General features: G+C 50.8%; 8 protein-coding genes and 9 non-coding genes across 34 annotated transcripts; 10 read left to right on the top strand and 7 right to left on the bottom strand.

Moving 5' to 3' along the window:
- Positions 1–7,103: 7,103 nt before the first annotated feature.
- On the bottom strand, positions 7,104–8,643 carry LOC122366800. The gene is made up of 2 exons (XM_043339395.1): positions 8,620–8,643; positions 7,104–7,991 (listed from the first exon to the last, which is right to left on the bottom strand). Exons 1-2 carry the CDS (start codon positions 8,641–8,643, stop codon positions 7,104–7,106), a joined length of 912 nt encoding a protein of 303 aa, XP_043195330.1.
- Positions 8,644–13,486: 4,843 nt separating this feature from the next.
- On the top strand, positions 13,487–42,761 carry LOC122366808 (protein lin-10-like). 8 transcript variants are annotated; one of them, XM_043339412.1, is made up of 11 exons: positions 13,487–13,583; positions 17,288–17,370; positions 24,350–24,442; positions 26,024–26,063; positions 26,983–27,125; positions 35,124–35,129; positions 35,851–35,937; positions 40,548–40,703; positions 40,854–41,036; positions 41,305–41,778; positions 42,006–42,761. In XM_043339412.1, the coding sequence occupies exons 1-11, from the start codon at positions 13,544–13,546 to the stop codon at positions 42,075–42,077; spliced, it is 1,377 nt and encodes a 458-aa protein (XP_043195347.1). In that variant the 5' UTR covers positions 13,487–13,543; the 3' UTR covers positions 42,078–42,761. The 8 variants fall into 8 exon arrangements, with proteins under 8 accessions (XP_043195347.1, XP_043195349.1, XP_043195348.1 ...); XM_043339414.1 differs by having other exon boundaries at positions 27,004–27,125; XM_043339413.1 differs by lacking the exon at positions 35,124–35,129.
- Positions 42,762–43,473: 712 nt separating this feature from the next.
- LOC122366804 (nucleolar complex protein 2 homolog) lies at positions 43,474–66,201 on the top strand. Of its 9 annotated transcripts, none has more exons than XM_043339400.1 (14): positions 43,474–43,546; positions 45,866–46,157; positions 47,101–47,249; positions 47,457–47,551; positions 47,837–47,940; positions 48,283–48,437; positions 48,751–48,975; positions 49,170–49,358; positions 49,980–50,090; positions 50,371–50,502; positions 50,945–51,160; positions 63,796–64,044; positions 64,309–64,457; positions 65,995–66,201. In XM_043339400.1, the coding sequence occupies exons 2-14, from the start codon at positions 45,890–45,892 to the stop codon at positions 66,146–66,148; spliced, it is 2,196 nt and encodes a 731-aa protein (XP_043195335.1). In that variant the 5' UTR covers positions 43,474–43,546; positions 45,866–45,889; the 3' UTR covers positions 66,149–66,201. The 9 variants fall into 9 exon arrangements, with proteins under 9 accessions (XP_043195335.1, XP_043195342.1, XP_043195338.1 ...); XM_043339407.1 differs by having other exon boundaries at positions 43,539–43,774; XM_043339403.1 differs by having other exon boundaries at positions 43,540–43,572.
- On the top strand, positions 51,835–51,921 carry Trnay-gua. Its single transcript is given in 2 exon segments — positions 51,835–51,871; positions 51,886–51,921. It is a non-coding gene; the product is annotated as a tRNA-Tyr (tRNA).
- Positions 56,069–56,154, bottom strand: Trnay-gua. The gene is given in 2 exon segments: positions 56,069–56,104; positions 56,118–56,154. It is a non-coding gene; the product is annotated as a tRNA-Tyr (tRNA).
- Positions 56,306–56,392, top strand: Trnay-gua. The gene is given in 2 exon segments: positions 56,306–56,342; positions 56,357–56,392. It is a non-coding gene; the product is annotated as a tRNA-Tyr (tRNA).
- Positions 57,050–57,136, bottom strand: Trnay-gua. The gene is given in 2 exon segments: positions 57,050–57,085; positions 57,100–57,136. It is a non-coding gene; the product is annotated as a tRNA-Tyr (tRNA).
- Trnay-gua lies at positions 57,288–57,373 on the top strand. The gene is given in 2 exon segments: positions 57,288–57,324; positions 57,338–57,373. It is a non-coding gene; the product is annotated as a tRNA-Tyr (tRNA).
- On the bottom strand, positions 61,273–61,358 carry Trnay-gua. Its single transcript is given in 2 exon segments — positions 61,273–61,308; positions 61,322–61,358. It is a non-coding gene; the product is annotated as a tRNA-Tyr (tRNA).
- Trnay-gua lies at positions 61,510–61,596 on the top strand. The gene is given in 2 exon segments: positions 61,510–61,546; positions 61,561–61,596. It is a non-coding gene; the product is annotated as a tRNA-Tyr (tRNA).
- On the bottom strand, positions 64,895–64,981 carry Trnay-gua. The gene is given in 2 exon segments: positions 64,895–64,930; positions 64,945–64,981. It is a non-coding gene; the product is annotated as a tRNA-Tyr (tRNA).
- Positions 65,133–65,219, top strand: Trnay-gua. Its single transcript is given in 2 exon segments — positions 65,133–65,169; positions 65,184–65,219. It is a non-coding gene; the product is annotated as a tRNA-Tyr (tRNA).
- On the bottom strand, positions 65,694–75,264 carry LOC122366803 (zinc finger protein 135-like). 2 transcript variants are annotated; one of them, XM_043339398.1, is made up of 6 exons: positions 75,059–75,264; positions 73,507–73,798; positions 72,211–73,078; positions 71,850–71,995; positions 68,188–68,432; positions 65,694–67,840 (listed from the first exon to the last, which is right to left on the bottom strand). In XM_043339398.1, the coding sequence occupies exons 2-6, from the start codon at positions 73,741–73,743 to the stop codon at positions 66,685–66,687; spliced, it is 2,652 nt and encodes an 883-aa protein (XP_043195333.1). In that variant the 5' UTR covers positions 73,744–73,798; positions 75,059–75,264; the 3' UTR covers positions 65,694–66,684. The 2 variants fall into 2 exon arrangements, with proteins under 2 accessions (XP_043195333.1, XP_043195332.1); XM_043339397.1 differs by lacking the exons at positions 65,694–67,840; positions 68,188–68,432 and adding an exon at positions 68,884–71,285 and having other exon boundaries at positions 75,059–75,255.
- A 184-nt stretch (positions 75,265–75,448) lies between these two features.
- Positions 75,449–78,474, top strand: LOC122366805 (general transcription factor 3C polypeptide 6-like). 2 transcript variants are annotated; one of them, XM_043339409.1, is made up of 2 exons: positions 75,449–75,554; positions 76,431–78,474. In XM_043339409.1, exon 2 carries the CDS (start codon positions 76,710–76,712, stop codon positions 77,325–77,327), a length of 618 nt encoding a protein of 205 aa, XP_043195344.1. In that variant the 5' UTR covers positions 75,449–75,554; positions 76,431–76,709; the 3' UTR covers positions 77,328–78,474. The 2 variants fall into 2 exon arrangements, with proteins under 2 accessions (XP_043195344.1, XP_043195345.1); XM_043339410.1 differs by having other exon boundaries at positions 75,449–75,534.
- A 2,264-nt stretch (positions 78,475–80,738) lies between these two features.
- On the top strand, positions 80,739–97,240 carry LOC122366807. Its single transcript, XM_043339411.1, has 2 exons — positions 80,739–81,804; positions 96,317–97,240. Exons 1-2 carry the CDS (start codon positions 81,682–81,684, stop codon positions 96,710–96,712), a joined length of 519 nt encoding a protein of 172 aa, XP_043195346.1. The 5' UTR covers positions 80,739–81,681; the 3' UTR covers positions 96,713–97,240.
- A 2,816-nt stretch (positions 97,241–100,056) lies between these two features.
- On the bottom strand, positions 100,057–116,564 carry LOC122366801 (transforming growth factor-beta-induced protein ig-h3-like). Its single transcript, XM_043339396.1, has 5 exons — positions 115,571–116,564; positions 102,478–102,587; positions 100,918–101,284; positions 100,499–100,708; positions 100,057–100,310 (listed from the first exon to the last, which is right to left on the bottom strand). Exons 1-5 carry the CDS (start codon positions 115,653–115,655, stop codon positions 100,057–100,059), a joined length of 1,026 nt encoding a protein of 341 aa, XP_043195331.1. The 5' UTR covers positions 115,656–116,564.
- Positions 116,565–131,883: 15,319 nt separating this feature from the next.
- LOC122366812 (transmembrane protease serine 6-like) lies at positions 131,884–134,125 on the top strand. The gene has a single exon (XM_043339427.1). The coding sequence runs from the start codon at positions 131,944–131,946 to the stop codon at positions 133,681–133,683; it is 1,740 nt and encodes a 579-aa protein (XP_043195362.1). The 5' UTR covers positions 131,884–131,943; the 3' UTR covers positions 133,684–134,125.
- The last annotated feature ends 5,906 nt before the right edge of the window (positions 134,126–140,031 follow it).

Raw genomic sequence — 140,031 nt, forward strand, 5'->3', positions numbered from 1 at the left:
CAGAATAATTGGATCCAATCAGTACTAAAATACCAGACTTAAAGTGTTCCCAGCCCTGCCCCTATTCGTGCCATTCCATTACCCTTACTCGATTTTGCCGGAAATGGCGCTTTATGACAAATGTGGTGCATTGCGGCAAACGCGGCGCATTTTCACCCGGCGATTGAGCATGCATCTTGGCACCAAATTGCACCCATATCGGACCATATTTGACAAAACTGTGCAATTTGCGGCAAAAATGACGCCCTGAGATAATTGTGGCGCATTGCGGCAAACGCGGTGCAATTGTATACTCGTATCACAAACTGTTTCCATCGAACGAAAATTAACACATTTTTTCGCCACTTTTCATTCAAATTAATAACTTGCCGATCCGCCAATGCGAGGCACTCGCCACCGATCGGCATGCATTTAGCTCACAAAGTTTGTCGACCCCGGCTCTCAAAGAAGATATATGAACCGATCAAAATTTCATTGGCGTTCTTCCAGCGCCCGCCACGTGCCAACCGTGCACCCCAGCGAGCCGAAACCTAGAAAAGGCGCTGACCCACTCTGTCACCTAGAAGGCGTGCAAATTTCAACCCCCTACGTCGTACCGTCTGCCCTGAAGCCGTAACAAATTGAACCCACTACACGGCGTGGCGGACACACACACACTCACAGACAGACGGATTCTGTTCGAATAGTAAGTTAGATTTAATCCCAAATTGATCGAAGAATACGATTCCGATGCCAGTTTTTCCCTAAGGTCAAAATTGAGGTCGTCAGTTGTCAACAAACACAAGACAATTTAGACTCCCTAGTGGCCACCACATTTACCGATTTTCATGATGATCTTTAGCGGTAGTTTATTAGCTGACCAATCGTCGTTTTGAACGAAATTTTCCTGTCAGACTATGTAGTTCAGGGCACTGTTGTTCACTGTGCCAACATCATTCTCACATATTGCATCGCTTTTCTGCAAGATAAGCTAGCTTTTTGCAAGCAGCTGCAAGACGTAATTAAAAATCATATCTAATTTTTTTAATTAGACTTTTATAAAAATGTGATTTCGAGCGGCTAAAAATGAACATTTGATACTAGCCTCTGATAACTCATCTTTCGTTCCATATTGGTGCTTTGCTGCTTTTCCCTGCTACTTTTCGAGATATGCGCCAGTAAACCACATGATGTAGGGGCAATTGTCACCTCGCCGCTCTACTGAAGGCCCGGCGCTCTTTAAAGCGCTGGGAGTTGTGAAAAACAAACGCGTATAATCTGAATAAAATATATGTCCCTGAGCTCAGAATTGATCAACGCACACAATCCTGTCAAAAATTTTGGGCTTAACTCAAAAATTCAGTCATTATTAACCCCCAAACACAAGCCAGTGATAATCAACAACAACTTGCTCTTTAGTTAGACTTTTTGAGAAATGTTATTTTGAGCCGCTAAAAATGACCATACCATACAAACCACTAATCATCTTTCTGTCATACCCTACTCGCAATTTTTGCTAATGCCTGCTACTCTTCGAGGTCACGTGACCTCACCATTAAAAGTAAATGGGGAAATAAGGAAACTGTTGTTTTTGCGCATGGAATGATCTCAAACTATCTCAACCACACGTAATCGTGATTCCATGCACTCCTTGCAAGATCCGATGCTTTACTTTTGCATTTTTGACCTTCCGAGACGTCATTTATGACGTCACTACGGTCATAGGAGTTTCTCGTCAATAACTCATGATCAAATTGAGCCAGCGACTCAGGAAGGCCACCAATGGACTCGGAAAGACCTCCCGAATCGAATGATATGCAATACGACTTCCTTCGATTAAGTTCGTGGCCTGATGGGCTCTGACCTGACCTTGACTCGAGGTCAACACCTTAAATTGACCTCACCCGGACAAAAAGTATACCATTCGACGCGCCTGAGCCAGGCGAACACGATGGTGCCAAAATCGCTGCTCTGCGGTCATTTTTTGCGAAATTATTTACCAAAAACCAAACCCTACCTTGGGCTTTTTGACTTCACCTCAGAGGTTACCGGTTGACCTGGGACCTTAAAATCGGGTATCAATCGTTCCGTCTTGAAACGGCGCACACGCTTGTTTTTTCCGCGAGGCTCTAGCTCCATTAGGGGCGAAACGGCGAAAAGGGGTCGTACCAACCCTCCCCCTCGGCCGGCCGAGGGGGTGTGGAGGTCCGACAATAGGTCCGGCGAGGGTTAAGCAGCCCCACTTCGTTTTTAGCATGTTTGCTTGTCACTGAGATCAACAACTCAGTCACAGATAATTTCTAGCACTTTTCCGGGCCCCCGGCCCAGTGTGCGCCGGTGCGCGGAATTGTTTGCTCTGCTGTTCCGTGGAATAACGCCGGGAGGGATGTTTTCTGGTAGGCCAGTAATTTGCAAACTTAGTTATTCTGCTCCATAAGCTATGTGCATTGCTTGTCGACGCTCTGCCAAAGATAGGTTGCAGGGGCGGGTCTCACGGCGTATTGTTCGCTACTTTGAAAAGCGCGAAGGAAGTTGTAATAGTTCGCATGTGTTCGAGCACATAAGTGTTGCATAAAACTTATGCTAGAAGAAATAACTTTGTTTTTATAGCGGAACCTCGTTTCTTGATTGTTTTGCTGGTCTTTAAAGATATTTGATATAGTTCGTTTTTCTTAAGTTTGCCCCTCACTGTAAACGTCTTTTTGAACACAGCACGAGAATTGCTAGCTGAATTACTGAGAAAACTGGTTGGCGCACATTGTATTGTAGATATGAATAATATTCTCAAAATAAGCTTTGAACACCGACGATTTAACGTTATGTTAAGCGCCGTGCAATTTACTTATTAGTTCAGACATAATTCCTGAGAAGTCGTCTATCCCTGTGGGGCTGTAGGTATTGGCAAATACGAGATACGAGTCTGTGAAATAGTAAATAAATTTGATCAAATTGATCGTCTGTCAAATCTGGTCAAATCAATGTGCGCCAACCAGTTTTCTAAGTAATTCAGCTAGCAATTCTCGTGCTGTGTTCAAAAAGACGTTTACAGTGAGGGGCAAACTTAAGAAAAACGAACTATAATCATTTACACCTTGTATTCCATCTCATTGATGTGATGAACTTCGTTATATCGACACTTTCAATAATTATATTGCATCTTTGTCATAGCATTTGCTTGTGTGTTCTGTTTTCATCACTCCTTGCTCTGTTTAAGACTTGTCGTGCCCTCTCTCCGGCAGGCACCTCCACGCCGCCGCCTCCCCCTCCGCCGGCGCCCGGCTCACCACCTCCACCGCCACCTCCGCCGCCATCCTCTGGCTCGGGCCGCTCGCCGACGCCGCCTGGCGGCCACCAGGGGGCGGGCCGGCACCGGGGTCCGGCCAGCCCGCCGCCCTCCGACACGGTGCAGGCGGCCATCCAGGACATCCGACAGGCTATCCGGCGGACCCGCACCCTGCCGCAGCGCAGCTCGCCGCCCGAGGAGGACGGCGGCCGGCCGGCGCGGCCCGTCTGGGTTCCCAGGTACGGCAGAGGGACAGGGGCAGCGCGGGGTGTGTGAGAAGGACAGGGGGTCAGCGGCCGGCCGGCCCGGCCCATGTGGGTCCCCAGGTACGGAGAGGGGTGTCAGGGAGGGACGGGGACAGCGCAGGGTGTGTGGGAGAGACAGTGGACGGCGGCCGGCTGGCGCGGCCCGTCTGGGTTCCCAGGTACGGAGAGAGACAGGGGGACAGCGCAGGGTGTGTGGGAGGACAGGGGACGGTGGCCGGCCGGTGCGGCCCGTCTGGGTACCCAGGTAAGGAGAGGGGTGTGTGGGAGGGACAGGGGGTCAGCGCGGGGTGTGTGGAAGAGACAGTGGACGGCGGCCGGCCGGCTAGTGCGTCCCTTCTGGGTCCCCAGGTGCTGGAGAGGGACATGGGGACAGCGGCTGGCCAAGGAAAGGGACAGGGGGCCCCTCTGGGTCCCCAGGGACGGCGGGGTCCGGCGGCTCCAGAACAGACACAGCGTGGGGTTTGTGTGTGGGGTGGACGGGAGTGGAGGTGACAGGAATGGCAGGGCGGCGGTCTGGGAGGAATGGGGGAATATGTAGGTGGCGCGGGCATCGCCACGTGTGGCGGAAAGTGGTGTCTGAGGTGTCTGGCCAGAAGTTAGCGGCTGCTGATCAATGATTGATGTTTGGTAAGTGTGTTGGCGGTGGCTAATTTGTGCCTGATCGTGACACCGAATAGGAAACACGGCTTGCTGGTGCCCAATATTGAAGGTGATTTGAATTGACGCACTATGTACTTATTTGAAGGGATGTAATGTACTTGCTGGACCATCGAACCCGATAAAACACGAGCAAACATAATAATGAAAGAACTGACTATTGGTCCTGCGACTTTTCCAAGCGATCTTGCATAATATTCTATGAACATGTGGCTCCTCAGTCTTCATGGTGGGGATTTGTGATCAGTTGCTCACCTTCTATTGAATTGGGACATTTATGAGGACGAATTGTTGCTGGGAATATTACTAGTTCTTGTTGGTGCCTTGCGTCATGTATAACATTCGGTTTCAGGCGAATTTTGCGGGAGGGCAGAATACATCAAGACGTGCTCTTAGCTGCTTATTGCCATGAACAAGATGTATTACTTATTTCCAAACATTTCTATATCGCTGTCGGACAAAATGCTAGTAGAGCCCAGGCTGATATATAGCTCCGTTACACTGTCCAACCTCCCTCCTCCCTAGACGTTCCTGCTGTGAACCGGCTGCCTCAAATACCCGCCGACCATGATCAATGGGCGCCAGTTGCCGGCTCCCGGCGGCGGCAGCCGGATGTGTGTGACGGCTGCTGACGGCCGGAGCCCGGCCCGAGCCGGCCGCTTTTATTGACGCGCGCCGCCGGCGGGCATCGATTGGCTTTTGCTCACTAAATGATGGCCGTCTTAGCGCACTAACGATAGTGTCAGGCGGCGGTATTGGATGTATTATGTGACATGTATCGGAAGCCTGAGAGACGGCCGCGGCCAAATGGTCTCGCGACACGAAATGGAGATGGCAGCTACGGCCATTGGTCTTCGAGGCGGTGACAGTGAAACGCAGATGGCAGGGCCGTAGTCTGCTAGTGCGTCATTCGACCTTCGGCGGTCTGCTCATTGCTCAATGCTCATGCACTTCGGTAGCTCAGCACACGTGCCCGAAGTCGAACATATCACGTCATTTGTAAATTGAATCTTTTTTTTTGTGAAATTAGAGTTTTAGCGTCACATTTCTATTCAAACCATTTGATTCCGCTCAGTATGCCGCTCAATGCCACGCTGTCTCTTTTCTACCCGATTTCTGTGTTTGCTGTGTTTTGCACTCCGTCCTTATTGCATCTCACCGTTTCCACTCTGGAGTCTCCAGGTTCCCTGCCATGCCGTCTCCCTCCACCCGTCTGACGCGACTCTCCCTCTCTCTTCAGACGGACGTCCGGCTACCAGAAGGTGTCGACAGATTGCGACGACCCGGCGGCCGGCACCCGACACGACATCGGTGAGTGGCGGCTCGGTCACTGACCGTGTTCACTCAGTCCGGGTCAAGCAGTCCAGTCAGTCTCACTCAGTCCGGTCAGTCCGGGACTAGTCAGGTCACCCCCACAGCTTGGTACGAGCAGTTCGGTCCAGTCTGACCCGTCTGTAATCAGTCTGGTCAATCCTGCGGTCCGGAAACACTGGGGTCAGCTCTGGAGTCTTGGGACAGCCTGGTCAGTCGTGAGGCCGAGTACAGTCCGGCTGCACTGGTAAACAGCCCGACTGCTTTCTGAGGACAGTCACGTAGGGTAATCCGCACTCGATGAAACGGAGGAAGAGCTGCGGAGGTTGCCCGCCTCGTGAGCAACAACAGCCCTCTGTCTATAATTTGATACAGTCTGGCTTCTTTGTAGTTCCACCTTTGCAAGGTCACCAGCGCTCAGTATTTTAAGTGATAGATGTCCTTCTGATCTCTGGTTTAGTCGCCGCGCTGACTATCATGAGCCCCGGAAGCCTCATAACCTCAGTCATCTTCATCATCATTTGATTCATCCGCCTTGGCTTAAAGATTAATCCGATGGCTTTTAACCTCGTCTTTTGCGATGGCGGCTCAGTATAAATTCATGTCACTCGGTCGCAGCTGGGTTACAAGTCCTTGATCAACCTTGCTGTCAGGTCCTGGGTACCCTCCTGCTGCCATCTGAAAGAGTCAGTGTTCACTCCTTCCCAGTGTCGGGCAGTGATACGTCACATGACATCGAGGCATCGAGTAAAAATGAGGGTTTCATCCATTATTGCCTATTTAGTTTCCCTGTTCAGTTCTTTAAAGTGCATGGATAAATTGTTTTATTGCTCTTAGCTTAAAACAAAGGAGCTTTTGATAACATTGCTAAGCGACCGGCTTCAATTATCATTTTTTTTATATTAGGCCCTTCTCTTAGCTAGGAGGCCTGGTCGACATTCAATTTCTGTCGTGTCAGTGCATTTATTGCACTGGCATGCATAATTTGCATATCTTATGTATAGCGTCTTCTTGTGATCTAATCAACGCGCCAATACACTTTATGCAATGTCCCCAACTCTCACCAGGTGCTCTGGGACAAGACGGTTCTGTTCCGATTCCAAGGCGTCCCAGTAAGTAGCGTTCACTAATTGCCGCTCACCCGCCGCTCATTAACTATCGCCCAGTCGTCAGGGACCGACTGTCCTGCCGGGGTGCTGTGAAGCTCCGGGTACTAACACGGCGTGGGGGGGGGGGGGGGGCGCTGGCCGCCGGCTGCCGGGTCTGGGGCGAGCGTCGGGTGTGTGATAGATGGAATATTAAACAGCCGGGAGCTCAGCTGGGTGTCGGTAACTAGAACCGCTAATAAAACCACTAAATCAATCGCCGATGACCATGCGCCTGTCTTGGGTGTGAAATATTGGCATGAGGGATGGCTTCGGTGGGGAGGTAATCCATGTGCTTGCAGATAAGGGACACGGCTAAAAACTGACCGTCCTAGGGTGAGGCGCTGTCATCACAAGATACCGTGTTTTCCTGCCATATACGCTACGATTCCGTTCCTTCTTCTTCTTCCTTGCCAGCTTAGGCCGGGTCCCGTGGGGCCCGGCCCGTCTCCACCAGGAAGTCTACGATGAGGTCAGCTTCGGTGGAGAATATCTCCCCCAGCGTCGGCAGGGGGCCCCACCGGCGGGTCCGAGCCCCTGGTGTGCGGGGCAGTCCATCAGCAGGTGCGGGACCGAGTCCGGCTCGCCGCAGTCGACGCACGCGTCGGACTCAGCCAGCCCGAGTCGGTGCCGGGTGTCTCCTGTCAGGGGCGAACATCCCACCCGGAGCTGCGCCACGGTTACCGACGCTCGGCGGTCCAGTCCGTCGTGCCCGGGCGTCGGGTCGGGGTGCGGGTGGCTGCGTCTGGCGCGCGCATCACACATCGCCCGCGCCCGGCGGGCCACCGCGGCTCTCGCCGACCACAGGTCCACGGGGATCTGGTCCTGTCTGCGCGAGCTCCCGATCGCTGCCAGACGGTCCGCCTCCTCGTTCTCCGGCAGGCCCGCGTGGCCGGGCACCCACTGCAAGTGGAGTCTGTGGCCTGAACAAGTGATGGTGTCTAGCAGGTCCCTGATCTCCGCTACCAGAGCCGACTGGGAGTCCGCCGTGTCTTGTAGCGACTGGATGGCTGCACGCGAGTCGCAGCAGAGGAGGAGCAGCATGCTCGGCCGGTCAGGCAGATCGCCCGCGGCCTCGGCCAGCGCCTCGCGGATGGCCACGAGTTCGGCCCGGGTGCTGCTGCATACCTTCCCGGCCGCTACCGTTAGCTGAACGGTGCGGGACTCCTGGTGGAAGATCAGCAGGGCTCCCCTCCGCCATCGTGCGTGCCGGCCCCAGCCGAACCGTCGGTCCAGATGGACACGTCGGGCTGCGGGAGAGACGCCAGCGTCGTCTCCGCTGCAGCTCTTCTCGCTTCCGGTGGGTTTGTGCGCGAGGTGGGCACCGTCAGAGAGGTCGATGTAGTCAGACTTGTGGAGTCCGGTAGAAGGACAGGCGGTGTCAGGGCCAGCGGCTCCGCTGGGAGCTCCGCTAGGCCCGCCTCGCTCGCCATCCAGGCAGCGACTCGCCGCACGCAGGGTTTTGCATCCAGCACGACGTCCTCATCGCACGGCAGGGGAGGGCCGGAGTTTGTGCCGGCTTGCTGAACCTCTCGAATCCAGGCTTCATGGGATCCGTTCCTCAGGCTCCTCCTGATGTGCACATAAATGTGGCCAATGAAAATACAGGTTGGTTTTGATTTGGTGCTTGCTCTGTGCTGCTATTGTAAATTGCTTATTGTGCAGACCGGACATGTCATTCGCATTGGTATGCACCGGTTCAAAATAGAAGACTACGCACACGGTAACTTCTGGTTGGTTAGATACCATGAAGTCTTACGATTTCCTGACTTGTATGGTCTTTTTTAGGCCTTCATTGGTGTGTCAACCATGCCAATATTCGGTTTACTCATGGTTCTCTTCGGCTCTATCGTCTTCGGTTCAAGTTCGGCGTTCGTCCTCCTGGTTTCTTGCAATTTGTCTACCTTGCCCGTTCGGCCGGTTCCTCCCTTCACGTCCCGTCCCGTCTCACCCGCCCCGTCCATCTGCCCCGTCCCACCCCGTCCGCCCCTTCTCTCCCCATCGCAGCCCGTCCCATCCCGCCCTCTCTGCCGCCCGGGCGTCGCTGATTGGTGTCGGCTCCCCGAGGTATCCCCATCGGCCGGCCTATATTGGCTGCGGCCGGCCGGGCCTGATTTAATTTGTCATGCGTCTCTCGGAACACCGGTCCGGCCACCGCTCCGGGCCCGCCGAGGTGCCAGGACGACGGAAAATCCGGCCCAGGTTCCGCCTCAACAGGCTCGGCTGACTAGGCCGCGGCTAGTTTGGGGCTGTTTGTTGTTTTGATATAATTATTCGAAGGTTTATTCTGGTGGTTCGCTGCCACGTGACTTTTCCAGTGTCCGGGTCCTGGTCCGGCCTGGCTGCACTGTTGGCCTGTGGTCTGCTGCAGACAGTAGACCCCGCCCGTGGTCCCCCTGGCCGCCCCGTGCCGTCCGCGACCCTGGCCCGTCTCTGACCCCGTCCCGCGGGACCTCCGAGACTCAGAGGTCCCAGGGTTATCAGCCGGCGATAGGCCGGGATAAGATGTTTGTACACCGTGCTGCTCCGGGGCCAGGGGTGAGCACAGCGGAATCTCTGGCGTAGTTTCATTGTTTATTGCTTGGTTTGTTTGCAACATTGGATTGTAGTTAAATTTACTAAATATGTTTTAAATGTTTCTGAAATAACTGCTTCCTACTTAGGTATGTGTCAAATGATTTGCAGACCATTCATCGATAGCGTTTTTAAAGTTAAGATTTTTAAATCATTACGGCTCTATAAATGCGTTTTATTGATTACATACACAGCCGATGCTCTGATTTTGCTGTTTAATCATGTGAGGTGATTGGGTTTAATGATTACCATACTTAATGTGATAGTTGTTTTATCCATACATTAGGAAGATTTTTCACCAATCCTATATAAGGCAGCTGATAGTTTGAAAGACGTTATTGTGCCGATGCGTTTTAGCGCTAAATGAATAATGATGGGTTCATGCTTTCTTTTAGGGCACTCTTGGAATTTATCTTCAAATTTGTTGCTGCATACATTTGTAGCCATGGAGCATCGATTTAACGTCTCGTAGTGAAGGCTTTGACCATTGGATGGTAAAATATCGAGTCAGTGGCGCTAAATTTAAACATAAACTTGATGTGGTGTCTCGTATTTTTCAAAAGTGGCAGGCGCTTTGCTATCGTACACTACGAAGTTTGCTTAGTAGCCGAAGTAACTAGTTATAACATTTAAAAGTTTTATTAAAAAGTTGAAGAACTACGATTGAAGCTGGTTTTAACGAACATGGGACAGGTCCCATTCCCTTCGAGCCGTGAACGGGAATTCGGAAAGACCGTTTTAGATGCCAGTCGATATCAGCAGGACAAACTGAATTATAAAACAGCTTTCGTTCTCAGATTTAGCAATCGATCTACCTTTCTAAGGTAAGAACAGCCCGCCAGGAGCGGCCGCTGTCGTTCCTGGCAGGCGCCTCCTCGCCCGTCCGATTCGAGCCATGCGGCACAGTATGTGTTCAGGCGTCCGACGCCGCTGCCACCTAGCGGCAGAATGGCGCGGCTCTCGCGGCGGCTGCTCTGCCCGCACAGCCGCTGCGCTGCCCGATGCTGATCGCCGTCAGCGCCGTCTGTGTGTTTGGTGGGGAAGGTGGGCGTGGCAGTGCTACGAGCCGTTAATTGCATAAACGCTCCATAAATATGCGTATCAATTGCATAGTTTTTTTTCAAGCCTCGCTTTACAGCGAGCGAACTTGACTAATTACCACAAAAAACACCAAGTCCATAATTTCTTCTACAATCTCGGGTCCATTGGTCTGACCCGTTTTCGGTACAATCGCAAGATATTTCACACTCATCAGTCCTGCTCAAGCACGCATACTTATCAACAAGTGGTTCATTCGCTTGAATGTTTTATGCGATATCCATGAGTGATATTTCACTCAAGATACCGCTTTGGCTTGTGAGTCCGTTTTCCTGTTTATCGACGTTATTCGACCGGTCCTCACCTCACCACAATTACTGGTTACCTGCCCGACCAGGCCAAGGATACGTGCGGCCGGCGCGGTGGTACGATCGTCACTGACCACAGCCGCGTCACGGGCCTGCCCTCGTTCAATGACACTGGAGCGGACAATGGGTCGTGTTCGACTCCGGCGCGACAGGGTCACAGCATTGGACTAAACCGTGCTTCATCGCGCACGGCGTCGGTGACATTGGCACCGGCCGGCGCGGTGGTAGTTCTCTATGACCGGCCCCGGTGATAGCCCCGGGCTGTATGTCCCGTTTTGTGACTATATAGCTGATGTTATGACTTGGTCGGCAGAAAGCCACCATTCGGTTCCGGGTGGTAATAGCAGACCTGTGTTTCGTTCCGAGACTCGCCAATGTCACTGGCTTTGTCTCGGGCTGAGCCGTAATTCCATTCCGGCTGTGTAGCTGGTTCATTGTTCTCGCTCCGCGGAAGTTCTCTGTGACGTTGGACCTTGTTTGGGCAAGGCAGGCCGTTGGGTACGTTTGTAGCTTTGTACCGTCCTATCGACTGCTTGATCAATGCTCATGCAGCTTATTAAAGGGACCCTCCCACCTTAACATTAGATTTGAGTTGAGATAGCCAAAATGGGGTCCCTGGCTCACAATTACCGGTTTCGGCACTCACAACATCGAGAAATGCCTTAAATCGGAAATATTGAATTTCAAAATTGCAGCATTTTGATTCAGAGGGGCTAATGCTTAGGAATACCCCTCTGAATGTGTGACGTCAGCGCAGATATCTAACGATTTTTAAATGTTTGACTAAAACGTTTTGTAGCACGCGGTGGTATATGCTATTTGCGCGCAACATCTGCCGCAAACGCCGCACTTCTAAAATAAAGTCGCTAGAAACAGCGGAGATCCCAAAAAGTAAACAAAAGTAAAAGTCTAATATCTTGAAAACTGGTGAATATTTTTCGGTGAAATTTGGTAGATATTCGTTTTCGCTCTTTCTGAACCGAGCGACATCACTTTCATGCCAATTCATAAACTTTTTTGAAGGTGGGAGGGTCCCTTTAAACGATGTCACCCTTTCTCGTGCCAGAGCTGTTATGCCGCCGAGTTCCTAGTTAGACACCATTGGTCACAGCCAGCCTTCCGCGCCTGCTGTTGCCATTGAGGTCGGTCGTGTCCGTTGGGAGGTGACCCGGTATCCATACCGGACCGCGGCGCCGCCGCGCGGCCGCTGTGTCGGTGTCGGTGCCGAGGTCAGACGCTACGGGCGCTGCTGACGGCACGCCGAGGTTCGTATTCGCAGTGTAGGGAACTCGTGGCATGGAGGTCCGTTTCTCTCGGCTTGAAAAACTGCTCTCTGGTTCCGGCAATCGGTCAGAATTGAGTCTGGTTTCAGACAAGTTGAACAAAAGTAAATCAGTATTGTGCAGCATGCCTTTGAGCGCCAGACGTTATGTGAGCCAATCCCGTGTGGGCCGACAAAAAAAAAAAAAAAAAACCACCACCTCCTCCGCGCCTCGGCTGCTACCCGGGCCGCCGGCCGGCCGTCCGTCACTTGGTCGGCGGCGGCGGCGCGGCGCTGTCTCATTCATCGACTTCGGCGCGATTGGCTGTTCCTGCTGACCGGGCCCGTGAGCGAGGGCCGACCGGGCCGGACCGGGCCGGGGAAGGGGTTAGTTCCGGTAGAGAGTGCTGACTGGGCGGGGCCCTGAGGAAGCGAGGCAGGGGCTAGTTCTGTGGGGGCGGGAAGGGGTCGGGACCGCTCAGCCCGGCCGATTTGGGTCGGACTTACCCTGCCTGTAGCTTGCTGGCCTCCGAGCAGCTGGAAAAACAGACAGTGCTCGGACGTAGTCGCCGCTGAGAGGTTCCTGCAAACACAAGGCTGAGCCCGATGCGCAAGGAGGCCTTCGTGGTCACGTCGAGCCATAGCTCAGCGCAGTTCTTGAAACATAGCTTTCGATCTCAGCCCTCATCTAAGTTGCGCCTTTATTCTGGCCAAACTCTAAAAGAACCGGACGCGTTTCTTGTTTGCCGCGGCGTCGTGACTCGTGACCCGTCAGGCGAATTGCGGGCCAGTCGTCGTACCGTGATGACCTGAAACTTAGCAACGGACGCGGCCGACGGAATTCATGGGACATTTGATGACGGATTATAGTTTCGAGTGAAATATGTCGACTGGATCGATATCCTTGATACGAAGTTGCGGGTTATCCAGCTGTATGTTGGGTGCCGTCCTGTATTGAAGTTCGACGCATGGGTTGCGGTCATCTTAGATCGATCTCTACCTTTCATAGAGCGCCCGGTGTCCACATACGCCATGGTAATATATACAATATTGCCGGAACGGGTTGTGCGGCAGTGGAGCCCATGAGCTGGCGCTGATTCTACGGATTTTCCCAACATTTGAGGTACATGATTCTCGGATGTCTTTAACCAGCTTTCTTCGTGTGGCTGTATATTATTAAAGCGATGGTTTTGTCCGCGGCGTTACATCGTGCCGTAGACGTTGCTAGAGGTCATTAAGTCGCGCTCCGAAAGTCCGATCTACAATAAAGGCAATGCGCACTTGGAGCTCACCATTCATTGTAAGTAATTATGCCTTTACTCTAATAACGGTGTCATTCAGTTGAAAGTGCGGTAAATTTGGGCGGAGTTTTGCCTGAAGTCGCCGGTCATTCAGCGTCCTATCCCATTTCTGTTTGTTAACATTATTAAACTCTGGGGCTGTAGCGCTGACTCTTAAAACCCGGGCGAGGGTCTGCGGGGCCGTTTGCCCCCCCCTTCCCGCAGTCTGGACGGCGGGGGGGGTGGGGGTCTGGCTCCCCGGGCGGCGTCGCCACCGTCGCCGGCCGGGGCCGCCGCCGCCGTCGGCGCCGTCGCCGATCGACGGTCGGTCCGAACGGTTGTGTTGGGTTCCAGCGGTGGGGTCCGCCGCCCCTGGCAGTCATGATCTTCGGCCTCTATATCCGCTACGAGTCCTCGGACGGTAAGGGGACTCGGACACTGCCTGCTAAAGGGTATCTGCTAACCTCTTGGCACCTCGCTGATGTCGCCTCTTCTGGCGACTGCGTGGTTCAGTGTGTGTGTGTGTGTGTGTGTTTTTTTTTTAATTAACGAAATGTTGCAATTTCATTTTCTTGTATTACCGGCTTTATAGTGTATGTAGAGGAATTTGACATTGCTTTCTAGCAAAGGACTTACTAGCTTTAACTTTGAGCAAGTTGACGTTTTATATACGTTTCTTATTCCGGCAGTGATCGTCTTGTTTGCTTCTAAGTCTTCTATTTGTCGAGACCTGTAAATAAAATAATTTTGAACGATTTTTCTTAGATATGCATGAGTTTACAAATGAGCTCATGGTTTACGTATGACGTTTGAGCTTTTTTTAGAAATCTAGTCACTGTTTCTTTTTCTGCCCTGGTATTTTTCCTTCTCGTACATTTCCAGCTGGTGGAATGGAGCAGCAAAGTTGTGTCACACCGGCCTCCAACACGCGGAGCAGCTGCTCTTATATCGGCGGCCGCAGCCGGCGTGGCCGCCACGCGCTGTTAATTGGGGATGAGCCGCTCGAATTAATGGGCGCCGCCGGTGGCAGCCGGCCGCCCCGGGGACCGGCCCATAGCGCGCGCTCCATTAGTAGCCCATTGGCTGGCTTATGGTGCGGCTGAGTGGCCGCTCTGCCGATAGGGTAGCCACTGAGCTGGGGCGTCACCGGCCGCCAGGGGTAGGGTGCTCGGTACCGGTGTGCCACTAATGGGCGCATATGTCACCGGCAGGGGACACGGCTCATCGGACTCTGGATAGGACTGGACGAATATGTTCACGCTGCCATTAGCATGATGATGTAATTCATACGATGAGGCATATACGGACTTTTAGTTTATTTAACGCAACATGACCTTCCCTAATAAGCGTTTTAAATACCTTAACTGCAATGGCAGGAATAACTCTGAAACTGGCAATGTTTCGCAGGAACTGATAGTCTTCGACTAATGTGGTCGCTGAAAATCTGTTGATTTTAAAGGGTTGATTCTTGAGCTAGAAGACATTGCACGGGTCCAATGAAAGGAAATTTCTTTTACGCTTAGTCGTTCTATGTATAGTTGGTACCTTGCAATGGATGGATATTCAAATACATTTATTAGCCAGTTGACGTTTTGTCTGTCCTTGTGAAAGAGTAAAACTACATTTGAGTAGGTACCTTGTTTTCATCATACTTTTACTTCTTCCAGTACGTGATTGTTATGCAGCAGCGTTGGTCATATGCGGATGATATGCACAGTTGCGTATATTCTGGCACAATTTCGTTGCTTTGCATATCGCGCTGTCGTTGGGGAAAATGACTGACGGATGCACCATGCCTTGATTGATTATGCATATGCCACCAGCGATGGGTGGTAAAAGCCTCCTGGGTCGTGGCAGGCATTCAGCGACTTTCAGGAACTTCGGCACACAATGCTCTGTGTTTGGAAATTGATGTTCGACATTCATCCACATGCCTCATAGTGTCACTCAGTAGCTGAATTTCTGTTTTACTTGCTGATGGCTCGCCGCATTTTGTATTCTAGAGCGGAACTGCACCGTTATTCACATCGATTTCCATGGTGGAGCCCGGCGGACACATATCAGTCAGGGATGGCGGCCATTTCGCGCGATTGGTTTCATGGCTCGACTGGGCTCACTGAACGACCGGCAAAGTGTCACGCGCTCAGGGCGATAACATTGATGGCGGCAGTGGCCGATTCAACCCATGCATTTCCTTGATCGGAATGCGTGTGAATGAGCACTCACCAATGTCGGGTAATGATGGTGGACATTCCGCTGCCAAAATAAATTCAGTGCCATTTACTTTTGATGACCGATCAAAGCGCACAATTAGCTGCCAAAATAAATTAAGATATATGTGCTTTTGATGACGGAGCACATGGGTACTCACTGGGTAGGCTCTCAGTTTCCTCTTTTACGACGTTGTGGCGTCGTCGGTTAAAATGACGAAGAGTACCGTATAAGAGTATTCCACACTGCGGCTATTTTCGACCTCAGTCAAAGCACTTGTGTCAGCGGCCGCCAGCTGAGATGGATGATAACGCTCGCTGCTTTAGCGGCAGTGTGAGGCTGAGAGCGCGGCTGGTATAGCTCTCGCCGCGGTCTGCGGGCCGCTCGACAGAGCGCTGGCTCCGCTATCAGACGATTTTATCGCCACTGCACTGATGCCAAAGTGCGGCGATGTGTCAGCCACCCGCGATTGGTTAGCGAAGTGGAGGAGTTAATGAGCTCGGTCAGTATAGCCAATGCGTGTCGACGGTAACGGCGACGGGCTTTCAGCAGTCTTGAGGTTGAAAGAGAGGGGGCGGGGTTTAGTCTGGAGTCACACCAGGGCCGCTCTGAATGACACAGCCATTGGCCGCTGCACAAAGCGCCGGTCGCAGGACTGATACGGACAGGTCACGATATCAGTTTGGTGCCCAGCGCCGTGTCATGAATGGCTGGCTGGTGACGCGAGTGGCACTGACGCCCAATACTGCCTGGGCCTTTACAGGCACCTCTATAGCGCAGCTGATTGGTATGGTATGGACAAGTGGTAGAGGGTCTAGCTCATAATGGATGGGAGCTCTGAAGTACATTTTTGCACTTGTTACTTATATGACGCTTCTTTCATCACCACACCAAATTGGAAAATAAATGAATAAACTGCCCATACCTACATAGCGGCCATGTTCCTCGACAATAGTGTGTGTCCTTCTACACTCCTGTGTGTGCTTCCCACGTCCCCGTGGCTCGCTGAGGACATTCTCTGTATCAGCGCGCCGCGCCTGTGGCATGCGTGACGCGTCTGCGGCCCGCGCGGCGCCCATGAAGAGCGCCGTTTCTCGGCAGGCGACGACGGCCTGTCGACGGCTGTGCTTGGTATGCATTGGCGGCGGCCGGCCATGTCCATTGGCCGTGATTAGGAGCCGGCCGTAATTCGGCGGCCGGTCGCCGCGCGGCGCTCCCCGGGCGCGGCCGCAGACTGCAGAGCTGGTCACCGCCCGGGCGGCGAGCCGAGCAGAATCTCTTCCGGGACGGGACACTAGGCATAGAGATTGGTGCTCAAATATGTGTCTGGCTACCTGGAATCGCCAGCTGAAGTGAAACCTAATACAGCTTGGAGCAAGAGAACAGCTCCTAGATGAACCTACGAGAGAAAGACACTCGTAGATATATAGGATTGTATGCTAGTGATGGACAGTCTTTGCTCTAGCCGTCATTTGTTTTTCAATGAAGTCCAACCAAATCCATAGCCCTGACCGCGCTTCTGCCTAATCAAGCGTGGCGTGCTTTTGCAAAACATAATGGTCTGACGCCTGTGATAAGTGTGTACCCATCAACCCCGATTTGTGTGTGTATTCTAGACTGGACCGGTCCAGAAGCTGTGTGCTAAAATCCTAACATTTCACAAAAGGAATGGTGATGTAAAATGCAAAGTTCTCTTTGTCTGTCAAAGCGATCAATGTCAGCTAAAAGTTCGGACTGAATGCGAATGACAGCTGTTATAATGACATGAAATGTTCACAGAAATAACCCACACTAAACTCTTTTTCGGGAAATTGATAACTACAAGCAAAATCAAGGAAGTGCTATCATGGGGAGCGCCCCAGCGCCCGCGCCGCATCCCACGCCGTTCTGATCGCGTTGTTTTCTGTTCGCCAGATGAGGCGGACACGGATCAGGAGACGGACCGTCTGCTGGGTCAGCAGCGCACCGTCACCGGCGACAGCGCCGACCTGGACAAGGTGAGTAGCCTCTACCCGGGTCAGCAGCGCACCGTCACCGGCGACAGCGCCGACCTAGACAAGGTGAGTAGCCTCTACCCGGTCCACAGGGTCAGCAGCGCACCGTCACCGGCGACAGCGCCGACCTAGACAAGGTGAGTAGCCTCTACCCGGTCCACAGGGTCAGCAGCGCACCGTCACCGGCGACAGCGCCGACCTGGACCAAGGTGAGTAGCTTCTACCAGGGTTCAGTCACCGGCGACAGCGCCGACCTAGACAGGGTGAGTAGCCTCTGCGCGGGCCAGCAGCGCACCGTCACCGGCGACAGCGCCGACCTGGACAAGGTGAGTAGTCTCTCCCAAGGCCAGGGCCAGCAGAATATCGTCAGCGCGGAAGTGGACAAGGTGAATAGCCTCTACCTGGGCCGTGATAAACGGCGGCGGACGTTTACCGCTCACCGAACTGATGTGGCAGCAGGCTCACCTCGTATGTGCCTGTACCGGCGGGCTCATTCTTCATTCGTGTGCTGTTCCCGTGCTGTTGTTTAAAGTCAGACGTCCAGTACCCGATGTTTGGGTCTGTCTCCACAGTAATGTGTCCACTGCCCATGGCCATGATGGTGCCTGATTTCGCTTCCCTGAATCGATTTCGGTCATGTCGCTTCCACGAAACGTACTGACAGTCGAACTATTGATAAATCAACAGGTTCACTTGATTGTGTTTAGGCTCCTGTTTCATCAGTGATCAGTAATGTGATTCCGATTCCAGTGAAAATGGAACCCGTTTCCGAATTAATCAAATCCTTTGGCGTTGGTTTCAAGTCAGTCGGTGTCTGTATTGTGTTGTGCGTTGTCCATGTGCCTTGTGCAGGTCGCTGGCAGGGTTTGTAGTCCTGGCTGTAGCGTGATATCATTCAGTATCATGTCCATCGACAACAACTGGACGGTTCGAGTTTCGACACACCCCTCTCGGTCGTTGTTTGGCTTTGCTGGTGTCTGGACAGCCTTTTGCCAGACGCCGACTTCTGTGCCTCGGTGGGGCTGTTGCCGCTGAAAAATGCCCCTGGAAATAATAACATTCCTCAACTGACGGCCGAGCAAATTCGGACCGTAGTCGTATGTCCTTTATACGACATTCGCCGCTGGTCCGTGACAAGTTAGGGCCGTCATCCAGGCTGCACGGGGGTCATTTCTGGGCGGAATCGTAATGTTTCCAGCGAAAACATGCCACTTCAACCAACTATTGGTGATATGGAGACAAACCGCAGGACTGAACACAAGCCTCATACAGTGACGGGCTCATTTCCGATCTCAAATAGGGTGTTATGTTCGTTTTTGTTATACGCAAAAATCACGTAAAAATGACCCGTTATAGATCAATATATCATTGCTTTCGATCGACTGCAATATTGTCCCTTATCTTCATTTTTATGCATTTTTTATGTTCTTACCGACTGTTGCACGTAGATTATTTACTTTGACAATATTTGATCTCAGTCTGTTTTCGTCTTCGGTATTGTCCTCAGTCCGCTTTGTCCCGCGCTTTCCATTTCGGCCTCCAAATACACATGCGGCTCTCTTCATCTCCAGTTCTTTTCAAGTTTGGTAATTTGGCTGTTTTGGAGGAGCGTTCGGCACGCATCCGTCGTCGCTGTGGCCGCCTCATTTGTCGGCGGGGAGGCGCGGCCGAGAGGCTGCACACTCGGACGGCAGACAAATGTGCGATAAAGCTGACGGACGGCCGCGGATCGGTGGTGCAGAAATGTCAGCCGGCCGGCGGGCGATCTCCCCGGCCCGGAGAGGCGTATGGATCACCTGAGCCCGCGGCCTAGCGGCGAGAGGACGGCTATTCGCGCGGCTCACACACGGCTGACGCAAATCGGAAACGGATTTTTCGGTCAAATTGGCTGCGTTTTTCTTGCGGACGTATAATATCAGAAGGAGCTATATCGTGAATGATTTTATGATAACACGGCTTATTTTTACATTGGTTTCTATAGTACTTACCACTTTCCTGGAATAGAAGCTGTCACTCTTTGGTTATTTTATTTTTCGTTCAGCGAAAACATCCTGTAGCTGTCGTACCTTATTACCCATGAGCAAGCATGTCTGCCTTGTCAGCGCCGATGCATTTGGTCTGTCCTATTTTTTCACTTTGATTTTTTTTTCTAGTTTTTTTTTTCAAACTATATTATATTTTGTTTGTTATGAATCAGGTGCGAACAATTTTTTCATTCTATATTGCTTTGTTTCTTTTTATGTAACTTAACTAAACAATGCTGAAAATATTCTCTCTTAACCAATGCATTTCGGTATACCCGGTGGCCTTTATTTTCACCCCGGCACAGCTGAAGTCCCTGCCGTCTCCAGACGGAGCACGTCCAAAGCCGGGGCTCCGGTCGGGGTTAGCCGACGATCCCTGCCAGCTCGGCGGCCGACCTCCCGCGCCGTGGCCGACTGTTTTGCCGCCGGCGTAACGACCTGTAGCGCGGCGATTGGCCGTTCCCCTGAGACCGGCGCTGGCGCGTCGTCCCCAGGGCGCAGAGACGCGCCCCTTGACCCGCTCGCCAGCGGGAAAAGCGCGGAATAGGGCATCGCAGCCGCCTGATTGCGAGCTGTTGACCGCGTAGCCTGATGTGATTGGGATCGTCAGTGGCGTGCTGCATTGATGCACTTCGTTTTTTTTTTAAGCGGATTGTGATATGCACCCGAAAAAGGTAACTGTAAGTGATCGGTTGATGCATGTCGCTCTCCAATCGACGCTTATCTGTAAATGATATCGGACAATGGAAATCCACTTTTTGGAAAGCGTGGGTCACACACTACACACTAGACAGACTCAGGGGCTTAGTGCCTCGGACTCGGAGTGTAATCTCGGACTCGGAGTGTAATCGCCACGCCGATTGTGGATTGCTCTTGATCGTCAATACATACATACATGCATACATAGGCAGCAGCTGATGAGAGTAGGCTGGTCTTTTCTGTAGCGCTGACTGATGGAATCGTCTCCAGTTTTCCTGTCTCCAGTTCCCTCCGACACTCTATGGTCCTCATGATCGAGCCTCTGTGTACCGCTCGTTGCAGGCCGGCGGTGGCGGCGGCGGCTGTCGGCCGGACGGTCCTGACAGGTACATCGACCCGCTATGCCGTGTGTTTGTGTTCGGGCGGGGCCGGTGGCGGTATGGATCGACAACAGGTGGTGGGCTGCGGGCGACGGGCGACGGTCGGTGTCGGGGGTCAGCCCCGGCCGACGGGCGCCGACCACCCGCGGGGGTCTGTCCCAGCGCCCGGTCCCGGGCCATGGTCGGAGTCGGGGGCGTACCTCGGCGACGGGCGGTGATGGGGTCAGCCTCGGCGACGGGCGGTGATGGGGTCAGCCTCGACGACGGGCGGTGATGGGGGCATACCTCGGCGACGGGCGTCTGACGGCGGTGGTCGGTGTCACACGTCTCCTTGGGCACTGTCTGCTTCTGCGGGGCCTCGGCGCCGGCCGGGGGGCTTTTCACGGGTTTTGGTTTCCTGTTCCTGCCAGCACCGGTATCACCGCTTGTGTCCATGTCAGGTGATGGAATACTGTTGTCTATATTTCTTTCACTGACTGTGGGGCTAAACTGCTGCACTGTGCTCAACCTTTGTGTTAATTACCTTTTTAATTCATCAGCAGAGCATCGTCAAAATCTTTACGAATGCAATGATTAGTATTTTGACGTTATTTTTTATCTGTTTTGTTCGTACTTCTGCCTTATCTTTCTGTTTTCATTGTCCGTTACAAGCAACCTTTTTTGGCTTGACCTTGTTTCAGTAATCCGCCAATCTCACTAAGTCGGCAGGTAGCAGCATCTATCGACTAGAAAAAAGCTGTGTCGCTATCTGCCAATTACCAACGGTTACATAAAAACTAGCTGCCTGTTCTTAGTGCCTTGTTATCACAGTTCTGAGCGGACTGCTTAGTGCTTATCCTGGTATATCACCAGCACTAATTCCTGCTCCAAGTTGTGGGATGTGTCACAAATCGACCATGCACCGTATCTATTTCTTTCCAGCTTTATTAGCGTTGCTCAATGTTCCGTTTATTTTCAGCTGCTTGACCTCGCGTCATAGCTTTGTCGCCTAGCGTGTATGGGACGGAAGTTCCCGGCTATTATGGCTACCTAGCCCCGCGTCGTGTTGTGTCTGCCTCTCTCTAGCCCTATGAAGGTCACACAAGGCTCCGACCGGTTGTGACGGCTCCGCCTCACGGCGTAGATTTGTCTCTCCACCGCTGTGACAGTGACTCCACAAAGTCTCCACCATTTGTGGCGGCGTAGTTCTGTCTCTCCACCGCTGTGACGGTGGCGCCAGGTGTCGGTCCGCCCGGCGCCCGTCTGACAGCAGGTGGGGGTGCTCCCATCGGCACTGATCAGTCATATCGCTCAGTGCGCGCCTGGCCGCCCGCCGCCTCAGTCGCCCGAAACGTCAGGCAGTCGAAGGGCAGACATCGGACTGCTCGTAGTGTCGGGTAGTGTTGGTAGTGCAGTGGTGACTATTCCAGTGCACTTCTTCCGCGGTGCGATTGTTTCGAACTAACTTGCATTGTGTTTCGTGCTTTCGCATTGGCAATGTCGATGATTTGATCAGACCCGAGTTTTTGTCGACAATTATCGGAAGTGAGCAGGGTGACCTTCAGTGGTGTGGCCTCGGACCTAAAGCGTGTCCACTGCGACTGAGCGTTTCTTGAAGTGAGCCACCGTTGGTCATAATCAGAAGTTTGATCAACAAAACGCTGTCCTGATTCGAATGGTGGAGTAAATACTGGGTATCCGCCCCACGATCCGTGGTTAGAACGCTTGTGTGTCTCTCTGCGAACCCACACCTCCGGCGGTGGACGCGCGACTGAGCCTCATCCGCCGACCGCTGACACCCGCGGCTGCTCTCCGGCTCTCCGGTGGGGAGACTGCCGGCAGCATGGGTCTGCTCCCAGTACCGCCCTCGGTGAGTTTGACCAGTTCCGCTGTCTCGCACAACTCTGCAGCGCCGCCTGCACTCGCAGATTACCGGCCTGGTGTGCCGCAGTTCTGCCCAGCTGTTGGTTCTCTCCGGGGGCGGCGTGGAACCGGACACCCACGGCCCAGTGTGTGCTCTCGGACCGTTCCGCGCCGGCTCGGCCCCCGGTTTATGGAGCTCCCAGCGGCGCCGTGTCTCGCCGGCGCTTTGTGTGCTCTCGCCCGAGTCGGCGATTCTCTCGGACGAGTAAAGTTGGGAGAGTTTGTGGCTGTCCATGTCGGGTGAAATGGGCCGAGAGCGCTGCGCGCCGCCTGGGAGGCGGCTGGGATCGGTCATCCTGGTGATAGCAGCGGTGCCCGAATGGGGCCCGGCCAGGGAACGGTCCGGTCACACGGAGGAGAGGGAGGGAGACACCCTTTGTTGCGCAATGCCTGCTTTTGTTGCAAGATTTTATAACGCTTTTTCCTGAGCTGTATGTTCATTTTGTCAATCACTCGACATCAATGAATAATTGCATTCACTTAAAGTTATTTATTGCGATATGTAGATTATATGCTTTATGTGTTCAGCTGAGTGAGTCTAAAACATCCCTAAAAATTTTGGATTTATTTGGCTGCGCAAATGGCCCCAGGCCACCATTTGATATCAAACACTGTGCGCTATGGCAGACTTGTTCTGTAAAACTCAGAGCTGCGTGCGTTTCGGTCGGTTTTCACGGCGTGGGCGGCCGGGATCAATCATTTCCTCCGCGGCCGCCCGGCTGCCGCCCGTCAGCTCTGCCCCCGGCCGCCCGTCACTGTTGACGGCTGTCAACTGATTGAGCAGCGCACGCGGCGCCCGCGGCTCTCCGAACTGCTTCAATAATGCGGCCGTTGCCCGCGGCTGCCGTCATATAGAGGGCCCGGCTAATCGATCCGCCTTATAATTGACTCGGGCTTGATGCGGGCCTGGATTGCGTCACGTTTCCGGGAGAGGCGTGTACCGCGTGCTGCCCGGACCCAGTTACCTTGTTTCTCTGCTGTGCTATGATCCGCTGCCGGCTCCGTGGAATGAGCACCTTTGTGCGGGCTTCTGGGTGGAGCGCACGGTGTGGCATTTACCGCCTCTGCCAGCCTGGAGACCGAGCCGAGCCGGGCCGGGTCGGAGCGTGAGCGGGCATGTGCCGGCCGGCGCGGCGGTAGGGTCGGCGGCGGCGGCGTGCCCGGCTGCCGTGTCACCTGTGCTGGGGAGGGGGTCGGTCCCCATCGATCGACAGGCGGCTGCCATTGCCGCCGCCCGCCTGCCACGGCCTGCCACCGGCCGTCACAAGCGGAGCTGGGCCGCAGCAATCAACTGACGGCGATGTTTTTAGCTCCGGGTGATCTCTCCTAACGTTGCCAGGCGACACCAGGCGGTGAATGCCCCGGAGAAGTGGGGAGGTTGTGACGTCTGGGTGCCGAGAGGTGGGGACAGGGCGGGGTGAGCCGTCTGGTGTGTTGCGTGCCGACCGGGATCTGGTGGTGCCGCATATATTGGTCACGTGATTACACTGATATCGGTCACGAGCGTCGAACAGTCACGTGCTGTTTTCCTTATTCAGGGCGGCGCTGATTCGCAGAAATCCATGTCAGTTGCATTGTCCTCAATTTCATTGATATTACTTTTCAAGTTAAGCGACACTCGTCTCATATGCTATTGTTATTCGAAGATTTCTCGTTATTCCTGTTACCTTTTGCCGTTTTCCTTGTCCCATGTGTTGGTGCGCGCGCGGTACACCAACTTGTTCATTTGTCTTCGAGCAATGTTGAGCTCTGTTTCATGGTATCCCAATCGGATCATGCCAGTGTGCATTGAGAGGGCGCTTCTTTTGGTGCTTCGGTTGACCCGGTTGATGGTCCTACCTGGTGGTGATGGTGGTGGTTGTGGTGTGGTGCTGGTGGGTTTCTTATCATGTCAGCTGCGTTGCGAGTTTGTGTTAGTCCCGCTGACCCTAGCCGTAACCGTGACCGGTGGGTGTAACGTACCCCCGGTCCCTGCAGAACTGGCGGAAGCCGCGCCCTCGAATACCCAAGTCTCACACGACCGGTGACCTGGTGCCCACTTCGCCGGGAGCGGCGGACGGACGGCTCAAGGTGACGGTCGCATCGCCCCATCCCCGCGTCCGCTCAGCATGTGCCGTATACGAATGTTTTTGAGTTCTTTTTCACTACCGTTTTATACATCTAAACTACACTGGCCGCCCGTATAGGAACTCTTGTGTTTCATTTCATGCACCTCAAAGTGAGACTTGGACATGATGCATGCAATGTAACATTGTGTTTGACGACCGCATGTCACTTCCCGGTTAGATGATAGCTGCACTAGCTAGTGAGTGAGTGAGTGAAAATGAGGTTTTAAGGCGTCCCTGTCCATTGGACATTCGGCCGCCTGTAAAGAATCTGTTTGCTAGAAAAATATCGAATTGCTAGAATTTTGATATTGCAAGTGCTCATTTACTTTAATTAAGTGTGTGTGAGTTCTAAATTTTTGACCTTTAAAGTGCTCGGTAACGCGTTGTGGGTTTCTTGGGAGGTGAGTGGGATCCTGGGACTTACTTTACCTACTGTTAGAATTAGTTTTACGTTATAGTTACTTTAAAGGGTTGTTAAGATATCACTTTGTCCTCCATCAAGACAATAAATTCGATTTGGGATTAATTTTGCCATGGTGCCGGCACATGGCCTACTCTTCACGAACTACACCATGGGTTCTTTATCGTGCGGGTTAGGAGGCAATCCCCACACCCCCTCTCACGCCGGGTGTCGCGTTCACCCTACAATGCCGGGTGGTGCCTGCACTAGCTACCGATATCTGCAATGACTTGATTTGTTTTAACGTGCACCACACTGTCACGCATGCGGGTTTTGTTCTCCGTAGTTGTCATCTATGTACCGGTGTGACGAGGTTTTGTTCCTTCGGCTCGTCTATTCGGTGTATCTCGGGACGGCAGTGCCTTGTCTGTGTGGGAACCGTTAGTCTTGTCGGTGCACTCAGCCTGCGACATTTATCATGTAAGATATGGTGTGTAAAAACCAGGAACCGTCGTACCCAGCCCGTGATGAATAGTTTGCGGGGCTGCCTTTTGTGGCTCCGCTTAGTGGCTGACGTTTGGAGAACATCGCGATGTGGAAATGTTCATGACTAACTCCGTAATATTATAAACACTGTCATATCGCAGATTACTTTGGATGCGTATGAAATGCTTGTTATAGGCCGTTGGTAGTTGACTCAAAATGTCCACTGTGCTTAGCTGTGCTTAGCCCGAATTTTGATCAGGCAGTAGGTAGACGTCCGATTATTTTTTTTAGTGGATGGTATGTGCCGTCATTATTCGCTCGTGTGTCTTGCTTACATCTGCACAGTGCACATGCGTGTTGTCATTGCCTATCGTTCCACGGTAGATCACGTGTGATGCACACATGTTGTCACTTTGTTACCGGAGCGCGGCACATGCTTACTGTTAGCTTTTTGCTTTTATGTTCACAGGTCTGCCAAATCCGAATGCTTTCGAAAGAACTTAAATGTCAGTAACTGAATTCAATCAGCAAACTCAATTGTGGTTGTTTTCCATGCATATTGCATAAGGTACCAAGCCTTTGACCTGAGGGACGTCTGGTCGCTGTTGTTCGAATGCCCATTTTTTGTTTTCTTTCAACACCCTTTCCTTCTTTCAGGAGCGCGATGCCGTGAGAAAGAAGGGAAAATCGAAGGAAGGTACGTTTCGAGAATAGTTATCAATGTTGGTCAGTGGCGTCGGTAAATTCTTTAAATAGCTTGTGGGTACTGGTGCTGCATTCTATTTTTGTCCAACCTTCTTAACCCTGCTTGCTGGCGCTTGGGGTTCTTGCCTGCAGTGCTGAGTGAGCCATACTATTTTTCACCTTGGATTAACATTGTCTTCTATACCGAATCAGCTGTCATTCATTCTCCACTGCTCCCCGCTGTTGTGACTAACGGCGTCCCTGGTTTGGCTGCCCGGGCCTGTGTGTGTTCCGGTGACCTTTCCCCGCCGCGGGCCGGGCTGGCTGCTGACGGTCGGTGGCGGCACTCCCGGGACTGTGTTCCTCCGACACCATGGGCCGGGGATCAATACCCCGCCGGGACCGGGCCGGGCCGGGCCGTCAGCCCTCCGTCACCGCCCGGTGGTCTGCGTCAACACCTGCTGACCGCCCCCTCTGTGTGTCTGTGTGTGTGTTTTATCTCCCGCTGCCGTGCGCCGTGCGCCGCCGTGCTCGTAACGCTGCGGTAAGTGCGCCGGCCACGACCCTGTTGTGGTCGCACGCAGAGCCAGTGGGATCACAGGGGGGTGGCCGCAGAGCCGCGGATACAGGGGGATCAGGCGGCGGGTAATGAAATGGGCGCTGTGTGCCGTCTGCAGCGCTATAGGAGAGGTCGCGTCATATGCAGTAATACAGAGCCGAAGGGCCCGTAACTGGGAGATGACTGGCGAATGTGCTGAGTCCTGATGGAATGTGTGGTAGTGTGGTATTTAAACTCGGGTCACAACCGCTGTCATCTGTTAACAGCCTTGTCTCGCTATTTGGTAGTAAGTCTTATACCATAACGTGTGTGTTTGTCAGCCCTCGGCCACTGCTCCCTCACCCACTAACCGCGCCTCTCCCTTCACGCGCAGTGTACATCCACGAACCTGCAGTGCTGATCGAGGGCGTGCTGTTCCGCGCGCGCTACCTGGGCTCCACGCAGCTGGTCTGCGAGGGTCAGCCCACCAAGGCCACCCGGATGCTGCAGGCCGAGGAGGCCGTCTCCCGGATCAAGGTGAGCCCACTGCCGACACCGGCCGCTGGTCACGCGCTGGTGGTCGCCGGGGAGCCGGCTGCTGGCCTCTAGCTGCTGGCCGCCGCTCACCGCCGGCTGAAGGCTCTAGTCGCTACTGCTGGTCGCCGAACGCTATAGTGGCTGACCGCTTCAGTGCGCCGGGTGAACTCCGGCCGGGCACCGGTGCTTTCGCGCACGCCGCTGCTTTTGGGAGAGCTACTTAGGCTTACCCGCGCCGGGCTGGACTCTGAACCCCGCCGGGGCTCAGGCCGGGGTATTGTCACAGAGCGCAGAGTAGAGATACGGCCCCGGCTGGGCATTGACTGAATGGTGGCCTGCTGGCTGCCGATAGGTGAAATCCGGGAACTGTTTAGCTCGGCACTGTCGGCTGGGTTCGCGCGGCTGTATGACGGGCCTCACGGGCTGCTGTCACGTCACACTAAGTCGGGGGTCGACCTGTCGTCCGAGGGAGGGGGGGGGAGAGAGAGGGCTGAGCGAGCTAAAGATGGCCACCGCCGCCGTCTGCGGGACCCGCTGTCGTGCGGCGGTCGGAGACGCTCGGAGCCGTCCCCGGACGGCGGGCGGTGACGGACGGCGCCCGGCGCTGCCACCGTTCGACCGCCGTTACGCCGTCGCCGCGCCGCCATCGTACCGCGGCGCCGCGGCCGGCACGACGTCGTTGTGGCCGTTGGCCCGCCGTCGCTGGTCGGAATGGCAGCTTTGCCGGGCGGACGGGCGACTTTTGACGAGTGGACGGGTCGGCGGCGCGTTTGTAACGGCCGTTTGCGGCGCTCGGCGGCCCGCTGACGGCCGGGCTCTCGGCGACCTGCCGCGGGATCGGAGGTCATGGGGAGTGGATGGCCTGGAGAGCGGAAAGTTGAGGAGCTTTTGGATGGGAATGGGGATGAGCTAATGCAAGATGCCATTCTGATGCATATGCTGCTGTGACTAGAATCCTAAGAAGATAATTAGGTTAGGCTCTTCATCTTTAGGTATAGAAGCTTTCGCTAATGTTGATCACAATTCGACTCTTACATAACATGCATCGCTCATTTGCAGCCATTTCTGAATTGGCTGGGTAGTCTGATGCCAGATAAGTCCTTTGTTACGTCGCAGTACATCACCGCTCTCAGTCACGACCCGATCGGTGCGTCACGCCGACCGGTCGGTCGTAGCGTCACCCGTGTTTGTGTGGGTCAGAGCAGCTGTGGGGGCTTTAATGAGTCACTGCCTGTCACCTCTCCCCGCCCGCCGTCCGTCCGTCGGGGCCGGCCACCCACAGTCGCTCCTCAGACCTCTGAAAGCCCTCCCAGACGGGGCAGGACGGCCCGGAATAGCGGCCCGTCCCGGATATGTCGCAAAATGCTGCAAACATGAGGCCGATCTGGGCCTTTATATAAGGCCGGGTCGATCAACTATTTATGGTTGGCTGACGGGCCGAGATCGTCAGATGAGAAAGTCTGCCGATGGCGACGACCGTTTTGATGATCGCTGGGCCATTACTTACGCTGTCAGCGTGAGCGATTGCCTGGGCTTCTCCTCGCCACGCTAATTCACTAACGGCCCCAGTAGTTGTTCTGCGTAGTTCAAAGTCATTTCCGGTTGTTGCAGGCTAATATGTTTTCTTAATGTTGAAATTGCAAAGTTTTCTGTCAGGCGGATGCACAATTTTCTTAGCTTGCTGGCTTTAATTATTTATATATCAAAATAGCCGTAGTTCTTTCGAGATGACCACCGCCGTACCTTTCAATTCCGTTCATCTGATGAAATCCTTGTGGCAGAAACTAATGGATCGACTTGACTAGTCTACGAAACGCTTTGTCTAGTCATCTACGGATGGGCACGGGTCAACTGGGCCGTCCTCTGTCGCCTGCCGCTAATATCTCCAATGTTACAGTCTATTAGACGGGCTGGGACACATCTGACGTCACTGGAGACCTCTGACGTCAGACCGCCGCCCCTGAGCGGACAATTATTTCCTTCCGTACGTGCTTAGTTCGGCGAGGATTTGACGAGAGATGGCGCGCCTCCATCACTCGAGAGACAGGCGGGGTGGACGTTTTACCATCACAGAGGTGATCCCGGTTGAATGGCGTGGCTCGGAGTGGCTGGGGCGTCGCGGTGGTCAGTGGTGTGTGAAGAGGACCCGCCCGAGTTGACAGAAAGTCGCCTCAGAGCCTGCGCAAACGATGGACTGTACCGGACTGAAGGGCAGCTGCACCCAAGCCCTGTGTGGCTTCGGTGTGGCTTTGGAAGTTTCGTACCTGACTGACGTAGCTTTGTCTTTCCTTATTAATTCGAGTATGAGGAAGTTTCCGAGCTTTGCGAAATTATCATTTACAGCTGCACCACATATAATATGCAGACGATAATATTGCTCGTCGACTGATCTTATTTACGTTAAAACATGTGAAGCCTGTCTGAACTGAAGTAGTTTTGAATAGTAGCATATTCCTTGAGATTTTTAACAAGGACTTGGGTTCTCAAGGCTCTGGATGGGGCATAGCGCTGATCGGTATGCGCGGAAACATTTTAACTGTCGCTGAAAGCCAGCCGCGGGTGAATGGTGGCCGTTTGTCGGCCAGTTTTAGAGCTGAGCTGCGTAGTTCTGTGTGAGTTCTGAGCACTCGAGCACATGTGGGCACAGCGGGCCATTAGACACGTCATCGACACATGTTGGGGACTGGCGAGAGAGCAGCTGGGACGGGTCAAAGGGCCGCACCGGGCCCTCCAGCCCGCCGCTGGGGTGGGGTACGTCGGCTCGGCACCGGCTCGGCTGGTTGGCTGCACTGTGCTCCGTTGCGCGCCTGCTTTGTTGGCCGGCCGCTGTCCGCACCTCCTCTGTCCCCTGTCCCCCTGCCCTGCCGCCCGCTGTGTCAGCGCCTGCGCTCTTTGGTTAGCTCACGTGCCGCGGCCACCGGACCGGTCTGCATGGTTGTTTTGCTGCACCGCTCGGCCGTCAGGATCTCACGGTAGCCGGCCGAGGCCGCGCCGCCCACAACTCATGACGCCTTAGCTGTTGTTTTATCATTTGCTTGCTGTGCCGTGCGCCCAACAGTGTATAAGCACCGGGAATCGCACGTGTGTTTTATTTGGTTGTAATGTAACTATGAAATGACTTGAGATTATGTACAAATGCGTCATGTTTTAATGTGTTAGTGTTCAATTTATCGTGAAGATGCTGATGGTAGTTCCCATGATCAAAATTCAAACAGGCATTGATCAAAATTTTGCCGTAACTAATACATGCTGCATAAAGCAACAAGTTTAAACTTGTGAAGCAGAACTAAAGTAACACAAATATTTTGCCACTAAGAATTTGTTTTTAACCTTCAGACCAAGTCACGAACTCAGCCAACAGTTCAGCCTTAATCTGAACTATGAGCTGAGCCGTGAACTGAGCCGTGAGCTGACCACTGAGACGCGACGGTCGGTGTATCCGGCAGGGGGCGGACGCCGAGACACAGTCCCTGCCCTCCCTGTCGCCCTCGCCCTCGTCACCCTACTGTCGGCTTCCGTCGGCCGCCCGCTCCTGCGACCTGGTCCCCGCCCCCGCCCCCGCCCCCGCCCCCGCCCCCGCCCTGAGCCCGCCTGCCGCCACCACTGCGCTAGCTTCGTCTCCGATCGCTCCAGCTTCTCCTCATGTCGCCCCAGCTTCTCCCGCTATCGCTCCGGCTTCCTCTCCCTCCGCCCTGGCTGCCTCCCCCACCTTCCCGTCCAGTCCGATCTCTCCGGTGACGCCTCCCTCTCCGGCGCCGGAGCTCGGCTGGCGGCCCTACCGACCGACCCGCGGCTCCCCGTCCCCTCCCCCGCCTCCTCCGCCGCCGCGCCGTCCCCCGGCCAACGGCGCCGTGGCCACGGGCTCCTGCGGGGGCACGTCTCCTCCGAGCCGCCCGCCGTCCTCTGGCGCCGCCATGGCACCGTCCGCCAGCCCGCGGCTGTCGGTGCGGGCGGCCGGCGGCGCCGTGTCGCCGCTGTACCAGGAGATCGGCCCCGGGCCCGGCCCCGGCGGCTCGCCCCCGTCCGCCTCCCCCGGCACCCTGTTCCACCTCCGCTACTTGGGCGCTATGGAGCTGGACGAACGGCCCGGCGAGCGACGCCGGCGCCGCCCCAAGAAGGACATGGTGCAACAGGCTATCGCCAAAATCCGGGTAAGGCAGGCCGCCGCTGGTGTCCAGGAGGGTCTGATAGGAAAAGAGGGAGACGAATGGATGAGTGGGACAGGCTGGTTATATTTTTATAAATGCAAGTTGGTTGTAAGTGGCAGGACTTGGTGATAATGTCGCTAGACTCTTGTAGCGCCGATACTGAGTTCAGAACCGAGTCCGTCACGGCGAGCGGTCGGCTGGGGCGACGTGATGAAATAACAAAGAGTTCAATGATGACACTCTTGAGCCCCGAGTGGCATCGATGGCTCGGGCTGCTCACAATAGTTTTCCACTAGTGCAGAGCTCAGCAGGCGACGGATGGAACAGTTTCAAAGTACTGTCAATTGTGGATGTCGGTCGGAGCCGAAAAGCACCTGCCGCTGCGGGCCGGACCGGACCGGACAGGCCGCCGCCGACTCCCGTTCGGCCGCTGTCGCCACGACCCACGTCGACGTGCAGTAACGGGAGACGGTCGGTACAGCCCGCTGAGGCCTGAGCGGACTCCCCGCTGCCGCCGGCCCACACTGGGCCGGGGGTCCGGAAAAGTGCTAGAAATTATTTGTGATTGAGTTGTTGATCTCAGTGACAAGCAAACATGCTAAAAACGAAGTGGGGCTGCTTAACCCTCGCCGGACCTATTGTCGGACCCCCCACCCCCTCGGCCGGCCGAGGGGGGAGGGTTGGTACGACCACTTTTTGCCGTTTCGCCCCTAATGGAGCTAGACCCTCGCGGAAAAAAACAAGCGTGTGCGCCGTTTCAAGGCGGAACGATTGATACCCGATTTTAAGGTCCCAGGTCAACCGGTAACCTCTGAGGTGAAGTCAAAAAGCCCAAGGCAGGGTTTGGTTTTTGGCAAATAATTTCGCAAAAAATGGCCGCAGAGCAGCGATTTTGGCACCATCGTGTTCGCCTGGCTTAGGCGCGTCGAATGGTATACTTTTTGTTCGGGTGAGGTCAACTTAAGGTATTGACTAGAGTTGCAAAGTTTTCCCAATGGGCTGCTACCGGCACCGCCCCGCCCCACAAACATTTTCTGGGATACCGGCATGCTACCACGCCCCAAGCAAAAAAAACGCCAAATTACCGGCATACTAAAAAACCTGCATTCTTGATTCTGGCTTACCCCTACATGAGATGCCACATTTTGGCAATTTCAGTAACCGCCCCACCCAACAGCCACCCATTGTCCAACTTATTACAATTCAATAGCCTCTTAGTGTCCAAAGTTTGAATCATATGCTGATAATTTTTTGTGCAAAATCAAAAATACCGGCATGCTACCGGCAAGACATGCCAGATACCACGAAAAAACCTGCGGTAGTGAAAAATTACCGGCATGCCGGTAGTGCGGTAGGGAAATTTTGCAACTCTAGTATTGACCTCGAGTCAAGGTCAGTTCAGAGCCCATCAGGCCACGAACTTAATCGAAGGAGGTCGTATCGCATATCATTCGATTCGGGAGGTCTTCCCGAGTCCATTGGTGGCTTTCCCGAGTCGCTGGCTCAATTTGATCATGAGTTATTGACGAGAAACTCCTATGACCGGTGTGACGTCATAAATGACGTCACGGAAGGTCAAAAATGCAAAAGTAAAGCATCGGATCTTGCAAGGAGTGCACGAAATCACGATTCCGTGTGCTTTAGATAGTTTGAAATCATTCCATGCGCAAAAACAACAGTTTCCTTATTTCCCCATTCACTTTTAATGGTGAGGTCACGTGACCTCGAAAAGTAGCAGGCATTAGCAAAAATTGCGAGTAGGGCATGACAGAAAGATGATTGGTGGTTTGTATGGCATGGCCATTTTTAGCGGCTCGAAATAACATATCTCAAAAAGTCTAACTAAAGAGCAAGTTGTTGTTAATTATCACTCTTGTGCTTAGGGGTTAATAATGACTGATTTTTTTTAGTTTGGCCCAGAAATGTTGACAGCATTGTGTGCGTTGATCAATTCTGAGCTCAGGGACATATATTTTATTTAGATTATAAGCGTTTGTTTTTCACAACTTCCAGCGTTTTAAAGAGCGTCGGGCCTTCAGTAGAGCGGCGAGGTGACAATTGCCCCTACATCATGTGGTTTACTGGCGCATATCTCGAAAAGTAGCAGGGAAAAGCAGCAAAGCACCTATATGGAACAAAAGATGAGTAATCAGAGGCTAGTATAAAATGTTCATTTTTAGCCGCTCGAAATAACGTTTTTATAAAAGTCTAATCAAAAAATTGGATATGATTTTAAATTACGTCTTGCAGCTGCTTGCAAACAGCTAGCTTATCTTGCAGAAAAGCAATGCAATATGTCAGAATGATGTTGGCACAGTGAACAACAGTGCCCTGAACTAGTCTGACAGGAAATTTCGTTCAAAACGACGATTGGTCAACTAATAAATTACCACTTAAGTTCATCATTAAAATCGGTAAATGTGGTGCCCTATAGAGAGTCTAAATTGTCTTGTGTTTGGTGACAACTGACGACCTCAATTTTGACCTTAGGGCAAAACTAGCATCGGAATCGTATTCTTCGATCAATTTGGGATTAAATGATACCTATTTTGTTCATATTGCGGACAGTCAGTTTGGGGGAATTTCTAGCGCTTTTTCAGGCTGCCGGCCTACAGTGCGGCCCCCGTTCGGCCGCTGTCGCTACTACCCACGTCAATGTGCATTGCGCTGTAACGGGAGCCGGTCGGTCGCTAATGGCGGTGATCGGCCGCCGCGCCGCACTGTGTGCTCACCGCGGCAAAACACGATCAAACTACTGGGAAACCGACGAGGTACATATTTGGCTTTCGGTAAATATCTTTATGATGATTGCAGATCGTTATGATCATCATCATCATTATCGTTATTGGACCGGGACATCAATTGTTTGATTCGTAGGCTCATGATGGTGATATGATAACTGGTGTTATGGTGCATTTTTGGCTACTTACTATCCGTTAGAGCGATGTACCAGATCGATCCGCTTTTGAATCGGTGGCTCGTTTGCTAGCAATGCTAGCATGAAAGGGCTTTAAAAATAGAACAGTGAAATGCTCCGCTAAAAATGATGGTCTTGAGTGTGATAGTCTTCGTCATTTCATCTGATGAAGGGCTCATCATTCTTCATCATGTTTTATTATAATGCGATCGTTTGTGACGCGTCCCTCGCTGCGATGATCTACTGTCATCCCCGGCTCGAGTTTTGGGTACACGAAATGAGCACTCGATCTAACCACTGTAATCAGCGCTGATAAATTAGGCGATTTCCGGTTATTGCATTATCGTTACGAGCATCACAACGAACGTCGCCGAAAATTGGATTTATCAGAGCTTCAATCAAACCACAATCTATATGAATATATCCAATGGAAATGATGACGGAAGATATGGAAGATTTAGGGTAATCTGCGTGTGACATTATCCTGGTGATCATTTCACGGTCAATTTGTATGTAAATTGAGATCGAATCGCTGCGGACATGTGGCACTTTCTTCCTGTGGATGTAGTTAACTCCTACTGTTGCCTGGAGTGGCCTACATTTCACCAGGCACAGTTTTAGCTCTGCTGCTGTGACATCCTTTTTGCTCCAGTGTTTGCTGCTTTCTCTCCGTGCGGTGTGTATTTCTAGGCTCTGCTGTGTGTCTGACCAGTTCCTGTGCACTGTATAGTTGTTCAGGGTAGATGTATTGTGTCTTTACGCTGCTGCCGTCTCTGTCGTACTTACTGTGTTACTCCGTTACCAAGCCACTGCGTCTTTGAAAGCGGCTCTTCTTCCGCTGCCCTTGCCCATCTCTAATGTCACCGTACCGGCTAATGTCACCATACCAGCTCTAATGTCACCTCCACCCGTCTCCCCTGGCATTCGGTACAGGCTCTGGTGAGTTGGTGTCAGCTGCCGCGACCCTCAGCGAGCTCGACCGCCGCGTCGCACGGTCTAGAAGCGTTTTAATGCCTTTTGCACGGTTCTGCACAATGTAGCTCTGCTCATTCTGGGATGATTTTCTTTGTGTTCCCCATTCCGTCTGATTCGTGTTGTATGATTATTATCTCGCTATTCTGTTCACTGTTGCTGACCTTGATTTGATCACGAGAATGCGCATACATGGTGGTTTGAAGCAGCACTGAGACCATCGTCTCTTTTAAGCACATTATTTTCTCGGTTTTAAATATATTTGATTTTTCTTAGATTTGATATCCAATTATTTCACTTCGAATGCGGACCATATTCTCAATAACACTGCTCTCCTTAAATGTATTAATAGCTGCATCAAACACAATATGCTATTGCTGTTCTTCTGGTTTTGTCGCTCATATTTTTTACATATTCAATCCGAGTGTTTGGTACACGCTACGAAATACCGATCATTACGGTCCGCTGGTAATCGCACGCTCTCACTGTTCATGCGTGATCTGCAACTGCGCCGTACTGCTCCCAACTCTGATGGCGGGGACCGCTCGCAGTCCTAGCAGGGGTAGCAGGGGTAGGGGTAGCTACTACTACTACTACTACTACTCCATCGCTTGCCACGACTTCCTACCCTTCCAGTAGGCGAGTCCTCTGGGCCCAGGACTGACTCGCCGCCGGTCATTGTTCCCAGGTGCCTGACGGAGAGACCCAGCCGAGCACGGACGTCGACCTCTTCATCTCAACCGAGAAGATCATGGTGCTCAACACCGACCTCAAGGTCAGACTGCTCTCCATTCGTTCCGTTTCTATACTCAACAGAGGTTAAAGTTATATTCGCTACACGAAAATGTTTTCTGTCTGTAACTCTACCGTAGTGGGTCACGGCCAATCATCCAGCGCAGAATTGTATAAATGGCGAGCGTGAGCCAGGCCCATCAGCATGGCACGGTAATAATCAGCCAGTTACCGCTCATCTGGTGCCGACGCTTATATCTGGCACGGACGCTTATATCTAGCGCAGACGATCATCTGGTTTGGCGTCTGATCCGGACGCGCCGGCGGGGGAATAGGCGCGTTATGATCACCGCACTACGCCGTGGCCGTGGGGAGGTGGGGTACCGGGCAGAGTGGTCCATCGCGGCTCACTGGGACTACCATAGGACGCGAGGAGTGGGAGCGGTCCGGGATGGGTCATCGCCGGGCCAGGACCAGCGGAAACACAGGGACAGAGGTCGGACGGGTCACCACAGGCGCAGGGACTCGGGTCGGACGATTCGCTGCCCCCATAGAGTTACTTGACTGGTCATGAGATAGGCGAAGCCAATGGCGATGCATTTTCTCCCTTCACTTTGCGCTGTTCCGGCTTTGGTGCTTACCGTTAACACGAAATTGAACACTTCTCCAGTGGTCCTGACAACTCTTTCGGTCTCATGAATCTGTCAATAGACTCGATACATACAGTTCGACCGGTTGGCCGTAGAGTCTGATGAAAGAGTAAATCTCGATTGAAGGCGGAGCTTGGAGCGAACTTCCGCCGAAATTTAATCGCCGTCGTCGGAATGAGCCGAGAACCCTGAGACCTCATGACTTCATGGAAAGCCTTGTGTACGAGGGCGCGAATGAGTCTCGGCGGGTAATTTGTTCCGCAGCTGTCAGAGCCGGCCCCCGCCCTGTACCCGGTCAGGTATTGGCGCGGCCGGTCGCAGTCCCTGCTCATTTCCAGCCGGGCCGGGCTGCGGAGGCGTGATGAGCTCCCGGCGGGGGCGCGATGGCGACCTCCATGTCCGCCCGAGGCGCCGCCATGCTGCCGACCGGACATTGGCGCTGATTTACAGAGACAATGCCGCTAAATCACGGCGCGGCGCGGCCGCTGTCTGCGGCTCTGTCTCCGGCCCGGTGGGTCTGGAGGAGAGCCGACCCCGCCCGACCGCCGAGACTGTCCGCCGGCCCTGTTAGGCTGAAAGATGGATGGGGCAATTAGGGCAATAAAAAGTGCCCGAAGGAGGTGTCACTGGATGAAACCGGGATGAACTTCATCAATGAAATATATAAACTAGATGCCGGCAGCGCTCGTGCGTTGCCTTGGGCCAGAATTGGAGGAATGGAACTGAGTATGGACCAGTATGGACTGCAAAACCAACTGAAACATCCATGAAATGCTTGAAAGCACGTGAGATTCATGTGGAGATCTACCTACAGTAAGATATGAATTAACTGCACGTGCATAGTTCATGTCCTAGGCACCACAGTGCAGGCATTTCCATAACATCCTGTAGCGTGTGTCTAGTTCTATCAGTGTACCGACTTTTGTGTCGCTAGCTCGACGTTTCCCGGGATCAAAGGATCCATCGTCAAAACCGTTAACAGCCCCCCGCACGCGCAGCTTGCACCCCTCGGATATTATCTCGCCGGAATGTCATGACTCAATGCATTCTTCTTATGACCTGCAAGTTTTGAACCAGTTAGAGCTACCGTTTACCCTGCAGGCGTGGCAACGTACGAAGGGGTGCAATAGGCTTGCACGTGCATAGCTCATGCACCACAAAGTTTAGCTCAACCAAATGTGCACTGTTTTGGAGGCCTTGCCTGGGACTACCAATGAACCGATTTTGAGGTTGATAGATCAATATTTCTTTGAGCCAGAGGACCTCACGTCAAAACGGTTTTCCGCCCCCAGCACGTGCAGCCTGCACCCCTCGCAGACGGTGACCCCCCTGGAAACTGGTTCCAGGTGTTACCGATGTGTCCCGCCAGTATGGCTTTGCCCGTGACCTCGGGTTGACCTGTAGCCTTGACAAAAAATTTCGTGTCACCGAAACTTTGAAGCGGAATAGCATGTGCCACGAAACACCGAGCGAACCGAGGCCAGCACCAAAAGTTTACCTCGCCGGAGACGAATCAAACGGTCCCACTTTCGTCCCGATCGGTCCACCCATTTTGACTCCAGGTCCAAAAAAGCTTGGACAAACTCACTCACATACTCACATACTCACTCACTGACAAACAGGTTCAGCCGAACTTTTTTTCAGCGACCCGGTGGGTCTGGAGGAGAAAATATATAAATTAATTCTTCCCTCGTATCCACAGAATGCAAGTTTTTTCTTCTTCTTCCACTCGCAAGTCGCAGTTATGGCCTAGTGAAGCTTATTTTTCCACGATAACTGCCGTTCATGCAGTTGGGATTGTTTTGTTTGTTTTGTTAAATGTTATCAGTTTTTTATTGAACGATTATGCTTGCGCCGTAAGAATTGGATAGTTTCTTCTGCAGTCCATGGGCGGCGGTAGCTGTAACGCCTGATACCTAAGTATACTGCACCGCAAGGCTCGGATAGTTTCTTGCTTAGTCCATAGATGGCGTTAGTTGTAACGCCTAACGCCTGGCGTGTATGCTGTGCCGCAAGGCGTGAATAGTTTCTACCGCAGCTCATAGATGGCGGTAGTTGTTACGCCTGACAGGTATGCTGTGCCGCAAGGTTTGGATAGTGTCTATATAACGGTTCATAGATGGCGGTACCTGCAAGGCCTGATATAGGTATATGCTGCGCCGCAAGGCGTGGATAGTTTCTGTAATGGTCCCGAGACCCGAGTCCATATATGGCGGTAGTTGTAACGCATGGCGTGTATGCTGTGCCGCAAAGGTTGGGTAATTGCTACCGCTGTTCATAGATGGAGATAGCTGTACAGGGTGTCTCAAAAGTTCGTTCACAGGTACCAGCCATGCTTTTTTGTCAATAATTCTGAATCAACAAGAAATTCAACAGTCGAAATTTTGCATGGGCATTGGTGACAACCTTCCTCAAGCAGTCTCATTGTTTTCAAGTGCATTCGACCCTTCATGAGCTCACAAAAAGGGTTCACCTCTGACCATGGGTCAGGCACGAAAATGTAGGTTGCAAAGTCGGGTATGTTGTGAAACTCTCTGTTTCAGGAGTAATGGGAATGGTTAAGTCGGAAATGACACATGGCTAAGTGTCGGCGAGGATGAGTGCAACATGATGATCATCTCATAAAAACGATGGCTAAAATTTTTGAAGGACGAAACCATGCGAGACTAACGGCGTTTTGAACGACCCTCGCACGACAGCAGACTCGTGTTCCGGAAAGCAGCTGAAAATGCGGTCATAACTATTGAAAACTGGCAAGACGGTCACAGACAGAGGTTACCCATTTTCAAAAAGTGCAGGTCATCGTAAAATAAAGACAAATTATAATTTAAAATTGTTTATTATATCTATAACGCTAATTTTTGGGGACAATAACCCAAAAATCGTCAATGCCAAGGACACCTGACCCTCCAAAAGTGTCAGTTATTGTAAAATTTTATCTAACGAAGTTTCAAGAGGCAGATCTGCAGCGAATAATTTTCTTTTAAACACAAAATCTCGATAAAACCACACGATGGACTGGTTTGGGCCGTTTACAAAGCAGAACATCTCCCGAGGAAAACACTCCGCAACCGAGCGAAGGTCTTGGCATGGGGAATGACGAGCGCTTGGAATTTGCAAAATTTGCACAATGTGTCTGAGAAACAGACGTCCGACACATTCTGCTACCATATGATGCGAAAAATTTACTCCTGGCACTTCCCGTTTGTTCAGGACTGGGGTTGTTTTGAAAAGGAAAATGGCGCTTGGGATGTCGGCGCCAGTCATTCATGAAGGAGTTAGCGCCAGAGAATGCCTACAAAATACTCAAGAATGGTGTCGATGCAAGCTGTCGGCTTTCAGGGAAAATCAGATGTTGCCGGGGAGCTAGTCAAAACTAAATCCGACGCAGAAACTGCAGGGGATTCCCCTGCAAGAGCTTGAAAGCTGGTAACCTTTTATCAGCCTCCGGCAGCTGACGGAGCAACAAAAATCGGTATGAGCAAATATTTTTGGAGATACAGCAAAGGGGTTGGTTTCCAACCTTCTTAATCAGTTGTCAAAGCATGCATATTTGTCTGGTGTACACACAGACACCAAAACCTTATACTTTTGGCCGGTTCTTATATGCTTTATTGGCATGGGAAATGTGTGAACGAACTTTTGAGACACCCTGTAATTCCTCGTGTAGGCGTGCGTTCGACATCCGGATAATCAGGGATAATTTTCCGGGATCACCGGGATCACTCGGTGTTTTAAGCTGACACCGTGTACAACGGACATGACAACGAGTCAAATAGCCATGAGTGAAGCAAAATAAATCTAAAAATATGACCAATTACATCGGTGGTCTCTACAATACCAAATTATTGCCGGTGATCCCGGATAATTATCCCTCATTTTTCGGATGTCGAACGCACGCTAGCACCCTTTGAAGTTTGAACACAAGCTAAGCCACATCGTATGTGGATTTCGTACGTGTAAATTAATAAGTCTAATAATTGATATAATCTCCCCTGTGCAGGAGATAATGATGGACCACGCGCTGCGCACCATCTCGTATATCGCCGACATCGGCGACCTGGTGGTACTGATGGCCCGGCGCCGGGTCACTGCCGACATCACCAGCGAGCTGCACACCATGCCCAAGATGATCTGCCACGTCTTCGAGAGTGACGAGGTGAGACTGAACTCTGTGCGGGGCGAACTTTTACTTTATGTTTGCCGGGCAGGGCGGTCGGTTACTGGATTTTGCTTATTTGCGAGCCGGCTAGCTCACGTTTATTGCGATAGGCGTGCCACCTTAGTTGACACCCGTTCTCTTTTTCAGGCTCAGTTTATCGCGCAGTCCATCGGGCAGGCCTTTCAGGTGGCCTACATGGAGTTCCTCAAGGCCAACGGCATCGAGGACCACAGCTTCGTCAAGGAGATGGACTACCAGGAGGTGCTCAACTCGCAGGAGATCTTCGGCGAGGAGCTGAAAATGTTTGCCAAAAAGGAGCTGCAGAAAGAGGTGCGTCTCATCGGTTGTTTATCTAGCATTTGGCCGATAGTTGATACATTTTTAACGTAAAAAATGCTTTGAGCAACGCTACAAATACGGATGTGCAAAAATATAGCTAGTTTCTGAAGATGTAATCAATCTCTTTTCATACCGCACCGTACACATATAAGTAATGAATCGAGTTACTTGTTTCATTTTTGAAGCTGTGATGTCGTCCCTTCCCGTGCTCCTGCGTTAGCGACTGCCACCAGTGACTGTTTCCCCCGTCGGCCGCCAGGTGGTGGTGCCCAAACAGAAGGGCGAGATCCTGGGCGTGGTGATTGTGGAGTCCGGCTGGGGCTCGCTGGTACCCACCGTGGTGATTGCCAACCTGGCGCCGGCCGGCGCCGCCGCCCGCTGCGGCCAGCTCAACATCGGAGACCAGATCATCGCGCTCAACGGCATCAGCCTGGTGGGCCTGCCGCTGGCCAGCTGCCAGACCTACGTCAAGAACGCCCGCCAGGCCACCGTGGTGAAGCTGACGGTGGTGCCGTGTCCACCGGTGGTGGAGGTGCGCATCCGGCGGCCCGACACCAAGTACCAGCTGGGCTTCAGCGTGCAGAACGGCGTCATCTGCAGCCTGCTGCGCGGCGGCATCGCCGAGCGCGGCGGCGTGCGCGTCGGACACCGCATCATCGAGATCAACAGCCAGAGCGTGGTGGCCGTGCCGCACGAGCGTATCGTCAGCCTGCTGGCCACCTCGGTCGGAGAGGTGAGACGCTGAGGGGGGGGGGGGGCACACACACGACGGGGTGGGGCTGGGGGGCTGAGGGCCGGATAGTCATCATTTCAGGCCAACATGTTCTTTATCCGCACATGAATGGATTCACGAAAGCCGAATAAAACAGGTGTTTCTTGCATGTCGTGCTGCGCTGCCGGTCAGTTATAGGTACTGTTCAGCCGATGGCGTTTCCTGATCTGGCCCTCAATCCGTTTCAGATTCACATGAAGACGATGCCGACGTCGTTGTTTCGCCTGCTGACGGGCCAGGAGTCGCCCGTGTACATCTGATGCGGCCGGCCGGGCCCGTGCCGGGCACCTGATCCGCCGTTCCTACGCGCCTCTAGTCAGCCGCGCGGCCGCCGGGGGACCGGCCGGCCGGCGCCACATCTCTCTATATCACGGCCGGCGGCCGCCTGTGATACGTGACCGCGACAAGTGCCATACGCAGGGTCGGCCCGCTCCGACTCCGACTCCGACTCCGGCCCGACTCCGGGGCCGATTGTGGCCCAGTTGAGGCCGAGAGGCGCCGGCGCGTCCGACCGCCGCCGCCGCTGGTCGCCGGCGAGACGCCGCATTGTTTTCTCTGTTGGTTGGTGTGGGACCGTATCAGCGTATGTACGTTTGTGCATGTGTGTGCCCCTGTGCGTGTGAAGGTGTGTGCGTGTGTGCGTGGGCAGGCGTTGGTCAGGCTCGGAGAGGGCGCTGGCCAGGTGTTGTTTCCCGCCGAGTGGCGCGGTCGGCGCCGGCCGCCCGGGCTGCGGGGCGGACCGTTGGATACATTGGAAGTGATAAGTACAATGTGGCGTGGTCTGGTGCGTGTCCGAGTGCCGTCGGGCCGGCCGGCGGCGGCCGGCGGCTGTTGTGTGACGCTGTCATATCCAGGGAGCGGGGAGCTCCGCGAGCACGGGTCGCCGCGGCGCCGGCTCACACCGACCCCGCCGAATAGTGTGGAATAAACCCTATCGTTGGATACTCCAGGCGGTGTCTTTTTCTCTGCGCTCAATGCTGATATAAACGTTAGGGCTTAAACCAACGTCTGTGGAGACGCCTCGCGAACGTTCGCAGAAAAAAAGAACTGACTACGTAGCTCCTGCGGCGCACTCGATAGCCGTCGATACAAGATTACTTTGCTTGACAGGCATGGAGAAAATCGAGTTTGATAGCGGCGTGGCTTTGGCCCATAGGTGGGGGATTGTGCAAAACTGGGGTACCCGGGCGCAACAAATCCGCCGCCGCCCTAGCCGTGCCCTTGACCTCCGCCGTCTGTTGCGACTCCATCGGGCACCCACAGTCCAGCACAATTCTCCACATGCTTATGTCATTCATTGGATGACGAGAATCGTGGTTCCGGTTCCGGCTAAAATCTGAGCACGCTTTTCTTGGAAAGTTTTACCCGAAAGAGTGAATGTGACACCTCTACAAACTTGCGGCCAGTACCATGGCTGCCACGTCACGCTTATCGCTAAGGAAAGCCAGGTCATGAATATTTGATATGCCACTGAATCAACGATGAGAGGTGTCTCGTCTTCTCAGCTAGCCGGTGGAAACAAAACTGACTACATTCTGACATATTGATGGGTAAAAATCGAGGTCAATAATACGGTTCGTCGCCTGTTACCAAAAACTTTGCTATCATGAAGGAGAAATTTGTTGACAGAATATGGTAGCTCCACATGTGCGACAGATATAGCGCACCTTTGACGATCAATCACTGAACTCTATAATGCGATCAATACTTACGTTCCCGTTCCTCGCACGTGTGTATTTTGTTTGAATTTGTGCGGTTGGTTCCTGTATAGATGGCCTTGGTTCCTGGGATGTCTTTTGGCGAATAATTGAAATGTAGGAGTAATTAGCGTTCTTTTGTGGTACAGTTCTAAATTGCGAATAATTTGCCCATCCGTATGAAAACAATTGTTTTTTAGTGTTTCGGTGGAGCAACAAATAATGAAAAATGCTTTTGACGTTTCGGATTTCAGCAATCGGTGCCATTAAGTTCCAATTTCATTATGCTGTGGTTGTACCAAGAGTGTAGTAGCTATTTGGAATGCCAATACTTCATTTGTTTGGAATGAGATCCTCACTGCTGACTTCCTGCACTTTGTATCAACTGTCACAGTCAACTTCAAGTTCCGTGGTGCCGTTGACATGGGAGAAAGATGGGTTCAATCACAATTCACAACAGGCTGGCACAGATTGTTCACTTCATGTTAACTGGTCAATGCCACTATGGTAGATTTTAGGTCAGCAACATCAGGAGCAGGCGTGGTGAAGATTGCCCTGGCATACCAGACTCGTGATGGGATGGATACAAACAATTATATGCCACATGCTCAGGAACAATAAACTGACCTAGGGAATTTTCAAAGCAGTCTGTTGTCCCCAAAAATACACTAACTGGATCACAATGAACATTTCAGTTTTCTGCACCTTCTTAACCCTCGCATGTGTAGGGGGGGGGGGGGTCGGATGGACCCCCCCATGGTTTTTCGCGAATAACTCGCGTAAAAAGCGGCCGATCGCGACGAAACTTTCAGTACCCTCGCATTGATCAATTTGACACCTACCCTGAAAATTTCATGACCCTGACCCAAATGACCTTTGACCTGTGACCTCTTTTCCGAGACCATGTTTGGCCGGAATCGCGATTTCGCGTATGTCGGCTCGCACTAGCCGCGTGTTTGCAAGCTTTTCGTGGTTTCAAACGTTCAAACATGTGGTTTGATGTTACTCCCGTGTGTGTCAAGGTCACCTGAAGGTCAGGTCAGGTCATTGACCTTTGGTGACCTCGGGTGACCTCGGGTCACTTTTTCGAGTTTTACATGTTTCTAGGCTAGTTTTTGGAGCTGAATTCGAATTTAGCAACCATTTGAACATTTACGAAGTAGTTTTGGTGACTTCGTAACATGTTACAAAGCTGTCAGAGGCGGTTGACACGTACTACGAATACCCGTCACGACGCCTACTGGTTGACCTGACCTGACCTGACCCGACCTGGTCTAAATGCTTCAAGACATCATCTGTGATCAAAACTAACACGATATTCGTGATCAGCACCCCGAAAAACCCCTTAGCAGCCACACTTTACGACTTTCTAACAGGTCCCGATTTTCCCGACTTTGGGTCATTGACCTGACCTGGAAGGTCAACCAATGACCTAGGACCTTAAAATTGGGTATCATCGGCTTCCTCTCGTCACGGGCAACACGCTCGTTTTTTTCGCGAAGCTCTAGCTCGATCAGGGACCAAACGGCAAGGGGGAGGGTCCAACCGACCCCCCCCCCTACACATTAGAAGCTGGCAAACGCCGCACACATGCGAGGGTTAAAACTGGACAAATTGGCAAAATAAGAACATTAAAGGAAAGAACACGTCCTTCTAAGCTTAAAAATGAGATCTCACATTGATGCTTATGATACTTTTTGGATGAACCATATAAGGTTTCACCTGACCACATGTTGGGTCATGGGTATAAGTATGCAAAAGGCCTGAGCAGGTTGTAGGTTAGTGAGTTGGTAGTTAAGTAAGGTCAGGTCAGGTATGGTTAGGTTAGGTTAGGTTAGGTTAGGTAATGACAGGTCAGATAAGATTAGGTTTTGCTATCCCTGCTTGACTTTTTTAAGGAGTAACATCATATGAAAATTTTTCTAAGTTTAATTATGGTTTGTGGCAAATATGGTGCAGTTTTTATTCAATTGTTAGCCTGGGATGCAAAAGAGGGATTTCACCCTCACAATAGACTAAATAGAGAAAGCAGGAAAGCCCCTAAAAAAGTAGAGCCCGCTATCATGTGGCATACAGGTGGCCATGATTTTGAAACAAACTGCATTGGTAACAAAACCTAACCTAACCTGACCTACTGACCCTTAAGTACCTACTAAGTACTAGTAAAAATGTTGTTCCTGTGATAACAGGACACATTTTTCCTGGTGATAACATACTGGTGTGTAAAATCAAAAACCATCTGGTAATAAAGCAGCTCAAGTGGCTCACCATTTAGTCACCAATGAAAATGTTATCTGATCAAATGTTAACTTGCCATGTTCTTTCTTAATGGTATTACTGTTACATTACAGGTGGTACTGTAAAAAGTGCACAAAATGAAGGCAAAGAAGGTAAAATCACAAAATAGCTCAAATGCAAAACAGGGAACAGCTTCAAAGTCCAAGAAGAATGGTGTGAGCTCTGATGATAAGGATGCAGCTTTGGCGTCTATGTCCATTGACCAGTTCCTGGCATCTGGGTTTGACTCTGATGACGATGGAGATGCTGAATCAGACACACCTATGAATGGTGGGGACCATGAGACAGAGTCAGCGGAGGAGCCAGACGATTCCAGTGGGGAAGAGGAGGAGGAGTCCAGTGAAGGTAATGCCATTCAGGATTATATAATACTGAACGAGGCCGGTGTAAATAAATTTTCAAGACCGAGGTCCTTACTGAATTTTTGAACGAGGCCGAAGGCCGAGTTCAAAAATCAGTAAGGACAGGTCTTGAAAATTTATCACCGGCCGAGTTTGGTATGTATTTTACTGTATGCCAACGATAAAATAATTGTCTGGACCGAAGCTCTTAGCCGTTTTTTGAACGAGGCCATCCCAAAATGTTGACTTGGTAATTCGTTTTTGACCGTGGTCAATTTGCTTTTACTGTATGCCTGGCCTATTCAAATACATTAGCCAGAGAGGTGTGGTAATAACTGGTGTAAGCAAATTGACCACGGTCAAAAATGCATTACCAGAATGCACTTAAGCCAACATTTTTGGATGGTCTCGTTCCTAAGTCGGCTAAGAGCTTCGGTCCAGAAAATAAATTTATCGTTGGCATACAGTAAAATACATACCAAACTCGGCCGGTGATAAATTTTCAAGACCTCAGTCCTTACTGATTTTTGAACTCGGCCTTCGGCCTCGTTCAAAAATCCAGTAAGGACCTCGGTCTTGAAAATTTATTTACACCGGCCTCGTTCAGTATTATATAACACCGCTTACACCAGTTATTACCACACCCCTCTGGCTAATGTATTTGAATAGGCCAGGTATACAGTAAATCTGTAAACTGTGTAATATTTGTTAGAATGACCTTCAGGGAGGCAGTTATTATTGCTTAAAAGACATTTGGGCCTAGGAGTGACTTGTGGCAATCATGTCCCATTTTCAGTGACCCCAGACCTCCAGGGGGTGTCAATCAATTGCATTTAGCATGTTCCCAACGTAACTGTCAGTTCTGCATGTCCTGTTGAACAATGATTTGCAGGTACTTTTGAAGCATTGTCCCAGCTCGCAACTCAATTCATGTCTTGATATTGCAGAGGAGGGCAATGAAGAGGACTTTCACAAGTCTCTGGACAAGCTGAAGGACACTGATCCAGAGTTCTACAAGTTCCTCCAGGAAAATGACAAAGATGTGTTCGAGGGGGAGGAAGAAAAAGAAACTGAACAGCCTGAGCCGGCAGATGAGGTGGGGCCAATTAGTTGAAGGCTTACTTTTATTGTAAGAGAACAAGCATCTTTACTACTCCAGTTATTCACTTGTATTTTACTATGAGGGAAAGCCAATTTCTCTCAACTCCATCGTGAAACAATGGTTGTTTGGTTGTACAGCCCAACTTATTACTAGATGCGATGCCTTGCACACCGAACAGTGTTTTTTCCTCGTTTGTTTCAGGACTCAGCTGAAGACAGTGATGACGAGCCCTCGGATCCGTCTGGGCTCAGTCTGACTCAGATCAGTCGATGGGAGGCAGCTCTTGCGAGTACACAGTACGTACGTCATAACGAACCTCTCGTCATCTTAGAAAGCTTTTCAATTGTGGTCCTGTGTTACCAATGCTCAGATGCTGCATGGTGGCATTTTTAAAACTCCAAACTCTATTGTTCTTAATTACGCCCACATGTGCATCAATACGTGAGCCGAAACTTTTGCTTATTGATTGTTTTGCTGACAAAGTAAAATGTTTGCGTTCGTGTTATAAATCCCCGGCTATTTGTGTCACCGTGCCACCTGTTGTTCGCGGAGCATCCTCACGCCACCGCTGCCGCCGCCAGGGCCAAGTCGGCTCTGAAGGAGGTCACTGCCGCGTTCCGGTCGGCAGTGCAGCGCGCGACCGGCGGCGGGGCCGAGGGCGCCTCGACCATCGACGATCCCACAGGTCGGTGCCGACTGAACCGCGGGCTGAATGAAATCCTGGACAGGGGTGTGACCAATATTCTTGTGTTGCGTTTGACGTGAATGAGATCGGATTGGAAGCTCGGATGTAGTGCCACTGTAGCACGATACAATGCGTCACGGTACCACATATTGAGAAAGCTTCTTGAAATGTTGACACGTTCTCTCCATTTTTATAGTTCTTGTATAGTTTTTCATTTTGCTTTTTATAGACATCATCGTTTCGACTTATAACGATTGTTTAAATGGGTCGAGATTCGTTAAGAGGTAAGGCCCACAGCCCTGCGCCTATGACACCGTCTCTGCACGGCCGTGTGTCCCGCAGTGTTCAACAGCCTGGTGCGTCTGTGTCTGAACGAGGTGCCTCGCGCCGTGGCCTCCATCCTGAAACTGGAGTCGTCGGAGAAGGACCCGTCGCGCTGCAAACGCTGGCCGCAGGTCAAAGGGCCCGTCAAACGCTTCCTCACGGACGTCATTCAGGTGAGGCGGACTGGGAGAGTTGTCATTGAAGTTAAGTGTGTGGCCTTGCTTCATGAAGCGTCGCTATAGGTATGACGTTTGAAGATTAGTTCTAGCAGTTTGTGATCTGTAGAGTCACACCGATTCAGCATCACACACCGATGTAATAATGAGTTGCCGGATCATCACACACCGATAATCATACCACCACAATGCCAGCGTGGGTAGGGAGAGCGAGTGAACGGTGCAGAACTTACCCCCCTTCTGCCTCCAATTGGCCCGGTACGCTGGTTCCCTATTCCCAAAGTACCGCTGTCCCACATTCCGCCGGCAGCTGCTGGCGTCCTCGGGCTCTGCGGCGATGCAGCGCGCGCTGCTGCGCCACCTGCTGGCCATGACGCCGTACCTGGCCACCGAGCAGCGACTGTGCTCGCAGCTGGTCAGCCGGCTGGTGGCCCTCTGGTCCGCCGGCGAGGAGGAGGTGCGCGTGCTGGCCTTCGTCAACCTGTACCGGCTGACCAGGAGGAACCAAGCCGCCCTGCTCGACACAGTACTCATGGTGAGCCGGCCGCCGATCTAACGGCGGATGGACGCTCAGGCTGGTGACGGGGGAACGGGCGGTGTCCAAGTGAGGAAGCATGTTGTCTGAGAACCGTCTTGCTTTTATGGAGGTTTAGTTCTAAACCAGCGTTTTCCTCGGTCAATGACGGTTCACGCTCACGCCCTCTGTCGCCCGCCCTGTCGTGCCAACAGAAAGCGTACCTGGCGTACGTGAAGAACTGCGCGTTCACGTCCGCTCAGTCGTGGCCTCACATTCACCTGATGCGCCGGTCGCTGGTGGAGCTCTACAGCATCGACCCGTCTATGAGCTACCAGCGGGCGTTCCTCTACATCCGGCAGCTGGCCATCCACCTGCGCAACGCCAAACTCGACAAGAAAAAGGTAACCGGAAGCTGCTGGGTAAGGTGGATCAGACGTGGATAGGTTGGTTACGCGGATGTATCTGCTGTATGTGACGGTGTTTCTGCTGTTTGTAACGAGTGTGTGTATCCGTGTTCAGTTTCAGGTGGTGTACGTTACAACTAGCGTTTGTCCACTGTCCTCAGCTGTGGGCGGCTGTTTCACCTGTGTATGTCTCTGTCTTACGGTATGTATCTGTGTCTAGTTTCAGGTGGTGTACAAACTGGCAGTATGTCCACTGCCTGCTGTGTTACGGTATGTCTCTGTGTATCCAGTTCCATGTGGTGTACAACTGGCAGTATGTTCACTGTCTGCTGTGTGTCAGTATGTGTCTGTGTATCCAGTTCCAGGTGGTGTACAACTGGCAGTATGTCCACTGCCTGCTCTGTGTCAGTATATCTTTGTGTTACAGTATGTATCTGTGTATCCAGTTCCAGGTGGTGTACAACTGGCAGTATGTCCACTGCCTGTCTGTGTGTCAGTATGTATCTGTGTATCCAGTTCCAGGTGGTGTACAACTCGCAGTATGTCCACTGCCTGTCTGTGTGTCAGTATGTGTGTGTCAGTGTGTCTTTGTGTTACGGTATGTCTCTGTGTGTTCAGTTCCAGGTGGTGTACAACTGGCAGTATGTCCACTGCCTGCTCCTGTGGTCCGCCCTGATCGGAGAGGACCGCAGTGAGGAGCTGCGACTGCTGCTCTACCCACTCACACAGGTCGGTGGCGCTATCATAACCCGAGGTGATACGATATGCTTTTCGTGTACGGCTGATACATTTTAATGCTCCAATTACGGTGAATTTATCGCATCACATTTAAGCTTATTTATGCATGCTCCATAATGATAAGTTAAAACATCATTTGTCGCTTGGTTTCTCATGTCTAAGAGTAGGTCGAGTCGAGTTACCTGACTAGGAGAAGTGAGCCTTATTAAGCAGTTAGCCCCAGCCACGTCCCCCCTCTGACCGGCCTCCGCCGCGTTCGCCTCCCCATCAGATAATGCTGGGCACGGTGAACCTGATCACCACGTCTCGCCACTACCCTCTGCGTCTGCACGTGGTGCGCGCGCTGACGCAGCTGTCGGCCGCCACCAACACCTTCATCCCCGTGCTGCCGCTGCTGCTGCAGGTACGGCGGGAGGACGCAGGGGCACGCCGGCGGGTCAGCGCTGTTGGCCACGTGGGGTGGAGGTGCGGGGATGGGGGTCATTGAACGGGATGTCTGAGTTGCAGGAACAGACACGAGACAATACAATATTTACAGACGTCCGAAGGAACCTAACTTTATCAGGGAACGAAGCGTTTTTTTAGGGAGATTGACGACTGGCAATGGTGTTTGATTCCAATAAACGTCTTTTTAATGTTATTCAGTGGAAGGAAACTGATTGCTGACGAAAACTGTCCAATAGATGGTGAGTAATACATATGAAAAACGTAGAAGATCATTGACATTACTTGGAAGCTAGACATGGACATGTTTTAGTGAAGTTGCTATCATGTAGTGAAGTTGCTATCATGCCCTCACTTCCCTCGTTTCCCCCTATAAATTTAAAACGTTGCGCTTTCTCCAGGTCCTCCACCAGACCGACTTCAACAAGCGCAGCTCTCGCGTGTCGATGCGCCCGCTGGACCTGAGCTGCATGCTGCGCTTCTCGGAGGCCGAGCTGAAGGAGAACGGCTTCCGTGATGGCGTGTTCGACGGCGTGCTCTCGGCTCTGGTCGAGTACCTGCACGTGGAGTGCTGCAGCCTGGCCTTCCCCGAGCTGGTGGTGCTCGCCAGGATACAGGTCAGTTCCGGGCCAAACTGGTCCGTCCCGGGCAGCTGACGGTCAGATCGAAGTAGAAATTAGTTAGCGTCAAACTGGTCAGTCCTGGGTGCGTGTCACCGACCGTATCTGGTTACAGACTTAACGAGTGTCGGCTTGATCATCATCGATGTGTCATCATTGGTGCTGCGCTTCACGGGCCAGCCGTGTCAGTTCCGATACTAACCTGCGTGTCAGTTTAGCACGCAGTTTAGTATCGGAATATGGTAGACGTGATTGCCAGGCCAGAAGCCAGAACCATGGACGGTCATCATATGCTGATTGTGGGAAGAAGCTGGTGCCTTTCAAAAACACTTTGCTTTCGACTGTGCGGTTTGAAGAGATAATTTATCGCGCCGGATGTGGGTTTGAACTAGGTGAGGGCTACCGACTAGGGCTTCGGGTAGATTTTCAAAACGTCCTCCGGGCCGGATTTGAACCAGCGACCTATGGATGCCTGTGAGTGCTCTACAGTATACCGCTCTACCAACTGAGCTACCAGAGGATATGAGGCCGTTCTGACGCGGTATCGTGCGCCGGCGACGGCGGGCCGTGAAGTGCCGGTTACAGAGTGGAACGGTGTAGTGAAAGGGACCACGCCCTGAGCGGGGGCGGGACGACGAGGGGGTCAGCGCGGCGACACTAGCATTCAGCATCCTCTGGTAGCTCAGTTGGTAGAGCGGTGGACTGTAGCGGAACGTTCAGACATCCATAGGTCGCTGGTTCAAATCCGGCCCGGAGGACGTTTTGGGGAGCAGCTGCCGGTCAGATCCTGGCTTGATGTAGCTCAGATTACATGTGCGTTAACCTGCGCCCCGCGGGGGGGGCAGAATCTGCCCCCCCCCCTCCCGTTTTTCGCCAATAACTTCTAAACGCGTTACGCCAGCTACGTCAAACTTTCAGTACCTTATCATACATCAATTTAACACGTTCCCTGAAAATATCAGCGAAATCCGTCGGAAATTTTTTGAGAAATTGACGTTTTAGTGACGTCATGTTCGCCATTTTCGCCTCAAAAACGGCAAAATTTCAAACGCCGCTAACATCTTCAATTTTAAAGGAATCAATACGTACCAAAAAGGTTATACGTGATTCTCCTTTGTCTATCAAATGGCTATCTCGTTTTTTTTGGAAATTTTGGATTTTGGCCCAAATTTTTTCAAAAAACTGACTTTTGGGAAAATAATTATAAAATCCAAAATTTTGAGTTGAGTGTATCGAAAAAAAACGGAATATATGTCAGAGAAGTGGTCTATGTGCACCTACATACTACTGTGGACGTCAAACTGCGTGGGACGCGACTTTTTCGCAATAACTTTTGAATGCGTTGCCTCTCAAGAACGAAACTTCGGCAACGGACGTTTCAGACCCCGGCCTAATTTTTATTACTAAGGTTTTTCAATTTCCGATCAATATTTAGGGCACTTCCCGTTCACTCGTAATGTTAAATTTTGCTCATGAAACTTTCTCGGTGATCAGAGGCTACTCCACAAGGGGCGGAGCCATAGTGTGACGTTGGAGCTAAGGCGGAGCGCCTCGGCTGGCCGTTGCCTGAGGCGCTACCTGACCCGAGACCGGACAGTCGCGGTCCGTAGGGGTTGGTACGCGGTGCTTCCTGCCAACACACCCAGCCGCATGGCGTACGTTATTCATGCTTGCCCTAAGGGCTGCAAGAATGTGTTTGCAATGCGCCTCTTGTCGGTATTTAACCGACAAATTGATTTAGAATGTCACCCAGATAGGAAGACTATACGCGTACGCCAAATATTACGATGATTTAAGAATAACAGAAAATAATTAAATGATTATTTAATAAGTTTGTCAACGTAATTACGTAAATGAGATACATAATAATATAATATATTTACACAGTCAAGTTAATTTTTTAATTAAAATTTTAATTTTAGGTTCTTGTAGATATCAAACCGCCAGGAACGTTAGTACACTTCGTGTTATCCTGCCAAGCCCCAATATGCCCCAACTTAAAGGGAGATAATGAGCTTTCTTTTTTCTTAAATAAAAATTACTCGACATCTATACTATTTCTACTGTAGTTTCTATAAAATATGAAAATTTCCTAGCACATTTTCGTATGTGAAAAAGGTTTTATTTTTGCAAAAAAGAAGCAGTACTTGCAGTACTTGTAACACCCACCGAAATGCGTTGTCCTTCTCTATAAAAAAGTCGCAGTATATGGCGCTTTTGTTTCAAACAGCGACGCTTGGATTTTTGTTTATGTTATCACCTTGTCGTTGCTTGGTTGTAAGGATTCTAATTTGAATTAGAGTTAATTCGGTTTAGAATTAATTAGATTCTAATTCGGGGGTACATAGTGCCTACTCTTATTTGTTTCCAAGTATTATTTTGCGCCACAAATGAACGGCATGCGCCAGAAACGCAGCCAAATCTTGCGATTGCGACTACGAAATTCATTATTTTGGCCTCAGAGCCTGAAGCGAAAAATACAAGCATATTTATTTCAAAAAGACTTCAGGTTTGTCGAACGGTGTTATGAGAATTTTGATAACAGTACTGCATAAGTTTTTCAGTGATGCCGCAAAAGTGTTGTATCTATCTTCTTTTATTGTGCAGTCGGCGGGACCGATTCAAAATTGAGTCGTTGCTACTAAAATAGCAGCATATGGCGACAGATGATGAACAGGAAAAATAGTTGCGTAAATTTAGACATAAACCACCCCCAAACCATGAATATCTTTTGAAGGCACTATAGACGACCATTAACTAACTAGATGTGATGAAGATCAAATGTAATGAATACGCTCATTTTACAAAATTACATGCAAGTACCAAAAAGTGATGTAAGTACTTATTCAACGGTCATTTTCAGCGCTCCCCGCTAACGTGACTTCAAGTTGAGATATTTGCGGCAAGGTACCGAATTGAGCAAAATGGTTTTAATTTACATTATAACTTGTGTTTTGTCAGAAAATGGTCCTAACTCAGATTTTGTGGAAAAAGGTCATAATCTCCCTTTAAATGTTTCCGTAATGCACCGGTACGCATAGCCGGAGGGGAGCCGGATCCGCCGGAGCCGTCATATTTTGCCCTGAGTGGGAGCCGGAGCCGGAGCCGTATTGCCATTTTACTCGGAGCCGGAGCCGGAGCTGGAGCTGACTCAAATGTTCAAGGCTCTGCATCCCTGCTGCTAAGTCAATAATTCGTATAGTTAATTTGGTAAAGGGCCATACTGAACAATCTCGTTTTTTTTCTCGGATTAAAAAACCTGGTAAAAGGCCATACTGAACAATCTCGGTTTCGAGATTTCCGCCCATCTGAGACCCGACGCACACAGCATGCAGAACCGGTTCTGAGTGAGGATCGACCGACAGATGGCAGTCGTGTCTGAACGGTAGATGGCAGGGAATTCGTAGTTAGTAGGCGGGGCTTCGAGCAGCCTGACGATAGCCGCCATCCGGGCTGATATTTCACTTAGCATTACGAGTGAACGTGAAGTGCCCTAAATATTGATCGGACATTGAAAAACCTTAGTAATAAAAATTAGGCCGGGGTCTGAAACGTCCATTGCCGAAGTTTCGTTCTTGAGAGGCAACGTATTCAAAAGTTATTGCGAAAAAGTCGCGTCCCACGCGGTTTGACGTTCACAGTAATTTCTAGACGAATGGGTTCAAAAATGTGGGAGTTATTCAAAATTTTATGACGTCACGACACACAAAGATTTTGAAAAATGATTTTTTGGAAGTTCTAGACCTCGTACGGAAACAAAAATAGCATCATTCGATTCACCGTGAAAAACTGCATCAGATAGACACCTTTTTAGGCCTTAACAACCAACTTCAAAATTTGATCTCACTTGACCTGACCTCGACCTGAAATTCATCCAGAGGTGGTCCATATCACTTATTGAGTGTGCCTATTGAATTATATGAGTAAAATGACCCATAAAACATGTGTCGCACATGCCCTTTTCTATATTTTATTTTTGGTGACCTGACCTGACTTGACCTTGACCTTGACCTTTGAATGACATTGTATGCAACGAATGTTGTCTTGGTAGTCTAAGAACACGTTTTGGGCAATCAGTCTCAGTCCATTCTTCGGCAACTACGGTGCAAAGCCGATACTGTAGAAACTTACATTTTGTACCCTTGACCTGACCTTGACCTGACCTCTGACCTACTTAAGCAAAAAAATTTGGGCTCTTAAGATCCGCCTTGTTGAGAGGTTTCGATTGCCGTTTTCCCCGTCTTTCTACGACCATCGGTTCGGAAGTTAGACAGGGGGGGGGGGGGCAGAATCTGCCCCCCCCCCAGCAGGGCGCGTATGGCTGAATAGCCCAGCGGGGCGCGGGTTAAATGACATTGGCATTCGGCACGCTCAAAAGCTCAAATAAGCCGACTATGGCCCAGGCTGCTATATTTCATCAGTGAAGCTGTGTCACTCAAGGTATGACACCGTCACCAAGCACTTCGGTGTTTAGTTTTTTTTTCATACCAGTCAAATGTCTAGTTACCCGCCAGACCAGTGTTTGTTTCACATCAGTCCCGTGTTTTGTTTCGCGCCGGCCTGGTGTCTTGTTTCACACCAGTACGGTGTCTTGTTTTACGCCGGCCCGGTGTTTTCTTTGACACCAGTTCTGTATCTTTCACGTCACACCAGTCAGGTGTCTTCGATTTCATATCAGTCCGGTCTCTTGTTTCATTTAAGCTCGGTGTCTTGTTTAACACCAGTACGGTGTCTTGTTTCACACCAGTACGGTGTCTTGTTTTACGCCGGCCCGGTGTCTTATTGCTCACTGGTGTGGTGTTTTGTTAGTGTCTGTTAGTGTCCGGTGGTTGATTGCAATGGACAATCCAGCCAAGTCCAGTGTAGTGTTAAAGAATAAAATAGACCAGCGACTGGGCCAAAACGTCCTCCGGGCCGGATTTGAACCAGCGACCTATGGATGCCTGTGAGTGCTCTACAGTCCACCGCTCTACCAACTGAGCTACCAGAGGATATGAGGCCGTTCTGACGCGGTATCGCGCGCCGGCGACGGCGGGCCGTGAAGTGCCGGTTACAGAGTGGAACGGTGTAGTGAAAGGGACTACGCTCTGAGCGGGGGCGGGACGACGAGCGGGTCAGCGCGGCGACACGAGCATTCAGCATCCTCTGGTAGCTCAGTTGGTAGAGCGGTGGACTGTAGCGGAACGTTCAGACATCCATAGGTCGCTGGTTCAAATCCGGCCCGGAGGACGTTTTGGCCCAGTCGCTGGTCTGTTCGCACTTCGCTCCGTTCTGAAACACTAAAAAAAACGTGTTTAATCGAACACGACACTGAAACGGACTGTGGTCAGCTATCTGCTACCCGACTGGACTGGATTGGTCTGTAACCGATCGATCTGGACACCATAGCAACAACACACCACGATATAGACCGCTCGCACTAATGTGCAGCAATACACCGCACTAAGGTTTTGCAAGACACCGTACAGGTGTGAAACTAGACACCACTATAGTGTGTAAATAACCGACGTGAAACATGACAACGGACTGGGGTGAAACAAGATATGTTGTAATGTAAAACAACACCGGACTGATGTGTAACAAGACACCGAGCTGGTGTGAAAGAAAACACAAATGGTGTGTAACAAGACTAGTGGGTAGCAAGACACCGGATTAGTGTGTAGCTGACAGTGGACGGGTGTAAAAGAAGATACCGATCTGATGTAAAACAAAACACCACGCTGGTGTAACAAAGCACCGGGCTGATGTGTAACAACTAAAAACCGAAATGCATGGAGCACTACTTTCACTGGCGAAATATCTGTAGCAGCCTATGCCATTTTGCAGCCATGCAGTCTGAGCGACAGTAACTCAGAACATGACCGACAGAGTTACTCCCTTAAAACTTCCTCCGGGCCGGATTTGAACCAGCGACCTATGGATGTCTGAACTTTCCGCTACAGTCCACCGCTCTACCAACTGAGCTACCAGAGGATACTATACACCCGTGCCGCCGCGCTGGCCTGCTCGTGGCCCCGCCCCCGCTCTGGGCGTGGTCCCTTTCACTTCAATGCTCCACTCTGTAACCGGCACTTCACGGCCCGCCGTCGCCGGCGCGCGATACCACGTCAGAACGGCCTCATATCCTCTGGTAGCTCAGTTGGTAGAGCGGTGGACTGTAGGGCACTCACAGGCATCCATAGGTCGCTGGTTCAAATCCGGCCCGGAGGACGTTTTGACCCGATCGCTGGTCTGGTCTGAAACGAGGCACTGGACTGGACCGAGGACTGTCGTCCGCCACCGCGGAGTGCTGTGACCAGACACTGCACGGGTGCAAACCTACACAAATTGATTGGTTTGTAGCTGAACCACGGACGTATAAATAAACTGGACCCGCAACCACCTCCATTCAGGTGAAGCCGACAAGGCGCCATTTTACGTTGCCAAAAACCCGTGCTCTGAAAGGTCATCGAGCCAATACAATTGGAATTGCATATAAACGGATGATCAGATCGAGATGCTGGTGGTACCGTTCGACGGGTAATGCTTTGAGGCAGGTGATGATGCATGTCACAGGTCATTCGGTGTCACGTGGCGCTTGCCACGTGCCGACAAAGTCAGGAAGGGCAAAAACCTTTAAGCGACGCTCCAAATTAAACGGTGGGAGGCAGAGGTGCCAAATTCACAGGTCACATGTCCCGGTGTTTGACCATTAACATATGGTATGCTCGGCAGCAGGGGGTGCGGAATGCACGCGCCAGGGGCGAAAAACATGTTTTGAGGAGGCATCCTCCAATTCCGGAAAACATTGACCTAGGCACACCAAATTTGGCACACTGACACGACTGGACGAGCGCTTTAAGGCGCTGTGCAAATAGATGTGCTGGGGTACATGGTGCACGTGCTGTGCACGTGCAAACCTTTTGATGTTGCACTCTGTGTCACATATACGGGCAGAGCGGGTAGCGCTAGCAAGCTCAAAGTGCTAAATTTACACAGGCCACCCAGAATGTATTCCTGCATAGTTATTGAGCATATCCATCTCCTGGTGGACCCCGAAGGTGCGCTCTGCACGTGCAAAAAATTGTCCGCGCCGGGCGGTGGGGATGCTTGGACACCCCATGTAGGTTTATGTAAATATCTCGAAAACGGCGTTGTGGAGCGCCGCCGCTTTTAGCACAACATTTCATGCATCTTTTTCACACATGCTGCTTAACTTTCAGACCCAGGTCACTCAAGGCTAGGTCACCAGGTTACGTCCAAGTGGCCTTACCTTATGAAAAGTTATAATGCCCGTCATGGCTACACAGACTGAACAATCGGTTGGCAGCGATTACTAAGAGCACCATATATACGTAAAGTACCTCTACCTCGGTAGTTCACTGTCACTGAGCTAGGGTTCTGTTAATTTTGTGACCTTTCTATTATAGGTAAGTCAATGGGAGACAATTGAACTGCGCTTCTGTTGCACGAAACTCATATTAACATACTAAACAATGCACTCCAATAACGGGACACGGGTAGCAGCGAAACGTGACATATTTAATCGGCAAATTGCAACTGTGACCTCTACTTATGTCCTGGGGTTATTTCAGGTCATGACAGCCATCCACAACATTTTGACAGTAACCTTTGGTAGAGACATGCAAGAGCGCTGAAAACACTTTTGATACCTATGTTTAGTTCAACTTCGTAAATTGAGGTTGTTGTGAGTTCGACGGGTCATTTATCAGGAATGTCATGTTTGTTTTGATCACAGCTGATGTTTCCATGCATTTAGGCCAGGTCGGGTCAGGTCAGGTCAGGTCAACCAGTAGGTGTCCTGCCGCTTATCCATAGTAGGTGTCAACCACCACTGATGGCGTCGTAACATGTTACGAAGGCAATGAAACTATAACTTCTCAAATGTTAAACTGAATGCTAAATTCGAAATCAGCTCCAAAAACTGTCCTAGAAACATGTAAAACTCGAAAAGGTGAACCAAGGTCATTAAAGGTCAGTGACCTTGGCCTAATTTTCACGTGACCTTGACAGTGACACCCACCATACTGCATGTGACCAGCATCATATCACATGTTTGAACGCTTGAGTTGAAACCACGAAAAGACAGCAAACGCGCAGCTAGTGCGCGCCGACGTACGCCGAATCGCGATTCCGGCCAAATGCATAGTCTCGTAATAATAGCAATATCAGATGCTGATTTACCGCTACTCAGTCAAGTTAGAATCATTTCTTGGCCGCGGTCACCGGGCCAGGCCACCACGGCTTCACTATCTTCCATAGGAGGTCCATTGGGATCGTCAGTCCAGTTTATTTATACGTCCGTGAGCTGAACCCTATATATGGCCTTGAGCTGAATAATGAAAGTGCGTGTAACTTTACACCTGCTCAATCAGTATGCAGTGCAGCTTCAGCGCACGTGTTGTAGCAAAACACTGGACTAGACTGGTCTGTAACCAGACTATAGACTGATGCGCAGCAGACATCAGACTGATGTGGAACTTCACACTGGACTGGCTAGTGTGCATGTAACTTAACATCGGGCTGGTCAATGAGCATTAAACAGGCACCGCAATGTGATGTATCAAAACAGACTGGACTGCGGTGTAAATAGAAACCCGTGGTAGTGTGTAACTAGACGCTCGGGTCATATAACTGGACCAATTGAATCTAGCAATCTGATCTGAGTCACTGTTAGATTCTTGGAACCTCCAAGCGAGCCGGCTGTCACGGTCACTTTACACCCACGGAAAGCTATTTACAGTAAAGAAAGTTTCGCCTCAGCCGGTGTCCATGAACAGCGCCGAAAACAAGACAAAGAGGTCCGAGTTTGTGAAGAGAGTGATGGATGCCAACGGTGCAGGGAAGACGGTCTTATACATCGATGAGACAAACTGCAATCTGTTTCTCCGCCGGTCACAGGGACGCTCTCGCCGTGGTACCAGATGTGCCGTGAAGGTCGCCACTTCGAAGGGCGCGAACGTCCACGTAATTGGGGCCATCAGCCAGACGGGACTGATCTACTGGGAAAGAAGGCGAGGATCTTTCCGGAAGGAAGATTGTCAGGAATGGCTGCGCCGAGCTCTCCGACAGTGCCATCAGCCCATGGACAGCATCGCCGTGGTGTGTGACAACGCCCCGGCCCACAACGGCATCGAAACGGTGGCTTCTGAGGCCGAATTCGAGGGGCTTGAAATAATCCGAATGGCCCCCTACAGCGCGCCCCTGAACCCGATAGAAGAGTGCTGGTCGGCGTTCAAGGCGGCCATGAAACGGTCCATGGCCGTCACCTTCTGCGACATGCTGAACACGGGCGAGGGGCTCTCGCAGACTGAGCACCGGCTCCGCTACCTGGAGGAGCACATCGACAGAGCCATAACAGCGATAACGCCGGTGTGCTGCCTCAACTGCTACAACCATGTCCAGAGGCACTACGCTGGCTGCATGGCTCTCTTGGACCTATCCATGGGTGTATAAGCTATGCTGTGTACCGGCTGCATGTAGCCCGAAGATATGCAAAGATAGATGCGTCACAAAAGCATGACGATTTTCTATGCAAAGTTACATGTGTACATAGTTTCGAATAATTTCGATGTTAGCTAACGACTGTTAAGCAGTGAAACCACTGACAATGTGATCTGAATAGCCTTGCAATAAATGCAGTGGGATTTTTGATCTTTATAAACATTGCAAAAAGCCATAATCAGAACACATCGGCAAACAAAAATTAGTTACACTTTCAACAAAAAAGGCAAGGTATTAGATAAGGTTACATGACAACAAAATGCATTAATAATGAATGAGATAATGCTATATTTAGTACACTTTAAAATGCAGTTCATTTCTTTTAAAAATAAATTCAACTGTTTTAAAATCGTCGTCAGTTGTTTTAAAATCGTACTCAATTCTTTTAAAACGGAATTCATGTGTTTTAAAACCAAGTTCAACAGTTTTAAATCACAGATCAGCTTTTTTAAAATGGAGCTCAACTGTTTTAAGTCGCGGCTAAGTGTGATGTTTTGTTAGTGTCTGCTAGGTGTTCAGTGGTTGGGGACTGGGGTCAATTTAAAGTCCATTCCAGTCCAGTATCGTGTATAAGAATAAAATAGACCAGCGACTGGGCTAAAACGTCCTCCGGGCCGGATTTGAACCAGCGACCTATGGATGCCTGTGAGTGTCCTACAGTCCACCGCTCTACCAACTGAGCTACCAGAGGATGCGGGACCGTTCCGACGCGGTATCGCGCGCCGGCGACGGCGGGCCGTGAAGTGCCGGTTACAGAGTGGAACGGTGAAGTGAAAGGGACCACGCTCTGAGCGGGGGCGGGACGACGAGCAGGTCAGCGCGGCGACGAAAGTACTCAGCATCCTCTGGTAGCTCAGTTGGTAGAGCGGTGGACTGTAGCGGAACGTTCAGACATCCATAGGTCGCTGGTTCAAATCCGGCCCGGAGGACGTTTTGACCTCAGTGACGGGTCAAAAATCTTTTAATTTGCGGTGGGATTTTCAGTCGATGTATCCATGGTGGTGACCGATGGCCGGAGAGGGCCTTCTTACCGCACACCTGATTATCGCGTACACTAACCCGCGCCCTGACGGTGGGGGGCATTTTGGCCCCCTGTGGTTTTTCTTAAATAGCAAGAAAACGTCGGCGCGCAGCGCCGCCAAATTTCCAGTACATTTCCGGGCATCAATTTGACACCCTCACACAAAATTTCAAGTCACAGGTCACTTTGGGTCAGGAGTTATTGAGGTCAAACTGAGGTCATGTTCGAGTAAAAATGTGCAAAAAACATTACATCTTGAAACGCTCACCAAATCTACAGTTAACAAGCAATTTTAAAGTTCTTTATGTGGTCGTGTAGAGAAAAGACGGCGCTACGAAACTGCTATTCCGGGTTTTCAAAATTTTGGGATTTTCATCCCCAAAAATAAAAAATATGATTTTTTTCTAGAAAAACTAAAAAAATCCCAAAAAAATCGAATTTTGAAAAACACGGAATATATGTGATAGTCCCTCCGCTTTTCTATATACATATCAAATTTTAGATCGATACTTCTTTTTCATCGATAAGTTTTAATGATCGATAACTTATAGCAAAAAAAAAAAAACTTCAAAATTGATTACGTTAATTTTTTTAAACTCAATTTTTAGCAATTTTAGACCACGTAGCGCAAGACAAAGACCACCATTAAACTCCCCGTGACGAGCTACATCGAATCGATACCCATTTTATGCAAAAATATCAACTTTGAAATTTGACCTTATTTGACCTGACCTTGACCTGACTTTCACCAAAACATAATATCAGCTGACCCCAAGGTCTGCCTGCCCCACATAATTGCATTTGACATATAAACTGGACCATAAAACATGCATGACATGATATTTTTATATTGTGACCCTCAGTGACCTGACCTCTGTGACCTGACCTGGTATTAGTGACCTCAAATAGCAAAATATGTGTTTGACGAACATTTCCCCATCGATGATTTTCAATGAAATGCATTTTACTCGATTTTACAACGCATTTCTTGAAATGCCTGTAAACGGTGAAAATTCGACATTTGACCTGACCTGTGACGTCATCAGTTAGACCGAGGTCAATGAAATTGGGTCACAAGGTAGTTCCCCGTTGGGGCTATCCAACGCCGTTTGCCGCGTCGCTATGTTGCGTGGTTCGCGAGATCTAAGGGAGGGCCAAAATGCCCCCCCCCCCCCATCAGACCGTGTTGCTCGGCAGACCCAATCAGAGCGCGGGCTAAAAAAGGATAAAAACAATAAAGGCGATCAATATATAAACGAGTATCTTTGTTGGAAAATGTTGTCATTTTCTACTCAGGTCAATACCAATGTCACTTGAGGTCATTGAAGAAAAATATGATTCGACAAATCGACGTATAACCCGTGAAATGATGAGCTACGGCTTCGCGGTAAAGTGCAAGCGATAATTCTTTGCAACCTCTTGTGATGTAACTCAGAATGCTCAGAACTTATTATGCTCAGTTATATGCTCAGAATTTACTTCAGGGCGACGGTTCGTTCTCCTTGGACAAATAATGTGAAAATGGACATTTGTTTAGGCTTGTTCTGCAATAACGCTCAATACACTCTTTGTGCGACACCGATTCTACGAGCATCCTATTTCTCTCGTCGAGACGCGTCGGTTGAATCATAGTTTGACCTTCAGTTAGAAAATTTGACCTTCGGCTTTTGTCTGTTTTTTTATCTGATGCCTATTTCACGAAGGATTTGTAATTGCTGCGAGTCCCTCTCTGGCTGGTCAATTTGCCAGTGACCCCGGTGCGTCCCCCGGGCCGGAGGTGAACATACGGGCAAAGACATCTGCGGGTCCCTGGTTCAAATCCGGCCCGGAGGACGTTTTGACATGGAACGCATGCTAGGTCATTGGCAGTCGACGTCTTATTGGCTTGTTTGCGTTTCGCTCCAAATTCGTTTAAGATTCTTTTCAATTTGCGTCCAATAAAAATCCCAACTTGTCTACACATCAAACTTTTGTTTTGATTCTGCCTCGAATCTATCCATCTTCTCTTTGAGCGGTGGATATCCGTGTGTATTGTGCCTCCGTCACCCACTCTGAGCTCGCTACCATCACACCAGTCTGACCTCCCCCTCACCGTCCGGTGTTTCAGCTGAAGGAGTTCCTCTCCAAGTGCAAGGTGCGCACCTACAACCAGCAGATGAAGGAGGTGCTGGACAAGATCAAGGCGAACGCTGAGCACCTGGACGCCCGGCGGCAGACGCTGCCGTTCGAGTTGTCCGACCTGGAGGCGGTGCGCCGCTGGGAACAGGAGCGACGCACAGAGGGCACACCCTTCACCGCCTTCTACGAGCTCTGGCGCGCACGGCAGGAGAAGAAGAGCAGCGCCAAGCCCGGCAAGGTGGGTGATGCAGCGGCGTGAGGGGCTGAGTCGGCGTGGTGAGGGTGTGGGGATGAGGTCAGTGCGTGAGGATGGTAAATGGTGAAGCAATGATGGTATTTATAAGGAGCAATTGGTGTTTATGAGTGATTCTTATGACTCGGCAACCTCACTTGTGGCTTTTGGAAATTTGTTATGGAAAATATCCAGACGCACCTGTCTAGCCGCAGAGCGCGCCGCTGTGTTCCCACACTCCCCTCTAATCCCGTCCCCGCGGTGTCGCAGGACTCCAAGATCAGCGTGCGGGCCGGCCCGGACGCCGTGGACAGTGTCGACGAGGACGAGGAGAACTCGGAGGACGAGGTGCGCCCGTTCGACGAGGACGCGGAGGACGACTCCGAGGGCGAGCAGGAGGACGGGGAGATGGTGTTACGGTGAGTGTTTGGCACTTCTTGCCATCCGGTCGTACTGCGCATCTCGTATTGTATTGCATTATATTGCATTGTATTGTATGGTATTACCGTCGTTATAGCTTGAGCCTAGGAAGATACTGTTCGGGCACCGATTTCATTTAGTGACTGCATGACTGAACGAAGTTCTTCGCACCGTAGGATAGCCTGAGAAATCCGCTGTGGTGAAATATGTTGGGTACCTTTCAGTGATCATTCTTTGTGTGGTGGCTGAAAGTGAACACTCGAGTGAAGGTTTCGCGGACCAACTGTTTCGCGCGCGTAGCCGTCTCATTGTCTTGCTCTCGGTGCTAGGCAAAGTTTATAATTGTTGTAGGTCCCTGACGAAACCGCAGTGACATTCATTTCTCAACTAATCAAGTCACAACCGTCCCAGTTCTAAAAAATATGGGTTTAAAACGTCCTCCGGGCCGGATTTGAACCAGCGACCTATGGATGCCTGAGTGTTCCGCTACAGTCCACCGCTCTACCAACTGAGCTACCAGAGGCCTGGCGGTGGCCGGTTATGTCGAGCTGCGGCTGCAGAGCAAGCAGGTGTGTTGCAATCTCTGAATTTGGGTGTTACACTTTCACTCTGTCACAGGCCAGAACAGCGACGTCAAGCTTAGCGCATTTGGCATTGTTCCACTGGTTTGATATCCTCTGGTAGCTCAGTTGGTAGAGCGGTGGACTGTAGCGGCTCTCACAGGCATCCATAGGTCGCTGGTTCAAATCCGGCCCGGAGGACGTTTTAAATCGTCAGCCGGCTGGCAAATACGTTCTAAGCAGGACCGGTTCTTGCCCTCGATTCTGGTCTCTTGCCCAATAACGCGCTTCGACGCGACCTAACAAAAGGAACGCATCCGGCGCTGGACGGCGGATAGGGGCTCAATGAGTATCGTCTCCGCACTGCTGTGGGACATAGCTTCCGAGCAAGTGATAAATAAGCCTGAAATATTTACGATCTTACCGAAATACGAATACTTTATACCACGCTGATACAATGACACTACAAGTACAGTAAAAATGATTGAGTAAATCTGTCCCCATATATTTAAGTACATTTTGGCATCATGCGCTTAAAAAAAGATCTGTCCCATCACCGTATACGAACGCCTTTTGTTAAGTGCAAAACCGCCCACCACTTTCTAAGCTCTTCAGATGCGGCTATATAGGAAATTTTATCATTTGCGTAATCATGTCTCAAAAGTGCATTGTGAATGTTGTTAAGTGCTTTTATTTGATTTTCGTGCAAAACAGTCAGCAGACGGACTACATACAACATTTTACATCAATGAATCATGTTTGCAACGTTGCTTGGCAGACGTACAAAAACCAATACATAACACGCAATGTAATGATGAAAAACATAGTAAAATAACATACAATTACAATGCCTGTTTCAGAAACTCATTCTGAATTCTGACTGTCAAGTTTGTCAGTGAGATGACGGATAAGGTACAGTGCTAGGCGAGACAGAGCTCCTGGAGCCCTAGTTGCTGACGCGCCATTCGGTTCACAGGTTAGAGAGCGAGAGCGACGAGGTGGAAGACGAGGGCGACAAGCTCGAACCTCTGAAACCCTCCAAAAACAAACAGAAGAAGCAGCAGAAAAGCCAGAAACGGAAACGGCCGCAGCAAACCAAGGCCGGAGCGAAGAAGGCAAAGGTTCGCTGATGAATGCGGTTGTTACGGGGTTAGGGATTTTCAAATATACGACTGGCGAAGTGGAGCTGGTGTGGAATGTGGATGCTGCAACGAAAAACACTACCGGTGCACTGTGCAGACCCAAAAATATCACGTGGTACGTCGTGTCCAGTGAAGCACTATTTTCATCGATAGACACTTATTGTCTAATGTCTGTCAGCATGTAGGTAAGGTAACATGGCGGGCGAGGAAAGAACACAACCATTTCAGTCCCCGCTTTAGATCGGCAATATGCCCAGCCCATTGTATGCTGCCTGGAATGTTTAACCCCGTATACTCGTACACCCCAGAGGCGCTCACATCCCTGGGGTTGTCACTCGACCTTCACGTACAATAACAGTAAGCTTGTACGATGCGCACAAGCCGCTGACGACGAAAACAACAATCACATGCCAGCACAGATGGCTCAAGTAGGTATAGAAATCCCGTCCATGTCGAGACTCGAACCCCGGCCAGGTTCGAGCCCACAGCTTATAAGGACACAGCCGTATCACTGCTCTCGGACATTAGGACGGATGTGCGGGCCGCGGGGGCGCCTGGTAGGTCAGCACGTAGTGTACGGACGGCTGTAGCGGCGGCGGCGGCGGCGGGGGCGGTGCGGGAGGGGCCGGCGCCGGCTGCCGGGCGGCCGGCCGGCCCTGCAGTCGGCTGTAGCGCACCTCGGGCGCGATGCCGTGGCTCGAGAGCCGGTGTCGCGCCAGCAGGTCCTTTCGGGAGAAACTGGCATTACAGGGCCGGTAGTCGCACTTGTACGGTTTCTCGGCGCGGTGGGTGAACGAGTGCGAGCGCAGGATCTTGGCCGTGCTGAAGCGCTTGCCGCACGTGGGACAGCAGTGCGACTTGTCGCCCGTATGCACGTGCACGTGATTCTTGAGTGATGATTTGTACGGGAAGCGCTTGTGGCACACGTGGCACTCGTACGGTGTCTCGCCCAGGTGGATGGCGCGCACGTGCATGTTGAGGTGGTTCTCCAGGTTGAAGCCCTTCTGGCACACCTGGCAGATGAACGGTTTGGTGTCGCTGTGCATCAGCTGATGTCGCCTCAGCCGGGCGGCGCTCGTGTAACTCCGCGAGCACTGGTCACACTCGTACTGGTTGGAGCGGTGGAACGCGCTCACGTGCGCCTCCAGGGTGGCCTTGGAGATGTACGACTTGCGGCACTCCTGGCACCGGTAGGGCCGCTCGCCCGTGTGCGTCCTCTCGTGGATGACCAGCGCGGCGGCGCTGGGGAAGGCCCGGCCGCAGTAGCCGCACCGGTGGCTCTGCTCGTGCACCTTCATATGGCCGACCAGCGCGCTGCGGCGCACCACCTCGCCGCAGCGGCGGCACTGGACGCTCAGCTCGGGCACGGAGCTGTGGTCGGTGCGCAGGTGGGCGGCCATCGCGGCCTCGTCCACGAACGCCCGGCAGAGCTCGCAGTAGAGGCTGTGCAGCGCCAGGGGGTGCTGCTGCTCCGTGTGTCGGCACAGCGCCGCCACCGAGTCGGTCTGCTCCGAGCAGAAGGAGCAGCGCGCCGGCGCCGCGTGCGAGGCCAGGTGGCGCTGCATCAGGCCGCCCGTCTCCTCCACCTCTGTCAGACAGACCGGACAGCGGCCCAGCCGCGGGTGTCGGCAGCGCACGTGCCGCTGCTGCTCCCGGTACGCCGAGAACGTGGTCGGGCACCTGCCGGCCAGACCGGGGGCGGCGTCAGCCAACGGTAATCGGCGGCAGATGAGCTGTGCATACCGCCTAATTCATCGATCTTACGGTACGGAACCTACACTACACGTGCTCTGAATAATTTAACAGGACTGCTCACAAAGTCGGGGAAAAACGCCAACGAGCTGAAAGCATATCCAAATAAGTGCTCATTCATCCAGACGCGATTCGCCCTCTGACGTAACGAACTCCAGTCATTATGAATTGGCCCACGAGCACCTTGAACAATGACACTGGATATGAGAAACGCAAGCTAAAGCCAGTCTGCAGCGTTGACCAGTTGGGTTCGGCCGTCCCCTCTCGGTCCTTACCTGCTGCACGCGTAGCTGAGCCTCTCGTTGGCCTTCTGAGTGAGGTGCTCGGCCACGGCCTCGGCCGTCAGCTCGGCGTGCGAGGCCAGGTGGGCGCGGAACGCGTGCATATTGTCCCGCACGGCGTGGCAGTGCGGACACCGGTTCACCACCCGGACGCGCCGCTCCGAGGGCTCGTCGTCGTCGTCGGCGTCCGTCTCTGCGTCGTCGGAGGACCGGCCGCTGCCGTCGGCCTCGCAGCTCGGCTGTGGGCGGCGAGCGACGGTCACTGGAGAACTCAACAGTTCAGAGGCTCATTCGTGTTGGATGCGGTCATCATAGATATGGTGCAAATTCAGCGTTTTAGGGCATCTGCCCCGCTCCATCTCAATCAGATTCACGGCGCAGAACGCAATAATACTTGAGATAGAGGTGGTCCATATGCCTCTAACACCTGTGCGAATGTTGCTGAATGCACAACTGGGTTTAAGACGCTGAGAGATTCCTCAGTCATCCACAGTGCACCTTCCAGCCCACCTCCGGACAAGCTTTTCGCCGATTGGTCGGGATTAGCTTTCTTCGTATGTAAGCAACTACATGTCATACATCCAGGGAACCATAAAAACTAGCTTGGATGATCCAAACTCGTTTTTTATGGTTCCCTTCATATGAGTTGAGCATCCCAAACAGATCACAACCCGTAACATGACACAAATATTATAGATAATCTTTGTGTATTTCACAACTCGTACAACACCTATTGAAAAGAGTCATGATAACTCCTTACACCACGCAGCAGTCCTACAACCTGGATATTGCGGACATCAGAGATAACATTCGAATGAAGGCTAACCTGCACAAGATGGAGACATCTAGTCGCCCTGAAAGGGACCTTGAAACAGGTTAGAAAGATGTAGCTCCCACGTCACAGATACAAAGTACAAAAAGAAACTGACCTATCACGCACAAGACAACTGGAAAAAGATAGCAAAAAATCATCATAAAACGCTGCATAAACGTTCACCATAAAAGTATATACCAAACACCGGCATTCGCACGTGCACTGCAGGCACAGAGACCATCTTGATCATACAACTATTTTCGACTGCTATCAAAGGTGCAGTACAGAAATTCGTCGCCCTAAGACACGCTTGGTGTCACGCCGGCCTTGAGGGAGGACATGCCGTAGCTCCCCGCGGCTCCGAGACGCCTGTATCACCCCATCTCCGGGGACCTCACGAGGTGTGCGCTCGGAGCGGAGGGGTTAATGTCGGTCGGCGGGTTCAGCCGTACCACCGGCCCGACCGGCAGCGGGCGGTGTCCACCAACACGGACCAGGCACGGACGGATAATGCCAACGCAAACATCGGGCCACCAACCCCGCCCATATCGACAGCCCGAGCGCAGGGCGCAGCGCCCCTCACAGCTCCCCACACGGACCCATCGCGTCACTCTCCAACGCCACACACACACACACACCCCGCATCTGCACAGTTACCGCCCCGCTTCTAACACACCCATTCAGAGGCACAGAGCTGTAGTCCGTAACGACCCTTCCCCAGGCACAGAGTTGGAGTCCGTACCGACCCTTCCCCGGGCACTCAGTGCCGAGTGAGCCGCGAGTAGTTGGTCACCGGCTGAATGCCATGAATCTGCAGCTTGTGTCCGGCCAGCAGGTCCTTCCGCGAGAAGCTGCGGTCGCACCACTCACACTTGTACGGCTTCTCCGTACTGTGCGTGTGCATGTGCGTGCGCAGTGAACCGCGAGACGCGAAACACTTTCCGCAAATGTCGCAGATGTGCGACTTGTCGCCAGAGTGTGTGTTCATGTGCAGAGTCAGCGAAGACTTGTACGGAAACGCCTTCTGGCACACGTGGCACTGGAACGGCAGCTTGCGGTCGTGGACGGCGCGGATGTGCATCTTCAGCGAATACTCTGTGGTCATCTTTTTGCCGCAGACGGGACACTCGAACGGCGTCACGCCGGCGTGCGAGCGCATGTGCCGGATGAAGGCGGCCTTGGACTCGCAGCGCCGCTTGCAGCGTTTGCAGGCGTACGGGTTCTGGCGGTGGAAGGTGCGGATGTGGATATCGCGCACCTGTTTGGAGATGAAGGAGCGCTCGCAGTCGGGGCAGATGTAGGGCTTCTCGCCGGTGTGGGTGCGCTCGTGGTTGTCCAGGTTGGTGCGGCTGTTGAAGGACTTGCCGCAGTACTGGCAGTTGAAGTCCCTTTTGTGCACCTTCATGTGTCTCGCGTAGCTGACGTTGTTAGAGAGCACCTTGTCGCACTGGTCGCACTTGATCCGGCGCGACGAGTCGGCGCCCACGCCGTGCACGCCGCGCGCGTGCTCGATGAAGCCCTGGTTGTCGAAGTGTTTGTTGCAGAGCTCGCAGTAGTTGTTTTTGGTCTGCGTCTCGGGGTGTTTCCGCGTCACGTGCAGTTTGAGCTGCGCCTTGGTCTCGAACGGCAGCAGGCAGACGGCGCAGCTGTTCTGCTCGCCGTGCGCGGCCACGTGCCGGCGCATCCGGCGCAGACTGTCCACGGCCTGCCAGCAGACGAAGCACCGCCACACGGCCTGCGTGTGCGCCTTGCGGTGGTGACGCTGCAGGCTCTGCAGCGACCGGAATATGCTCGGACACGAGTCACACTTGAACACCTCCTGCACGCCCGCCGCCGACTGACCGGCCTCGCCGGGCGCCCCGGGCACAGTGTCCGTCTCGGCCGGCGGCGGCGCCGTCTCGGGCCCGTCCGGCGGCCGCGCCTGGGTGACGGCCGCCGCCGGGCTGTCGGCGCCGTGCATCTGCTGCACGGCCTGCGCCAGCACGTCGTCCGGTCCGCCCGGGTACTCCATCTCCAGCGCCGGGATGATGAGCCCGTCCGAGGGGGCCTCCGGCGCCGGCGACGGCGAGCGCTGCTGCTCCCGCTCGTGCGTCAGCTGGTGCACCTTCAGCACCATCGGGTTGATGAAGAGCCGGCCGCAGCGGTCGCACATGTTGGCCACGCGCAGCGGCCGGCCGTCCGAGAGGTTGGTGGTGTCCTCGTCCTCGTCATCGTCCTCATCCTCGGCGGCGTCGTCCTCCTCTGCGGCGGCGGTCTCCAGTTTCAGCGAGCTGGCCAGCTGGACGGACAGAGGAGGCGGCGTCAGCGGACGGCCGGACACACACGGCGGCGCGGCGGCCGGCGGCCCGCCCAGCCGCCTCACTCGTCCGGCCGGCCGGCCGGCCCACGCGAGTCCCTCCGATTCTCCAGCCAGCGTGAGCAGCCGCCCTATCTGCACTTTGGCTTACATAGATGACTGGTAGGTGGCGGTACAGAATACTGGCATTGCCGGTGCACACGGTGTTTTGTGCAATGTTTTTTTTCAACGTTTTTGTTATTGAATGAATACTTTAGTTTGTCATAAGTCATACCTTCACGTCCACCAAATGACGGACACCCAGAACACGCTCAAACACCTTCACGATTACAAACAAAGCAGGTGACATAACAAGTAACCCCAATCCATATGGTATGGTATCAATATATCAATATCAATATATATGGTAATATATATGGTAATATCAATCAATATGGTAGGTATCTTCCAAACTTAATCCATGACGTACCGTACCCTGTCTCTGTTTCATCTAATCTATCGTGAACCCACCCTCACTCGCCAGTGGGAATACCCTCCGTCGCTCACCTCGCCGTACGAGGGATCGGCGGCCTGGTCCGGCTCCGGCTCCGGGTCGTCGACGCCCTCCGGGTTGTCGGCGTCCTCGTCGGCCAGCGTCCTGACTCGCTCGGCGGCGCGCCGGGCTGGCCGACGCTGCCGAACCGCCGCCGACCCTGAAACAAAGGGGCACAACCGGCCTGTGAGTCGAGGTTACATTCAGCTGCTGTAATGGCTCTTACAAAGGCCAACAAGAAACTAGTTAATGTCGTGCCAGTCCAAGACATTGCCAGCTTTAACGATACATTTACACTTACAATGTATACAAAACATATTATATAGCTTGATGCATTTGTCTATGAGTGAATTTATCCGTTCTGTCGCTCCTTACCGACGTCCTCCGCGGAAGAAGAGGCAGCAGCAGTCTTCGCCCTGTACGATGTGTCTTTTAAAACAGCGACCGTCTTGATACGCGACTTTCTCTTCTTGGGCTGCGGTGCCGTCTCCTCTGCTTTTCTCTTCCTCCCCTGCACCTTATCACCCTCCCCCTCTGGCTCAGTAGGTCCCGTCAGCTGAGCCTCGTCATATCGTGCGCACGTGCGGATGAACTTATTCTGCACCTCTGCGCGCGTGTCGTCCAGCCGGGTTTTGATCTCTCGCAGACGGGCCTCGAACGAGTCGACCACGTTGAGCAGCGAGGCGCACGACTCGCAGAGCACGTCCGAGTGGTAGGTGAAGTTGGCCCGGTGGCCCGTCACCTGGCGCAGCTTGATGGCGTACGTGGTGCTCGTCTGGTGGGTGGTGTTGCTGAAAATGTCCAGCACCGGGTGGTTGGCCAGGCGCATGTCGCAGATGAGGCAGTGGGGCGGCGGCGGCGGCGGCGGCGGCGCCAGCTGCTGGGACGGCTGTGCCTCCGGCACGGACAGCGCCACCTTCTTGTCCACCTGGTCGGGCTGCGGCGGCGGCACGTGGTGGTCGGTGACGGCCGCCGCCACCGGGAGCAGCGGCTCAGCCAGCAGCGGGTGCCCGTAGTGGACGGCCAGCTGCTCCGCCGACACGTCGCCCGGCTTCGACTCGCGCACCACCAGCTTGTAGACGTCGCCGGCGGCGCTGAGCTGGTACGCGCCGCCGGCCAGCTCCGTGCCGGCGCCGATAAACTGTAGCTCGTGGGAGACCGACTTGTCCAGCTCGGCGCCGGCCTCAGAGAAGGCGCCGACCGCCTGCACGCAGAACGCCGCCTCGCCCTCCTTGTCGCCGTCCTGGCGGCGGAGGCAGACAGGTCAGAAACGGGCAGACCGAGTGGTGTGTCAATGGCTGGGGTGGGCCAATCGAGCAGGAATGGGTCAATAACAAGAGGTCAATAACGGAGGGGAGCTGGCCCCTACTGGTGGAGTGGGGCAATAAAGGAGTAAAACGAGTCTATGACAGAGGAGCCGGTCAATGAATAAAGGGAGCGACTGAATGACTAATAAGTAATAGGAGAGGGTCAATAATGACGAACAGACCAACAAGGGGAGAGACTAAGACAGTAAAGGGGGAAACGGGTCAATAATGGAGCGGAGGGTCAGTAGCGGATCTCCCGACCCTCTTACAAACTTCTCCCCACAGTCCGTCCCCAGAGTGCGGCAGTCCTCCCTTCCCACGTGCCCGGCCGCGCCGCCGACCGAGGCCCGCTGCGGTACCGTACCTGGTGTACCAGCTCGCCGGGCCGCGCAGCCACCACCGTGTAGTGTCCGGCCCGCAGGTAGGTCTCCTGCGGGCCCGGGCTGAGCGTGGCCACGGAGGACGGCGGCAGGGCCTCCTGGTCCGAGTAGGACGCCGCCTGCAGCGCCTGCTGGCCGCCGTACGGTGAGCCCGCGTCGCGGCCCAGCTCGTCGTCCACCTCCGGGAAGTAGCTCGAGGACGAGGCGCGCAGCGACTCCATGGCTGCGGCCGCTGCTCACTGTGAGTGCGATATCACATAGACGTGGCTCCGGAGGCTGCGGGCAGACGGCGCCTGACAGTTAGTGACTGATGGCAGTCAGGAGGTATGATGGTGTAAATTAGTGTGAGGTCCACTGTGAATGAACATTCTAATGTTCATATATCAAAGCTATTCACACCAGGGCCCTATATTATGTACTTCATCTTGTCAAATGTTTCCAGAAAGTATTTAGTGCTGATGTGGCCTAAAGCTGCAGGCTATCTTTTGTCTTGTCTTAGTTACAGTGCTAAACCAAAATGAAAACTAGAATGTCATCACAATGGTCGAGCCACTCATTTTAAAATACAGCCAATGAACACAACAAGTACAACAGTACAATGTCACTGGTACATCCAGGGGGGAGGGGGGCAACTTAGCTAAAGTGAGAATGAGTAGAGGTGGCCTGGGCCATAGTGTAATTTCACCCCCTCTTTCCAAATTGTGTTTATACCTTTAAAATCTCCTCTCACCAAAGGTGACTGACCTGGAGTGGGTTACCTGGTCGACAAGAGTAATGTGAAATGTTTACAAAGTAATATGAAGGCATGGGACGCGTGCACTACCATTGTCCATTTCTATATTTTTCTTTACAGTAAAAAAATATTCATGATGTCAGGGCTGTGACAAAAAATGAGTGGCCTAAATCTGATGAGAAAACAGGATTTAGGGTACTCTAGGTACCCTTCTGCATGGACGACAGTGAAAACAGGGCGCCTGGGGCGATTTGATCAAGGTTCGTGAAATTCACACGTGATGTTTAGCATGTAGAAGGCACACGGAGGGGGAGAAGTTCCAAATGTCACGTGACCAATATGCCCTCCGGCGCCCTGTTTTCACCGGCGTCCTTCTGCATGAGTTGCCCCCTCCCCCCAAATGCTAGTCTGAATCCATCAGTGCTTAAGCTCTAATAACCCAATATGCCAGCAATAATTTATGGTGATTGGAGAGATTAAAATTAACAGGAAGTTGCTAGGCTATTCGCGAAAAACAGGGGCTCTGGTATTAACTGGATTTTTTGCCAGCTGGCGCCGTATGGTGGCGCTAGCAGAGCTTCTTACATATCAATGCTAGATATAAAAGAATAAATATTTACCAATCAATTTTTCATTTAAAGCCATTTGAAATATTTATGTCCATCCTACTACCGCGCTTATATCTAAAATTAAATACCTTTCGTGCGTCGCCAGCTGGCCAGCCAGCTGACGCAATCCAGTTTTTACCAAAGCCCGAAAAACAGCATCCTGATCCTGTTGAAAAAAAATGGGAATCAACCCACCTTGACCTGCTTTTGGTATTCTTTTCCTCGTCAAGCCCTTGCGCCGGTTGTGATGTTATCCGCCATACCTGCTATGCCTAAACGATCGAAATGTCTAATAAATTTGAAAACCTGAAACAAAAATGCGCAAAATTTTACAGCAAGCGACCCCGACAACCTCGGAGTCCTCCGGATCTAACCGTATTATTTGTTTTGATTTTTTAGCTACTTCTTCAAATATGGCAGCTGTAGTGCAAACTGCGCATCTGAGACATTTCTGGTGAAAGATTTCTGTTCGAAAATATATGCTGAAGGCGTTTTTCGGCAAAAGCCAGCTAGACGATTGGCGAAAATCTTCGTCTTTCTGTTCGTCGAGCAGGAATTTTTATGACCTGCAGTTATTGAACATTTTTTTGCTTGATGTGTGCTCGCTTTAGCGTCGTGGCGACTGGCAAGATTCTTACAGATAGGCGACTGGTCATTTCAATTAAAAAAATGTAAGTGGCTTTACACTGTGGTAAGTGGCATGAAACATTTTCCTGTGCTCTGCGCTTGCGTTCTTAGTGAAATGTTGGTCTTAGTTTATTTTTTAAAATGCTGAAATCATTGTATTTCATTGATTTTAGAGAATGAGAATGCAGACATAAACCAGTTTAGCATGCAGTTTGGATGTTATTTCAACAAACATCTACTTACACCTTAAATCTGCAAGACCTTTAGCCGGATGAGGTACCCTACCTCAACCGGCCGATCCGGCTAAATGTCTTGCAGATTTAGGGTGTAAGTAGATGGGTAGTCTCTTAGCAGACGTCACCCAAGCTGCCATATCTAGGTCTCACGTGCACAACAATTGTCTTTTCACAGTTAGATATATAACAAAACATAATCTAACCTGACCTAACCTTACCTACAACCTACCAACCTACCTAACTGGATACGGCAGCTCGGGTGATGTCTGCTAAGTCCTAAGAGAATACCTGAGGTAGCATAACAATATGTTTTTGCCTCTAAGGCTGTTGGCCTTTTCCTTTTTCCCTTGTTGCCTCACGTAGCATCCTACCGACTGGTGGTGGTAGCTGCAGGGGCCTATGCGGCTGCCATGCCACTTATCACATCTTATCACACTTATCACACCTTCACACTTATCACATGCCTATGCCACTTATCACATGGGATGGGTGATGACCCTTTTCCTTTTTCCCTTGACAGTTGGCATTTTTTTAAGATGTAACCACCTGTTGGTCATAGGTGCCTGACCAGACATGCCTCCATCCCAATGTTTTTGCCCCATTCCTCTGTCCCCCATTTTGCCCATTACTGGGACTGGCAGCTGCTTCATGTGATATTTTGGCTGTTCTTTTCTGACCTCACCTAACTTGGTTTTACATTGCAGTCTATCTACAAGATCTTAGAAGGTGAAGCACAAGCCAGAGTACTCATCAATAAAAGGATTGGAGAAAGTTTGAGGCAGCTGTGGAGCACCATCTGAGCCCTGAGGTGGGTGGAACACATGGGGTACTGGCCAAGTTCACTGTACTAAAGCCTGTTGTGTCTGCTCTTCACAACAAATCCCACCACTCAGTGCGTCTGCGCTAGGTGTGGTAACCTGCGGTGTGGCCGGGAGCCGTCTGGCGGTGACGCGGCCCGTGGCGCCCGTCCGCGCTGCTCCACCATGGAGAGCGGTGACTCGGAGTACGAGGAGGAGGAGATGGTGGTACTGGTGGAGCTGCACGGCCTGGTCGACGACGAGCTGCTCACCAAGGGCTGCTCCTACCAGTTCGTCGGCATCGACACCGACAAGCCGGTGCTGCAGCTCGGCAAGTACAACTTCCTGGGACACTACGAGGACCAGATCGGCTCGGCGCTCTTCCTGGGCCAGTCGACCGACGATGGCGGTCAGAAGACGTGGTCCAAGGTGTGCTTCTCCGACAAGAAGCTGTCCATGCAGCGCGTGTTCCTGAGGAAGAAGGGCGAGGAACCGCCGCCGGTGACGCCGCCTCCCGAGGCAGAGGACTCGACGGAGGAACCGGAAAAGGAAACGGAGTCAGGCGGGGGGTCGGAGAAGGACAGGGAAACGGAGCTGGAGCCGTCCTCTGGAACAGCAGAGAAGGAAAAGGAGCCGTGCTCTGAAACAGCAGAGAAGGACCAGAAGCAGGCTGGTGACGCGAAAACGGACTCAGCACCGGCAGAGGGCGGTTCGGATGTGGAGATGACGCCCGCGGAGGGCTCAGGGACACAAAAAGCTCAAAATTCAGACAGTGAACCACCTTCGAACAGCGATAAACCTTGAACGTTAAAGTGCCCTCCCGTGTGAACGTTTTAGTGTCATGAACTTCGTGCACGTGTGTCGCGGACCATGTGGACCTCCGCGATGATGACGTGCATGACGTGCTCGCCCGTGTCGCCGCTGTCCCGTGTCGCTCGTGCGGCGGCCCGCTGCGTTTCGCGGTAGTTGTGACCGACAGTGACGTGGAACCACCGCGTGACCCGTCGAGCTGGTGACTTTTCCGATTCATATCGCCGATTGCGGTGTTTATTTTTGTGTGCCGGCCGTTTGGTTATCGCGTGAGCGGCGGGCTCGGCCGGTGTCGCACCCTGTGACGGCGGCGACGGCGGTCAGCTCCAGTGGTCACGCTCACGCTCCCCGCCGAGTGACCTTCGCCGGTCGGTGGCGCCGCGCCCCGTCCGACACCGTTACCCCGCCGGAGTTCGGTGCTCACATCGCTCCATTGCAGGGTGCCGAGGGGAGGGACAGACGGTGCCCGGGGTGCGGCTCGGTCCCTGTCGATTGCTGTCAGCTTGCTGTGATGTTTCTCAGCTGCCGAACAGTCGTGGACGATTTTGACAGCATGTTGCTCCGGATGTGTCGAATGTTTCCGAAGCAGGTTGTGTTTGAATGTGCATTGTTTTGTTTCGGTCATGTCATGATTGATATCAATTTCGTACCTACTCGTTTAAATGTTTCCATACGTCTTGGGTGCGATAATTCACACGTCTGAGAGCAAACTATCATATTTCGTAGTAAATGAATAAGTTTCAAAGACAGTTTCACAGCTCGAACTTTTTGCCTTCGCCACAAACCCTTTTCAAAAAAGTTCATGATGAAAGACCTCGTGTTTACAAAAGGAACGTGATGTGAGTACTTTGAACATCTGAAGATTACGAACCGTAGCCTCATACTAAAGTGAACATTTTTTACAATGAGCCTCAAGACAGCGCTTACTAACATTACTTTGAACATTTCTAAAATATAAACCGGAGAATTTGTGACCCGGAAAACATTCCCCGTCAACTGACCGTGGAAGATAGGTATGTGTCGCACAAAAGTGGATCGCTGCAGTATTTTGTGCCGTACTTTTCACTCTGAAGCATTGTTAGCAGCTACCCACAATTTACCAGGCATGGAGCTCAGGAAAACCGAATAAAATCGCGCTGTATTTTCCGTCTCAATTATTTCATACGAAGTCACGCACAACGGCACAAACCCTCTGCTGCTCGGCTTTCACCACCAGCCCGCCCGCCTCTGGCCTGCATTACATCCCTGGACCCATCCGCGGACGGAATATGTAAAACCACGGAGATCCTATCCGGGCGCGGAGCAGCCGCCACTGAATATCTGAACAGACCGGGCGCATTATCAACACGTCCGGCGGAGGTCGGCCAGCGCCAGCGCCCGGCCGCGTGTCATTAGCCGGAGCGGCTGACATATGGTGACACCTGGCGCTGTGGCGTACCGCGGCCAGCAGTTAGGGGCACCTGTCCGCGACTGGACGGTCTGTTCATCACGCCACGCGCAGTGCTGCGTGATGGGGATGACATGGTGTTGATATCCAAAGTTGTGTAGTCGCTACGTTTCGCTACACGAGTATGAGCTAGCTGCCGACTGATAACTGCTAACTACTGGCGACTTTAATCGGCCGTTTGGTATGTGTAATGGTATTGGCGCTGGGAGCTCGCGTGTCTGTTTTGGTCGACTGTCATCGCGGTCCTCCCGTGCGGCTGCGGAGGTGGCTGGCTGTCGGCAGCCACTTGCTGTCATATTTACAGCGACGCGATGACACACTGGATGACAGCTGTCAAAGGGGACCTACCGCCGTGGCTGATAACGTCAACACATGGCCGCAGACCTGTAATCGACACGGGCTGAGTGCTTTGAGCTGTTTGAGGCGGCTCAAACCTTTTTGTACCGCTGTCGCTGTGATTCAGCGTGTCGCATAGGCCACAGCGGTCAGCGGTCACTGAAAATGTGGTAGAGGCGGGCTTTTCACATGGCCAAGGCCGAGCGGTGTGTCGCCTCCCTTCACTGTCCTATAGAGCTGACGGCAGGGGAATAGAGGCGAGCCATTCTATCGCCTTATTTGACGAGGACTGAGGAGCTGCCGTGAACGACACTGTTGCGGCCTACGACGTGGTCCCATCGTGTCAGCCACACGAGCCGGTGACAAAGTTACATGCTCGCAAGTCGGCAGTGCTTTGATAACTGCCTGACTGCAAGCATGACAGTGCTACAGCCGTGCAAGTGTACTTGTTCTAAAACGGCTTTAGTAGCAAAGTACGAAGGCGTGCTAAATGCTGAACGACGTCTGAGCAGACGTGTTTCACTGCTGGCCATTGTAACCGCTGATCGCGTCGAGCGTGGTGATGTAGCCTTCCACTGCGTCTGAATGCAAATGTCTCGGTCAGGACTAGCGCTCGTGCGCGTCTGAAGGTGCTACTGTGGGAGGGCCAAATTTGGGTCGCTCTCCCTCGATTATCCTCGACGCAAATTATCCCCGTCGCGACGGGACACTTATATCCAAGTCGCCCCCGCCCGCTGCCGCTAGCCGGATTCTAATCCAACCACAGGACGCTGTGTGTAGGCAGAATGGCGTTCCCGCGGTATAACATCGCTCCATACGCAACAAACGTTTACACCACGTCTGCTACTGTGAGTCGACGCATGATTTGGCGAGCCGAGTGGCCGGAGAGCGGTGGCGCTACCCGGCAACAGAGCTGAGCTTGGTTTGCCACCGGCATCTGACTACCGAGAAACCAGACACCCTAAACCGGCTATCGAATTTATGGAAATCCGGCTGCAGTGAGCGCCAGCTTCAATTCATGATGCATGGCGCGGCCTGACAGGTCCACTTCAGGCCAAATCAGGCTCCCAGCCTCCTGGATCGGGCGCCGATCATGGGCCGGGCGGCCGCGCAATTTGTCCACTCGGATGACCTCTGATTGAAAGGTCGAATGGATCGTGTGCAGCTCTGCCGGAGCGGTTATTTAGCGGTCAGACTGCTGCGTCACTGCACTGGGACAGAGCTGGCCGGAGCGGGGGCGGGCGGAGAGCTAAGCCCCCGGTAAATCAGCGCTGATTCGGTCCGGTCACGAAACTCGGCGTCCCGTCAGCTCGGCGGCTGTGTCTGTCGGCCGCAGCATCCGCTGAGCTCCGACAGCTGTGACTACCTGAGACAGACGCCCTCTGGAAAGGATTCACTGCTCTGCGGTGCCATTGTATTGTGTCATCAATCTAGAATCTTGCTGCTGCTGGGAACTGCGCTGAAGTGCAGGGATTATAGCACTCCTGAGTATGAACTGCAACTATAAATGCGCTCGTATCAGACGTTCGTGCACCTGTGGCTTTGTGGGGCCGGTGTTGATTACGTGCACTGTGCACGGGATCGGCCTCTGTATGCACGTCGCGGCGGCCGGGAACGGCCCCAGCTGGCCGCCGGGAACGGCTCCAGCCGGCTGCGGATGGCTGCTGCTGACAGCAGAGAACCAACACGTCGTTAGCGCGTAGCCACAGCGCATCTGTCCGGAGCTGAGCGCCGAGTGAGTGTGACGCCCGACACGGCACGGCGACAGGCTGCGCTGCAGGAGTGTTTGTTGTCTCCCCTGCCACGCCCCCTGGCGGTCCGCCCCTTCCGCTGCGCCGCGGCTCTGCGAGGTCCGCGCCGGTGTCGCCGGACCAGCTGTGAGCGCTGAGCCGTGCCCTGCTCAGAGTCGGCGTCCGCCGCCCGGCACTGCTCGGTGGATAAACAATCCCCCCGGCAGACAGTGACCGCAGTGTGCCTGTTGCCGGGACTGGAGCGGCAGGACGGCAGGACAGCCGGTCGGCCGGCAGCCCTGCTCAAGGCTGGCCGGGCCCGTGTCATAAATCAGCACGCGGGCCGTCGGCGGGGCGCAGCGACGTGCCACTGTATGAGGCGGGCTCGGGCGGTGCAGAGCGCGGCACATGGGCGGCTCGGTGGGCGGCTAGTGCCGAGCGGACTGGCGGCGGCGGCGGTGGTGATCTCGCCCGGGCGGTGGTCGGTGCGGGAGTGAGGGCGGACCCGATCAGAGATGTCATAGTGAATCCTTGGAGGTCCGTGAGAACTTGGTCTCGCTTACGGCGTGCGACTCAGCAGCCATTTACATATGGGAGATCATCACGGATGTCATCGGACAAAGTGACATTGAAAAACCTGTGGTCATCGAAGTGAGCAGGACAGGATGCGAGCGGTATTGTAGCTCAGCACAGCTAGACGACTGATATTATCATAGGACTACCAACTCGAGCAGGGATGCGCTGAAGTCCGAGGAGGTCTACGTGGGTCGGCGAAGGTCGGCGAAAATCAACACAAGGTCTTCGGAGGTCACCTTAGGTCGGAACCGACCAGACCATGCGGGAGAGGCGGCGGACCGGGGCCTCCTCGGCCAGCTACACGGGATTCAAGGCCGTGGAGGGCTTCCAGTACCCCAGCATCTGGAAAAAGGCCGCACAAAGCGTCACCACTCTGATCCTGGTGAGTATGCGCTACCGAGAAGTTTGTTTCCAATGAACGGATTGGACTAGTCGGACAAACTGATTTTTCGACACACTTTTACATATGTAGGGTCAGGCAGAGAGGGGGGCCCGTTTGGCAATGCTCCCCTAATTTAGGTAGTCAGAGCTTCGCAGGAAAAACGAGCGAATGCGCGATTTCGAGATGCAGTTATTGGCACATAATTTTAAGGTCAACTGGTTGAGGTTAAGTCAAATGTCCTAACTCCTAAGGCAAGGGTCCGGTTTTTGGTCCTTAACTTTGCGTAAACCAGCCGCAGAGTCGTGATCTTGACATATCGTGGGTCATGCTCAGGCGCGTCGCATGGTACCTAACCCACTAACTATACGTGATTTGCGTTTGGGAAAGGTCAACTTAGGCGTTGACCCCAGGTCAAGGGCAGGTCAAGGTCATTTTACATGCTATTCGACTCGGGATAAATGAAATCGTTCTACATAAAGACGTTAACCCTCGCCGGCCGAGGGGAGGGGAGCGGGTGCCGCCCCCCCCATAGTTTTTTTTCGCGATAGCTCCGAACACGCTGGCGATAGAGAGCTAAAACTTGGCATACCTAACCTTTGATTCAAGCCGGATCTTTTGACACCAACCGCATTTTTGGGTCAGGTCAGGTCACTGACCTATGACGTCATAAGTGAACCTCTGCACGGTCTTCAGATGTCGCAACTTCGCAACGCCCTCACTGCCAGAGGTGATGTCACAGGAAAATGAAACTTGCATGATCTTGTATTCATTACGAGTCTCACAACTTATATATCTCGGATTTTTCCTTAAGGTCACATGAGGTCAGGTCATTTTCGTGACCTCACCATTTTAAGTCAATGGGGAAAAATTAAAACTGCTATTCTGGCGCCGGGAACGATCTCCAACTATCTCAAGCACACAGAATCGTGATTTGATGCACTCCTTGCAAGGTTAGATGCGTCACTTTTGCAATGTTGACCTTGCGTGACGTCATTTATGACGTCATCAAGGTCATATTAGTTTTTCGTCAATAACTCTTGATCAAATTGAGCTAGCGAGTCTAAAAAGCCACCAATGGACTCAGGAAGACCTGCCGAATCGAATGATATGCGACATGACCTCTTTCGACCAACTTCGTGACCTGGGGGTGCTGACCTGACCTTGACCTGAGGTCAACACCCTAAGTTGACCTGACCCTAACAAAAAGTATATCATTCGACTCGCCTGAACGAGGCGAACACGATGCTGCCAAAATCGCGGCTCTGCGGCCGTTTTTTGCGAAGTTATTCACCAAAAACTGAACCGTACCTTGGGGCACTTGACCTGACCTCAGAGGTTACCGGTTGACCTAGGACCTTAAAATAGGGTACCAATCTCTGCGTCTCGTAACGGCACACACGCTCGTTTTTTCCGCGACGCGCTAGCTCCACCAGGGGCGAAACGGCGAGGGGGGTCGTACCCGCCCCCCCCCCCCTCGGCCGGCGCGTATGTAGAAAACCAATAGGTCCGGCGAGGGTTAAACTAGGCCTTATCCGCCGATGTGCTGTTTTTTTATCCAAGTCGTACAAGATTGGCTCGTGAAATTAAGCATTCCCTGCAGAGAACGGCTGGCTCCAGTCAATCTAACTAATTTATCAAACGATTATGACACCAGACGGCTCTTAACCCATTCCATTCCCGAGTGGGTGACCTCGTTATGCCTCGCGTACTTACTTTCAGGAGCATTTATGCTCTGCTTGAACTTTCGGTCTCGACCGTTTAGGTCACATTGCTAGCAACAGTGATATTGACGGCAGTAAGCCACCCAGGTGGACCAATCTACAGTAAGACACTACCATTGGCGGCGGGACACTACAGCACATACACTATCACACACCCTAACCAGCACACTGAGCCACTCTCGGTTTTTTTATTTCCCCGCTCGGAGCAGACCTGTCACTTCTATCACCCGGTGAGACAGGCCCATTCCGTCGGCTGAATCCCCGGAATCCCTGCAATAACCCACCCCGCGCGGTGAGTCCCCGGTGGGAAGGGCAGTCTGACCGGTCAGCGGCGATGGGGCGGTGCTCGCCGGCCGGTGGCAGCGCGCCAGCTCCGCCAGAACAGGTGACCGGTCCGGCGCTGTTTGGGTTTTGTTGGAAGTGTCCGGGGGAGGTGGTAACGCTGAATCAGTTTCGCTGGGAGGTGATTCAGAGCACCGTCGGTTTGGTGTATGTTTCGTCGGGGGGGTGCTGGTCGGGCATTGTTGAACCGATGTCAGCTGTTCATGTTTGAGCCTCGCTGTTGTTCGCTGGCATAAGTGACCATCTTTTGCCATAAGTGGTCGTTTTTCAGTGTCAGAAAATGGGCGACATGTCGGATGACGCCAGTCGACATATTGTCACAGGAAACTTGGATCTATTCACAGATGTCCCTGCAACAGATTGCCGTGTGTAAAATCTGGCATCATTTTCGGCAGAACAGACGTCCTTTGCTAGCTATGACGCTCAGGGATACCTCACCCCGAAGTGAAGCGTCGCGGCCTGAGGATGCATCATTATTAATTCCGACAGACTTTGGAGGCCGACCATCCGACACGTCAGTCGTTTTGCAGCCGGCTGCTGCAGCTGCTGCTGGGAGGAGGCGGCGGCGGCGGCCTTGGTTGTTTGATGGCAGCCCAAATTACCTCCCCTTCTGTCTCCCACCATCGCTCGGCCGGTGTGGATGATGGCAACATGGAGAGACCGAGAGGGGGAATACCGCCCGGTGTTGTTTTTAGTACGGTTAAAAGTATGCACCCTGTCACCGTCTAAACGTTAGACCTTGTTAACACCTTGCCCCCGTATTGCTGTGCTCGATAGGTTAGTGCAGGGGGTACGCTCCGGCTGTTAAGCATTATGAAAAATGGTGACAGACGTTTGTGGAGGATTGTCGACGAACTCTTGTTCCGTGAGCAGTACTTACACGCTAGCGGAAAATTCACCAATCAGCGCTCGGCGGTACTCGACGCTGATTGGTCCGACGCTCGTGACGAAATTGCGGGGGACCGCAGTTATTCTCTATGGACCCGAATAGGCTTTTGGATTTCGGAGGGGTTTCTTTAAAATTATATGCTGTTTCGAGCTGTTTTCGAGTTGAAATATATTTCTTATGACTGTTACCTATATAATGGCACCATAAAATCATGATTTTGATAAATATTACCGATGAAATATCGGCCGAAAAGACATGCTGTCATGGTACGGACTGCCCTGCGGCTGATGTGGGGTCCCTAATGCCAGCGTATGGTAATAATGGCGTGACGAAGGGTTATTGGAGACTCTTAGAGCCCCATCAGCATTCAGCATAGGGTCATCAGAGGCCGGGAATGTCCATCAGGGGTCTGAGTAGGCCTGTCATAGGGGCATACATGACACATCATGGCCCATGGGTCAATGTAGATCCATGGGGCCGTTGAAGGGCCAGCATTGTTCAGCGTGGGCTCGCAATTACCTCTGATCGGCATATGCCGTGCCCCGATGGACTAACGCTGGCCCCTGATGAACCATCACCAGCCCCTGATAGGTCTACAAAGCCCACTGCTGGGTCTAAATTGGTCACTGATATGCCCAAATGGGCCACTGAGAAACCCGTACAACATCCCCTGACTGCACCTGCTGGACCAGTGCCGTCCTCTCATGGGCCCACCACAGCTCTTGAATGACCTTTTCAAGTCCCTTGAAGTGCCTTTATTGGCCTAAATGGCCCCTGATTGGCTTATGTGGTCCCTATTGGTCCTATATGGCCCCCATGAGCCCTCAACGTCCCTAGACGGCCTTACATTATATGTCACTGGGCCCTGTTGGGTCAGCACCGGCCCCTGATAGGCTTGCACTGGACCCACCGGGCCTATACCGACCCATGAAGGGCCTATGTCGAGCCCTCATGGGCCTCCGATGACCACACGCCGGCATGTGTGGCCCCATCAGCAGTGGTCCGTCTATCCCATGTACTTACGGTCTTTTTGGTCGATGTGACACCGGTAGTATATAGAAATGTTATGATTAAATGTCGTTATTACACAGTCAAAAGTCACAGAAAGAATATCCAAGCTCAAAAATGGCCTCAAACCCAACAAAAACTGGTACAAATCCCCTTCAAAAGCCGTAAGTCTATTAAACGCCATAGGGGAATAGCTGCAGTCCCCCGCAATTTCGTCACGAGCATCGGGCCAATCAGCGTTGAGTATTGCCGAACGCCGATTGGTCGATTTCCGCTAGCCTGTAAATGCTGCTTGCGGATATAGTTTTGAACAAAAGAGGGTCGCGGCTACTAATTATCGCTTGTCACCACTTTTTCGTCGGGAGCGTTCTACCTGGTTTATATAGCCTTGGGTTAGTGTAAGAGTGGATGCGCCTCTCCCAGCAGCAGCACCGTGAGTCGAGGCTCGAGCTCTGCCAGGACGAATTGCTGTGACTCAGGCGCCGCAGCTGTTCACTGTCGGGGTGCGCCGGTGAAGGGTACACCGCCTATGTCATCGATGCCGTCACGCCAGGATTGGTGACCAAGATACGGAGAATCACCCTACCCGTGTGCGGGCTATGTTTATCGCAAGTGCTATGAGCTTTACTTTTCTGCGGCATAAATAGGGAAGTGATTATTCGATAGACGATTCATCGGATAAACGAGGAGGATACGTTAGTCATGACTGCAGTGTATATACGAGCTTCTAGGGTTGACTATTAAGTAATGGAAGTGCCTTAAGCAATTAAACGTTTTTGCACGTGCACATGTTTTCTTGGTGTCATTTCATGCGCCGATGTTTTTTCTATCCAATGGTGAAGACCACATGTCCTTAGCTACTTCTTGCTCCAAGCTATCGTCGTTTTCCCAAGAGACCACCCGAACCTGCGGCGCACCATGAAAAAGGAGTCCGGCAATGGCCAAAATCGCGCGCCAAGCGCCAGCGCGAGGTCATCAGAGCTTATTGCCTTATTGTTATGGCTACACAATGGACAATTTCTATATTTTCATCAAAACAATACACATTGGCACGATAAATGACAGCATACACTACTCCACATAATCGCCTTCAAGCATCACACACCATTCCAGCCTCGTCTTCACTGTAAAAATGCTAACAAACCAGTTAGTTAATTCTTCAAGCAAAATCTAGTATTAAAACACACGTTGTTGCAAAAAACGGGTCAGGTAACACATAAGTTTGCAAACTAACACCACATCCATTTCATCGAAGCAGAAAAGCTAACATCATTGTAAGCCGACAAATATTATCCGTGCAAACCATGCCGTGTTATTTGACAAACATGTTTGTTTATGCTTCCTTTGCCTTTTTTCTGGGTAACGTGTTAACTAACAAATCAAACGCATGTTTTTACTCACAATCTTAGTTTTCTTACTACCCTTTTTGTTGTAGCATTACAAAGACCTTAGTTAATTGAAAAAATCGCCATTTTGTGCGCCCCTCTGCGCCCGCCATTGTTCAGTCTGTGCCAAGTCAGAGAAGGGAGAGGACGCGTGCGTTGTGAAGGAGCTGAGCTGTGGCGTATAAAGCCCGGTTCCCACTATGAGGTTGCTTCAGGCCACATCAGGCCACATCAGGCCAGATCAGGCCAGATCAGGCCCAATCAGGCGTTCAGGCCAAAGTTGAACGTCGGACGCTCGGCCTGATCAGACCGTACCTATGGGACGCCAGACGCCAGACGTCAGGCGTCAGGCCGTCGGTCTGCCTCACCAAATAACGGGTTACAAATAAAAAATGAGACTTTTTTAAAAAGCGTATATTTCAGCATTCTGAAGCCGTGTCTCATCCGTAATAGCCTTGTTCGAAGCACCGAAGCTTTGCGTGTCAGCCTCAGAGACGAAGAAGCGTTTCGTGACCGCCGTCCGAGACGCGACGCACCTTGGTCTTGACACCTCTCATGAGGTTCTGGACGATGTTCAGGTCGAGCTTCTTCAGCTTGGCGCGGATCCGTCGCTTCAGGGCACCTGCTGTCTCAGCCTCCCAGTCGCCTTCGTACACAGCCTGCTTCAGGTGGCTCCAGAGCCTCTCAATTGGCCGGATCTGAGGCGCTGCTGGTGGGTTATGGGCACGTGCAACCGTTGGAATTTTGAGCTCCTTCAGCTTCTTGGTGACTGACGTCTTATAGTGAGCCGTGGCGAGGTCAGGCCAAAATATGACCTTTTTTCCACGATGGTGGGTTGTTATGAACTTCTTCACAATAGGTATGCAGTTCTTTTCGTAGAAATCTCCGTTCATGGCATTTCCTTCTACGAATACTGGTTCACTCATTCCTTCGCTTGAGATGGCCAGCCAGAGCATCACTTTTTTGGGGAACTTGCCTTTCTTCGCAAACCGGACTGCGGAGGGCGTGTTCTTCTTATCGCTTGTATAGAAGCCCTTATTGGCAACGCAGCTGTTGTTTTTTAATGAAAAATACGTCTCATCGTCCATGATAATAACCGTTTTTCCACTAGGTTTCATTGCAGTCTTTCGAAGGATAGTGCAAGCCGTCTTCTGGCGTTTTTTCTGCTTTTCAGTAACGTCCGGAACGGTCTGTCGCTTTCGGTACTTTAGTGATGTTTTACCCTTGAGTATCCATGACACATATTGCTGGCTGATACCGTATTTTCTTGCGGCACGTGGCTGTGACGCCCCTATTTTTTCCTTCATGTCTGTCTGGAGACGTTGACATTTTGCAGGGGGCATTTTCTTTGCAGGACGACCACTCCCGCTCTTCCGCGACAATGGCACACCTTCATCACACTGTCGCATGATCCTGTATAGTGTTGATTTAGGAACGTGCATGTTTTTGAAGTGTTTGTATGTAAAAGCTTTGCCCTTACTCCAGTTCTCCATATAGAATTGTCCAACGACCTTTCGACGTAGGCCACATGATATTGCATCAAAGGGTGGCATGGCTGCACTGATATTTTTTTAATTCCATGTCATAAAAAAACAACAATCACGCGCATCCACACATGCAAGATTTGCGGTTGCACGAGCTTTTCATGCGGAGAAATAACGCAAGCAAAAAAGTCTCATTTTTTATTTGTATGTCTATATCTTTTAAATGTGTGCGTGTTTTTTTTTTACCAGCGAGAGCGAATTGCGATTTTCTAAATAGCTTACAAGTCTGAGCATGAGCAGCCCGGCCCGGCTTGGCGCAGCTCGTAACGCTTATGCGAGACTTTTATCTCAGCAGCCGCTGGGCCGATTGACCTATGGTCTTTTTTTGTTAGGTATAGCCTCATCCCCATCCCTTCCAGCTCGAAATTGACTAATCATGATGCATCGAGGTGACTGTCGTGGCACGTGTGAAGTCAAGGGTTTCATAGTTGTTTCGCTCGGTCAAAGTAACGATTTTGATAGGCTCATATCTCAGCCAAATCTGTGGCGATCGACCCATAGTCTTTTTTGGTATCTTCTTCCCATACCAGACTATGTACTCTCGATGCATGTTTGTTGCCCCTTCCCCTGCACGTGCCACGTGTGCAAAATGAAGAGGTGTCAAATTCGCTCTCATTACAACTAGGTAAATGCTGGGCCGATTGCGCTGGAGCTTCATATGTCGGTAGGCGTCCACCGGACAATGCATTTCAACGTTTCACATTTGGGGTCCTACTGCACGTGCGCACGTGCGTCGTGCAGGGACCGCTTCCACATCTCAAGAACGGCTGGGCCGATTGCTCTCAAATTTGGTACACCGTTAGAGATCGACTAGAAGGGTGTCTCACACAAGTCAGTTGGGGTCCAGTATGCACGTGCGCACGTGCAGACTGCTGCTTCTACATCTCGAGAGCGGGTGGTCCGATTGCGCTCAAATTTAAAGTACACTGTTACGGACTGGTTAGAAGCGTGTCCCGCACAAGTCAGTTGGAATAGGTATTGTTTCGCACTTCCTCGTTTGATGAGCTCAACTCTCGTGCTCGCCCGTTTGTCAGCTCCAAAGACGTTTTACTGGTATAATCGCTCTATTTAATGAAAACCTGAAACCGATAATCTTAATCATACTGCGTAACATGTTTTAATGTGGTTTTAAGTAATAAAAACATGATTTTTATCGAAAATCTAAGAAGTGGCTAAAAGAAAACAGAAAAGACATGCATGTTCTTATGTTGTAGATAGATAGATAGATAGAATAAATTTATTACATTAATCAGAACACGTACAAAACAATGCTTGCCAATTGGTGCAAAAGCAATATTGCTTAAATCGCAGCACCTTTCGGCTCTTACGTGCTATCGCCCGAGTCGGATCACCTCACCACTGCACGCACGCCCGCGCCGCACCCGCAGCGACCGCCGCCACGCCGCCGCCACCGCCGCCGACCCGCCCGACCACTCCGGCTCCGGCCAGGCCCGAGGGGCCAGCCCGCCAACCCGATAGACTACCTGAACCGTCCTGTATCGGATAAGAATTTTTGAAGGTTCTTATGTGCTTTGCAGACAATTACCACACTAACAAAGATATAAGCATTGACGCAACTCAACTCCGAGAAATAAGAGCCCGTTGTTTATGACTCTTTTCATGTCATCATGCACGTTTAGGGTCCCGATTAGCTTGACCTAAACAAGGTTTGCTTTTTGCTCACACATAGGTACCCGCTGTGGTTTCCCGCCACAAATTTATCTTGCACATGGAACATGTCGACTTAAGAGTTTAGTTTCTTGTCTTCCCGTCAAATTTCTTTGGTCTGGAAATGAGTCTCCCCGGCCAAGCTGCCATTCGATATAGGAAAGGTCCTTTTGTGCCGTGGGGTCCAGCGGGGCGAATGGAGTAGCGATTGGTTCCATTCAGTCCGATTCATGACAGAGAGTCACGGGATCTAGGAGAGGTAGCGGGAGCCTGTTCGGTGCCGGCGACGATGAGTTTAGTTGCCGCAGAATACACCGCAACAGCTCGGCATAGGTTCGTGGCATCGAGGGCGACCGAGAGCGAGTGTCCTTCTCGAGCAAAACTTCCAAAAGTTTACTTTCATCCCTCCCTGGTGTTTGCTGGAGCGGCTCATATCAGGCGCAGCCATCCGTTACTGTTCTAAGCTAGGTCTCCCGGCCCGGGAGCTCAGACGGGGAAGGTGGACGAGCTGGATTTCTGATGCTCGACAGGTCAGACGGCTGTAAAGGCTTGAACCTGGATCTTCCACCATAGCCCGATTTATTTCTCGTAAGCTTGAATGGTTATCTTGCTACGATATTGATGAGTAGCACATTATTTTTGGAATCAATTTTAAAAGAAACGCTAATTTGGTTGAAATAATGTTGGACTTGTCGAAACCAACGTTCATAATTAATTTAAACAAAACAGCAATCAGTAGCAACCATGGGAGTTATTCATCCTTCAAAGCCCGAAATGACACAAATTAGGCCACAATAAAAATCAAATAAAAAAGAACCATGCGCAACGTCTCGTGCCTAATTCATACTGGGTCTGTTTTTTATGTGCATTTATATAAATAGGCACTTTTATTTTGCAGTGTCAAAAAGGGCACGATTTCGAATACCACGCATTGTCACGTCGCAAATGCGCCAATGCAAATTCAAAATGGCGGGCGCAGCGTCAGGCCAGATCAGGCCGGATCAGGCGCAAAAAGTTGACTTGAAGTTAACTTCGGCCTGGGCCCTGTTCGGGTCCGCGCAAAATATTTTGCTGAGTGTGAAGTCACACATGCGATGATGTCAGCCGCCTGGCTCCGCCCATGCTCCGCCCCCTCTCCGCCGGCCCGCAAAGCCGAGGGCCACGCGACACGCGGCGAACCGTGGCGCGGATGGACTGGTGTGTTTCGTTCAATTACTGAGTAAAGTGCGTTCAAATGTGGTTAATAGCAATGTGCCACTGAAAAGAAAGATAATGATGCCAAAATAACACCATACTAACCACTTACAATAAGAAATATATGAGGGTAAACTTTAATCCGCGCCACTTTCGCCTCCTGCAGCTACTATTTTCTTCTTGCGCAAAACTGAAAGATTTTGCGCAAGCCTACGTCACACGTGTGACGTCATACGCCGAAGGGCGGAGCTTGGCACCCGAGAGACCCCTACTGCGCATGCGTGGTGCAAAATTTTGCAGTAGGATGCGCTGCCCGAACAGGGCTCTGATCTGGCCTGAAGGTCTGATCAGGCCAGTTCAGGCCGGATCAGTTGCTCCGGTTCGCACTAGCATGCCGTCAGGCCGTAAGCCTTTTCCAGCCTTTTTGGGAATTATTGGGCCTGATCTGGCCTGATTGGGCCTGAAGTGACCGTATAGTCGGAACCGGGCTTAAGTGTTGCGTGTGCAGTATAAGGAGCTGCTGTGGTGATGCAGAAGTGGTGATACTGTGGTGATACATAACCCGAATACGAATAATAAGAAGTCAAACAGTGGAATGATATGGATTGTTGTACATGGCTTTCATCCTTACTGGTATGGTGAGTGATTATGGGAAAGATCAGTGGAGATATTGCTGGCGTTTTAGTGTGGTTTATGTATGTCACTCATTTTCTTTTCAAATGAAGCTCCAACCAGGCTTTAGAGGGTCTCAGGTTGGAGACACTGTTCATTTGTTGACTGTCAATTGACGTCTGTAAGTACATATGACGGACTGAACAATGAGCATGTTGCACACTAAAACCGCATTAAGCTTTGAACAAGAAATTAAATGTACCTAATTTTTGGTTGGGCACTCAACCAGTGAACGCGGTGAGGCGCTGTTTTATGCAATTCCTGTCACTGCAGCCATGTTGTCAAATAATTTTTTTTTGTAGACACATGAGCCACCATTGTTCGGTCAGGGAATTTTTGCCCTTTTGTTGCAATTTAGTTCGCCCATATCGACAGAAATGAAGCATTCTCAATGTTTTCGTAATAGGTATTTGGAGCCTGTATGGTGTCATGTCTGGTGCGGATTCCTGCAGGCTATATATATATATATATATATATATATATATATATATATATATATATATATATATATATATATATATATATATATATATATATATATATATATATATATATATATATATATATATATATATATATATATATATATATATATATATTTTAGGTTCATTTTTAGTACAATAAGAGAAATATTACTGTATGCAGTTGTAAGCTTGCTGAAAGGAGCTTGAATGCAGTTTTGAATAAACATGTTTGATGAGTTTAATTCGATTCGTTTTTTTTGGGGGGCGGCTGTGAAAAGAGGTGACTAACACGCACATTAGTTAAGTTACACGCCTGTTCTCAAAAATGCATTTAGTTTATTAACACGCACAGCTTAGTTAGCTAACACGCAATATGTGTGTTTTGCGTAGGCACGCATAGCTAGTGAAAAGTGGCCGTGTGACAAACACATGTGTTACCTAACACGTCTGTAGTTATTAACAAAACACACCGATGATAGTCAATAAACACGCTTACACGGCTTATCTTAGTAACCTGGCAAATATTCGAAAACTAGGAGGTGTGTTTCAAAACACGCTATTCAACCTTTTGCGTGTAATTGAAAACACACTTAGTCATGAAATGCGTGTTTTGCTTACACGCCTATGGTTAGTGAAAAGTGGCCGGATAACTAACTAGTTGGTAAACTTTTTTTACAGTGTTGACCCACTCCTGGAACGCCGACAGAAGACTGATCGGCGCTTTCTTTCTCAAACCGATGAAACCACCGACATATCCTCTGTGGGGAGGCTGCGTCGCTCCATACACTTAGAAAATAAATTTTCTGATATTGGTAGGCCTTTTCCCTACGACAAACTGAGCTCTAATGACCTTGCACTCGGCGCTGGCGCGCGGCTTTGGCCATTGCCAGGTGGTGCGCCACAGGTTCGGGAGGTCTCTTGGGAAAACGACGATAGCTTATAGCAAAAAGTAGCTAGGGACATGTGGTCTTCACCATTGGATAGAAAAAAGATCGGCGCATGAAATGACACCTAAATAATGTGTGCACGTGCAAACCCGTTTAATTGCTTAAGGCACTTCCATTACTTAATAGTCAACCCTAGTATAAGCTTGGTTAATCTTTGACGGTTCTCTGAGATGGTCCAGGTCTTTATAAGTCAGATTACTAGATACGCATACCTATTCTTACCACACATGATTCGGAAATCGGCTTGCCTCCATTCACTTATTTGACTCAGTCGAATAGCCATAAAGGTGCTAGTGATCCCATTTGAGCGGCCGGTATCGGGCGGTGTAGTCCCCGTTTCCTGCGTGCGTGCCGCGTGGATTTGTTTTGGCGGGACTTGGGTCGGTCTGTCGGCGGAAGCGGTCCACATCAAACGACTATGAGGCCGCCGCTGCCCACACGGTCGCCCACCGAGAAGAGAAGTGATGGATCGAACTGTCATGACGGGCTGTCGATGAAAAATGCGAGTGTCGACATCGGCACCTCGATCAAATGTCCCGGCCTCCCCCGCATCAAACATCAAACATGTTCAAACTGCGGCACTTTTCCAACTTCCAAGGTCCTTGCTGAAATGTACTACAGCCTACATACAAACGTTGACATGCATTTGATGTAGGTGGGTGGTATACTGGATACCTATTTCTAAAATGATAAAGACAGCGCTGCCCCTTCGACATGTAATAATTTTCAGCGCTGATCTCTTGGTCCATCGTTATTCGTTATGACTGCATAGCTCAATTCTCATCCTGCTGATTTCAGCATAAATGGGCTAACGCCAGTGACGTACCCAAGGGGGGGCCACGGGGGCCAAGGCCCCCCCCCCCTGAGCGCCTTCGGCGCTCAGGGGGCCCCTCAGGCTCCAGGATATTTTTTAAACACTGGATAAAACGTCTTTTACTCGAAAGAAAAATTGATATTAAAGTTTCATTTATGTGCCCTGGGTACCCGAGGGGCCCCTGCAGTCATCCAAGGGCCCCCAGTTTCCTGGGCCCCTGGTCGCCTAGGGGGCCTCTGGTAGCCGGGGGCCTGGTCTCATGGGGGCCCCTGAATCCTGATAGCCTGTGGCCCCTAGTCGCCTAGGGGGCCCTGGTCGCATGGGGGGCTTCTGGTCGCATGAGGCCCCTGATCGACTGGGGGCCCCTAGTTGCCTAGGGGGCCCTGATAGCCGGGGGCCTGGTCGTATGGGCCCCTGATAGTCTGTGGCCCCTAGTCGCCTAGGGGGCCCTAGTCGCATGGGGGGCCTCTGGTTGCATGATATTGAGGCCCCTGATCGCCTGGGGGTACCTAGTCGCCCAGGGGGCCCCTGGTAGCCGGGGGCCTGGTCGCATGGGGCCCCTGGTTGCCTGGGGCCCCCGGTCGCCCCTAGTCGCCTGGGGGACCCTGGTCGCCTTGGGCCCCTGGTCGCCTGGGGGCCCCTGATCGCCTGAGGGCCCCTGGTCGCCTGGGGGCCCCTGGTAGCCGGGGGCCTGGTCGCATTGGGCCCCCTGGTCGCATGGGGCCCCCTGATCGCCTGGGGGCCCTGATCGCTTTGGGGACCTGATCGCATTGGCCCTTGGTCGCCTGGAGGGCCCTGGTCGCCTGGGGCAGTGGGGCCCCTAGTCATCTGGAGGACCTGGTCGCCTGGGAACCCCTGGTCGACTGGGGGCCCCTGGTCGTCTGAAAGTACGCTTATCACCTGATTGATCCCAAATCATCTGAGTGGCTACTGGCTACTGGATATACATAAGTAGTGACTGGAGTAGGCACTCATCTGAAGGAGCCTATATCTTTCACAGTGCCGGAGATATCACAGAAAAACAAAAAGGCTAAACTGAATACCCCCCAACCTTGGCCCCAAAGGCGTCATTGGCTAACACAGGGATGTTGGTCGATTTGCAATCGCATTTCCTCCTAAGTCCTATTCCTCCAATTAATACAGAGTGTCCCAAAATTACCCAAGCATTTATTTTCTGGCTAAAAGTACAATTGCGCTCGTTTCCTAGTGAAACATATAATAACCGCGTTTACATAGGGCTAGTTGCCAGATAGTGGAATTCCGATAACGAGACATTTATTCCCCACTATTATATTATATACCTACATATCCGGAATTGGAGGATGTTCAGTAATTGAGACGCTCGCTCATAAAATGCCGTGCGTTTCATGCACACTCCTCAAGCAAAAATATTTTTACTTTCCAATTTTCCACATTTTCTCAAGGCTTAGACCGTTACAGAGACCGTTTTAATTGACTTTGATGAAATTGAACGCGAGAAATCACAACCAAATGCTACATTAGGTTGTAAAGAACTGAATTGCGTTTTCCCACACACGTGGCGTTTTCTCACCTACGTCTGCAGGAGAGACCGGACCCACTATGCCCCCCCCCCCCCCCCCCCCACCATCGAAAGGTTCTTCATGACTCCCGGGGGCCCCCGGGGAACCTGTGGGGCCCCTTCGAAAGCAGGTGGCCCCCTCCTGGGCGAAATCCTGGGTACGTGCCTGGCTAACGCTTCGGTCACCACACAAAAAGATGAAGCGTGACTAGCTATCTTGAATTACAGAGCCCGATCCGATTAGTTTGACGCACGAGTGAGCTCCCAATGCGAGCGTGGGTCTGCAATGCGCTGACATCCTCTCCTCTCCTCTCCTCTCGACAGATTCTGGCCGTGGCGGTGGTCACCTGCGGTGCTCAGCGACTGTGGCGCCACGGCGCGGACTGCAGTGAAACCTGCTCCGAGCAGACCATTGTAGATATCGCCACCACCTGCGCCGGAGGAGTCGACTTGCTGCTGCACCTGCTGCTGCTGCTGAGTCTCCAGAACGGGTGGCCGGCCGGCAGCATCGCCGTGGTCGTCTGGGATGCGTTCAAGGGCGCTGCAGCGGTGTACCTGCTGGTTAGCACCACCTACCGGCTGCACACGGAAGCTGAGAGTGTGCTGTTTGAACACTACGTCGGTATCGTGGCGCTAGTGTTGGCCCAGGGAGTGGTGCTTTACACACTGGCTTCGGCAGCGCACGAGCAGAGGTCGTCCAACAGAATAGAGGGAGACTAACTGCAGCGATTGTGATGCTGGTTCTATGATGAACGTGTGAACCTTCATTCATCTATTACTGAGTCATTTGATGGACGTCGCTCACCAAAATAATCCGTCAGTCGTCAGCTTTCTTTTTTTTCATAAATAGGTATTTTTGGTGCCTGACCCGGACTTTTGTCGTTATTAGCATACACTAATACTGGGTTAGTACACTATGTGACTATATACACGGCAGAGGTACGAAGCGCTTTCGGTACCCGCCAGGCGGAACAGCTTTGGCAGCACGCCTTCTTTAATGGCTAATGAAGTTTATATGTTGCATATCGTTATGCTGATTCGAAGGATGTGCCAACTGCCATAGAGTCGTGTTTATGCAAGGTTTTCACGGTTCGATAAATGTGTGATATGTGATTGAGTGGATAAATAGATGTGAGCCTTCTGCCAATGTTGGCAAGTGCTGTCTCTCCCATGGTCGTCAACAGGAGTTTATGATAGGCTTAAATGACCGTGGTTGGTAATTAATTCATACATGCTAGACAACCACTACCATTTTCATTATCTATCGACGATAACTGAACGGTCACCAGCTCTATAGAACTGAACTTCATCAACCTAACCGTTCTTGAGATATATTCGGTTGAACACGTGCGTACCTGGGTGTAAAATGAGACAACAACTGACTTGTTCAGGTCACCCAGGTACCACCTTTGAGCGCAATCGGCCTTGTTGTTCTCAAGATACACAAGCGGGTCCTGCACGTGCGCACGTGCAATAGCACCCCAACTACGACACCCGGAAATGCTGTGCCCGTTGGGTTTGGGACCTAAAGACAAGCCATGAGTTGCAGAGCCATCAGCCAACGTCCCAGTCACTGCGGGGTTTTGTGAGCGCAGCCATTTAGGCGCTCCTGATAGGGCATTTAGCTCGCGCCGGGACGCTTACCCGATATAAGAGTCACGTTAATTTTTAAAATGATGGAGTTATCTGATGCTGCAGACCGCTTGTAGATCGGTCCAATGGTTGTCAAGATATAAGGCTGGAAAAGGTTCCACGGGACCAACAATGTGCTGAATTTGAACGTGGCCTTTTAAATTTGAAAGTTAGTTTTCTTTGAGTGCGATCTTTATTAATTTGATCGTAAGTTTTCATTTAAATGCGATCTTTTTAAATCTAAATGTATTCTTTAATTTGAATGTGAGCTTTTTATTTTGAAGGTGACGTTTTTTATTTGATTGTGACGTTCTTTAATTTGAGAAATAACCAACCAACAACAACAGGGAATCATGCTAGATTCTAACAGAGGGTTTACATAGCCTTGTAACAGAGGCACCAGTACCAAATATGTCATCTATAGAACGACAATAAAAGTCAACGAACATTAGTAAAAAAAAAAACGGACAAGCTCAGTGTCCGCATCCCGGTCGGCACATAAAGCCAGCGCGGCCGGAACGGATTGCCCCGGGCTCGGCAGCGTTCCCACCATAGACCCGCCCAGAACACCGCGCCGTCAACCCAGCGGTGAGACACAAACCGTGCAGCGGGAGATGGACTGGAGCGTTCGTCACGCCGTGCCGTGATGAAGTAAGCGGCATATTGTACGACGGTCCGTTATCATCACCGTCTAGCAATTATCTCGGCACCGTGGCTGACAAACATACGCCAAAATGCGATATAACCGTTCTAAAGTACGCTAAATGACAACAAAACAATATGCTACCGAAAGGTGAAAACAATCGATATAGATGGGTATGACAAAAAATGATGTAACAGATACAAACAATTGTTCTTTACGGTACCTTGCTCCCTGAATCAAACTTCCTGAATTTCAGCCATCAAATTTATGAACCTTAGCCTGTCAATCAGTGCATTTCGAAACAGGTTAACGGCCACCCGCCACATTCGACACTTGTATCACTCTACAATAACCAGCAAACGGCATCACTCGTCCACTGAAGCATCATTAGCCGTGCGGACGAATGTAATGTTCCCTGGTTAAGCGGTGCGTTACCGACCGCCATGAACCGGTGCTATAAGTCACGGCTCGGAACAGCCGCCTCTGTCAACACTGAGGCACATCTGTCACTCGTAGAGGGACCATCAGTCACACCTCAACCGTACCATCAGTCACACTACCACCCAGCTGGTCCGCCTCACGACATGAGGCCGGTTGTAGGTGCGTCCGGCACGACACGTATAAACCTATAGAGCTGTGTGTACTAGTGGTGTCAATCGGAACTTGAATCTTCGGAATTCCGATTTTGTCCAATGTCCAATTCGGAATTTGGTTGGACAATGACAGCGGGCTTTGGACAACTTTGGACAATCGCTTGCTACACCTCAATTTTTTTTTTTTTATAAAGTAATCGTGTTTAAAGGGACCCTCCCACCTTCAAAAAAGTTTATGAATTGGCATGAAAGTGATGTCGCTCGGTTCAGAAAGAGCGAAAACGAATATCTACCAAATTTCACCGAAAAATATTCACCGGTTTTCAAGATATTAGACTTTTACTTTTGTTTACTTTTTGGGATCTCCGCTGTTTCTAGCGACTTTATTTTAGAAGTGCGGCATTTGCGGCAGATGCTGCGCGCAAATAGCATATACCACCGCGTGCTACAAAACGTTTTAGTCAAACATTTAAAAATCGTTAGATATCTGCGCTGACGTCACACATTCAGAGGGGTATTCCTAAGCATTAGCCCCTCTGAATCAAAATGCTGCAATTTTGAAATTCAATATTTCCGATTTAAGGCATTTCTCGATGTTGTGAGTGCCGAAACCGGTAATTGTGAGCCAGGGACCCCATTTTGGCTATCTCAACTCAAATCTAATGTTAAGGTGGGAGGGTCCCTTTAACATTGATTGGCCATTAGAAAGCTCAGTTTTCCATATGATTAACACTTTTGAGCTGGTAACGATACATTAAAAGCGAATTAAATAACGGTGTTGAGTGTAAACTATTGCGTAGATGTCGGACATCTTTGGACAAATGGCTGGCTTGGACATTTTTGGACGGACAGTCGACGTAAGTATTGGACATTGGACGGACATTAAACATACGTTTTCTGAAATTGACACCACTAGTGTGTACATATGTAGTCGCAGCACAGATATGGTCCCTGTGGTTGATCCCTGCAGATATGGGCACCACACACAGCAGCACCGTACGTTTATGTATCGTCTGACATCCACTGAGAGCAAAACGGAGTTGGTATTAGACTAGCCATTTAATCGTCAGTCGACAGTTGTGGAGGACAGCATCCACCCACAGCTATACGGTGCCCGTTTGTACTGAGTGGCGGGCGTTAAAAATGACCCTCCGACGGCACTGGCGCGGTGTACTGAAATCCCTGATAACACTCACTCACGCAGCCCTCCCTGATAACGCCCTTGATGACGTCACTGATGACGTCTCTGATGACGTCTCTGATGACGTCTCTGATGACGTCTCTGATGACGTCTCTGATGATGTGTCTGACGACATCCCTGATGACGCCCCTGATGACGTCTCTGATGACGTCCGATGCCGCCCGATGACGCCGCCGATGGCGTGGATGACGCCGTTCTCGGTGGAGATGTCCGGCAGCAGGACGCTGATGCCGTCCACCGTCAGATGCTCTAAGGGACCACACACAGACGGCTCAGGCAGTGTCAAGGGTCAAGGGTGTTCCTATCGTGGTGGCCGCTCGGTCATTTCCAGCACGTGACTGAAAAAGTCATTTTACCTACGACTAATTTATCAAAAGTAAGTCCAACAAGTTTCTATGAAGTTAAAGGTATCCGATTTGGCGCCTCGGCCGACTGACCTGGACTGCCGCTGACGGTGACCTGCGACCCGGCCAGGGTGTTGACCGGACCGGAGTCGGTCAGCCGGGCCGAGTACAGGCAGCCGGTGGCCAGGTGGCCGAGCAGGAGGCGCCTCAGCCGCCGCCGGTCGCCGAGCAGCCGCCGCAGCTGCCGCTCCGGGACGGTCGCGAACGCGGCGTTTGTCGGGGCAAACAGAGTTACCGGGCCCGCTGCCGGGCACATTGGGGGAGAGACGGTTATTCTGTGAGACATATTATATTGGGAAATAAAAAAATATGATTGCTCTAAGAATATTTTAGAACATGGAACTAGCAAAGCTAAAATATTAGACTGTGCCGTAACATATATATAGCGCTCACTTATATTGCTTAATTTAGCTAACTTTTCTAAAGGGACCGCTCCTGCCATGGACCTGCACCTTCGTCATGCTGGAGCTGGTCGTGCAGTCCGGCCAGTCGCAGCGTCTGCAGCAGCACGGTGAACCTGCCGAGCGGGTCGGCGTTGAGCGCGGCCAGCACGCCCGGCTGCGGCGGCGCCAGCACGGCCGACACCGAGAACAGGGCGCCGTTCTCTGCCAGCCGCGGCCCGGACACCAGGCGCGCCCCGTTCACAGTGGTGACGAGGCGCCGCCGGCCGCTGCTGGAGCTGGTGCTGGAGCTGGTGCTGGAGCTGGCCACGCGGTGCTGATTGATCCTCAGCCGTCCGCCGGCCAGTGTCCGACCCAGCACGTCATCCCTGAGGTCCTCCTCCAGGGTGAACCCACGCATCACGTGGTACAGCAGCAGCTGATTGGATAACAGGGACAAAACAAGAGCCGATAGTTGCACTGTACCGCAATAGGTGCAGGTGTTCACATATCGCGTAAATTATAGGTGTGAAGGTGAATTTGATTGAAAAGTTATGGATTGTGTATAATAGAAAATAATAAGTTAGGTATGCGGGCATACCGAGTACGCATAGTATATCCAACCAGTTGGCACTTGTACGGGTATAATGTACATTTAACCCTAGAACGCCTAGGGGGGGGGTTGTATCAACCCCCCCCTGAGGTTTTTTCGAAGTGCACGCTAAACGGCTTGTCGTAGCGGGCTGAAATTTTCAATACCCTCTGGGGCAACCTTTGCGCATCTTTTGCCGAAAAAAAATTGATCGGGTCATGTCAGGTCACGGAGTTATGACGTCATAAGAGGTACAGCCTCCGGCCGACAGTTACCAAACGTGTGCGCCGAATCCCTAGGTTTTCTGCCGGTGATACCCACATTGTTTGATGGATCATGATGAAACTTCCCATACATGTTGGGGCAAGCATTGGCTATCGTGTGGTGCAAGAAAATTGACCGGGTCAGGTCAGGTCACGGAGCTATGACGTCACAAGAGGAACAGCGTCCGGTACTATTTTTGAAAAGCGCCCGAACCACTATTTTGCTAATTCTTGTCACCTCAATGGGAATATGCAGCAATATTAGCTTCTATAGGGAGCAAATGGACCTCCCAAATCCAAAAATACAATCAGATTTCAAAAATTTAAATTTTGATTTTTCGAATTTCTGCCGCCGACTGTGACCTTGCCGACTTCCGGCGCTCCCAACGCGCCATTTTTTAGAGCTAGGGAAACGAAATACATACCAAACGATAGAGAATTGATCAAGGAACACGATAGTGAAGGTTTCAAGTCGATATCTACCACCGTTTTGCCGCAATCGCCGCGGAAAGTTGAAAAAGTTTGATTTTTTTCGGAAAATTTGACCTTTGACCGGTCATAAGTAGGTCAAATGTTGACCTAGGACCAAAAAATATACCACCAATCGCGAGATCTCGTTGAGAGCAATCCGTTGGTTTTTCCGCTAAGCTCTACGACCTTCCGTTTCGAAACGCCAGGGGGGGGGTCGTCACACCCCCCCCCACTGGTCGTTCGTGTTATGAGAAATGGCCTGGTCGTGCGAGGGTTAAGCTGAAGCAAAGTCATGCGAGACGTTACCTTGACAAGATTGGGTTTGCCCATTTTTTCTAACATCTGCTGTGGTCCTCCAAGTCGCTTCACCAGCTCATCCATAGCCTCGTTGGTGGGAGCAAATAATGTGTACGGCCCTGCGAACGTCACATAGTGAGCATATATTAACCAGGATCTGTTGCAGACTTATAATTTCCTAGACAGCGCAGTTATTCATAGACACCGTTTAATAATTCCTCTAAGTTAGGAACACCAGTTCGTCTCACCAGTTCAGGTTATTTGGTTTCAACTAGTTGCAGATAATTTGGCATCACCTGCCGACTCGACTAATGTTCGCTGCGAGTCAAAATAATAATGTCCGTCAAGACAGCCCATATTCAGCCCAGATTCAGCCCGGATTCAGCCCAGATTCGGGACACCTCCGATCAAGCTGAAACTCGCACACAATGTAGGCCATGACATGCCCAATCCACAGTCCAAGTCATTCGGTGGCACTCCCAGCCGTTTGACCTACAGAGGTCAACAAAGGTCACGTGGCCCAAATTTGCACAGCAGATTGTGGCCCACCCAGTAGAGCTAGAGCACTAAAAATGGCACCAATCGACTCGCCAGCATCTAATCTTACTTTCCCAACACTCATTTGACCTCTCAAGGTCATGCGATGACCTAAGGTCATTTGTGGGCTATGTCGAAAATACACTTGCACAGCAGTTTTCGAGTAGATGGATTGACCGAATTCCAAATCAAAGCACATGATCGGGTAGCCCATAGGCCGTAGTAACTTTCCCTAAAAATCGCTTTTCGATATGTGACCCCGTTTGACCTCGGTAGGTCAAAATGTGCAAATAAACGACACTCAATACGTCGCAGCCTGGATTCAGCCCAGATTCGGGACACCTCCGATCAAGCTGAAACTCGCAAACCGTGTAGGCCATGACATGCCCAATCCACAGTCCAAGTCATTCGGTGGCACTCCCAGCCGTTTGACCTACAGAGGTCAACAAAGGTCACGTGGCCCAAATTTGCACAGCAGATTGTATCCCACCCAGTAGAGCTAGAGCGCTAAAAATGGCACCAATCGACTCGCCAGCATCTAATCTTACTTTCCCAACACTCATTTGACCTCTCAAGGTCATGCGATGACTTAAGGTCATTTGTGGGCTATGTCGAAAATACACTTGCACAGCAGTTTTCGAGTAGATGGATTGACCGAATTCCAAATCAAAGCACATCATCGGGTAGCCCATAGGCCGTAGTAACTTTCCCTAAAAATCGCTTTTCGATATGTGACCCCGTTTGACCTCGGTAGGTCAAAATGTGCAAATAAACGACACTCAATACGTCGCAGCCCGGATTCAGTCCAGATTCCGGACACCTCCGATCAAGCCGAAACTCGCACACCGTGTAGGCCATGACATGCCCAATCCACAGTCCAAGTCATTCGGTGGCACTCCTAGCCGTTTGACCTACAGAGGTCAACAAAGGTCACGTGGCCCAAATTTGCACAGCAGATTGTGGCCCACCCAGTAAAGCTAGAGCGCTAAAAATGGCACCAATCGACTCGCCAGCATCTAATCTTACTTTCCCAACACTCATTTGACCTCTCAAGGTCATGCGATGACTTAAGGTCATTTGTGGGCTATGTCGAAAATACACTTGCACAGCAGTTTTCGAGTAGATGGATTGACCGAATTCCAAATCAAAGCACATCATCGGGTAGCCCATAGGCCGTAGTAACTTTCCCTAAAAATGGCTTTTCGATATGTGACCCCGTTTGACCTCGGTAGGTCAAAATGTGCAAATAAACGACACTCAATACGTCGCAGCCCGGATTCAGCCCAGATTCGGGACACCTCCGATCAAGCCGAAACTCGCACACCGTGTAGGCCATGACATGCCCAATCCACAGTCTAAGTCATTCGGTGGCACTCCTAGCCGTTTGACCTACAGAGGTCAACAAAGGTCACGTGGCCCAAATTTGCACAGCAGATTGTGGCCCACCCAGTAGAGCTAGAGCGCTAAAAATGGCACCAATCGACTCGCCAGCATCTAATCTTATTTTCCCAACACTCATTTGACCTCTCAAGGTCATGCGATGACCTAAGGTCATTTGTGGGCTATGTCGAAAATACACTTGCACAGCAGTTTTCGAGTAGATGGATTGACCGAATTCCAAATCAAAGCACATCATCGGGTAGCCCGTAAGCGTTAGTAACTTCCCTTAAAAACTGCTTTTCGATATGTGACCCCGTTTGACCTCGGCAGGTCAAAATGTGCAAATAAACGACAGTCAATACGACGCAGCACGGATTCAGCCCAGATTCGGGACACCTCCGATCAAGCTGAAACTCGCATACAATGTAGGCCATGACATGCCCAATCCACAGTCGAAGTCATTCGGTGGCACTCCCAGCCGTTTGACCTACAGAGGTCAGCAAAGGTCACGTGGCCCAAATTTGCACAGCAGATTGTGGCCCACCCAGTAGAGCTAGAGCGCTAAAAATGGCACCAATCGACTCGCCAGCATCTAATCTTACTTTCCCAACACTCATTTCACCTTTCAAGGTCATGCGATGACCTAAGGTCATTTGTGGGATATGTCGAAAATACACTTGCGTCTTGCACAGCAGTTTTCGAGTAGATGGATTGACCGAATTCCAAATCAAAGCACATCATCGGGTGCCCATAGGCCGTAGTAACTTTTCTTAAAAGCCGCTTTTCAATATGTGACCCCATTTGATCTCGGCAGGTTAACCCGCGCCCTGCTGGGGGGGGGGGGGTGTTTGAACACCCCCCTTGTGGTTTTTCGCGAATATCTCAAAAACGGCGGCGTGGAGCGCCGCCGTTTTTGGTACACCTTATCACACATCAATTCTACACATGTTGTGAAAATTTCAGACCAAGGTCATTCAAGGTCAGGTCACCAGGTCACTTGAAGTGACCTCACCTCATAAAAACTTTCAATGTCTGTCATAGCTACACCGAGTGACCGATCGCTTTGAAACTTTCAGCGATTGCTTAGAGCAATAGCATGTACAAAATGTATATCTCAGAATTTTGATATCGATGACCTAAGGTCAGGTCAATTTTGCGACCTCCCCATTATAAGTCAATGGGAGAAAATTGAAATGCGCCTCTTTTGGATGAAAGACATTATAAACACTCCCAAACACCGAATTACAAGTGGTTTAGACACACTGAACATGAAAATGGTGTCCGTGACCCTTGTTTATGCCCTGAGGTCATCTTAGGTCACGAATGGTATCTAACAGTTTTTCGCAAATAACTTTTGATAGAGGCATGCTAGAGCATATGAAAACGCCTTAGATGTGTTCAGATCGACGATACGGATCGACTGATATGCAACATTACTCTTTCCGGTCAGGTCATGACCTTGACCTGAGGTCAATTTTTCAAGTTGACCTTTCAAGGTCAAGTTATAGTTCATTCGATGCGTCTTGACGAGAGGAACACGATGCCGGCTAAAGTAAGCTCGTGCAAGGCTTGGGTCAAAAGTTATTGCAGAAAAACTGTTTTCGAAAAAATCGGCTATTTTTGCAGTTTTTGCCCCCTGCAGGCAAAACCGTTGACGTTAGGTCAAATCTGAGAGAATTACTCAGAAAGGGCGTTAATAGGGCTATCGAATGCGCTTTTCCGCGGCGCTGTAGCTCTATTGGTTCCCAAGTTATGCGTTGGCTTCTTGGAAATTTTCGACATTCGACCTGGAAATCGGCGAAATTTTGCCTTCAATGACCTCTGGTGACCTGACCTTTGACCTGACCAAAAAATTGACCGAAGTGATTTCGTCATTATTTTTGACGCTCTTTCGAACGCCGCCTTCCGCGTATCGCTACGTGGCCCAGGAGCCGAGTTCCAAGGGGGGGGGGGGGTGTTCAAACACCCCCCCCCCAGCAGGGCGTGGAAATCCAGGACCCCCAGCCGGGCGCGGGTTAAAATGTGCAAATAAACGACACTCAATGCGTCGCAGCCCGGATTCAGCCCAGATTCGGGACACCTCCGATCAAGCTGGAACTCGCACACAATGTAGGCCATGACATGCCCAATCCACAGTCCAAGTCATTCGGTGGCACTCCCAGCCGTTTGACCTACAGAGGTAAGCAACCTGACCAACCTGAAGCAACCTGGGCCACGTGACATTTGCTGACCTCTGTAGGTCAAACGGCTGGGAGTGCCGCCGAATGACTTGGACTGTGGATTAAGCATGTCATGGCCTACATTGTGTGCGATTTTCAGCTTGATCAGAGGTGTCCCGAATCTGCGCTGAATCCGGGCTGCGACGTATTGAGTGTCGTTTATTTGCACATTTTGACCTGCCGAGGTCAAACGGGGTCATATATCGAGAAGCGGTTTTTAAGGAAAGTTATTACGGCCTATGGGCCGTTATTACGGCCTATGGATGATGTCTTTTGATTTGGAATTCGGTCAATCCATCTGCTCGAACACTGCTGTGCAAGTGTATTTTCGACATAGCCCACAATGACCTTAGGTCATCGCATGACCTTGAGAGGTCAAATGAGTGTTGGGAAAGTAAGATTAGATGCTGGCGAGTCGATTAGTGCCATTTTTAGCGCTCTAGCTTTACTGGGTGGGCCACAATCTGCTGTGCAAATTTGGGCAACGTGACCTTTGCTGACCTCTGTAGGTCAAACGGCTGGGAGTGCCACCGAATGACTTAGACTGTGGATTGGGCAATGGGCATGTCTTGGCCTACATTGGCTGGGGGGATCCGTGCTATCGTAAGTTATATCGGACGTGGCTGCGAAACTTCTCTCGGTACGAAACTTCTCTTGATCGGAAGAAAATCGGAGGGATGAAAAAGAAAGAGCGGCAAATCGGAGCTACGTTGTACGTAAGTTGTTTCGCAGCGTTTAAATGCCAGTTTTACTACGATTTAAATGCCAAGCAGATCAGCTGACCTCGTAGTACCATGTCGATAAGGTCGAATTCTCATACGTCTATAGTGTAAAAGTGACCCTTATTGCAAATAGGCTGTCAGGGACATCTCCTCCTCTGTAAACTTGGAGGGATCATGTGTCGGCATTCCTATGTTCGTTTCGGAGTCCATCTGTTCCATTTGGAGCCCGTCAGTTGGCGTCAAGAGTTGGCGCAGCGAGCGCCCCGAAGACTGCGTCTGCGCACGAGGCTTCGCGATGGAGGAGTATTTTGACGAAATCGCCCTCGCTGCAGAAGAAATAGAGGGACTTGTTGAGAAAGAGGAGGCCGCAGTGTGCCGACGAAGTGACCCTTATTGCAAATAGGCTGTCAGGGACATCTCCTCCTCTGTAAATTTCAGGAGGGATCATGTGTCGGCATTCCCATGTTCGTTTCGGAGTCCACCTGTTCCATTTGGAGCCCGTCAGTTGGCGTCAAGAGTTGGCGCAGCGAGCGCCCCGAAGACTGCGTCTGCGCACGAGGCTTCGCGATGGAGGAGTATTTTGACGAAATCGCCCTCGCTGCAGAAGAAATAGAGGGACTTGTTGAGAAAGAGGAGGCCGCAGTGTGCCGACGACTTTAAACTGTACGCCAACGCCAAGACCAAGGCAATCAGGGGGCGCTCAGATGATCGGGAGGTTTCAATTGATCAGGGACCCACCAGGTGACCAGGGAACCCTCTGATAACCAGGGACTCCTTCAATAACCAGGGGCCCCTCAGTAAACGTGGGCCACTCAGGTTACTGCAAGAGACAGGAGTCCCTTATAACCAGGGACCGGCAAGGTCTCTCAGGTCCGTTTTTGACAAAGCTGTTATTGACGTCATATGCGAGCCCTTTGCCACCAGCAGAGGGCCCTTTCAAGCCTTTTTAGGGCCGTTTAACGTCTCTTGAGTTTCCTTTGAGGCTAAGGGCCTCTTCAGCAGCCGAGGGGTCTTTGAGGCCTTTTTGAGGGCCTCTTAACGTCAGCTGAGGACCGTTGGACGCCATCTGAGGACCGTTTGGTGCCTTCTGATGGCCAGTAGATGCCAACTGAGGGCTCTCTGACACCAGCTGAGGGCACGCTGACACCAACTGGGGGCCTCCTGACACCAGCTAAGGGCGCTTTTATCTTTGACACGAGCTCAGGGCCCTTTGACGCCCTTTGAGACCTTCTTAGGTCCGTTTGACGCCAGCAGAGGACCCTTTGGGGTCATATGAGGGCCCTTTGCTGCCTTCTAAGCGGCCTTTGAGGCTTTTTGAGGGCCGCTTGACGCCACCTGAGGACCGTTGCAGTTGGACTCCAGTTACGGACCGTTTGAGGCCTTCTGATGGCCATTTTGCGCCAACTGAGGGCCCTCTGACACTAGCTTGGGGCCCTCTGACACCAGATAAGGGCCCTTTAAGGCCTTCTGAAGTCCGGTTAACGCTAGCGGAGGGCCTTTTGAGGCCAAATGAGGGCCCTTTGAGACCTTATAAGGGCTCCTTGAGACTTTTGAGGGCCGCGTGACGGCATCTGAGGACCGTTGTACTCCAGCTGACGACCGTTTGAGGCCTTCAGATGGACTTTTGGCGCCAGCTGAGGAGGGCTCACTGACACCAGCTGGGGGACCTCTGACACAAGCTAAGGACTCTTTAAGGCCTTCGGAGGGTCGTTTGACGCGAGCTCAGGGCCCTCTGACGCAGGTTTAGGGCCCTTTGACGTCCTTTAAGGTCTTCTGAGGTAGGTTTAACGTTGGCTGAGAGCCCTTTGAACCCATCTGAGGGCCCTTTGAGGCCATCTTGTGGCCCTTCATTTGGCCATCTGAGGGCCCTTTGACACCAGATGAGGGCCATTTGACGCTAACCGAGGGCCCTTCGGGACCATCTGAGGACCCGGTGACCCCATCTGTGGGCCCTTTGAGGTCTTTTGAGGGCCATTGAAATTTCACCACAATACCCCTGGCTGCGCTACTGGGCATTTATGGACTCGTATAGGCCTGCTGGGGAACGAGATGGGCCCTCCCGGTCTTTTCAATCATTATTTCAGTTCATTTTACATGGTCTTCGGCGGTCTAAAGATTAGGGGCCCCAACTCGAATGGGGGGAGGCCCGGTGCCCTCTCCTGTGTGCGGCCTTGCCGACACTACACCGCTTCCCCTCCCTCCGCCATAAACGCACCGCTGCACTGTTAGGCGCCGACAAATACGGACCGGCGCCGCAACCGGCTCCCCCGCGGCCTGCCTCGCGTTGACATAGCCCTTCCCGAACACCAGTGTAACCCCCACGCGGCCTAGGTATCGCCGCGCCCACCTGTCCGCGGCGCGGCCTCTGATGGCGTATCGGATCATTGATGGTGCGACACATGTTTTGGTCAGATTTTCGCAATTAACGCGAAAAATTGCCCAAAACACTTTTTAAATTTCAAAATTGAAAAAGTGATTACAAAAATGACGTGAAAGTGACCGTTTTTAACGTGTAAATTTAAAACGCTCTAGCGCAGCCATTTTTGAAGAAATCGACTTCAAATTTTGCACACGTGTTCATCAAACATATTTGTTTAACATATATTTCGGTTTTGTGAAAATTTTGAAAATTTCTTATATTTTTCTCTTGAGAAAGAGGTAAAGCTTCGCTACGATCGGCCTTCCGATCGACCGAGAAGATTCGTAAAGTTAGTTCGTATCTTCACCATTTGCGATACAACTTGCGTATCTACTTAGCCTGCGATGTGATGGATCCCTCCAATATCTGTTCCGATTCAACTTACGTTTGATCGCAACTGCGAGGTGCCTTGCGATCACATGGATCCCCCCAGCCAATTATTGTGTGCGATTTTTAGCTTGATCGGAGGTGTCCCGAATCTGGGCTGTATCCGGGCTGCGACGTATTGAGTGTCGTTTATTTGCACATTTTGACCTGCCGAGGTCAAACGGGGTCACATATCGAAAAGCGGTTTTTGAGGAAAGTTACTAGGGCTTATGGGCTACCCGATGATGTGCTTTGATTTGGAATTCGGTCAATCCATCTGCTCGAAAACTGCTGTGCAAGTGTATTTTCGACATAGCCCACAAATGACCTTAGGTCATCGCATGACCTTGAGAGGTCAAATGAGTGTTGGGAAAGTAAGATGGAATGCTGGCGAGTCGGTTGGTGCCATTTTTAGCACTCTAGCTCTACTGGGTGGGCCACAATCTGCTGTGCAAATTTGGGCCACGTGACCTTTGCTGACCTCTGTAGGTCAAACGGATGGGAGTGCCACCGAATGACTTGGACTGTGGATTGGGCATGTCATGGCCTACATTGTGTGCGATTTTCAGCTTGATCAGAGGTGTTCCGAATCTGGGCTGAATCCGGGCTGCGATGCATTGAGTGTCGTTTATTTGCAAATTTTGACCTGCCGAGGTCAAACGGGGTCACATATCGAAAAGCGGTTTTTAAGAAAAGTTACTACGGCCTATGGGCTACACGATGATGTGCCTTGATTTGGAATTCCGTCAATCCATCTACTCGAAAACTGCTGTGCAAGTATATTTTCGACATAGCCCACAAATGACCTTAGGTCACCGAATGACCTTGAGAGGTCAAATGAGTGTTGGGAAAGTAAGATTAGATGCTGGCGAGTCGATTGGTGCCATTTTTAGCGCTCTAGCTTTACTGGGTTGGCCACAATCTGCTGTGCAAATTTGGGCCACGTGACCTTTGCTGACCTCTGTAGGTCAAACGGTTGGAATTGCCACCGAATGACTTGGACTGTGGATTGGGCATGTCATGGCCTACATTGTGTGCGATTTTCAGCTTGATCGGAGGTGTTCCGATTCTGGGCTTAATCCGGGCTGCGACGTATTGAGTGTCGTTTATTTGCACATTTTGACCTGCCGAGGTCAAACGGGGTCACATATCAAAAAGCGGTTTTTGAGGAAAGTTACTACGGCCTATGTGCTACCCGATGATGTGCTTTGATTTGGAATTCGGTCAATTCATCTACTCGAAAACTGCTGTGCAAGTGTATTTTCGACATAGCCCACAAATGACCTTAGGTCATCGCATGACCTTGAGAGGTCAAATGAGTGTTGGGAAAGTAAGATGGAATGCTGGCGAGTCGGTTGGTGCCATTTTTAGCACTCTAGCTCTACTGGGTGGGCCACAATCTGCTGTGCAAATTTGGGCCACGTGACCTTTGCTGAACTCTGTAGGTCAAACGGCTGGGAGTGCCATCAAATGACTTAGACTGTGGGTAGGGCATGTCATGGCCTACATTGTGTGCGATTTTCAGCTTGATCAGAGGTGTCCCGAATCTGGGCTGAATCCGGGCTGGGACGTATTGAGTGTCGTTTATTTGCACATTTTGACCTGCCGAGGTCAAACGGGGTCACATATCGAAAAGCGGTTTTTGAGGAAAGTTACTAGGGCTTATGGGCTATCCGATGAAGTGCTTTGATTTGGAATTCGGTCAATCCATCTGCTCGAAAACTGCTGTGCAAGTGTATTTTCGACATAGCCCACAAATGACCTTAGGTCATCGCATGACCTTGAGAGGTGAAATGAGTGTTGGGAAAGTAAGATTAGATGCTGGCGAGTCGATTGGTGCCATTTTTAGCGCTCTTTCTCTACTGGGTGGGCCACAATCTGCTGTGCAAATTTGGGTCACGTGACCTTTGCTGACCTCTGCAGGTCAAACGGCTGGGAGTGCCACCAAATGTCATGGACTGTGGATTGGGCATCTAATTGCCTACATTGTGTGCGATTTTCAGCTTGATCAGAGGTGTCCCGAATCTGGGCTGAATCCGGGCTGCGACGTATTGAGTGTCGTTTATTTGCACATTTTGACCTGCCGTCTGCCGAGGTCAAACGGGGTCACAAATCGAGAAGCGGTTTTTAAGGAAAGTTACTACAGCCTATGGGCTACCCGATGATGTCTTTTGATTTGGAATTCGGTCAATCCATCTGCTCGAAAACTGCTGTGCAAGTGTATTTTCGACATAGCCCACAAATGACCTTAGGTCATCGCATGACCTTGAGAGGTCAAATGAGTGTCGGGAAAGTAAGATTAGATGCTGGCGAGTCGATTGGTGCCATTTTTAGCGCTCTAGCTTTACTGGGTGGGCCACAATATGCTGTGCAAATTTGGCCACGTGACCTTTGCTGACCTCTGTAGGTCAAACGGCTGGGAGTGCCACTGAATGACTTGGACTGTGGTTTGGGCATGTCATAGCCTACATTGTGTGCGATTTTCAGCTTGATCAGAGGTGTCCCGAATCTGGGCTGAATCCGGGCTGCGACGTATTGAGTGTCGTTTATTTGCACATTTTGACCTGCCGAGGTCAAACGGGGTCACATATCGAAAAGCGGTTTTTGAGGAAAGTTACTAGGGCTTATGGGCTACCCGATGATGTGCTTTGATTTGGAATTCGGTCAATCCATCTGCTCGAAAACTGCTGTGCAAGTGTATTTTCGACATAGCCCACAAATGACCTTAGGTCATCGCATGACCTTGAGAGGTCAAATGAGTGTTGGGAAAGTAAGATTAGATGCTGGCGAGTCGATTGGTGCCATTTTTAGCGCTCTAGCTCTACTGGGTGGGCCACAATCTGCTGTGCAAATTTGGGTCACGTGACCTTTGCTGACCTCTGCAGGTCAAACGGCTGGGAGTGCCACCAAATGTCATGGACTGTGGATTGGGCATGTAATTGCCTACATTGTGTGCGATTTTCAGCTTGATCAGAGGTGTCCCGAATCTGGGCTGAATCCGGGCTGCGACGTATTGAGTGTCGTTTATTTGCACATTTTGACCTGCCGAGGTCAAACGGGGTCACATATCGAAAAGCGGTTTTTGAGGAAAGTTACTAGGGCTTATGGGCTACCCGATGATGTGCTTTGATTTGGAATTCGGTCAATCCATCTGCTCGAAAACTGCTGTGCAAGTGTATTTTCGACATAGCCCACAAATGACCTTAGGTCATCGCATGACCTTGAGAGGTCAAATGAGTGTTGGGAAAGTAAGATTAGATGCTGGCGAGTCGATTGGTGCCATTTTTAGCGCTCTAGCTCTACTGGGTGGGCCACAATCTGCTGTGCAAATTTGGGCCACGTGACCTTTGCTGACCTCTGTAGGTCAAACGGCTGGGAGTGCCACTGAATGACTTGGACTGTGGTTTGGGCATGTCATAGCCTACATTGTGTGCGATTTTCAGCTTGATCAGAGGTGTCCCGAATCTGGGCTGAATCCGGGCTGCGACGTATTGAGTGTCGTTTATTTGCACATTTTGACCTGCCGAGGTCAAACGGGGTCACATATCGAAAAGCGGTTTTTGAGGAAAGTTACTAGGGCTTATGGGCTACCCGATGATGTGCTTTGATTTGGAATTCGGTCAATCCATCTGCTCGAAAACTGCTGTGCAAGTGTATTTTCGACATAGCCCACAAATGACCTTAGGTCATCGCATGACCTTGAGAGGTCAAATGAGTGTTGGGAAAGTAAGATTAGATGCTGGCGAGTCGATTGGTGCCATTTTTAGCGCTCTAGCTCTACTGGGTGGGCCACAATCTGCTGTGCAAATTTGGGCCACGTGACCTTTGCTGACCTCTGTAGGTCAAACGGTGGGGAGTGCCACCGAATGACTTAGACTGTGGATTGGGCATGTCATGGCCTACATTGTGTGCGATTTTCAGCTTGATCAGAGGTGTCCCGAATCTGGGCTGAATCCGGGCTGCGACGTATTGAGTGTCATTTATTTACACATTTTGACCTGCCGAGGTCAAACGGGGTCACAAATCGAGAAGCGGTTTTTAAGGAAAGTTACTACAGCCTATGGGCTACCCGATGATGTCTTTTGATTTGGAATTCGGTCAATCCATCTGCTCGAAAACTGCTGTGCAAGTGTATTTTCGACATAGCCCACAAATGACCTTAGGTCATCGCATGACCTTGAGAGGTGAAATGAGTGTTGGGAAAGTAAGATTAGATGCTGGCGAGTCGATTGGTGCCATTTTTAGCGCTCTAGCTTTACTGGGTGGGCCACAATATGCTGTGCGAATTTGGGCCACGTGACCTTTGCTGACCTCTGTAGGTCAAACGGTTGGGAGTGCCACCGAATGACTTAGACTGTGGATTGGGCATGTCATGGCCTACATTGTGTGCGATTTTCAGCTTGATCAGAGGTGTCCCGAATCTGGGCTGAATCCGGGCTGCGACGTATTGAGTGTCGTTTATTTGCACATTTTGACCTGCCGAGGTCAAACGGGGTCACAAATCGAGAAGCGGTTTTTAAGGAAAGTTTCTACAGCCTATGGGCTACCCGATGATGTCTTTTGATTTGGAATTTGGTCAATATCATCTGCTCGAAAGCTGCTGTGCAAGTGTATTTTCGACATAGCCCACAAATGACCTTAGGTCATCGCATGACCTTGAGAGGTCAAATGAGTGTTGGGAAAGTAAGATTAGATGCTGGCGTGTCGATTGGTGCCATTTTTAGCGCTCTAGCTTTATTGGGTGGGCCACAATCTGCTGTGCAAATTTGGGCCACGTGACCTTTGCTGACCTCTGTAGGTCAAACGGCTGGGAGTGCCACCAAATGACTTGGACTGTGGATTGGGCATGTCATGGCCTACATTGTGTGCGATTTTCAGCTTGATCGGAGGTGTCCCGAATCTGGGCTGAATCCGTGCTGAATCTGGGCTGAATATGGGTTGTCTTGACGGACATAAAATAATATCCATTCATTGACAATAGCGTAGTTTCCCATACCTACTTGCAGACTCGAGTCATCTGATGTGTGACTCGACGCGCGATAATCGCCACCTTTTCACGGCATGGGAATCCAACCCCTGACCCCAATATCCCACACGATTCGCACCGTTTGTCGTATATAGTAAACAGCCCGGATGCCTCCCCACACTCCAGGCGCAGCGGCCGTGACCGCGCCAGTGTCAGCCGGCTGACACCATGTGTGACCGTGCCGGTGTCAGCCGGCTGACACCATGTGTGACCGCCCGTCCACCGACACGCCATGACGGGCCGTCAACACAGCGGTGACAGTTAGTATACGGGAGGTCACTGGAGACGGGCTCGTCGGAGTGACACGACCGGTCAGGGGTGAAATTAGTTAAACGGTCACTCAGTGAACGCCTCCGGTGGATTTGGTGATGCGATTGGTGGGATAAAAGTCGCTCCAAGCAAATAATCAGCGTGTGGCCGTGTCGCCACCTACCTGTGTCAGCCAGCAGGGTGTCCAGCTCCGCCAGCCGCAGCAGCTGGATCAGGGTGGAGGCGTTGGAGCTCTGCAGCAGCTCCATGATGCTGCTGGCCGTCCGGTTAGCGCCCGGAGAGGTGAGGGGCTCTGTGGGAGGCGGTGAGGTGGTCGAAGGATGACTGGCGGCGGCGAAGGGAAGCACGGAGATGGACTCAGGGGGAGGAAATCGCTTATGCTTTTGGTGAATGGCTGGGGCTGCTTCATCCCCAGTCAGTGACCTTCTTTGATGGTTGGTCACGGGCGGTGCAATGTAGTTCCGTACAGGCGTGATTCTTACAGGCTTGCCGTTGTTGATCCTGAGAGGGCCGTGCCTATTCGTTGGCACAGAACCAGCTGCACCGTCTTGACCGTCTGTAGCCAAGTATGAATGAGGCGGTGCTATATTATTTAGCACACCTTTATTGGACGCATTCGACGCCTGTTTGAAAAGGTGTGGTAGTTGTGAAGCATACTCAGGTTTAGTCGTAATTAGTGGCTCTTTTCCACGCTCCGTGCTGGCCGGATAAGATCCATATCCCGGTGAAACGAGATAATGGTTGAAATTCACATATACAGGCTTATAATCGCCATAGAGTGAGAGGTTCGGATGTGCTTTTGACTTGGTCTCTGCATCGTCCTTAACTTTGAGAGGTGCGTCGTGGAGATGAACTGGTGGTCTGTAGAACAAAGTATGGCGGTTTCCTGGTCCATAAACGTTTATCGGCACCGTCGAAGGAGCCTGATCAGGCTCCTTCGCCCAGTTCGAAGACTCCCGTCCCTGGCCGTACGAGCTGTAAGACTCTCCTTTCAGGTCGTTGTCTGCCTGTGTGGCTTCTGAAGCCACTGACGGTCTCTCAGAGTCCGGCTGCAGAGTGCTCCGTGTTACCAGATGCAGCAGCTTGCCACCAGACTCCTCTTCTCGTCGGTCTTCTTTATCCAGCTCGTGAATTTCCTCGTCATAAGGGCGAAACTTTGATATTGGCGGCCTGTGAATGGGTCTGATCAGTGGGTAAACGCTATCACTGTGGGAACTAGTGTGAGAATGAACGAAAGTGCTGATGCGAGAACCTTGGGGCCTGACATGAGGATTAGCCTGAGGATTAGTGTGAAAATCAGCATACGAATTGGTGTGAATATCAATGTGATAGTTGGCCTGAGGACTACTGTAAGGTTTCGTGTGAGGGCTGCGATGAGCGCTGCCGTGCAGAGAGCTGACGTGATAGTGGCGGTAGTCGCCCCTCGGAGGGCTCCTGTGCCGGTAGCCTCGGCCCGGTACCGGTGGACGGTACCGGTGCCGGGGCTCGCCGTGTACCCGGGACCGCAGCACCGTCAGCGGGGTGCCGTACCGGTCCGGCAGCGGCTCGGAGGAGATGGCCACTCGCGGAGGCCCGTACCGGTACCGGTCCACGGGGTGCACCTCCAGGCCTTCCAACGAGGGTGGGCGGCCGTCTGGGGAGGACGGCTGGTCGTCTCCCGAGGACGGCTGGCTGCTCCCCGAGGACGGCTGGTCGTTTCCCGAGGACGGCTGGTCGTTTCCCGAGGACGGCTGTTCGTTTCCCGAAGACGGCTGGTCGCCATTTGATGACGGTCGGCTGTTTCTTGAATGTAGCTGCTCCTCCGAGAGCGACGAAGCTTCCACAAAATCGTCACTTTCGGGGACGGTGACATGAGATCTATGGTCTTCATCGATATATTTTGCAGGCGTTGTCGGCTTAGGTGCCTTTACTTCTTTATCATATTGTGCCGTATCTAACGTTTCATCTGTCGAGAGAATCTGCTTTGGGGATAGGGGCGCAGTGGTCGTCGTAAATGAGGATGAATCCTTGCCTGACAACGGCAGAGGAGTTTCTTGAGGCTCTGTGCTAGTTTCGTTAGCCCAAGACCATGCTAATGTAGTGTCAAGTTGGTCATGCTGCTCTTCGGGCCACTTTTCTTGTGCTTGAATCGCCGCATTCTCTTGAGAAATATGTTCTCCGGTTGTCAATTCGGTTACGTTCAGATCACGACGTGGACCATCATGAGACACATTTAGGTTCGTTATCTCCCCAACATAATTGGTTAATGCATTGTCACCAACCTCGTTTTCGTTGACAACACCCGAAGAGTCGTCGGTAGCCTCTGCTTTTGAACACAAGGTAGTCGTATCAACAGCCGCGGCGACAGCTGGACCAGCAAGCGCACGTGCTGCGGTCACCTTGTCTAAAGAAATATCAGCGACTGTGGTCACCTTCTCCAAAGAACCACCAGCGGCAGTGGTCGTGGCGGCGGCGGCGGTTGGCAGGTCCGTTTGCGGCCGCACACCGTCGAGCTCGTGGTGCGTCTGTGTCCCAGCTGGACGTCTCTGCGCTGGGCCGGGAATGCGCTCGGTGCTGGCCTCACGCAGCTGGTCCGCGGTCTCGGCGACGGCTGCGTTCTCACGACTGTCGGGGGTGCGGTTCGTCGGGCTATTCGGGACATGGCTTCCGGGTGTGAAGGGAGTATCGACCGGGTAATACACTTCCCTCTTGGCGGCGCCTACAGTTTGTGGACCATCTGGGAACGTAACTGTTGACTCCTTGCTGTGCGTCTGGTTCGCAGTGTCCTCGGTCTTGGGCAGCTCTCCAAAATCAATCGACCCTTGCTGTGCGTGGCCCGGCACTGTGTCTGACCTAAGCCTGTCGGCCTGAATACGGTCCGCGATCTGGTCTGAGACTGGGTTTGCGGAGTCGGTGTTTCCCAGATGCTCTGAGACTCCACTCCGGACGCTGCCTCCCTGAGAGCGGACCGGCCTTCCGACACGCTCGAGAGGGGGGCCAGCCGGTGGGAGCACGTCGTTCACAGAGTCGGTCAGGCCGCCCGTGAGACAGGGCTGCTCTTCGCTGGCATGAGAAGCGTCATCACTGGTCGACGGACCACTCACGGTCTCGGAGCTGGCGAGAGATGAGCCGCGCCTGACATCATTCGCGGCCTGCCGGTCGATCGAGTGTGCCGGCAGTCGCACGCGGCCCCATGGAGCGTGGCTGCGCACATGGGCGTCCACCGTGCTGGCAGAACTGTGAACTGGGTCAGGGGCCGCCGGAGACCCCGTTCTGGCCGCCGCCGCGCCGGTAACTGGGCGTGTAATATCTGTGTCGGCTCGTAGCCCACTTATCGAGTTAGCGGCAGGTTTCCGCACGCTAATCATCTCGTGCTTGGGATGATTGGAAGATTCCTCGGTGCCGTTCAGTACAGAAGAGAACGTTGGATGGTGGCTGCTTAGCTGTGTTTCGCTGGGGAGGCGAACGTATGCTAGTGTATCGGTTTTCTGACGAGGTGACCCTCCGCTGATTGGGATTAACGTTTGACGAAGATCTTTTCCGATCTGAGGTAGGACACCAGCTATATTGACTGCCTCTGGAAGATCAACTTCAAGTAAACTATGCTCCGTACTTATCAAAATTGGAACGTTTTGTTGGGGGTCAGCTTCGAAAACCGTTTGTTCAGGTTCCGCTCCATTGGTAGCGTCTTGAAGCGAACTGATCGCACCCTGTTCTAATAAGACGGAATTCAATAAAAGCTCATATTTGTCTTTCTGTGAATCCTCTTCGCCTTTACCGGAGTTTTGCTCTCGTTTCGAGACCATCTCACTCCCTTGTTTACGCATTCTGTCACTCACATGTTCCTCCAACAATGGGTTTGATTTAGGACCGCAATCTCCACCGGTCTCGCCTCCGCGGCCGGCCGCTGCATTTCCTACTCTGCTCGAACCAATGACACCATCCGCCCCGACTGGCTGACCGCGGGTGTCACCGATCGGAACTGTCTGTGACGGTTCACCTGACCCGTCACCGGTGGAGCGCGCGGTGACCGGCCGGCCGCGCGCACCCCGCTGTCGGCCGAGATCGGTTTCCCTTTCGACGGAGCTGAGCGTGTCGGCGGCGACGGCACGCTCGGTGACGGGTGGGTCGGGGACGGGTGGGTGGGTGACGGGTGGGTCAGTGACGGGACGGTACTCGGTGCCAGGTGGGTGGAGGGAGGGATCGGTTTCAGAGGTTGTGGGGAGAGAAGTCACGGAAGGGCTCGGACTTTGACCGATTGAAGTCGGGATAGCTGTCGATGTTGGCACGGATGTCCTATCCTGACGATCATGCTGTGGAGCCTCTAATTGACTCTGAAATGGAAGGAAGAAGCATCCAGCATCATTGAAATATGACCATGAAGTTTAAATGCAAAATTCAGTACGGGCGCTAAGCAATATACCTACATAATTGTTTTTCACCCACATGATTTTATTTTTAGGAGAAACTCTAAACAAGCAGCAATACGACAAATATTTTGAATAGCGGGGAAAATAGTTATTAAAACGTTCACTTCGACATGATATGTAAACGACTGTCATTATAACTGTTCACGGGAACCTTTTGATTGCTAATGGACATAATAGTCAAGGGAAAATAATGACATTTAATACGATAATAGTATCTACCTATCAATGATTTTTTAAAGCGCACAACAACCAGTGCAAGAACAAATTTAAGATAGCATTTGGAGCACTATTTGAGCTCTTCGCTGCGAGCTCCCTCCTGATCAGCTATCAGGTGGTAATGGCCTCTGAAGGAGTTCCGGTGGCGTATTTACAAATTGCAACCGAGCTCCGCCGTGGGGTAAGGTGGGCAGGGGTTTTCGCACTACGGCTGCAGTTGAACTACCGTCTGTGGTAGAAACTTCAGGATGATGGCGCGTTTCATACGAAATCTGGCGCAATGTTTATTTGCTTCTGAACTTGTATTGTTATTGCTGCGAGTGTGAAGTCTTGAAGTGGGAGTGTTTCAATAACAATTTGTGGATTATTTGGGTTTCTTGATATAAAAATCGAATAATATTATGAAATATTGTGTGGAAACTGCAAATACTGATATAATCAATTGCTTAGTTTGGGAATTGATACACATTTTGTAGAGGTTTGTCTGGCAAATCAAAATGGTGTAACAAACTTCAAGCCTATCATGATCTGAAGCTGTTGTAACAAAACAAAATTGCTTTGATGTTCCATAGTACCTAGTTGGAAAGACTGGAGCATGGTTCAAGATGATGTGTAAAAATTCAAGATTTGTGCAAAAGCTGACTGAAGAGCGAAAAGTGAAAACAGTTCAATATGATGGCTCAATCAAACGTGGAAATGGACGACAAAAGTAGAGTTTCAACATTCCAGCATGTGAGAATAACTTCAGAACTTCATTGAGGTCTTGTAGCATTGCATTCTTCTTTTGTGCAGTTCTAGGTTTTGTTAGGATATTTCAATTTCAATGTGTCAGTTGAGATATAGGTGGATTGCGGACAAAATTTAGAATCATTGCATGGTAGATAGGTACTTGTTCAGTAAAAAGGTAGGTATGTGATGAATGCCATGAGAAAGTTTTTTATGATTAAATAAATGTTCATTGTTGTACCTACAAAAATGCAAGCTTACTAGCACCTAGTTATTGAATCAAATCAAAAGTATTTGCTGTGAATGTAAATATGTACCTGCAAAGTATGTCAATAAATTTGTGTGATGTTGACCAGAGAGCTGTATCATCTGGGCATTTATGTTGCTTCTTACAAAAGGTGTTAAGCACAGTAATTATGGATGAACTTTGTGCCAATATCTTCAATTCACAGTGTATGTAGCATGTCTACAACCCTCACTGATCCTGCTATAGGCTATAGCTATAGGCATTTGACTCCAGCAAGACCAAGGGCATGAATTTCACAGTTGCACAACCCTTTTCATGTACCATGTACCATTTCATGTATGTACCATTGTACTCCTCAATGCGAACAACATCGTGGTTTGCTAAGCAACGAAGTTTTACAAATAAGCAAAAGTTGGAGGGGCAGAACGCTATTTTTTTCTCTGACAGCTTCGTAACATGTTACGAAGGCACTAAAGCTACCTCAGTACAGGGTGTAACGAAATTATCCGGGCATCTATTTTATCGCCATATCTGTTTGCACAGTTTCCTAATCCTTTCTGATGTTAGAAGTGGGAATATTGGATGAATACGTGCCTCTGCTATCGGTTTTCAACTCAGCAGTGACCTGACCTTGTCATGTGACTGTTGCTCTGAGTAGGAGTCGATTCACTGACGGGTTCACATGGTAGTTTTCGTCCAAGGCAGTTGCGAGAAAGGGATACAATCTCTCCTTTCGTGGTAAAATTGCATGGCGGCATCCACGGCGTCATGAGCCAGAAGCTGGTCTGCCAGCAGCTGGACATCAGCAGCAGCCAATTGCACATCTGCCTGAGGTGTAATAAGCTGGGACTTCGGTGGCAGACTCAGCCCGGTCGCGACCACAAAAGCCGCCCTTTGTCAAGTGGTGAGGAGAGTCATCAAGGTAGCGGCAAGGAAACGGCACCAATCAATCCGCAAATTGACTCGAATTCTTACCAAGTCAGATAATAAGAGATCCCATATCATGGTTTACCGCTACCCACCCTTTAACTTGGTTCTAGTGCCCTTCAAAAAACTGACGCTGGAAAACAACCAGTTCACCACCTTTCGCCTCACACCAGATCACGTCCACTGGTTGAAGAATGATAATGGTGAGGTGGTCTGGTTGGATGGGTAGCCGTTCGAGCTGTATCATCCTTTGAACCGTCAAATCGCCATGTATGGGCGGCCAGCCGCTCGAACTTGCTGGCCTTCGCCGCCGTCAAACATCCGGACAATATCCAGAACTGGAGCATGTTCAGCTGCCTAGCGATCCTCCAATAGGACATAGTGTCACATAATACCGCTATCAACGTCACGTATTACCGGAGAAACATACTGGCCAATGAATCGTCGGAGGCGCTCAACCAGACGGTATAGGAGGGCTCGGTTTCTGAACGCGCACTGATGCCTGATTTAAGCCACGCTGTCTTCATGCGGGGCAGCGCGCTACTGAAAAGTACCTAAAAGAACGGGAAGTGATGCCGATAGAACCTTCAATCATTCTGGGCTAACGCTTATGACTTGGAAAAAGTCGCGATCCCAATTCAATCGAAAACCTGTGGGCTCTTGTTCAGCAGGTGACTGAAGAGACGCCCGCCACAAGCACCGCGGCCCAACCGCAAGCACAGGTTTAGACGGCGTTGGTCGGCATCAAAGCCAGTGTGCTGGAGAATCCATTGGCTGAAATGCTCCAAAACATTCGCCACTGCGTTTTTATGAAAGGTGGCTACATGCTCAGTCAAAATAAAAAGTACCAGAATGTTTTGCTTTTTAATTACAGCGGGAAGAAAGATGTCCGGATAATTTCGTTACACCCCCAGTAATGTTCAAATGGTTGCTAAATTTGAAATCAGCTCCAAAAACTAGCCTAGAAACATGTTAAACTCGAAAAAGTGAACCGAGGTCATCAAAGGTCATTGAGCTGACCTGACCTTCATGTGACACCCACCCTAATGCATGGGACCAGCACCATATCACATGTTTCAACGCTTGAAACCACGTTAAGACTGCAAACGCGCGGCCAATGCGAGCCGACATACGCCGAATCGCGATTCGGGCCAAACATGGTCTCGAGAATTGAGAAATACAGGTCACAGGTCAAAGGTCATTTGGGTCGGGGTCATGAAATTTTCAGGGTAGGAGTAAAATTGATAAAATCGGGGGTATTGAAACTTTCGTCGCGATCGGACGGTTTTTACGCGAGTTACTCACGAAAAATCGATGGGGTCCGCTCAACGCCTCCCCCTATACGGACGAGGGAAAAGCGCAACCAACAAGGCAAAAATATGCACATGCGATGACCCATACTGCGAAAAAAGGTGTATCATTTTTTAACGTCGCCGACAAATTGTAATTACCCCAAGCTCAGGCAGATGTATGGTAGAAAATACCCCAACTGAAATACACTACGGCGGAAATAAAATACCCTACGGCGGAGCTCGGTTGCAATTTGTAAATACGCGTTCCGGTGCCGGACCGCGCCTCCCACGTCTAATTAATCTCGGCAGTCCGCGGCGCGGGTGTGGCCGGACAGAGGGGAGCCAGCGGAGTCCATTGTTGGGCCGTCTCCGACGGCACGCCTGGCGCGCTCGGCTGCCGTCGGCACCTGCGACTCGTGCGCGCGCCGCTCCCAGGCGCTGCGGGAGGCGCCGGACCGAGTCCGTCTCAGACCGAGTCCGTTACGGCGCCACCGCCCGACATCTCGGCACGGCGCGGGGCGTGTGGACATTCCTTACGACGGGTGGGACGGGATACGTCTCTATATAGAGTGAGATATGTGCCGTCATGCGTGGTAAGTAGGTGAGCAAATGGCCCGTTAGTGATGCCATTACACACAGAAAAATATTAACACCGTTAGCGGTGTAATTGCACAGTACATATCTGAGCACTTGAGGAAAGTTAATTTAGTCCCTTCCCCGCTTAAATTACTCGCGCTTCCAAATGAACACCAGGAAGAAGGTAATAGAACACTGTTAGGAGGGTTGGGTGTTTTGCTACATGTAGTAAAACACCCAACCCTCCTAACAGTGTTCTATTACCTTCTTCCTGGTGTTCATTTGGAAGCGCGAGTAATTTAAGCGGGGAAGGGACTAAATTAACTTTCCTCAAGTGCTCAGATATGTACTGTGCAATTACACCGCTAACGGTGTCAATATTTTTCTGTGTGTACTGTGTACCCTCTCCATTCCCCACAACAACGTGTAGTTTTTCTGAGTCGCTGGGATCGCTTTGCGGTCGGGCTGGTCACGGTCGCTCACTGCACGACTATGCAAGCCCCAGTCTACTAGTCGTACTACAGCAACTTTTAACCCTCGCCCGCACATGGGGGGGGGGGGTGGTTGCCCCCCCCCAGGTAGTCTTTCTGCTCTGCACTCAACATTTTTAGCGCTAGAAGGCTGATTTTTCGTATAGCTGCTCCCCTATCCTTTCTTGATGTTCACTGAAAATTTCAAGTTTCTGTGATTTTTTGTTTCGGAGATACCTATGACCTTGTTTTTCAGGTCATGTCATGACACAAATGGCCAATTCTCAACATATTGCGTTTGCCATGGGCCTTGCGAGCTTTTGAAACCCTGATTTCGGCCTTTTTTGCCAGTTTTACCTCCCACCTATCATGGAACATGTTGTTCGACGATGTACAGGGGTCAAGGTCAGGGTCAAGGTCAACCTAGGTCATCTAAGATAATTGCGTTTTAGGCAAGCTGAATTTACTTTTTTTGAAGTTTTTTTTTACTGCATTTTTGGTAAAAGCTTTTCAGATCATGATTTCATGTAATATGGACCCAAAAAACAATTGGTGCACACATCAGTATACACACAGACACACACACACATACAAACACATATAATTGACCTTGACCTAACTTGACCTGAAATGACCTCAGCCGCAAAATTCTGGTCGGGTAGTGTGACAAAGAGGTTCTAGCTGGCTTGGCACCAGAAAACAGCATCGTCATCGGTATTTGATAAGCAGCGCACTTGATATCCAACGGTGACCCAAAACAGCAACATTTTTTAGTTTGACCTGACCTGGAAGGTCAATGACTGACCTGAGAAGGTAAAACTGGGTATCATTGGATTCGTCTCTTCCCAAAGAATCTTTTTGGTCTTTACCGCTAAGCTCTATCTCCAACAGGAACGAAATGGCGCGGGGGGGGGGTGGCAACCCCCCCCCCCCATGTGCGTTCTAGGATGGGAAAATGGCATGTGCGGGCGAGGGTTAAGTGACCATCCCACCTTAACATTAGTTTTGAGTTGAGATAGCCAAAATGGGGTCCCTGGCTTGCACTTACTGGTTTGAGCACTCACAAGATCCTAGAATGCCTCAAATCGAAAATATCTAATTGCAAAGTTGCAGCACTTGAGGGGCTAATGCATTAGAATGCCCCCTCTGAATGTGTGACGTCTGCGCAGATCTAACGATTTAAAATCTCTTACTGAAACGTTTGGTAGCACGTGGTGGTATATGCTGCTTTGCGCGCAACAAGTGCAGCACTTTCAAATAAATTCACTAGGAACAGCGGAGATCCCAAGAAGTTAACAAAAGTAGAAGCATAATATCTTGAAAACCGGTGAAATTTTTTCCGATGAAATTTGGTAGATATTCGTTTTCGCTCTTTCTGAACCGAGGGACATTACTTCCATGCCAATTCATTGACTTTTTTTGAAGGTGGGAGCCGGGAGGGTCCCTTTAACGCTGGCTCTAATCTGCCATGACTGCATCCATGGCTCTAATCTGCATTTTGACTGCATCCCACGTTGGAACATCAAAATCAGGCTAGTTCAGGCAAGGCAAACCCAAACCAACACAGACCTTTAATGTCATAGAGAACGTCAACTCTTTAAATTCATCCATCTTCTCACCATTCCTCATCGTGGCCTATGATCTATGCCATCCAACTGCCCATCTGATCCCAGTACCTACTGACGAGCCGGTCTCATGCCATAAACCCGCCGGTCCATCTCGGATGCGGTCGTCGCCATGCTCCGACAGTCACCATCCGCAGGTAAACGGCGGATTAATGGCTCGAGCGGCGCGGCGGCGGCCACCCGAGACGAGCGGCGCACCATGTTTGCCACAGACGCGCAGACACTGACAACCCTAATGGGGGAAAGATGGAAAACAAAAGCATAGCCGCCATCGCTTCCGCATACCTAATTGCCAGATGTGGTAAAAATATTTCAACGGGCATTTCATCAACGACCCTTTTCAAAGCTAGTTGCTGAATTGTGTAAGAACCAACTGTGTTGATGACACCTTGACCTGACCATCTCGTTTTGTGTCACCAAAGTTAAATCAAAGACGTTTCATTCTATGCCTGAATGAAACCTCTTCCCTGAACGTTTTTCAATTTAAAGGTAGGATCACTGGTCATTTTCTCATTTGTTTCGCCATACTTGTTTCATCATTTAAAGCACAACGAAGCACTTTTGACTATCCAAAGCTTCTCTCTCTCTCTCTCTCTCTCTCTCTCTCTCTCTCTCTCTCTCTCTCTCTCTCTCTCTCTCTCTCTCTCTCTCTCTCTCTCTCTCTCTCTCTCTCTCTCTCTCTCTCTCTCTCTCCCTCTCTCTCTTTCCCTCTCTCTCTCCCCCTCTCTCTTCCTAAGTGGCGAAAGATAGAGCGGATCTTTCTTGGTGTTAACCTTCTGTTACGCGTTGCAGTTCTGGTGTTGTTCTTGAGCTACACATTGCAGTCTTAGTGTTAGCTTTAAGCTATGCGTTGCAATCTCCAGCAGAGCTGTGGAGTGATTCGATGCATTTTCAGCGACTCCGACCCTGAAAATACTTATTAACACGCGCAGTGGAAAGGGGATGCGAATTTCGACCACCCTCCTGTTTTTGCAACTAACTATCTCACGCCGTAAGCATTCACATTCACATTATTAACGTTAAAGTTTTCAATACCTCCCCAAAATTGAATTGCACATCTTGTCATGAAAGCAATCAGTAAATCGGTCTGCAACTTTTCTAGTTACAGGGGTGTACCTAAACTAAAGTCTAAAATCCCGCCGGAGCGGCGGCGCGGTGGCCGGCGCCGGCTGATTCAGTTCTCGCTGCCGGCGCCGGACGTCCATTAGGGCGTCACCAGGCCGTCACCAGGGTGTCACCAGGGCGTCACCAAGGCACCACCAGTCCGTCACCAGGGCGTCACCAGGGCGTCACCAAGGCGTCACCACTCACCAGGCCGTCATGCAGATATTTCCAAGCCAATACCGGCGCATTCAAGGAGCATTTCCCAAGGCTGTGTCAACAATGGCTGTGTCATCGTTCAGGAGAAAGTGGTGAATATAATAGTATATATTGCAGAGCGAAGAATCATGGAGTACATTGTTGATTTCCTACATTTCTTTAGAATTGCAATACTTTTATATGTGCATGACGGTTTTTATAAATTACATTTTTGCTAACTTAATAAGGCTGTGGTACACATTCTATCTGTTAGCCCCTTCCTAATAAAGGTAGGGTAGCCTGGGGCAAGACGCCCCAGATAATTTATTTTGCTACATAACTTTTGTCCCACATCACCTGGAAGGCCAAATTTGTGCTCAATGCGTTCTTTGGACATTTTACTTTAAATTCCACCCGTCAAATTCATTCACTTTTGATCGAACTCCCAGCTAGGAAGTGATTTGTGAAGCAACTGCAAATGGGGCATTTTGCCCCAACCCCAGGGCAAAACGCCCCACGGCCTGGGGCAAGAAGCCCCATACTCTAGATTACAGATTAAACATGCTAGTTGACTAAATCTTATATGAGAGGCCCGTTAGACCTTGGGAGGCACGGAACTGAAGTTAGCCCCTTCCATCCTGTCAGGTGTTCAGGTATGACACTATTGTATGTACAGGTTTTTCACCTGGCTCATAAGGCCAAATAATAAATTATTGCAATGCAAATGTTAACAAAATACTTCCTTTGCCATTAATTTGCTGAGAAAAGCACATAAAATTGCATAGAAACTTACTGTTCGCCAGTTACCGAACATTAGGAAGTGGGTATTCGGAACAACACATGAGTTAAAACGCCCCATGGGGCTTTTTGCCCCGCGACCTACTTTGGCGTTTTACCCCATCACGTAGTTCGGTCAGGGAACAACGCCTTGCACTCCAGCAAGAGATAATTTAAAACGGACCAACCCATTATTATAAGCGTTAGACACTAGTTGTTCAAAATACATAAAAGTCATTAACCTGACGTGGACAATAAAAGAACGCCATGATGCATAATCTGACTGCAAACCATAAAAATCACACCAAAAACAAATTTTTGGCTATATCTCCCTAAAGAGTTATCACAATTTCTTTCCAGTTTGCTCATATAATGATCATATAGTGCACGTTTTATAGAAGAGAGGATGTTTCCCCAGAACCTGGCCAGTTCCGAGAAACATCGGTGAGGCGTTTTACCTCGGCGGGGCGACTTGCCCCGGTCTGCCCCCCTGTTACTACTTTTATGATGACATGCAATTATTCACCCGCACCCCGTTGAGGCGTGGCAGGTTCCAGGCCATGTTGGGGGAGGGGGGAAGGGGGCAAAGGGTCTCCCGTCGTATCTCCGGAACCAATAGTCAGATCGGAAAAATTCAAACAGCATTCGAAAGAACTCATCAAAATGCACAAGATATGACATCGATGACCACGATTTTTGACCTGTGACGTTACAGAGATAAGGGATGTCAAACAAGGTCAAATCTGTTCTGTTTACAACGACGAGATATCGGTCACAAAAAATAAATTAGGTTTCTAAAATGATTCTGAATATGACGTGTATATTACATCTGACATATGGATAGCCACCTGAAAGGATGGTGACCTGTGACGTCACAAGAGAGGTCAGTCTCTCCTTCACAAAAACAAGTCGAGATAGGTATTAAGTTCTGAGTGATCTAGACTGTTTTAGGCACAAATGCTGAAAACAGTTTAACATGATAAGAACAGGCTGTATATTTTTAGTCTTTCAGATGGCTATATCTCTGGGAGTTTTAGAGATATTTTGATGATTTATGGCATGGGTATCATGTAATGGCAGTGATGTGTTCTTTGACATTACTTCTGTTTTTTTTTTTTTTAATTTATCACAATTTCAAAAATATGTCCAGAAATCTAAATTTGGAATTACAAAATCTCAAGATAAATATTTTTTATGTTTGGGAAATTTCGAGATAGGTAATAAGTTGCTTGACATGCTTTTTTTGTTCCTAAGGTTTAATTGGTGAGCCCCTAATTTGATAGGCTGATTTTCTGCGATGTTTCTCCGTGAACTCTCGACCAAAAATAGCTGAACATTACCTCAGTTTGACTCACGACCTGAGATGAACTAGGACCTAATTTTTCAGGAGTTGTGTGAAATTAATGTCCGGAGATGTAGGTACTGAAAACGGCGAGTCGAAATTCTCAGTCGTTTCTGAGCTATCTTACGCATGAAGGTGAACTTTGAACGTTTTTCCTTGTCTGGCTGTATAAATACAGAAAAAATGCCAAACATTCAATAATTTTTTAGTCCAATTCACACCAAAAGGTAACACCTAAAAAGGGTTTGTAATTAAGCCGCGTTAGCTTCTAAAATCCCCAATGTGCATTGCACTTACGGTACTCGCTTGAAATGGAGGCCAGAGGGATAACCTTAGAGACAAAATGTTCCGTTGTCTCCTATATGAGACCAGTTGACGTCATAAGGTCAGCAACAGTAACCCGGTTTATATAGCATATTTTACGAGGCTCTAGCTCGTTAATTTGGCGATAATTTCGTTGCAGTGGTCTTCAAATATTTAGAGGGGATCATTTTGTAAATTGTTAAACACCATTGGCATCTTTTGCAACATCACGGACGGAGATATAAGCTTGCAACAAACCCTATGGAAACGCGACTAGTCTTTCGACATTAACTTTTGATAAAGGCATGTCATAGCAATGACAATACCCAGGAAGTGCTCGTTTCAACATAAAGGACGGGGTACAAGACGAGCTGGTATTGACCGATGAGTTCAGTACCTTGACTACCTACAGATCAACTTTTAGTAGACCTGAATACCTATGTCAGCGTGAAATTGAACCCTCTCGGTGAAAGAAACATGGAAGTGGTAAAAGAAGCCTGATAGGGGAAGCGGGGGTAACACCGCCCCCCTAAGCTTTTCGCCAAAATGAGAGAATATGTGTGAAGTCTCTTGGTAGTTATTGTCTTGGTTACAATATTTAAACATTTTCTCACGTGTTTTAGGTTCTTATTTTGCATGCTCCTAAAAGGTTTTCATGTATCACGACTTTTAAAAATACCTTGCATATTTGCCGCCTACAAATTGTGTGGGTAACCCCGCCACCGGTGTTGATGTTAACCCAACCCATCCCTACGAAAGCTTTTAATTGTTCAGAGATCGCGTGCGATGAGTTTCCTGTCGGTAAGTGGTAATTTTTGCAAATAATCGGTATGGACACCTAAATAGGTTAGGTTCATCAGCTGTTTGCCAGTTTTATACAGCTGGCAAGTGCTTGGTCGGGATTCATGAAAAAATATAAAGTAAAAAATCAAATAAGCTGCTTATTCCCGACTAAGGAACATCTACGAACATAAATAAAGCGTGTCTTTGGAGTTTCATCACTTATCACGCTACGAACAGGAAACACCGCGACCTCAATTGGGGTAACACCGCCACGGGGTGGCGGTGTTCCCCCAATAAGTGATCACAAGCAAAAATCGCCAGCGGCAAGAATGTACTACACGGTTCAAGCAAACCTATCTTACTGGACAAAGCCGATCAGTTATTTTTCGATGTAATCAAGTAAATCAAAATGAATCTCTACTTAAAGACATTCAAAAGTGCTCCCAACTCATCGAATTTTTATAAGAGAATGTGCATTTTTCTTTAAATGCCCACATTGAGCTTCGATTACACTGAAACACCGGAACACAAATCATAAGACGCTTACCTTCGTGCGGTTAATAGGAAATAACGGATTTTTACACTTTATAGTTCATACTTTCGCCGCCAGATGGGGTGGCGGTGTTTCCCACAGTGGCGGTGTTCCCCCCGCTTCCCCTACAGCACTTCAGTCAAAATGCATTGCACTCATTGCAAATGCACTGTTTTAGCAAAAAAGTTTCTTTTATACCCTAAGTGGGCCAACCTGATATTACGAGGACAGGACACATGTACCTAAGGAAAATAGCTTCTGGAGAGTTATGTATTGCATGATTTTTATTTTATTTTATAAAAAGCTATAAGTTTGACCAAAATTGTAAAATCTAGTAAGTTGACTGTTCCTAACCTTTAGGTTCTTGGCCATTGACCTCACCTAAAAATGGCCGAATTAAATTTCCTCTATTTTTTTTTTTTGCCTTCCGAATGCTGTTTACAACTTGCCGCTATGTGGCCCAGAAGCTGAGTAAAACGGTATACGCATGTACGTGTTCAGCTCCTCCCCCAGCAGGGCGTAACGATCTACATAGGAGAGACTCATTGAGCACTGGCAAATTGAAAAGTCGCAACACTACCCGCTAAGAGAATGAAATAATCCTATAAGTTAAAGAACGAAGAGGAAAGGGCGGTATATGCATTATGCAAACTATCCAAGGGGTCGAGCACTATGTATACTAACTATGTACATGCATTAGTACTTACATATGACATTTCTGGGTCACATATGGCGTTGCTGGGTTTTTGTCGTTTCTGCGTTACAGGCAGGCAACATATGTGATGAGTCACTGTTCGAAGACCTTTTTGCACATGTTTTCTAGCGCACATCTATATGTAGACAGTTTGTTGCAGTCATAACCAAAACACGACACCAGGATAGTTTACACAGTAGGTACACCTATATGCGCCATTCTGAAGTGGTGGCGATGACATGCCCAGGCGGTATAAATAGGCTCTGTCCCGCGGTGCTGTCGTCCCAGTCAGCCCTGGCCGCTCGCCGAGGTCACAGGATGAAGACATGTCAGCTGCTGGTCCTCGGCTGCCTGCTGGCCGGCGCTCTGGCGCTGCCCAGCACACTCCAAGACCAGGAAGGTGGGTACGAAGCGGGAAAGCCGTTGGCTGAGAGGCCCGAGTTTGATGGTAAGATGTCTGATAATACAGCACTGGAGTTTGATGGTATGGAGCCGCACTTTGATGGTACAAAGAGACCAGCACCCGAGGACAGGACGCTGGCTCCACTCGGCGACTCTGACACTCCCAGCGCGCGCTCCGGGGCGCTGTCCTGCGGCTCTCATGTTATCGCCGAAGGCTCGTCGGCAGTTATCGAGTCGCCAAACTATCCGTCCAACTACGACAACTACGCCTACTGCGCCTATTCGTTCACCACCGACACCGGTAAGGAGCTCCAGCTGAACTGCGAGACATTCGAGCTCGAGGGCGACGAATCGTGCGAGCAGGACTGGCTGCGGGTTAATGACATCAAGTACTGCGGCTCCAGCGGGCCGTCGGCCGTGGGTGGATCTCGTCTCGACATCGTCTTCTTCAGCGACAAAAGCACCGCCACTGCGGGCTACCGGTGCACGGTGACGCTGGCGGAGCCGACCGTGGTGCCGGCCGGCTCGCACCTCAGCTGCGGCACCAGCCGGCTGGCGCGCGGCGAGCACACCATCACCGACGGCGACGGCGACTACGGCGACAACGTCGACTGCTACTACCAGCTGTACGCCGACCAGGCCGGCGACCAGCTGTCGGTGACGTGCTCGCAGTTCGACGTCGAGTACGACTCAATGTGTCTTTCCGACTGGCTGTCCCTGAACGGCATCAGATTCTGCAGCACCCGCAGACCGAGCGACGTGGCTGCTGTCGACCGCATGTCGATCCACTGGCACACTGACCGCAGTTCGGTGCGGCCCGGCTTCGAGTGTACCGTCACCGTCGAAGAGACGCCGCCGCCCTCCGACGCCTGCGCCTGCGGCCAAGTCAACCGCGCCTCGCGCATCGTCGGCGGTGAGGAGACCGAGGCCAACGAGTACCCGTGGCAGGCGGCTATATTCGCGAGGCATTATTATAACACTCTTTTTTGCGGCGGTGCCATCATCAACAGTCTCTACGTGCTGACGACAGCGCGCTGTACGAGCCAAGTGTCGGCCAGCGATATCCAGGTCCTACTGCGCAAGCACCTCACCGGCCAGGACGACAACGAGATCCGCTTCAGCGTCGCCCAGATCAAGGCGCATCCGTACTACGATCCGGACACACACCACAACGACTTCTCGCTGCTGAGGCTGGCCACGGCCATCACCTTCCCCGCCGACAACAAGATCGCGCCCGCCTGCATGCCGACCGCCTCCAACGACTTTGTCGGCGCCGACGCCATCGTCACCGGCTTCGGCACCACCTCGCACCGCGGCCCCAAGCCCGCCACACTGCAAGAGGCTAACGTCCCTATAATGAGCTACTACAAATGCGCGTCTGCCTACCAGAGAAGAACGACGAGAACCGTCACCTCCAGTATGATCTGCACCGGCCTGCTGGGCTTAGGCGGCAAGGGCTGGTGTCACGGAGACCAGGGCGGCCCGCTCGTCAGCTTGGAGAACAACCGCTACTCGCTCGTCGGCGTCGTCTCCTGGTCGATTGGCTGCGCGCGTCCAGACTACCCGGGCGTGTACGCCAGGGTCACTGATGCGCTGTCTTGGATTTGGACCAGCGCCGCCGACGGCGAGTACTGCCGTGACCCGGCCGCCAACTGAGGCTGACCGGAGGCAGCGGCCAGCCGTCCCATGTCGGCAGGGGCTGTCCCACATCTGCAGGCGCCGTCCAATATCCAGAGGCGCCGTCACATGTCCACAGGGGCCGTCCCATGTCTGCAGGGACCGTCCCATGTCCGCAGGGACCGTCCCCAGGGGCTGTCACATGTCCATAGGGACAGTCCGATAGGCCTTGACTGGATGGATTACAGGGTCATTAGAGGCATTATGGGGTTTGAGTGAGCGGTGGAGGGTCCATATATTTTAGACTAGCATGAGTGCTTGAATGAAAATACAGTTTTAATTTGTGTTAGCTATTTCCTTCACAGGAAACATGTATCTAGCGTAATGCCCAGTTTATGATTGCAGTTGCTAAAATCAAGCCATTTTAGGCATTGACGCTTGGATTTGAGTGATGCTTTAATACAGATGCAGTGATGGGATATTCTATTGTGTATCTAAACACTGAGCGAGTGTCTCTGGAACTAGAGAGTCGCTGCTCGCTCCCGCGCCTGATCGGCTCCGGTAGGTTTGACCGCTGACCAGTAGAGGTCTGCATAGGCCGGCTGTAGCCGCGGCTGGCTGCATCCCTTTTCGGGGTGCTGATTACGAATATTATGTTAGTTTTGATCACAGATGATGTCTTCATGCACTTAGGCCAGGTCGGGTCAGGTCAGGTCAGGTCAACCAGTAGGGGTCCTGCCGGGTATTCGTAATAGGTGTCAACCGCCTCTGACAGCTTCGCAACATGTTACGAAGGCACCAAAACTGTTTCGTAAACGTTCATATGGTTGTTAAATTCGAATTCAGCTCCAAAAACTGGCCTAGAAACATGTAAAACTCGAAAAAGTGAACCGAGGTCATCAAAGGTCAATGACCTGACCTGACCTTCAGGTGACCTTGACACCCACCCTAATGCATGGGACCAACATCATTTCAGATGTTTGAACGCTTGAAACCACGAAAATTTGTGTTAGCTATTTCCTTCACAGGAAACATGTATCTAGCGCAATGCCCAGTTCATGATTGCAGTTGCTAAAATCAAGCCATTTTAGGCATTGACGCTTGGATTGGAGACTGTAAACGCGCCGCTAATGCGAGCCGACATACGCCGATTCGCGATTCCGGCCAAACATGGTCTCGAAAAGTAGGTCACAGTTCAAAGGTCATTTGGGTCAGGGTCATGAAATTTTCAGGGTAGGTGTAAAATTGATCAACTATAGAGGGTACTGTAAGTTTTATTGCTATCGGCCGCTTTTTACGCGAGTTATTCGCGAAAAACCGAGGGGGGTCCGTTCGACCCTCCCCCTATACGGGCGAGGGTTAAGGAATCAAGACGTAACAAAAAAAGTTATGCGTAATTCTAGTTTGTCTGTCAAATGGCTATTTTAGGTTTTGATTTTTTTTTGATTTTGGTCCATGTTTTCTAAAAAACTGACTTTTTTTTGGGAAATTCAATATACCTAAAATCCAAAATTTTGTTTAGGTATATCGAAAAAACAGGTATATATCTATATATATATATATATATATATATATATATATATATATATATATATATATATATATATATATATATATATATATATATATATATATATATATATATATATATATATATATATATATATATATATATATATATATATATATATATATTAGAGATGTGGTCTATGTGCACCTACAAAACAAATTTTAGAAGTATCAGTTCAAAAATGTGGGTGGTATTCAAACTTTTATGACGTCACGAAACACACAATTTTCGAAAAATGAAATATATGGAACTTCTTGACCTCATACGGGAACAAAAATGGCACCATTCGATTCGACGTGAAAAACGGCATCAGATAGACACCTTTTTAGGTCTTAACAATAAACTTCAAAATTTGACCTCGCTTGACCTGACCGTGACCTGGCCTTGATCTGAAATTCATCCAGGTGTGGTCCATATCACTAATTGACTGTGCCCATTGAATTCTGTGATTAAAATAACTTATAAAACATGTGTCGCATATGCCCTCTTCTATATTTCGTATTTGGTGACCTGACCTGACCTTGACCTTGACCTTTGCATGACATTGTATGCAACGAATCTTGTCTTAGTAGCCTAAGAACACGTTTTGGGCAATCAGTCTCAGTCCATTCTTCGGCAACTACGGTGCAAGGCCGATACTGTAGAAACTTGCATTTTTTACCCTTCACCTGACCTTGACCTGACCTCTGACCTACTTAAGCAAACAAAATCGGCTCTTAACATCCGCCTTTTTGCGGGCTTTCGATTGACGTTTTCCCCGTATTTCTACGACCATCGGTTCGGAAGTTAGACATGGGGGGGGGCAGATTCTGCCCCCCCCCCCCCCCAGCAGGGCGCGTATGGCTGAATAGCCCAGCGCACTATGGGTCCGATGCACGATTTAGCACGCCAAAAATGATTTAAGTGACTTTCTCAAAATGGCTTGAAATGTGACACAAATAACGTAAAAATGTCCATATTTTGCGAACACAGCAGTAACTTTTGCCAAAAATGTCACATGTACCCAATATTTCATCGCAAACTGACACATATCGTGGAACGCCATTGCCTTGTCCACGTCCGAGAGAAAAGGGATGTTGGAATTATCCGAGTATAGGCGGTTCTAAATAATAGTTAAACGGAAATATTTGGTCAAAACTAATAATTTGAAGCTTGGACAATGTGATGAATGCAAAAAAAGTGAGCTGTGTCATTGCTTTTTTATTGTCACAGCTAATTTAAATATCCATGTCACAGATGTGTGTGCAATGCTTCAAGAGACTTACAAATACAGAGCAATACTAAATGCCCCCCAATGCCCCCCGGTATTTTTGGTATTACCTTGCTCCCCAATACTTGCCTGACCAGAAACAAGGTCATTTAGCTGCGTCCACCTGCGACGAAGCAAGTTATGAAGCTTTTTCCAATGATGTCACTGCGCTTAGCTGCGGCTGTGACATACCGGCGAGCGCTGCGGCAGGGTCACAAAGGCAAAAATACCAGGGTATTGGTGGATACGACTAATGTATGACAGAAACTCATAACTGATGGCTTTGCAAAAAAAAAAAAAGGCAGTTCTTTCGGGTTAGCGGTCCGAATTCCGGACATTTCGGCACTTGTCTGGCGACCTGGCCCTCAGGCGGTTTGACCGCGTGCCCGGCCCACTGTACCCACGTGGCCGGGGTAGTTTGAGCTTGATTGTAGCGAGCGCACGTATATTCTTGTCGTTCCATCACTAGCAAAACAGGCAGATAAGCAATGTGTATTGCTTACAAAGCCATTCTTGACACCGTCTTGACCAGTCCAGATGTAGGGCCGGTTCAAGTAGAGGATTTTTCAGCTAGCATTGCTCGTATTTTGAATGTTCAATTGACGACTGATGACATTCGAGCACTGGGAAAGCTGCTTAACAAGTTAAAGGAAAAATGGATAGCCGCTCATCGCAATGAAGATCGCTTTCTGTCAAGAAACCAAAATTGGACTCAGCTGACATTTTGTCTGTCAGAGGCCAGAGCCTGCAACCTGAAAACGGTTGACATAAAAACGTCCAGCACTACTATATACAGGGTGTCCCAGAATTACCCGGACATTGTTAATTAGCGTATAAAATAAGGCAAACATGATTGCGCTTTTTTTCTTTTTATTGTCCTATATAGTCAACTAGGGTGGCTGTGAAGTAGCACATGCAATAGATGCGCTTGTTACAAGATCAGCCGACAATGATTGAAAATGCCAGCCATTGCTGGTCTCAGTTGTTTTACGGCTCTCCCGAAACTGGGTGAAGGCCTGTTTTCTTTGACCTGTTGCCGGAGGATAATACGATCATATAAGATAAACTTAACATCAAAGTGTTCCCAGGTCATAAGGCATTATCCCCCAAAACAAAAATTGCTGCCTACACCACTTTTGCCGCGTTTTTTACATCTGAAGTGGAGAAACTCCATGTCTGAACATGGCAGGACCTTTGGCTTCCAACAGATTTGGTTTCCAAAACAAACCCGTTCATGGCCATTTGGCTTACGGCATCCAGTTTTTTTAGTGGTAGAATATTACCGCAGTAGTACTCTGTGCTAACGGTTGTCTTTGGGCCATCATATCAAGCCCAATGAGTGCACGGTGGCTCAAAATGTCTCACAATTTGATTTTCGACGGGTGCCTGGCCGTCTCTGCTGTTGGGGCGTTGTAGTCATCTGACGTTCACACACGCCTTTTTCGGGCGGTTCAAATGACAGAATACCTTCGTTAGACCACAAAGTGTGTGCTTCAATTTAATTTTTGGTTGTATATATTATATTTTTGGGGTGAATTGTAGTGATTTTCGCTGCTTTTCCCGTAGTTTTCGCATATTTTTCAGGCGAGGGACCCCAAGGCCCAAATTCCAAAATTTTGCGAAGATAGTGGTGGAAAGTAGACTGATGTTCTTTAGATAATCCTGATCTATCGTTTAGCTAGTTTTTAGCTAGATCAGTGTCCAGTGACGTTTGTTGTCCATGACAAGCAACCACCCGTTTGACAACTGGTGCATGGCCCTTTTTGGCCGAGCCCAAGCTTGTCAATCAGGTTTATCTCTTGCTCTCTCTGGCTTCGTTAGCTGATATAATTGCGCTTTGCTCAATCCTAACTGCTTGCAGATGAGCTGCTGAAGCTCTCCAGCAAAAACCATGCCGAAAGTCCGTTTACAAAGTTGAAAACGGGAGTTGATTCACCATGGTTGCCTATTAGTGGCTTAAGCTGAAAACGGAAAAGTACTACTCTTACTTGACTCTGGATAATACTTGACTCGAGTCGTTACCGGTCACCAAAAGCACACAGTCCCCAAGCTCGATAGCTAAGGGATATCTTATAAAAGCATGATGCTTGTATATCATTAGAATCGAGCGCAATCGTACTTTTAGCCAGAAAATAAATGTCCGGGTAATTCTGGGACACCCTGTAGGTACACACGTCACATATCACATGTCACACGGTTCCTACATGTTTAGAAATCACGCAAAATCCATTTCGGATGTTCTGGCTTTCATCTCTGATGTAAAAGCAGCCATTAAATGGCAGTTATCATTTTTGGCGTGCTAATTCCTGCATCGGACCCATAGTGCAGCGGGGCGCGGGGCCTCGTCGTAACCCTCGCCGGACCTATTTATTGGTTTTCTACATACGCGCCGGCCGAGGGGGATGGGGGCGGGGGCGGGTATGACCTCCCTCGCCATTTCGCCCCTGGTGGAGCTAGCGCGTCGCGGAAGAAACGAGCGTGTGCGCCGTTACGAGACGCAGAGATTGATACCCGATTTTAAGGTCCTAGGTCAACCGGTGACCTCTGAGGTCAGGTCAAGTGCCCCAAGGTACGGTTCCATTTTTGGTGAATAACTTCGCAAAAAAAACGGCCGCAGAGCCGCGATTTTGGCAGCATCGTGTTCGTCTCGCCCAGGCGCGTCGTATGATATACTTTTTGTTTGGGCTAGGTCAAATTAGGGTGTTGACCTCGGGTCACGGTCGGTCAGGTTGCGTGACGTCATAATGACGTCACGCAAGGTCAACATTGCAAAATGGAAGCATCGAACATTGCAAGGAGTGCATGAAATCACGATTCTGTGTGCTATATGTAGATAGTTGGAGACCGTTCCCGGCGCAAAAATAGCAGTTTGCATTTTTCCCCATTGACTTATAATGGTGAGGTCACGAAAGTGAGGGCGTTGCGAAGTTACGACATATGAAGACTGTACAGAGGTTCACTTATAACGTCATAGGTCAGTGACCTGACCTTATCCGAAAATGCGGTTGGTGTCAAAAGATCCGGCTTGAATCAAAGGTCAGCTATGCCAAGTTTCAGCTCTGAATCACCGGTGTGTTCGGAGCTATCGCGAAAAAACCCTATGGGGGGGGGGGGCGGCACCCCCCCTCGGCCGGCGAGGCTTAAATTTGCACTTTTTCACCAAATTCCAGGGTCTTGTCATGTTAACTGGGGGGGGGGGGGGGGCAAAACCCCCGCAGTCACCGGCCTGCCCCCCCCCCCCCAGTCAGGACAAAAATGTCGCTACTGGGGGGAGGGACAGCAAAAGCGAATAGGCAAACGATTTTTTACTGCCGGGCGTTGATGCAATAAAACAAATGCGCGAACGAAATGCTAGCACGTTGATATACCGGAGTAGGCTTGTGGCTGCTATAGGTATGTACACAAGCGTATGGCTGACGGCGCCGGCAATGCATCACAAAATGACGTAACAAAACAAAAACAAACAAAAAATCCCGAGAGATATTTGAGCGTGTGTTGCCAAAGAGCGCTAGCCCAAATTTGCACCCTTTCTTACCTGGGTGTCAATTCTATCAGCCGCGCAGAGCCA

This window comes from Amphibalanus amphitrite, unplaced genomic scaffold (assembly GCF_019059575.1).
Source record: "Amphibalanus amphitrite isolate SeventyFive unplaced genomic scaffold, NRLGWU_Aamphi_draft 000832F_arrow, whole genome shotgun sequence".
Lineage (NCBI taxonomy): Eukaryota > Metazoa > Arthropoda > Thecostraca > Balanomorpha > Balanidae > Amphibalanus > Amphibalanus amphitrite.

Excerpts from the sequence above, each read along its gene's own strand:
- LOC122366800 (XM_043339395.1), bottom strand. The coding sequence starts at position 8,643 with ATGGGGAGAGAAGGGGCGGACGGG. Across the intron at positions 7,992-8,619 it reads GGAGAGAAGGGGCGGACGGG|TCTGACTACATCGACCTCTC; the intron begins GTGGGACGGGGC and ends GGACTCCACAAG.
- LOC122366808 (XM_043339412.1), top strand. The coding sequence starts at position 13,544 with ATGATCTTCGGCCTCTATATCCGCTACGAGTCCTCGGACG. Across the intron at positions 13,584-17,287 it reads CCGCTACGAGTCCTCGGACG|ATGAGGCGGACACGGATCAG; the intron begins GTAAGGGGACTC and ends TCTGTTCGCCAG. Across the intron at positions 24,443-26,023 it reads CGGCGGACGGACGGCTCAAG|GAGCGCGATGCCGTGAGAAA; the intron begins GTGACGGTCGCA and ends TCCTTCTTTCAG.
- LOC122366804 (XM_043339400.1), top strand. The coding sequence starts at position 45,890 with ATGAAGGCAAAGAAGGTAAAATCACAAAATAGCTCAAATGCAAAACAG. Across the intron at positions 47,250-47,456 it reads AGCCTGAGCCGGCAGATGAG|GACTCAGCTGAAGACAGTGA; the intron begins GTGGGGCCAATT and ends CGTTTGTTTCAG. Across the intron at positions 51,161-63,795 it reads TGGTGCTCGCCAGGATACAG|CTGAAGGAGTTCCTCTCCAA; the intron begins GTCAGTTCCGGG and ends CCGGTGTTTCAG.
- LOC122366803 (XM_043339397.1), bottom strand. The coding sequence starts at position 73,743 with ATGGAGTCGCTGCGCGCCTCGTCCTCGAGCTACTTCCCGGAGGTGGAC. Across the intron at positions 73,079-73,506 it reads CCGGCGAGCTGGTACACCAG|GACGGCGACAAGGAGGGCGA; the intron begins GTACGGTACCGC and ends CTCCGCCGCCAG. Across the intron at positions 71,996-72,210 it reads TTCTTCCGCGGAGGACGTCG|GGTCGGCGGCGGTTCGGCAG; the intron begins GTAAGGAGCGAC and ends CCTTTGTTTCAG.
- LOC122366805 (XM_043339409.1), top strand. The coding sequence starts at position 76,710 with ATGGAGAGCGGTGACTCGGAGTACGAGGAGGAGGAGATGGTGGTACTG.
- LOC122366807 (XM_043339411.1), top strand. The coding sequence starts at position 81,682 with ATGCGGGAGAGGCGGCGGACCGGGGCCTCCTCGGCCAGCTACACGGGA. Across the intron at positions 81,805-96,316 it reads GCGTCACCACTCTGATCCTG|ATTCTGGCCGTGGCGGTGGT; the intron begins GTGAGTATGCGC and ends TCCTCTCGACAG.
- LOC122366801 (XM_043339396.1), bottom strand. The coding sequence starts at position 115,655 with ATGGAGCTGCTGCAGAGCTCCAACGCCTCCACCCTGATCCAGCTGCTG. Across the intron at positions 101,285-102,477 it reads GCAAACCCAATCTTGTCAAG|CTGCTGCTGTACCACGTGAT; the intron begins GTAACGTCTCGC and ends TTATCCAATCAG. Across the intron at positions 100,709-100,917 it reads CCAGCTCCAGCATGACGAAG|CGGGCCCGGTAACTCTGTTT; the intron begins GTGCAGGTCCAT and ends TGTGCCCGGCAG.
- LOC122366812 (XM_043339427.1), top strand. The coding sequence starts at position 131,944 with ATGAAGACATGTCAGCTGCTGGTCCTCGGCTGCCTGCTGGCCGGCGCT.